The 144179-nt window shown below is 35.7% G+C and overlaps 1 protein-coding gene across 2 annotated transcripts; it reads right to left on the bottom strand.

The window, feature by feature from the left end:
• Positions 1–52392: 52392 nt before the first annotated feature.
• Positions 52393–142899, bottom strand: LOC145694974 (uncharacterized). Of its 2 annotated transcripts, none has more exons than XM_081771788.1 (11): positions 142751–142899; positions 123952–124057; positions 114791–115097; positions 111284–112858; positions 102503–102582; positions 100448–100677; positions 89953–90205; positions 69221–69492; positions 67188–67320; positions 63682–64008; positions 52393–57209 (listed from the first exon to the last, which is right to left on the bottom strand). In XM_081771788.1, exons 2-11 carry the CDS (start codon positions 124030–124032, stop codon positions 56802–56804), a joined length of 3666 nt encoding a protein of 1221 aa, XP_081627914.1. In that variant the 5' UTR covers positions 124033–124057; positions 142751–142899; the 3' UTR covers positions 52393–56801. The 2 variants fall into 2 exon arrangements, with proteins under 2 accessions (XP_081627914.1, XP_081627913.1); XM_081771787.1 differs by having other exon boundaries at positions 142080–142880.
• Between the last annotated feature and the right edge of the window lie 1280 nt (positions 142900–144179).

Raw genomic sequence — 144179 nt, 5'->3', positions numbered from 1 at the left:
ATAATTCAGGCAATTGAATTGCTGAAATATAGGGATTAATGACTCAACGGTCTCAACATGTAAATTCCAGCCTCCTTTGCGATCAGACGTTGTAAGGTTTCTTACAATGTTGAGGAAATTGTTGAGGTAACTGCAAAGTTCTTATTTCTCTGTACATTCGTTCACAAGTCTTAAATAGTAGTCTCTTAATTGTTGATTTGAGTATGGAGGAATTTACACTTTTCTTTTTCTTTATTTTGCAAGACCAGTTGAAACTGATTTACTTCTTTGAGCAAATTGTTGTATGCTTCCTTTTCGTTACTACCCCAGAAAGCATTCCAAATCATTTTCTCGAGTACTTCAAAGACAATTAATATTCCTTGAAACGCCTGAACATAATATTTTTCATTTAGTGCACTTTAACTGAATTAACTCCGAAGATTTCTGTTTCAACTAGAGCATCATCGACACCGCTACCAAGGAGGCACTTCTTACCACACTGTACAGTAGAGCCACTTTTGTGCAATGAAACATTTCAAGCATTAGCAATATGTATGAAATTCCTCTGGGTTACTGAGAACTATGTCCGCTACTGTATAGAACACTCCTTCGTCGCAGAAAACCGGAAGGTTGGGTTGTCTCAATTGTTGTCTCACAGATTCAAATTTTTAAAGGGCAGTACACACAGTAGCGTAATCAGTAACTGGGGAAGGAATAACTGACAGAAACCCAACTTGTTTAATTGGTGAAATCTTGGATGAAATTAAAGAGTGTATACTGCTCCACGTTGATGATACAGGCTGAGTGTCGCCTAAAAACGCACCACATCGAGTAAGAGAAATAACAAACTCAGTTTTTAGAGCACATGTGGATGCCTCGTCAGATGAATGAATGCCAACATCCTCAGCTACTTTAAGTTGTTCGGAAGAACATGTTTGATTGTACTCTTTCTTCGATTTAGTATTTTTTGACACGGTAGCTCACACTGAAGTTTACAAGTTCTCTTCATCAGTGCAGTTTGTGAAATATTTTTTTCTTTCTGTGGATCCCTTCTGATGTCTTATGTTGAAAAAGAGCCATGGCAGTATGACTACTTCCAAATCTACCTGAGAGCGATGACTTGTCCTCAAAGTCGAAGTTGTCAAGAGCTTCTATTGTGAAGTCTCTTAAATGACTTGGTAGTGGTGTGTCAGCATCGGACATCCTACGAAATACATTTCTGCGCACGCCCCTGGCTATATTATACACAAGACTTCAATATATCGCAAATATAAGGTAATATTTGAATTCTCGGACCACGAAAACCTATGATTAGACGCCAAGATCACTTTCCTAGGTGACTTAGTTCTTTAGTAATGTATGCCGATTGCTTATTTGGCGGCCATATTGGAAAATGGTGTCTGTGAAGGTAAGCGACCATAATTGAGATGTCTACCCCAAAAAAAAAAAAAAAAAATAGAAAGCGATAGGTCGAAGAACACGATGCAAGAATAAAACTCCGTGCATCCACAAATTTTTACGGGCATATACTGTGGATCCCGGACTAATTACTTATTCAGAAAGTATTTATAAAATAAAGAACTATTTGCTTAAGCTGGATGCGTGAAACTCGGTATTTCAACTTTTAACTAAAAGTAATAAAATATATGTTTTAGCGTCTTGAAAATTACATTTATAAGTGGGAAGGAGGCACAATTTCTATAATATTAAAATTTCCCACTGATTATGAGATTTGGGCAGAAAATTCTTTTCCTTTAGGTTGGGTTCGTCCAGTTAAACAAATGAGAATACAAAGTGGATGATTAATTAGGTTCTTTTAATTATTTCAACATGTTGACATAGTTTATTTAAAAAATGTGTTTCACATTCTATTATAAACATAATTAATTTGCTGTAATTAATAAACACAGACTGACCCTCACTGGGGGGCCAAGAGTTTGTTTTGGGTGTTAAGCCAACATCTGCCGTCCGTGACATAACCTTTGATTTTAACTTTACGTACAATCAAGGCTCAGGTCTCAAAAATGTAGCATATTTGAAATTTATTATTATTATTACTGATAATAATAATAGTTAATTCCAACGGTAACAGCTATGTTAGTTATACTAAGACTATTGTTAATAATGGTAACGAGTAAAGAGTAGTTAATTACGAGTAGAAGAACTACAACTCGTAGAAGTAGGAAAACTACAAGTATTTACTACGAGTATTTACTCCGGACAATTACAAGTATTTGCTACGGAAAAAGTTGAATATGATAAATATACTATATGTGTAAAAATAATTTACTTCAAATCAACAGAAAGAAAGAAAAAAATATGACGTATATAACTAAAACACAACATTGTTACTAATACGAGGTCAATAGTGTGGAAATAGAAGAAAACAAAAGCAGATATTATGAAAGATCTGGGAATCACATGTGATAGGTAGTTAATATTTGCTCACCACACAAATGCTATCATTCAAACGCTAAGAGAGAACAATAGGCTTTATTTATTTATTTATTTTTATTTCAGAACGATAGCATATATATTTATGCAAATTACTCGTAAGAACTAAGCTAAAATCTGGTTCTGTAATATGAAACAATATATCTAAAACTTTGACTAACAGATTGACAGTATTCTTGGCACGGACGCTATGGTAGCGCAGTAAAAAGGCCGGTTTTTATATACAACAATGGAAGAGGAGGGGGTCTAATTAAACTGGTACTCTCTTTATTTTCTTGTCTGTGGGCCATATGTGGTCGGACAGGTCCTGGGAGGGAGAAGGATTTATTAGGAGACATGAGGTGGACCCTGGAAGATTGAATGACCTCTTTACTGTGTGAAACATTATCGAAAAATATTTTTAACTATGAGATAATAACATTAAAATGTGTCTTAGCCGGCCGAACTCCGCTATAAGCCTTGAAACGCGATCCCTAGCTCCCATAAGCTTTTCCCCTTAATTCCATATATGAACAAATTTTAATTGTGATCCTAGTAAAAAGCTCGCAATAAATTACTCGCTGTTAGAAAAACGCCATACGAATATTACTTGGTTCGCTTGATCAGAAAGTCTTTGTTAAATAATTTTTCTTAACAAAACACTCATTGAGTGAGAACAAAAAAGTTCCTATGAAATTTGAATGGAAGTATGTTAAAATTGTTATGAAAATATTAAAAATGTGTGAACACGAATAAAATGTTCCCCTTTATGAGATTATAGGATCCTATTGGGAAAGGGAAGAAGGAATGAATATTTATGTATTTTTTCATTTATTTTTTTCTCTGCGAAACGAATTTCCTTTTCCAGAAATAGATACAGCCATCCTTCTACTACGTGCGCTTTCACTGCAAACCCAACAGCAAATGCTCACGCAAACACACTTCTGCACAACTGAAGATGGGGACAGTTTGTTAGCCACACCCCACCATCAGCTGATACTAAGCTGTTCTGCTTGAACAATGGAGATGATCAGATAGGCAGTCGTCAATCACTTCCTTTACTTGTGAGTGAACGGAAGATTCCATTTCCCCCCTCCCCTTTGCCCTCAATAGTCAGTTTTCATCTTGTAAACAGGAAAACGCCACCTTTCTCTCTCTTCCCCCGCGATGATTCTCAACGGTTTACCTCTTGTGTATAGGTGATTGCCCCACTCTTCCTCTTTTCCCGCTGGGTGACCACAGTTGCCGTGTTGCGAATGGAGGACGATCTTTCTGTCTGGGAGACAACTTTTTCTGCGAGTATAAGTTCCATCGCCCACCCCTTGGCCGTGAACATGGATAAATGAGTTTCCTGCTGCTTTTTTTCCTTGTTAGCTCTTTGCCGAAGGCTGGGAGGACGCGGAAGGGTTGAATTTATTGGCCCCCTTCTCTCTCTCTAATGCCAATGACCAGGATAAATGCCTGGCCTCTCAGCACCCACCTCTCGGGCGTCCAATTGTAACTAATGAAACAGTATGTGGGACAGCTTTATCTTTGCTGAATGGGTCTTTGTGTATTGAGAGATAGACATGGTTGCTCTTTTCTTTTTCGGTAAGAATACAACATTTATTAAGATATAAGTTGAAATGAAGGTAATAAATTATAAAATAACTTGCTAAATATTTTTGAAAATGGAATATTTTTTAGTTTTGTTTTACAGGACTTGCGCGTTTCCACAGTAGAATACAAACTATGTTTTTTTTTTTAAATCGAGGGCATACGAAACATGTAGATGCAGGCTAGATCTGTATCTCACTTATTTTCAATGAGAATTGAAGTAGTATTTTCTTAATGCTAACTGCTTAATTGATTTTTCAGCAGTTTTACTATTTCCTGCTCGTAAAATGTTCAGAGTTTTCATCTAATGATATGAATTCAATTTAATGTTTGTCGTTTAGTATAGTTAGTATTGGTAATGTAAATAATTGGTTTCTAATACAGTATAATTAAATGAAAATGAAATGAAATCTTTGAATTTTACGTCCTACACTTATGCAGGGTTGGGTAAAGGAGACGGTGATGGTTTTATGTAGCTTCGCTTTTTTATAAAAGCTTTTGAATGAGTATATGAAGAAAGTAGGAGGAGGAAACTGGAGAACTCCAAGAAAAATCCACGAGCACGATGTTTATCCACCACAAAGTATTGAATCCCAACCATCTAAGGTGAAGTATGGTTAAACAAGTAGTTTGAAATATGTATTCGCGTAAAAAGGAAGGAAGAAAATCAGGTTATATTTTTTGTTAAGTCCCATTCTAACATTTAATTGATGAAAACGTTGCTTGGTTTTTGAACTTGCGACCGCTTGCAGGAAACGTGCAAATGATCTTATTTAACATACTAAATGTCTATTTGACATGGCATTTGCGTAGCAGGACTGAGGAAAACTTCAGCTAAGATAGTCAGTGGTGTTGGTGGTGGTGTTTGAACTTAGTTTAGCATCCCTTTCAGGAACGAGGCTACACGAGACCTGGACCTACAGGGTAATGTTGCATCCGAACCACAAAAATTCCCACTGGGAATCGAACCCTCAATGACTTGAACATTGGAAAGTGGGATTAGAAAATTGTTTTTTACGAATAAAAATTACACGCTCCGTAACCACGGAGGAACTCTGATGGTGTTTAGAATTATCCTGAATACGAGATCAATGTTCTACCACTTAACCCATTTTGCTCATTCAGTTTCACGTGCCATGATTATGTTCTTTAAGTTAAGAGAGATGGATAATGCTGAGAAATGAATGCCATTCAAAACAAGATGCACAAGAGATATGCACTTTACCACTGAGCCATTGCAGTCTGCAAAGAATATCCCAATCTTTCTCAACAACAATTTGGTAGTTCACATCATTTATTTCTTTTTCAACATATTGGTCTTGTTATTCAATAGGAAGTTAATTTCTCAAAGCAATACTGAGTTACGGCTAACGTGCTGATAGTTTTTCAACAATTCTTTGGAAAACTAAAACTATTAGGATCAATTCCAAATTGTGTATAGCTTTTCTGTTTTGAACACTAAATAAGTGATAAGTAAGCACTCCAAAAGTTACATGTGATATACATTGTACGTCATATAGCTAAAGCTAACAAGATGAATGGTCTCAAGAACTTGAACTCAGAAGGTATACTTGAACTGAAATTTTGTTTCTAGCGGGTATGAAGAACTCCTTTTAAAACAAGTGAATGAATGAAATGAAATGAAGGAAGACATGAGTGTGGGGAACCATCAATATCAGAAATCATCACATCAGAGATGTGTAACCTATTAATATACATATAAAGTATTTGAGTAAGTACTTCTTTGAATACACATCTTATATGTTCCAGAAAAAAAAACAGATAAATAGGAGGTACACCACACTTTATCCGAAAAAGTAAATTCCAATTTCATGAAACAATTATTCGGACGTGAGATGTCGGAAACTTTATTATTTGCACAGTTTACTAAAATATGGTTAGGAATTAGGTTTTTTCTTTGAGCTCTACACTATCTAAGGATATGTTAGATATGAAGGTTACAGTACCTATCTATCTATGAAAAGTGTATTGTGCTGTGATCAATATTAGTATTTGGAGATTAATCGAGTGTACATGAGAATTTGCATGTGTTTGCAGTAAAGGCAAAATAGTTGGTTTGGCCACCAAATTCAAGATAAATCCGGGACCACAAGCACTAAAGGCACGAACATACAGTATGCAATGCCAACAAACATTATCGTGGTCCTTAACCCTTAACGAATTTTTGTTACCATCTGATCTTGCCTATTGCCTTTGAACAGTATTATTTTCAAGTATTGTTCGTTGTGGTTATCTGCGTACATACTTTCCGCGATAGTAAAACAGCTATTGCCTGCTGGTGACAACTCCTCCTGAATTTTACGCTGGAAGTAGTCTGTGAATATATTGTTTTGCAAGCAATGCAGGAAACAAAGTATGTTCAAAGTGGTAAAATGAAAGATAAGGAGACCTAAGCATGCTCAAAGTATAAAAAATGACTATTAGGAAGGTCTGAGTGTGCTCAAAGTAAAAAAAAATGACCATTAGGGAGACCTAAGTATAACCAAAAGTAAGAAAATGATGAATAGGTGCAGCTTAGGATGTTCAAAGTTGGGGGAAATGACGAATAGAAAGACCTAAGTATAGGAGAATATAGTAGACAAGAATTAGAAAGGCCTCTCCGCTGACTTTTTAAAAATGTTTTATATTACACTATATGTGGGATACTCTTTATTAAAACTAGAACAAATTAAAATATAACATTATTGGTTCGCCATGTGAATTCAACCTGTGACTACATATACATTGAAAAATAATTAGATGGATAGAGTGAACAGTTTTTCACTTGTGTAAAACGAATAATGTGAGTATCCTGATCAAAAGATATATCATAGATCTAAGAAAATTAGTCTTAAAGTGAACATAAGAATACAAGTACACTCCATAATCATAAAAGAATGTAGTGGTAATACAAAATAAAAAAAAACAGAGTTTCATGGTCAATTGTTTTCATTTACTATCCCATAGTTTTTCAAACATGTTTTAAGTGGTCGTTCCAAATAAAACAAAAAAGGTCCGTTGAAAGTTCTACAATGGGGTCACAAAAAGTTATATAAATACCGCAGTTAAAAAAGGATAGATCTATGCTTGATTCTGTATTTCATCTCTCTTCGTACTCGTTTACATATATGCACAAGAAACACAATATTTTCAAAAACTGTTTCAATAGAGGAATCTTCTACTTCTTTTTGTGGGTGCTGGAGATTAGAAGTCAAAATGTCTCATGGAGATAGTAGTGAAGATGTGTACAGCTGTTACTGCAATAACATTGACATAACCATTCAATGTGTAATAAACACGTTTCAAATGTGGGAGTCTAAAAGAAGCTTGCTTGTTTGCAGTGGATGTACAAGAGGACACAAATCATGACTGCATTCAGGTAGATAAAAAATATTGTAAAATTCTTTCAGTTTATAAGGGTAGAGCAATTAATGTAAATACTTGGGATTTTGGACTTTCCCTTCACCTTTTATTATAAAAAGTCTTTCTTAAATACAACAATTATAATAAGTAGTTTCTCTAATATATTGGGCAAAATTAAAATAGGAACCCAGTGACCAAGTATCGTGAACTTTTGGAGGTGAGGTTTCTCTCGGTGACCAAGCGTCGTGAGAAAGGGGAGGAGCCCGGTGACCAAGCGTCGTGGGCTTAAGAAGTTACCTCTCGGTGACCAAGCGTTGTTAGAGGGGTTTTAGGTGGTTCGATCAACCTGGGCAGATTGATGCTCGATGGTGCGTGCTGCTCTCTTTTATCCTGGAGTGTCGGCTGCCATCGGTGATTTCCGTCCTGCCGACTGCTGGCGAGTGTGGGCGACTCCTCTTCGGGTCCTTCGTCTGCGTTGTTTTGTTTACCATTAGCACGTGTTAGTACATATTATCGCATGTTATGGGGACATGCGGAACCTTACACCACGAAGTGTAGAGAAAAATAAGCCACAACATTATTTTTGTGCCATTATGTGGAATCTGCATTTTGGTCGCAGTATACACTGGAAATGCACTAAAACAGTGAAACAAAATCAAAGTTACAAGCACTGGTCACACATAATACTGTATGAGACACTATCACACAAATAGATTTAAGTTAAGGTTGAAGTTGAAGTACTGACAGTTTGTCCTCTAATCTAAGTAGGACCCGTATATTACGTCATCTCCCTCAAAGGACAGGCTGTCAAAGCTCTGGTGGTTATAAAAAATAATTATAACTACGCCACTGATGGTAATGTCTGTATCATATTTTGTGAAGTGCGCACGCCATATAGTGCTATTATAAATTTCTAACAACGGTCTAGTTCTTATTAGTCGTAGCAAATGGATGACAGAACACACACATGGAATGACTAAAGTCACTACTATGATAAACGTAGTCAGGCCGGAAAAAGTTTGTCAAGTAAAAATCCACATTTTCTGAATACTCTGTATATGTAGGTTAATATGTTAGTGCCAATTATGATTCGCAGCTGAGAAGCGAGAAAAAATGTTGCTGCTGGCCTTGTGAATTTCGTTCGCTGGAGGCGTAGAGAAAAATGCTGGCTTGCAATTATATTCATAGGAAATGGTACATATGTAGGCCGTTTGAATGGCAGAATGCAGGAAGGTGAGGAATTATAAGAGTGAAAAAATACAAGGGAGCTATATCAAAGTGAAGACTAAGGTAAGTACTAGATTTGGTCACTTCAAATTGTTGGCCTTATCATATTTCATGTTTTTTTAGTGATACTCCGTGTGTGGCTTCTTTCCTCTTTTTTCTGCCGCTGAAACGTAAAGAGTACTTGTCGCGTGTGTCGCTGGTTCGTATCTGCTGGGATCATGTTATTCTTGGTTTCCTCTCTTCTTATCTCTTCAAATCTTCTTCCTAGCTGTTGCGTTCGTCATCATTATCCCTGTATATGTTCTTCGGCGTCATAGTATGGTTTAATTCTGTCGATGGAAATATTCTGTTTTGTTTCAAATATTCTTTTTTGAAATTACTAGGCATGTGAAGTCGGTAGAGATTATTATATAGCTTTAAAAGTATTATGGCCGGTCCGCAGTACCTGTCGGTCCAATGTGATGACTCTCCGACCCTTCGAAAGGGGAAGTGAATTAACACTTTTTCTTCATTGTGGAAAGTTTCTTGTTTATATTTTTTGTCAAAATACTTCTTTTGCTGTTCGTGAGCCTTAAGTAAATTTTGCCGTGTTTTTCTTCTTAGTTTTACAAATTGCACTCGTTCAAGCTGTAGCTGAGGAGCAGTCTGTAATTGGCAGTCGCTGATTGTTCTTGGATCGTACCCGTACATTAAAAAGAAGCTTGATTTCTTCGTTCCTAATTGGACGAAACTGTTTAAACCAAAAGTGATGTGAGGTAATGGCTTCGGGCATGTTTCATGATTTTGTTTGACGAAAAATTTTAAAGAGTTCTGTGAAGTTTTATTCATGACCTCAACTAATCCTATATCCTGGTGATTAAAAGCAGGGCAGAACTTAAATTAATAATTATATATTTCTGCTAGTTTTTAAAGTTTCTTCGCTCTGTGGACTGGGTGTTTGTCCAGATGAAGAAAACGAAAGGCGCCATATTTTAAAATATTTTTTCCAGTAAGAATTGTTCAATTGTAACTGCCGCGATGCTATTAACAGCTCTCGTCACTATATAACGAGTGCTTGTTTCAATGGCAACTAAAACGTATTTTGGTTTCCCTTCTTTGTGTGGATAAGGTCCTATACTGTCAAACATCTATCGTTCTTCTATGAGGCCTGGCGGGTAATGAAGGAGTTTTCGGGAGTTTCTTGATTCCCCGTTCTGCAGTCAAGAACGACTGCAGTTCTTGATTCTAAATGATTTCATGATTGGCATGTAGTACTTACTGAGGTCGGTCTTATATCTCTTCGAAAACCCAAAATGAGGCGCTGACGGGTCTTTGTGCATAGATTCGAACCAAAGTCCTGCCAAACTTTTCGCGATACACAAAAGAAAATTTAATCCACGTTTTGGATGTTTTTGTGTACGATACAATATGTTGTCTTTTAATCGAAAATACTTAGCTGCTCTCATGGTAGAACTTTTCGTCGGTTCTTTCCCTTCCAAAACTGCTATTATGTCAGTGTATGCGTCATATTTGCGCTGTTCTTCCCGTAAGTTCTTCATAGATCCTGGTTGTTGTATTTGGAAAATGGGTTCTTCTAGAGAATTGGATCTGTATGCATGCAAATCCTCGGTTGCCTGATATGGGTCCGTGGATTCTGGAGTATCATTTGTATTTTGTTCTAAGCAGCAGATGATATCGGCCGGGTACTTCTTTCCTTCAATATGGGAGAGGTCAAAATTATAGTCAGCTAAGAAAAGTCTATAGCGTGTGTATTTTCCTACCTTGTCCGGGTGTGTACGCAGAGAAGTTAGACATTTTGCGTCTGTAAACAACTTAAATTTACGGTTAAGTAGGAAATATCTGAATTTACGCAGAATATAAATAATAGCGTATAGTTCTTTATGCCAGACTGAACTTTTGATTCTGGCCTTTGTAAGGCGACGACTGCAGTACGAAACAATTCATTCTTCGTTAGTTTTGGGATTATAACAGGCTAATAAGCCTCCTAACTGATGTGAGGACGCATCTGTGTAAAGCCTTATCTCTAGCTTTTCGTGGAAATGGTAGAGAGATGGGGCATTCAAAATGTCTTCTTTCAGCTTCTCAAAAAATTCATCGTGTTTTTCGGTCCATTTAAATTTGGCATAAGGAGCTGTTGAAACGGTTCTACAGGGTGCGGCACGTAAAACCGGCCCGTAAAGTGAACACATAAAATGAAATGTAATGTATTGAATATGATTAACTACAACACATAAATGAACTCAACTGGTTTCGACAAGTTTCACTGGCTGCGGCTGCACGTGACTGCTGCAGGTCATGTAAGTCGACCCGACCTCGACACGCCATTTCTTGGTAGGAAGTAGATTATTTAAGTGTTGCCAAAAACACAATATACCAGAATATTACGACGGGCCGGTTTTACGTGCCGCACCCTGTACCTTGATCGTGAAGTCCTTAATATGACTCCGAAAATAAGACCAAAGGCTTGTAAAGCTCTTAAATATTCGTTTAGTGGTCGGCTTCTTAAAATTCTTGATCTTATTTGCTATTTTCGGTGAGACACTTATCTTTTCTCCGGGGACAAGAAATCCTAATACTGGGAGTTCTCTATATAGCACGTGCGTCTTCTTGTGGCTCTAAAGTCATGGTTCCGTAATTTTTAAATAAAATTCCCTAATCTGAGAGTTGCTGCTTCCACGTATATGAACCAATCACGGTGGGATGTGCAAAATTGGTAATGCGTTTTGATAAGCCGTCTAATAGCATTTTAATGACAAAAGTCAAAGATTGGGAGCTAGAGGAATGGCCAATTACGAACCTAAGAAATTTATAGCTTTTATGTGTATCACCTCAAAAGTCATGTATTTAGTGCTTTTTGGTTGCGATAAGATTTGAAAGTATGATTGGGAAATGTCCAGTGTCGAAATGAGGGCTTTCCCCTTTAAGACCTGCAAAACGTCTTCTGTAGACTGGAATGGTATGCTTAAGTATTTGATATAACTATTACATGCCTGGAGATTCAACATAAGTCTGAATTATGAACTGTTTGGCTTTCTGATCGCAATTAGAGGCGAAGAGTAATTACTTGTCTGTGTCTCAGTTATGATTTTGGCATCTAACAATTGTTGTATCTCCCTATCAATTTGATTTCTTATTCCTAAGGGAATACGTGGAGAACGGTGATGAAATAACGCAATTTATGCGTATTTTCTGCTCGTATCCTCTAAAATAACCTATATCCTCTGGACTGTATGAAAAAACATTCTTGTATTTGTATAGTAAGTTGCTTATAGCTATTTGCTGGTATTCCGGTAAATCAGGATTTATATTAAAAAGGTAAATGTTAAAAGTTTTAGCGGTTTGTCTTAATCTTTCCTGTGTCTCTTCTTGTGTTCTAAATTGATATTTTTCTTGTCGTCCTCTTCTATTTTGAAAGAAAATTCTTCCGCGTCCTCCTCTGTATACGCTACTGACGTGCCTTTATTTAAAGTTGTTATTCATGTTGTAGGATGTGAAATTAATATCGTAAGATCGTTACTTGGTATTTTCATGGTCACTGCCTCCAATCCATATCGTTCTAATAATGATTGCAGTGGAGTAATGATGTAAAATGCTGCCTCATGATTTTCTTCGTAATTGGAACTTAAAAGTAGAAATGTGATTTTGCTGGGATCGTGATTTTACTAGCTGTGATTACATTTGCGTTTCTCTGCAAGTACAAAGAATGGGGAGTTGCTTGCGACATTTCCTCCGTTTCTTTTTTCTTTATGAAGTATAGGCTTCCTAGTTTTACTATATATCGATATGGAATTATTCTCCAGGTCTATTTGAGAAGAAAGTGTAGTGAGAATGTCGTTCCCAAAAATCGGACTGAAGTTCGCATCTATAATGCGAAAATAATGTGAAAAAGTTGTGGTGCCAATTTTAAATTTAATTAGAGCTATTTCCTTCAATGTCAGAACTTTGTTAGCGATGCCCTTGATACGAGTTTAAAATGTTACTAATTGGCAATTTGAAGGTACGTCTCGTCTAGACCATAAACTAAGACTAGATCCGGTGTCTATTATTACTGGTAGACTGCTTGAATTTACTGTAATATTAAGTAGTAGTTTATTATTTTCTGTCCCCAGCTTAACATGTTCTCGGCGATCGTTGTAGGTCGCCTGGGTGAAAAAATTATCCTCCGTATCACAAAAAGTTTCCGCTATTGCGTCCTAAGTTTTAATGTATTGGTTTTTTGATTGCGGTGGTTTCTGTGTGGTCCGCGCTGACTTTTCTGAAATAGCCCGCGAGGCTTGACTTTGGCCTGCGAGCCTATCTATGCGTTTCGCTGGTATGAATTTTTTATATTATTCCAGCACTTAGATACACCGTGGTTCTTAGAACATATGGACCATACAGATACTTTATCGTCTTTTACAAAATTTTTATTTTTCCTGCAACCGTCATTACTTTTGTTGTTATCCTGACGATGTCTTCCCCGTTATTAAGTCTGGAATTAGTTTTCATGGCGTTCTGTGCCACCATTAGTGATAATTCGGCCATTTGGTTGGATAGGTTAGTCGGGTCAACGTGAGAAGGTTGTGAGGGCGGGTTTTGACTTTGGTGGGGGTGCGGATTTGAAACTTCAGGTGAAATGGAAGTTGACCGTGGAGGTGAGATATTCTGCGATGGAGGTGCAGAAGGTAACGATTGTGAATAACAAGTAGCAGGTTGGGTGTGATGTACAGTAAAAATTGGTTGTTGTACATAGGTTGGCAAATATGAATTATGATTCGTTCGGAAACGTTGAGGGGCGGCTAGGTTGCCCGATTAAAGAATGAATTGCCTGTTACAATTCCACATAATTCCTCTTCTGCATGAGGTCCTGAGCCTTCCACAATTCATCAAGTTGGTCCTGCAACCGCTGAACTATTTGAAAGGAATCCAACGGTATCTTCTGTACTAAATTTCTTTGTAAACCCAATGAAAGACAATGGATCTTCTGTTCCTCCGAAGCCATCGGCATTAGCTGTCTAATGGCCCTTAATTTCCTTAAGAAATATAAATCGACCGACTCGTTTTCGTTTTGCTGTATTTGGAAAACTTCTAATTCCCTTATACGCTTGTAAATTTGGACGAGACAAAGAAATTATGTTTTAAGTTGATCGTAATTTAGGGTGTCAAATTGATTCTGATTTTGTAGTTGTATTACAAAATCGAGAGCTACATCCTGTAAATACATCAGGAGAATTTCTTTCTATTGGGGGGTCAATGCCTGAAGTGAAGCCAAATGATCGAACAGCATGAAAAATCGATCCGCGTCGTCTGTGGCCAGAATATCTAGTTAGATGATGAATATTAATAGGTATACGGGGCCTGATTTCGCCATATTATTATCACCTTCTTTATACGTATTTTTCCAGATCTAGTCGGCATAAATACTACCAGCCTAAAAGAATCAATTTACCGCTAAGAGTAATGAGACTGCATATAACAATACGGATATTATCTTTATATGATCCTGCTTTAGTAATACAAACACTAATACTGTACTTTAAAAGTTTTTAAGTCCGTTTTCATTAATAAAAAGAGCGTCCCATAGCAAAGTCCTTTTTATGTCTGTAAATAAACGCCGACGCATCAACCATGTATAATTCTTCTAGTTTATAAGAGTAGACAAATTAATGTACTCAAGATTTTGGACTTTCCTTCACCTTTTATTATAAAAATTATTTCTTAAATGCAAAAATTATAAGTAGTTCCTCTAATATATATTGGGTAAAATTAAGATAGGAACCCGGTGACCAAGCGTCGTGAGAGGGATTAAGACGAGGTCTCTCTCTCGGTGACCAAACGTCATGAGAGAGGGTAGGAACCCGTTGACAAATGTTGTGGGCTTACGGAGAGGTAGCTCTCGGTGACCCAGCGTCGTGAGAGGGGTTTTAGGTGGTTCGATCAACCTGGGCAGATTGATGCTCGATGGTGCGTGTTGTTCTCTTTTATCTTTGAGTGTCGGCTGCCATATGGTGCGTGTTGTTCTCTTTTATCTTTGAGTGTCGGCTGCTATATGGTGCGTGTTGTTCTCTTTTATCTTGGAGTGTCGGCTGCCATCGGTGATCTCCTCTTGCCGACTGCTGGCGAATGTGGGCGACTCCTCTTGGGATCCTTCGTTTGCGTTGTTTTGTTTACCATTAGCACGTGTTAGTACACATGGTTATCACATGTTATGGGTACATGCGGAACTTTACAATGTATTGAAGACAAATGTGATAAGCATTATTACTGATATGGACATACAAGATTAAATTCTGAATCAGTTTCAGAAGATGCATGGCCATACTTTTAATAAATTAAAACAATTTTTCCATATATATGATGAAGCAATTCATATTGATGCATTTGTTAAACAAGTGATACAAATATTCTTGCAAAAAAGATTTTAAGAAGTCAGAATAGAAACCACTGTGATTAAAATCTATGAATTATGTTCATGACTGAAAAATCCAACAACTAATAGAACTGTTTCATTGGATGAGCTTGTCGGTGATCTGTGGGTTTGTTACTTATACAAAGTGTGAGAAGGATTGGTATGAGTCAATTTTTGACCTAAAAGACTGATAACAATTGAATCTTACTGTCGTAATTGTCTAAGAAAGTTGAAAATAGTTACTGAGCAGTACAGTGCTATAAAACTAAACATTCGTTCTGATAATGAGGGGGAATGGTAAATGTTGCAAAAGAAGAACTGATTAACCCCATTACAAAGTTAAAACTGTCTACAAACCAATTTAAAATATTGGAAGATATTCCTTTGGTACGATTATTATTATTATTATTATTATTATTATTATTATTATTATTATTATTATTATTGCAGATAAGTGTTTATAAATCTTGGGGGCTGTTGGTTGCTCTTAAAAGTTTCATAATGTAAGAATGAATGGACAATTTTACTAGATAGGTGATAGTAAGATGTTCACTACAAATAATAATAAATCCAAGATTTATTGTACTCCTGCAAGCATGAGTTACAATATCCTTCTGTTTTCAATAGATTACGTCCGCTGGTTACCAATTGACAATGCTTGTCTTCATCTAAGCTAAATATCTGTTTGCTTTTTATGTGTGAATATAACATATCGAATTCACACGTTTTAAGCTTGCTTTCGTATACAATGATCTGGTACTTGGGTGCTAGGTACTGTTCAAAATTTTAACATCTTCGAGAGTACACATGTTATCTACTGCATTTATTTCTAAGTTTTTGGTTAATTTTTTGCTTGTTTTAACAAGTGTTTTGGATTGTTCTTCAACACATACATTTGCCGAGAAGTTTGGTCACCCCTTGCCATTCCTAAAATAAAGAGCCTTCTCCATAGGAATTAGTTTTCTTCTAAATATTTGTCCAATGTAATATATGTTTTAATGGATCGATTTCGTCTTTTCCCTTTTGGAGCTGCAGACTATGCACCTTAAACTTGACATCTACACCAATCAAGAACTACTCATTACTATTGAGGGTATTTTCTACTATAATCAAAAGGGTTTCTGGGTTCAATCCCGATTTGCGTTCCCATGAGATATATAAAGCCTTATTCATCTTCGAGACAGTGCTCTCAATTGTTATTCCTACAAAGATGTTCTTATCACCATCTCTTAACGAGTATCGTGTTACAAAATCAAAAAATGCACGGATGTAACTTTTCGGGTCTTCGACTTCATTTTCACTCGAGCACTTAATACTTATTTCCATCTCCTTTAGTTCGAAGTACGTATAATTACGAAATATAGTCTTTACTATATCAAATTATGGTGCATCCATACCATACATTGTATTTGATATGTCCTGATCTTTTTAATAGTTCACCAGTTCACCTAGTTCATAGTTCACCAGTTCAACTAATAGTTCACCAGCGACCTCAACTCAGAAAAGCCAATTGTCTTACCAATATAAAATGATTGAACTCTTCACAAGTCTACCTCTTTATCTTACCAATGGAAAAGAATCCTGCACGATGAAGATCGGTGAAATCATGCTAAAATAATATCCTGTCTACCCTTAAAATGTCTCTATAGTTCAATCAGCAAATGTTGATATTTTTCGTTGGTTACACGTATCCCCTTGGAATGGTAATTTTCAACTAATTTTGTCCGTGTATAGTACACCAACTCGAGGACAGCATAACCAAATCGATAAAGCAAATCAATAAGCTCATCAGCTTGTTTGACCAATTCCATGCCTGCCATGTGTAATAACGAAATTACATTCTTGTTGTGAAATGATAACATGTCACCTTACTTGAACTTCACTTCCTAAGTAAAATTTAATTGTAAGTTTCAGCTTTGCGCAAATATAATATTGTCCGTGTAATATTGCATTAAGTCCCACTGTTGTCAATAGTTCATAAACCTTTAGCACAACCAATGTCTTTAGCATTTCCTTTCAAACTTTATCGGTTTATTTTCGTTCTCGATGTCGTTGTATGTGAGAATCAAATATTAGTCAACACAGGTGCAGTGCCGTTTGCACGTCGCATTGCGCTAACACTAAGTAAGTCAAAAATTTTTGTCAGCGGTCTGTTCGTTGCTATATTTTCCGTACAATGAATTGTAGAATATTTTTGCAATATGCTTCATTCCCGGCTTCGTTCCGATATTGTCTTCATTTGGTTGTACGCCACCATATGCATTATACGCTTCAATGTATTTTTTTGTGTCTTTTTCGGTTTGGCAGAAAGCCGGAAATAATTTACATAGTCACGGTAAAAACTATTTGAATTACTAGTTCAATTCAAACTCAGAACCACATAGTTCGAAATCCTATCTTTGACATTTCGTTTTCTGTGATAACTCGTTTTATTTATTATTATATAATTCGTTGTAGGAACGCGGTAAACCTTAAGCATACAGTAAGTGTTAGTGATGGTATCACAGTGTTTGCAAATGTTAACATTACTTTCATCCACAACATAACGCGTACATGTCTACTGTTACATGTATATGTTAGACTTAATCCTTTGATATTTCTTTACTTTGTGTATATGTATTTTCTTATGAAACATTACTCATGGATACAGGGATGAATTCAGGGGGTAGGCCGGAGGGAATCTCCCCTCGAAGAAAATTCATTCCTTCCCGGAGAAACTTTCAAAATTTCAGTCACAAAATGTAGAAATTATTTCACCCAATTATTTGCTTTTCTTTCCGTGCACGTGCAGACGAAATCCAATCTCTCAATATACATATAAATGACGCAGGCCTATTCTATATAAATATTAAACATGTAACATCTAATATAAAATATCAAATAGTCAATAAAACCTGTATTTCTTAACGCTATGACCGAGTTTGGCAGAACATGAAATTGTCAACTGTTGAAGAAAGGTTTGTATTTTAGTTGGTACTATACTCTCGCCCTATATTATATATTAGTACTGTAGGTAGCACTAGCCGAGATTGAGATAGGAAAGGAAAGATAGGGAAGATCTTTCAATCATTCCATATGATCTCTGATGTCAGCAGACTGTAGTTCTTGAAAATGTACAGTTCTTTCATTATTTCAAATAGAGCACCTAAATCCCATTTCTCGCATCGAAAGTAACAGACGTAAATGTGTTTTACGATTGTTAAAGTAAACACACCTTTCTTTAACTAAAAATAAGTCAGTTAAAGGGTGAGATTAAGAGAGATCAGGGAGGAACAGTTATCTCTCCCGGGTTAGAGATTTATATAGAATCTATCAATATAATAGTAGTATATTAGTGAAAGATTGCTATTGAAGGTGACGAAGATTCTGCTCAGTGCCGTGCCATGGGAGAGGGGCAAGCAGGGCAACGGTCCCGGGCACTGAAGTAAGGGGCGCAAAAATTCGGGAGGGAAAAAGAAAAGAAAAGAAGAAAAAGAGAGGAATGAAACACATATGCACATGTGGGAATGTGCACATATATAAAATGAAAGGAAAGTAATAAAAAGTGCTCAAAATCAAGGAAAAGCACGGTTAACTTTTTAAAATTTTCTCACCTTTCGCGGCTAGTCTGTCGACCTCACTAACATGTACGGAGCTGTCGTCGTATACTCTCGCCCCAAGCGCTGATTTTCCACGACACGGCACTAATCCTACTGAAGATTTCGTAAACTAAACTATTGATGTGTATGCAATGAAGAAACCAAGGCTAATATGCTTGATTTAGAATCAGAAGTAAGAGAATCATAACATTTTGTTAAGATATTCCTATGTATGTTTGTTTAGGACAAAAAATATTTGAGCTAATTTAGATCTTTTTAAAAACTTCTACATTAGTAACAAACAGTAACTACTGAGTATAGGAAATAATAACAAAAATAGCTGCTGTAAATAGCAGTTAAAGTTTAGACTAAAATATTGTTGCCAGTCTTCATTTAATGTTTTAGATAAAATTAAACGAATGTTTTAATTATAATCTCTCATTAAATTCCCACATTGAATATATATCAGCAATTAGTCTCAATATTAGGTAAGATGTGCATGTGAATGGAATTGTTAAATATGCTACTTTCTTGCAAAAATAAAGAAAAACAACCCCGAGGATTTCGCATTCCCCGGGTGAAAATGTCTGAATTCAACACTGCATGGATAAAGTGCTGTAACATCCAAATACTGAATTGATAATTACTTTTACATTTGCTGAATAAAAAAATATTTTCTCTCACAGTATATCTTCATAAGATCATGTATATGTTTAATGTGATTCTTAAATTATCATATTCAATCAGAATAAGAAATAACATTGATATTCTGACGGATTGAATTAAATATCTTTGTATTTAAAACACATGGATTGTAATTTAATATGTAAACAAGTATTGCATTGAAAAACTTTTAATATATTCATACTTATTTTGTGCGCAATATTTTTAGCGCACCCTTTCGAGTATAAATTCTGGCATGCGTGTGCCTGTACTTGTAGAAATAAAGTGATTAACCCGGTGTTAAGATATACAGTCAAAAGCTAGCTTTTTCAACTGCTGCAAAGCGAAAAATAAATTAAGACCTGCATAATGTTAAACATGTAAGAACATATTCTTCTTCTCCATCTCATAAGAAAAGGAAAGCTGAAATTCAAACCAACCTTTCCTTCTCCCAAAGTAAAATATAAAGTTTAAGTATATTTCACAACGTGAAAACCGTTTTCAACTTGAAAAACAAAAATTATTCTTGTACATCAAAATTATCATAATATTCCTGAAGAAGCTGAAGCATTTAAGTTTATTTATCCCACACAAGATATAATACAAAATGCTGTGTATAGACGAAATTTCAGATATCCAAATGAAATACCCTTTGAAGAGAAAGTGGTAGGTCAAAACACAATTTCTAATGACATTCTGATATTAAATGATATGAAGTGTGATTGTATTCCTAATGAAGTAAGTGAAGTTTGTGTAAAACAATTACTAGAAAATTATAAACTTTCTGAACCATTACTTGGTGAAAGTAGTGCGATTCATAGTGATAAAGAAACTGTACATAAATGTGTTAGTGAAGCTGATGAAGAATTAAATAACATTGTGTGGAATTTCCTAATTAAGAAATGAACACGTGAAGAAATATTAAAACAATACCCAAAAACTCATGTGAAATATATAGATGCAAACGTTATTCCATATTTTATAAACAAATTTAACTATATATATAAGGAGATTACATTTAATGATTATCATATTTCTCAATTAAGAGAATCGTATCTTGAACAAGATATGTATGTGTTTCAACAATCATTAGTGTATCAATGTCTTTCCCTAAATATGTACGATCATTGCGAATATTACTGTATTTTTTTTCTGTGAATGAACAACGTGTGTTACTGTGTATTACAAGATGGGAGCCACAACATAAACTTTTGTGTTACAGTTGTTTTGAAAATCGTAGTGTTTTAGATGAACATGAATGCATTACTTTAGACTATATGAAGACTGATGCACTATATCAAGAATTTGTATCAGTGATTAATGATATTGAAATTGATGATTGGACATTTACATATACATTGTATAACGTATTATAAACAAATAAAACATTCACTTAATTACAGAGAGATTCTTACAAAAAGATTTGCAATATGCATTTTTAAACTTGAAAAATAATAATAATAGAAAATAAAACTTCTTGTTAATCAATTACAATAAACAATGCGTGTAAATTAACGAAAAACTGATAAAAGACTTTCAACATTAAATTGGTCAACATCTAAGTGACCATATAATATTATAAATATTTTATTAAACAATATTTTAGGGAATGTTAACATTTTAAAATCACAGTTGCATTTGTAAGTAAAATATATTGAATATTGTAAATTAGTTTTATCACTGTATATTACTTGTTTTTATTATTATTTCCATACATGTGTGTTTTTAAATTTCTTATGTGTAAATATGTTTTACATTATCGTACTTAAGAGATTCTCTGAAAAATTATTTCATAAAATAACCACTTGTGTGCATTAACATGTATATCAAAAATAACTTTCTGCATTTTATAACGCACGTATGTAAAAAATGAGTTTCTGCATTTTATGTAAAAAAACTTTCTGTATTTTATATGAAAAATCTTTCTGAATTTTATAACGCCCATATGAGAAAAATAACTTTCTGCATTTTATAATGTGAAGAAACTTTCTGCATTTTATATGAAAAAACTTTTTCCATTTTATAATGTAAATATATGAAAAAATCTGCATTTTATAATGTATGTGAATAAACTTTCTGCATTTTATGATGTGTGTGAAAAAACTTTCTGCATGTTATAATATGAAAAAACTGCATTTTATACTGTATATGAAAATTTTTTCTGCATTTTGTAACGTGAAAAAAAAACCATTTTATAATGTAAGTATGTGAAAAAACTTTCTGCATTTTATATGAAAAAACTTTCTGCATTTTATAATGTGTGAAAAACTTTCTGAATGTGTAACTGAAAAATAACTTTCTACATTTTTATAAGTACAGTATATAAAATAGAAATCAGACTATAACATTACAGAATTTTTAAAATTAATTATTAGACCAGTTTCTGTCATATATTTTCCTTTCCCAATGGAAAGTCGTTAAATTTTTGATTTTGAATATTTTTATCTCTCGTATTAATATCTCGTAATTATTTACTCGAACAGTGTGTGAAGATATTAAGAATTCGATGAACAATCTTTGATTGTAAACGTACAAATGATTCCCTTCATGTAGAACATCTGAACACTCGATGAATATGATTATTTTATTCGTTCGCTTCCTATGGAAACTCCTTGTTAAATAATTGGTTCGTAAACTCCTAAGAGCAGCTATGATGCGAACGTACAAGTAATTCGTTTTATTTACAATAATATTCTTACAGCAACATAGTTGTGTACTGTTAAATAATTACTAGGTAAACTCCTAAGAACACTTACAGTTTGATTATTTTATTCGTTCGATTGCTGTGCAAACTCTTAGCAACATACTTGCGAGAACATTAAAATCATTGTATTTTGCTGGATCTCTTCATCAGAAGTTCATCTTATTTATATTTTCATTTCTTGCAGAAACAGCTGTTTTCTTTCGTTTCATTTGGAAACTCATTGTTAACTTTAGTTTGTACGATTCCTGTAGGAATATTATCAGAATACTCTTCGATGGTTATTTTATTATTTCGTATTATTTACAATAATACTCGATGTTAAAACGTTTGTTCAAACTGCTTATTTATTTATATGCTTCGTTCGTTACACGCACTCTTTAGAACAAAGATAGTGTAAACTTTTAAATAATTCGGTTGTGAACTTTCAAAAATTCGTTTCTTCTATTTTGCTTCATCGCTTCATCAGTAGCTCATCTTATTTATATTTTCATTTCTTCCTGAAAATCTCCTTATGTATTCTACCGTTTCAGTTGGAAACTCGTTTTTAAAAATGTTGGAATCGAATAAAATTATACAGTGGAAACTTGCAAAATTTCCTTTTTCTATTATGAAAAATACACTAGTTGTCAAATGTATACTGTAAACTTTTAAATAATTCAATGAAAAAATTCCAGAAAATAAAAATCTACCCATAAAACATTGAAATAGTTCAAAGTAATAGTAAAATTTCAAGAGAAATATGAAAAACACTCATCAAGTATGAAACTTAGAGGAAAGAAATAAAATTGTGTACCATAAGTTCAAGAGTATAAAATAAAATCGTGTACCATAAGTTTAAGAGTATAAAATTAAGTTATATATAATACGTTTAACCTTGTAAAATACCAATGATACCTTTTATTTAGGAAACGTTTTATTAAATAAAAATCAAGAAGTGATATTTTTATATATTTATTTCATATAGACATAATATTTATAAAAAATACAAAAAGAATAATATATAACTATACAAACATAATAATACACATAACAATAGAAATATATATATACAAGTATACTCAAGTAATAACATATATACACACACACATACAACTATAGAAGAATAATATGCATACACACAGAAAAGGAACAAAAAATGCAAATCATGATATTATATACAGAAAAATTGCACATTACATCTTTGATTTCGGTCTTTCTCCAACAGTAAATTTACCAAATCTTTAATATGTTCTGGATTTCTTAACTGTTCATATTGTTCATCATAAAACTGTTCATTTATATCACTATTAAAATCCGATCTCACATAAACATCATACACTTCGTTTCTTACATTTTAATTTGTCATAATGAACATGCTTCCGCCTTGAATGTTAATGTTTTCACGAAAAGGCACCTGTGCCCCAATTGATTAAAATAATTTAAGCTGCACCCTTGGCAAAGTAAAACATTCTTGGCTTTCCAGTTTAAAACACTGTCTTTAACACACTTTTCATCTACAAAGTCACACTTGCACTTGCACTTTTCCCTTTGGACTGCACAAGCAAATCCAATGGAAACTTGATGTGAAGTTGCAAAATCAAATGGTGAAACACTTGCTGTCGTCAAATAAACGATGAATTTCTCCTTCCTCTCCTTCATTAAATAAGTCGGGAGATGCAGGTCTTTCTTCTTCAACTAGGGCCCATTTTATCGCGGGAAATTGAAAACTTTGATGTGATGTTCCTGCTGCTGCTGCGACTGCTGATAATGGCCGTGATACTGGTGAGGATGTTCTTGATCCAACAGGTGAAATAGGAATCAATATTGGCTCCTCTCTCATCTATTATTTTTGTTTCTATAATGTCTGGAGAAGCTAGCGAAAAATAGCAAGTTTCCTACTCTATAAAGAAGTCCGGAGATTCTATTATAGGTTTAAATTTTTCTTCTTGAGTTTTCGACAAACTCAAACTAAAAATCCCAGTCTACCTCCTTGCAGAACTCAATTTCTCGTTGTACCTAACTGTCAAACGACTCCATGATTATACTATGCCAGTCTTCTCTTCATACCCCATATATAAGGAAAACTTTACCAACGACGTCATATCACGCCTAGGACGTACGTGGAACATTACATATGTCACAAGTGACAACATGAAAACAAATGACATGGAAATAAATGCGAAACTGAGCCAGGTATATAAATGTTACATTTGTAGTACATAGTTGCAAATATCAATTAGATGTAACAAATACCTAAAACTGTAGATAGCTGAAGTACATACTTAGCATATGAATATCATGTGTGCCAAGTGTCGGGTACCTAGAAAGTAGGTGGGACACCTTAATTGTACATACCTAGCACATCCTGTGCTGTTAGGGATGTGGTACTTTATAACAATTTTTCAAACACTCACTCTACAAAAATTAAAATATTTTCACATACTTTCCCAATTATCTATACAATTTTCATAGCTATAAGGCGGAGAAAATATGTACTTACATTTCATTTATGTTCTCATATCATTCACTTGATCAAAACATTCTTTTAAAACATCATTAATTTTATTTACATTGTGCTACGGTCATTCACATCTTACAGCAGTATTCCCTCAATAATGTTATTCATATCGCGTACCAATCAATCACTTGTTATCTACGTACAAACAAAAGATTTACATGGCCCATGTGCAAATAAATAGTTGATATGTTTCTAAAAGAAAATCTATGGTATTCGTGGGTCATTTACATCTATTACAACAACTCTCCAGCATTATTGTTATTCGCGTAAACACAACATCTACCAAGCAATCACATATCATCTACGTAAGATTAAAAGATTACAACTAATATTCTATTATCAATACCCTTCATACTTACAAACTTCCTTTGTATTCGCATTCGGTATCGCATCACGTTCATCTATCAATGTGACAATCTTTTTTTTGTATTCGCCTTCAGTGTCGCCTCTTGTTTAACAGGATCATCCGTTATGGTAATATTCTTTTTGTATTCACGATCAGTACCACCTCATGTTTCAACAGGATCACCAGTTCTTTTATATTTGTGTTCAGTGTCGCGTCATGTTCCACCATTCGTGGTGCCGAACTTCTTTTCTATTCTGCGCTGACAATGTCGTATGTCCACCTACCACGGCATCAAACTTCTTTTTATTACCTGCCGTTATTCTGTGATGTTTATCTACCGTTACCTTAATCTTCTTTTTTATTCTCGGACGACATTGTCTCATGTTCACTTACCACGGCACCAAACTTGTTTTTATTATCTTGTCGGCATTCTGTGATGTCTACCCGACGCGGCGTCGGTCTTCTTTTGTATTTGTCTTCATGTTTTAACACGTACCTGTAAAGTCAGTACCCAACAACGCTATCTTTCAATCCCATCCAACCGGTTTCCAAAATGCGCACGAAAAGTTCAATTCGTCTCTTGAGTTCAACAGCGAAAGACATACGACAACCATGCTCTGTGTGCAGCATAGCGTATCATGCAAGAGTATACGTACTCCGTAAAACAAGTAATATTTTACATATTACGAATGAATAAAACCAAGTCCCACAAGAATAAAGTTTATTCCCTCCCATTTATAACAACAAGTATTATTATTAATAATACGAAAAAACAAATAAATACTAATGAGTATGCCATGTATACGATCCAATAAAAATGATTAATTTAATCACTGTATAAGTGTTCTAATCAGCTTCATATAAAATCGAAAGAATAAATAATTAACGAGATTTTTAATATCTTGTAATACTTTTTACAACGAGTATGCTTTGGCATACGATCCAACACATATGCTGAGTTTCCTATAGAAACAATCTCTATAAAGAAATCACGTGATACATGTCATTCAACCTTGTGTAGAAACTACTACTAACGCTCAACGTTTCCAAGAACCAGTCTGACCACCTAACGGTCTAGCAATAAATCTTTACCCTCCTAATGTCCTGTCCGACCACACCTGGCCCACAGGCAGGAAAATATACAGAGTACCAGCTTAATTAGATCCCCTGCTGTTCTATTGTTGCATATAAAAACCGGCCTTTCTACTTAGCGCTACATAAGATTTTGAGGTCCAATGCCGTTTAGGTCTTGTGCCGTTTGGACCAATACCGTTTAGGACTTGTGCCGCGAAATGAGTTTTAGGATTTGTGCCGTATAGGACTTGTGGCGCGGAATGATTTTTAGGTCTTGTGCCGTTTAGGACTAGTGCCGTGTCCCCCTCTTCCCGACTTGTCGCTCACATAATTTTCTCTTCTACGCACTGTGCTTACCTCCTTCTGTTGTCAGGACTATGTAAAATTTATAATACATAATTTAACTCCTAATTCCATACTCTATTATTTCGCAAGAAGTAAAATAGTAAATAATTTCAAGTAAAAGAAGGAATTATTATTACTATATTGCATGTATTTCAATATTTTCCCATTTAGTTTGCATAAGGCTGTAAGCAGAGTAGTTGACACCACATCGGGAAGTACTAGTGTATCTACTGTTCATTATTATTTTTCTTCCAGGACAATTTTCAAAAATCACTAATAAAAGTCAATCACATTTTTTTTACAAGTATAAAGAATGCCCATAATACATTCTAAACTAATAATTTTCATCCAAATATGGATAAACACGGGTAAGATCATGTTTGTTTATATTTTGGCATGCATTATGCATAGGCCAAATGCACTATGAATATACCTTTTTCTATGCTTCCAAGACTAAATCATCAATAATTATACAACCTATAAAGATATAAAACAAATTATAATCATAATAATTAATATTTTATAGCATTTTGATAGTGATATATAATTGTGCAAAGCAAGAAATGCAACAAGGCTTAATACACCGTCCGTAGTGTAACCTGACTCTAACAATCTATTAATTCATACAGACCTAGATTGAGGTCGTTAGTGCTATTGTGTATCATAACACATAACGGATCTTATACAGTGCAAAGACTACAACAGACAATACATAGTAACATGTACGAGGAACGTACCGAAAGTAAGTTTCCCTTTTTCTCACGGAAACTTTATTGCCAAACACAAATACATCATGGCATCACTATGCACCTTGCACTATTTTTCGGTATATTCGCCACCGACATTGAGATATTTGTCGTAACGTGCAATTAGTTCGAAGAAATCACTGGTAAAATTATGCCCTGCGATGCGAGGAATTGTCGCACAACCTGCTCCACCTCAGCATTGATTTGGAAGTGACGTACAGTGGGAAAAAGTGCCATTTTCGTGGCTGAAAATTGGAAAACCAACCAACAACTATGCCTAAAGTGGCAATACGTAATGAATCAGAGGTAATGAGTCCACGCAATGTCATTTAAAACAATGGGATAAGTAAGCTAATGAGTAGTGTACGAGTTATTAAATGTTGATCATATTTACATTTTCTGTTTGTGTCCAAATGAAGCTATAGACTTCCGTGTTTGCGGAAACATCTCTTTGCCAGTTCGTTGAGATTTTGAATATTTTGGGGATGTATCAAGCACTTGGTACTTAAGTAGTTCTTTACACATTGGTGGTCGTATTATTTTATAATTAAGACTGAAATACGTCTTTAACTAAATAATGCTCATGTTTTTATTTATTATACAAAATGTTTGTAAACATTTAGTAACTGATGTAGGGAGATGGCGTCTTCATTTTTATTTTGCTTTGATTTATACGTATTATATAGAGTTAATGGTGAAAAATCTAGCTGCCAAGATCTGCCTATTAATTTTATATTATTTTTTGCAGCAAATATGGCGATGAAAGATCGGGAGCTATTTCAAGTGTGGCGCAATGCAGACGTTGTTTCAGATCGAAATACCGCAAAATGTCTCGCGAACAAACTTTAAGGGACTTGCTACATACATTGTTGTATTCTTCAGATCTCATAATTTCTTCAATCTCACAAACTATTATTATCTACGCAGTCATACAGAGCCTCTTTCACCAGATGTACGAAAGTTATTGTTAGATCCCTTGCTACCTGAGCCTGATGCAGTAACTCAGGATTCATGCTCCGAGAGAGAATAAGTACGAGTGGAAGAAGTACTATCTATACGCATGTAAAGAATAAATACGTATGACATGGCTGTAAGATATTGGATAGAATTCTTGTGTATATAAAGGTGTAGTTCTTGTCGATGTCCATCTATCTACATGTCACACTACATTTTTCTTCGTTAGTACTACTAGAAAAGTACATGCGCATACCAAACTGTTACGTTACTTTCTTCTCTGAACAAAATGGCAACGCATGGATCGCAATAGTTACGTTTTCCTGGTTAACTTTATGCAAAATTCATTATACTTCAAAAACCAAACATTCTGTTTTCTGTTTTTCTGAAGTAAGTGGCTGTACATGTATAAAAATTCTTCGTGAAGTTCATAAAAAGGTTCATACTACTACAAGAGAACATATGTAAAATATATATATATATATATACCAAATTACTACGTTACTACATCCTTCTCTAGAACAACGTGGATATGCATGTACCAACATTTGTGGTTTCTTCGTAAAATTCATTAAAGGTTCACACTACTACCTTACTTTTGTCTGAATATATGTGCTTACTTTCGTCTCTAGCATATGTGGATACACGTGCAGTAATATAGGTGTTTTATTTAGAACTTCATAAATGTTCATGCTACTATAAAGAGTCACATCCGTATACACAACTATAATGTTAACTCTTTCTGTGAAAGAAATATATATACATGTAATAATTTTTTTTCACTAATTTCATATCATTTTTATATTACTACCTTATATGTATATCACCATCTTATGTTACTTTTTGCTGGGATATACACGTAATACTATTGGTTTTCTTCGTTACAAGGTTCATACTGCTCCAAAGACGTAAATATGTTTGTTGCAAACTTTGCTACTAGCCTATTTCTTTCAAATAAATGCACATACTGCTAACAATAAGGGGGGTTTAATTATTTAATTCGCTAACAACATCTTACAAAAAAGTGCAAAAGATATATTAAAAAAAACATGCTTTACTACAGCGCAACGAATTTTTCGCTGCTAGAATTACAATTTTTCCTACTGTCTGACGTCCTGAGAGTGCGGTTTTCAGTGTAGGGGACAGATGAAAGTCCGATGGGGCAAGATTGGGGCTGTAGGCAGGGTGATCCAATCTCTTCCATCTGAAGCGACAAATCTGATATTGTGTGAATCTTCCTGTGTGTGGTTTTCCGTTGTTGTCCAAGAGCAATCACTCAAGAGCCCTGGTCGTCTCCGTCGAATGGCGAACCTGGGTTTGGTGAGTATGGCACCTGCGTGTCGCATTGATGGTCTCTTCATGGAGGAAATCAAGGAGAATCACACCTTTCGCGTCCCAGAACACTGTGGCCATAATCTTTCCTGCAAAGGGTGACGTGATTTTTTTCTAACTGATGAACTGGTATGCTTCCACGCATCGGCACAAATCTGTCTTCAACATTGGGGAAGGGGCGAGTAAGACCGTTCCCATGATTATTTTTAAACGATGTTCAAAATATTTATGAAGTTGAAAAAGAATTATGTGGAGGATCAGGGAGTATGGTTGTGTTCAACACAGGGGTGTAGCCACGGAGGGCATCCGGGCCAGCCCCCCAAATGATTTTCTGCCCCCCATATGACAAGCTTTGAAAACACCATCGTAAGATTACCTAGTTTCAGTCATTTAAAAATAACAAAGTTTACATATAATTAATGTACGTTAAATTGTATGGAAAAATACTATTTTACCCTACCGATCGAAAAATAGTATGGTATCTCTTCCTTATACCGATCGGAAAATAGTGTGGTATATTTTTTCCTGATAGCAGATTACAAAATTTACAGTTTGAAGACAAACGTTTTAACAAGGCACTATAAATACTACCATAAAACAATGGTACTAAACTAATTACTAAGTAGAATTTTTATATACTGTAACTAGTGTCTTAAAAAACATTTTTTATCAGTTAGGAAATTTGGTGAAAGATGTTTATTCAGTTTTTCAGTTTGGATTTCATTCGCTCTTTGTAATGCTACTTGGTGTAAACCAGGAAGTGAGATATAGCTGTTAATACAATAATTATGTTTTAGTCACAAATAATAAATAAATATTTTTGTCAGGAAGTCTTAAAGAAATTAAGTGCAATTTCAAACAAGATCAGTCTTACGGTATGTATTAGTGTTGCCACGAGACGAGACATTTCTCGTGTCCCGTCTCGTCTCGTCTCGTAAACGAGACGAGACACGAGACGAGACGGAACCCTTTTAGACGAGACACGAGACGAGACAGACTACTTGTCCCGTCTCGAAAACGAGACGGGACGTCTCGTGAAATGTCTCGTCTCGAAAATGAGAACGCTGGCCGGAATGGCCAAGATTGAAATTGCCAGTGCTCATATAGATTGCAAAAGGAAAATCCCCTTTGTGAGAAAACATGTTGAAAAGCCTTCATAGAAAAGTGTCCTCTGTCTATTGAATGAATCAATCGTGATACATGAGCTTCCAGGAAGATCATCCTTAATGTCTTGTCCCCAATTCCCCTTGCTGTAAACTGAGGAATTCTCATTTTTTTTTCATTTCTGGCTGGAATGATGACAAACAAAATCAAAGACAGGGAAGATTTTTACAAGGTCAAGAAACCGAACTACCACCCCATCTATTCAATTTGAAAACTGGATAAGGTCTACACTCATTACAGGCTGTAGTTGAAAGTTCTGGTTGAGATGGCGGATTCTCTGGTGGCGGTATTCTTTTTGCTATATGAACCGAAATTAACCGAAAACGGCAATTGAAGTATGTCATCTTGCAACTAAAATTTTGTCTTCCCTTTCGTTCTCTCTCTCACACACACACATACACATAAAAATACACTTTTACCATTTTACCAATCGCTCGCTTATTATACCGCAGTCATGTTGTAAAATTCACCTCTTCGTTTGGAAGGCGGGCGCAGGACAAAAAAGCAGATATATTATCGACGAACCCTTCAAATTGTTTGTTTTCAGCAAATTTATGATACTAACAATAACACTTTAAATGAAGAGGTTTTACAGGGGGACCTTCGTTTTGTTACGCGGAAATGTTTGATCTGATCAGTTTGCGAAATTGCCCTCTGCTTCCAAGGTTCGTCGACCCTACTGTTCCTTTCCTCTTTTAAGGTCGCGTCATAACTACCCTTCTTTGAAAACCGAAGATGCAGTAAGATTGTGACGTCACGGCGGGAGCAGAAACAGCTTTCGCCCAAGGTCCTTGTCATTCACCCTTGTTTGTTTCTTTGATTTTTGCAGGAAAGTGAGTGATTCTTGCTTTCCTGTATTAAGAAAACATTAATTACTGTAGTAGTCGTGTTAGCCTATAAGCATGTCGAATTCTACACTAAGTTCTTGTCGCAATTATGGTAGAAATACTACGGGTTCCAAAGTTATTTATCATGTATTTCCCTCGGTTCCTTTGCAGAAAGTTTGGCAAAAGAAATGCTGTCGGAAAGACATCTTTAAAGTTGAAAACGCCAGCGTCTATTCCGATCATTTTATTCCCGAAGCTTATGGACATAATTTAAAATGTGAGCTTCTAAATATTCCACCCAAGAAAAAGTTTAAACAAGACGTGCCTTCACTAAACTTACCTTTACTATACGGAACCGTGTTGATGTAAATACTGAAAGAATTAAATGTACGGAAGTTAGGTGTTTAAAGAAAAAACAAATCAGACATTGGGGTGCAGCCAGATGAAATAACTATTGAAACTGAAATAAAAAATAACTCTTTGTTTATGTTATTTTTCGTTTGTTTTGTGGAGAGTGAGGGGCATAAACCAAAGGAAGAGCTCTCCTTTTTGCGTAAAGAGAACGAAAAACTGAAGTCTAACAGTATGTACAAAGCCAAAATAATATGTTTACAAACGAAATTAAAAGAATTGAAAAGCAAATATAATAAAGAATTAATTTCAAAGGCCAGTTCTAAAATATAATATTGTGATCGTTTCAATAAAGTGGTTAATAACCGGTGGTGGATATATTACGAAAATGTTTTATACAGGACCAAGTAAATATGCTAATGAATGGAAAGAAAAAACTAAGATGGATTGATTAAGATATCATTCGTGCATTAACACAACACGCCTCATTGATAAATTATACAATCATCTGTGGTTACAAGTTCGAATCCCCGTACCCAATGTGTCGACATTTCGACGTTGTATGCAAAAATTACCGTTTTTTCCCGGTATTCCTACCCCAGTTTTGAAAATTTTGACTTAGCAAGGACGCTACTTAAAGAGTGTGGAAAAATTTTCAGTGCTTATATTTGATGAATTGAATGTTAATAGGCGTGTATGCTATGACCAAAACGTTTATTTATTTTTAGGACCACACAGAAATGTACAGGTGCCAATGATTCGAGGCTTAATAGATGTGTGGAAACAGCCAGTGTATTATGATTTCGATAAGACTATGAAAAGTAAAAATTACTCTTCGAAATCATATCGAAAGTTGAAGTCCCAGGATTCAAGATAGTTGCGATTCTTTCGAAGTTCAATGGTGGCAATATGAGGCTATGTGGTGGTCTCGTTTCACCTTCTTCCAGGTGGATGGAAGCAATAAAATAGTATGAAGTTATATTTCGAATATTTCACAAAAAACTGTGAACTGAAGAAAAGAAAAAGAATGTGATTGGCTGACCGTTTTATGTCCTAAGAAAGACACTTCGATCTTGAAACTATTCGACAAGGCTAAGACATACTTCAGAATTCGGTTTTTGAGTAGAAAAACACAGGAACTGCGCAGGAGGAATGTTCTTTAAGACAGTGGATGCAAAACTGTTCTATAAGTGATACTCAATGCTATAGTGAGTACATATTGTATCTGTATGTAGTCTTTACTTTTATTGCATTTAAAAATTTGTTTTCCTTTGCAAATCGCTAAGGCGGAACATAGGCTTACCACACGATATTTGTCCCAGGCTTACCACACGATATTTGTCCCTAGGGATGCGCTCGAGTCGAGACATGTCTCGAATCTCGACTCGACTCGACTCGAATTCGAGTCGAGATTCGAGTCGAGACACACTTTGTAAAATTCGAGACGAGTCGAGACAAACGTATTTCTCGACTCGAATTTTCGAGTCGAGACACGAGTCGAGTCGAGACGGCTCTTAAAAATCTCGACTCGACTCGAATGTCTCGAAAATCTCTCTATAATTTTTAATATTATTTTGAAGAAAGTATTCACTCAGAAACAGCCTTGAAACCAATTCCAGCTTTTATTCCTTCAGAAAGGTACAGAACGCATAAAATTAATAGTTAATCTTTAAATATCAAGATTTAATTTTCAGCTCAATTCAGTTAATTAGAACTAATAGTTAATGTCGTTGTATTTGGTTGTACTGCAAATATAATGATAATAATAATAATAATTGATTATCTAGTTTGTATAAAACTATTATCCGTAGTCTAAATCTAGTTTGTATAAAACTATTGCGATAGAGTGAACTTCATAAATTCTCTGAATGAGCAGTTGGTAGTCTATAATAATTTAGCATAGTTATAATTATTGTGTTATCGTTCCCATGAACGCAATAGGGTTACGTAACTTCTGGATTATTCGCTTGCCCAACTATTTTGAGGCTTTAATATATTGCAGCATATCACGAGCTACGGATAATATATAATGTAACATTTGTTGTACATCACATATTATGATACAAGACTATTTTACATAGTATATATTATCTAATATAAATGAAATAAAGAGTTTGTTTGTGTGTTTGTCTGTCTGTCTGTGCGACCTGGGGACCAGACGAGTGGACCGAGAGTTCCCAAAATTTGGTCACGGGTACCTTAGTCCAGGCCCCAGATCAAGACGAAGCTTTTCTTATTTTAATTTCGAACCAGGGGGGTCTCGGGGGGGACGTTTACTGGGACCGACCTGGGGACCAGACAAGTTGACCGAGAGTTACCAAATTTTGGTCACGGATACCTTGGTCCAGGTCCCAGTCTAAGGCGAAGCGTTTTTGTCAAAATTGGAACCTGGGGGTCTCAGGGGGGCGTTTAGCGAGATATGTAGTAAAAGTAATCCAAATTGATCGACATTAGTGTCAAATCCATAGTTTTCACGGTCGCTGAAATCAATGGTGACACTTCCATCAGCGATGACTTGCAAATTCAGCTACTACTGTATGCGGGCCGGGTGTCAGCGGGTGAGGAATACCGAGACATGTATAAATAGCCCATATTGATTGATACTAGTGTCAAATCCATAGTTTTCGCGGTCACTGAAATGAATGGTGATACTTCCACAGGTGTTGACTTCCAAATACAGCCCCCATGCGAAGAATGGGTATATTAAGCTCGTATTACAATAAATGGACTGCTTGGATGCCAAGAACTAGTACAGATATTCATACTTCTATGAATAGGTATTCTTTAAAAGGATTTTTGTAAACACTAAGTTATAAAACAATGAACTACATACAGTAGTTATGGTTTTGATTCCCAACATAAAAGAAATATGGATTGTTCATGAGATATTGAACTTCAACTTTCACTCCTGGAAAATTTCAATTTTGGAGTTAGGCCACTTGGCATCAAAGCAGTTCACTGTAAGATAAATACATTCCGCACATTAGTAACATAGTTGTTCAGGGGCCTTCGATTTCCATCCTCTCAAATGAAAGCTGAATGATTGCTTGATACATGCTGACTATATAGGAGAAATAGTGTATTAAGTTTTCGAGCTTTGGTGCGTATCCGTATTTACACTCTGATATAACTTTAAGTTCACACTCAAATCGAGCTAATTGTTTAATGCATTTCGAAAGCTTTTGTTTTTATGCAGCTCATTAAGGAAAATCTATTTCATAATCGTAACATTTATGTACTAAGAAACTATGAACGTAAAGTGGACTCGACCTAGCCCCGTGGCCGCTGTGACTCAGTGGCACAGCTCTCACCCTTGGTGTGTGAGGACTCTGATTCTGTGTGTGTGTGTGAACTCCGCGGCTAGTGTATGCGTACAGAGTCGGAAGCGGTATGTATTGTTTATACTACTTACAACGTTACCCCCCACATAAAATATAAATTCACCCTTTCTCCCTTCTCTTTTTCGAATACAATGAACCGACTCTTTTGCTGAAGAACGATGCTAAAAGAAAATTGAAACATCTGTGTCTAAACTTTCTTTGAAGCGCAGTCTTTTGTATTTGTAAGGTTTTGCGAGTGTTTTCGAGATAGCCAAATTTTTACCATGGACTCCTGCTGCGAACTGACCGTGAGTAAACACCCGATCTCGTTGTGCTCAATTTCTCTCGCACACGTGAAATGGGTTTGTTGTTTCCAAAACAAATAGGAAGTTACCTTGTGCTTTTGCATTTCTGCACGCACACAGGTACCATTGTTGTTTTAATGATCAGAAGAAATATCAAAACCATTCGATATATATGATACAAAACAGCTAACAGAGGGAGGCAAAGATAAAAGTAGGCCTATACCAAGTTTTCCGCGTGGTACCATTATGGAGAATAAATATTTGATAAAGTCACGTAGATGCGCTTAAACCTATTCCATCTGTCCTTATAATTTTTCTGGTCTCATCAATTTCTCAGGAGAATACGTACAACAATTGTCCAAATTCCATATATACTCTTTCTAAACTAATGAGTAAACTCATTAAGAACACCAACTGATATCAATAAACAGGAAAGAAAACAATACTTAATACTTCTATCATTTGGTACACATCTCTATGAAGCACAGCTTGTTTCTTTTTGAAATAGCTCCTTCGTGTCACAGCTGTGGTTAGTTTTGTTTTGTGTTAGGATGAAAGAGAGAAATGCATCATTTGCTTCGAGGTGAAGTTATATATATTATTAAGATGAGCGGTGATAAGCGAGGTTTAACAAAGAGTGCCTTTCGGATGCACATTTTAACGGGTAGTTGCAGTCCGTGTTGAGAATCGAACCAAAGCTATGTAAGACATGTTAATATTGAGCTCTTTTGTGGTAAAAGTGAACTTCAGAAACACACAAAAGACTTGAAACATCAAGCTAATGTAAAGCAATTGAAAAATAGCCTACCTATCGCTGCATCTTTTCTGTGGCTAGAAACATGCAGTGTGTAGCAACAAGAATCGTGTTAAGGACTTTTTTTTCGAACATAACATTCCCTTCCACACCATAAAAGACAATATAATGTTTGTTAAAAGAAAGTGCACATAATATTTTTAAATTTTGTTTGTGATCCTATCATGCATAATTATAAATAATGCCTTTCATACTACGAGAATGAGTTCAACTATACGTCATGGCCCCTCTAAAGCGGGGCCGCGGTGGCTCAGTGGCAGATCGTTCACCTCTGGTGCTTGGGGACCCTGGTTCGATCCCAGCTCGTACCAAGTGAACTTTGTGGTGGACAAACACCGTGTGCGTGGGTTTCCTCGGGGTTCTTCCGTTCCTCCCACTTTCTTCATTCCACGATTTCACTAATTTCTCATCATCACCCCTCTCCTTTAGCCTAACCGGCATAACCGTGGGACGTAAAACTCAAAGATTTCACTTCATTTTTTCCCTCGAAAGCGATATCTTTCAAAATTATTTATTGTTAGATATTGTAAATTTACGGTATCTATTTTAGTGGACGGGAAATTTTGCATCTAATCGGATAATTTCATGGCTTCTAACAGGAATTCGCAGTTACGAAATTTGCATCACTGTCTTTTGAAAGGATGCCTAGAAAAAATACTACTAGAAAATAACTGAAAACACAAAATGGATTTGATAGCCAAATTCACGTCATCTTGGTGCGTCATCATTTTTCTTTAAATATTTGTATTTAGTATTAGATTAGAGTTTAGTGTCCCTTTCAGCATCAAGGCTATATGAGACGTGAACTTACAAATTAACGTGGGTTCAGAACCACAGGAGTTCCCATCGGAAATCGAACCTAGGTCTCCCGCACCAAAGACGCGTACGCTAATCATATGGACAAGGGTGTTCGATATTTAGTAATGTGTACATAAAGTTGTGAAATTGCGCTTGTATAATGGAATGCAATTCCTTCTACTGACATAAACCTTCACAATACTTAGCTGGACAAAGTATCTTTAAAAAGAAAATGTCACTCTTTATGTTTCAGTTCCTGGTTCGACTGAAGGATGGAACAAATTGCAATGAGCGTTTTTGGATCCTACTTTGTGTAGTTGATTCATCATAAACTTGGTATTTGATACGGATATGAACTATTACACTTATTTGGTGTTTATTTCTAAATAATAAGTCCTAATACAATTTCATAAAATTGTAATTCTTCTTTAGTTTGTATCACTTTACACAATGACAAATCCAAAAGGTGTGTTGTATCGGTGCAGTACCAGTTTTTCACGTTTTCCAAAATGTTCCAAAACCCAAAGAATAATCTTTAATTTCTGATATTTTAGTCGTCACAAATTACAATTTTATAATGTAGTCAATGTTTATAATTACTGGGCAGTTGGGCGTTTAAACTAATGACATCATAATAAAGTCAAAACCCTAATTTTGAGTTGAATTGATTCTGATTTTAACGTCCCGTTCAGCAGCGAGGCTATGTGAGACGTGGACCTACTGATTAACGTGGAATCCGAACCTCATGAACTCCCACCGGGAATCAAACCCAGGTTTCCCACGCCAAAGGCAAGTATGCTAACCGTTAGCCACGAAGGAGCTCCACCATAATTTTAGTGGGCGATAAGAAATATCTCGCCAGTGCTTTTACAATAAATAAAATTTTATAAGTATTAAAGAATAGGTGGTAAGAGATTTTATAATAGCTCTTTTATTTATGAGATATGAGTATTTTGAAAAAAAAAAACAACTAAAGAATAGGTTGGCAGAACCACAAAAGACTCGTAAAATAAACTTTCTTATAAATACATACGCACCTTACTCACCTTTTATAATTGCTATGCTTACGTTCTCCATAAAAACAGAAATTCTCTTTTAGTGATACTTTACACAAGATCATGAAGTGGGTTCAAATTTAATTAAAGGCAAAATACAATACAATAATCCACAAATATTGCCTCAAGTGAGTTTAAAGATTTCTAAACACTAGTGCGAAACCGGGCTCTGCCGTTGCGATCGATTTACAGGTCTTGAGACGAAAGTAAGAAGGGTCTTTCGCACACAGTAAGTAAAAACAATTAATATGCCGGTAACTTTCCCCCAAATGGATGTATCTTAAAACTAACCTCACCATTATTTTTCTAATTAAATTCTAGCCCGAAATTATGTATCATATTACCCTATTCCCATTTTGAAAACTTGACCTTAATTCAAAATGGCGGATTTCAAGATGGCTGCCATGAAGGTCATATCTACCATACGACTTCCCCCCAGGACTTATATGTATCCACATGGTTTTTCTTCACTTTTCTTCATTAACGCTCCGTTTACAAAGGGTAGTAAGGGACTTCTGTGGTAATCTATATATATAAAAGAGAACGTACAAATCCTTTGTCCGCTCATCACGCTAATACGGCTGAACCAATTTCTTTTATTTTTGGGGGGTTATTAGGATTTGGACCCTAGATGGTTTTTATCATATCACTTTAATTTTCAATTACCAGTGTCTTGAGATAATTGACCATTCAGGTGTCCATTACGTACAAATCCTTTGTTAGTTCATCATAGGTATAAAAATAAACGTATTTATATGCAACCCGCATGACCGTGTCACTCGGCGGGTTAACATACATGACAGGCGTTATAATGGTTTTTATCATATCACTTGAAAGCGAAAAAGTAAAAATTATCTAAGTAACAAAGTTTATTGCGTTCGGGGGTGACCGCAGCGAAGCGGGGCGGGTTAACATAAATGACAGGCGATATAATGTTAACATTTACTGCAATCTTCTATGGTTTTTATCATATCACTTGAAAGCGAAAAAGTAAAAATTATCTAAGTAACAAAGTTTATTGCGTTCCGGGGTGACCGCAGCGAAGCGGGGTGAACGCTGCTAGTCTCTAATAACCACATCACAACTCTTAAAAGTTATTAAAAAAAATAGAAAACATGCACCATACCAAAAATTTGTCATCACAAGTAACGATGCATACATGCCTTCTATCAGCAAAAAAAGCTTCATTGAAATTGGAGCCGGACATTTGAGTGATGTCCCTTGTGGGATGTGATTGAACGTGACGTCAGAACACATCGCCTCCCTTCCCGGAATTTACGGAAATTAGGTGACCTGAGTGAGCACATGTGGTGCCAGCTCTCTCCAGCGACCTATCAAGGATTATTGCGTGTATGCCAAGACGTGTCGCTGTTTTTATCCATGCCAAAAGTCTACATACTGACAATTAGGTAGGTAGTCATGATGGTCTGGCTGATGTGTGCGTATATTTTAACTCGTACATTTTGTCTCGACTCGAATTTCGAGACGTCTCGACTCGAATTCGAGTCGAGTCGAGACAGAGACTGTCGAGTCGAGACACGAGTCGAGACAGAAACATATTTTCGAGTCGAGACACGAGTCGAGACAACATTTTCTCGAGACGAGTCGAGACAGGCTTAAATCTCGACTCGACTCGACTCGAATGCATCCCTATTTGTCCCTGCTTCACCACGGTGTCGTTACACTACAGCTGGAGAAAGTGGCTACGCAGAAACAGCGAGTTATGAAGGGACCTGTAAAAGCGCGGAACAGTAGGGTCGACGGACCTTGCTCTGCTTCCATGTTGAGAGGAGGGGAATACTTCCCTTTCCTAGTGAATAATATTCATTAGGACCTAAATTATCTTCAGAAATGGTTTCTTACAGAGTAAAGAACATTTGGTATAATATTCATGGAACTCCATAGAAAGCAGAAAATATCATGAGAATGATCAAAATTCGAACATTGAAGAACATAATTAACAGAAAAGAAATAGGATACCCAAACCATAATTTTAAACCTGCTATAAAATGTACGTGTATATCCTATATTTTTACTAATTCCTTACTCCCATGAAAGTATCCTGGGGAGGATATTCTCTCTAATTTTTTCAGACTGAAATCCTTTTATCCCGTACGATTTCGTCCCCTGACACAATACGAAAAAACAAATGCTGTTAAAATCCATACACATGACCCTTCCGGGACTCAACCCGGAACCCGGAGCCGATGGTCTATCGCCGCAGACCGCTCAGCTTGGTATGAAGATGTACGTTGTATGATTGCGAATAGATCACGACAATATAAGAAACTTTAATCCAAAATGGCCACCCAAAAATCAACTTTTTTTAGAACACTAGCTAATCTGGGTGTACTGTCATGAGTTTGTTACACAAACGGGGCAACCACTATATAGTGGCACACACCCCGCGGTTATGAGAACAGATTTGTACCATGGAGGTGAAGACTGGCCCCAAGCATTCTTTGGTCCGATGTGTCGTTCAGCTCCCATTACTATGGCACTTTAAGTAGAGCTTACTGTGCAGTAACATATAAAATTTCAATCAAATACTTTCCATTACTCAATAAAATTATTTGGTTCCGAGCTTTTTTTAAAAAAAAAAAATAATTGCAACAAATCTAAACATGCTAAAATGAAAAGTAGTTTTTGGATTGGTATGGAAACCTAAAGGCTGGAATATATGAAATCAAAGTGAACACACATATCTATCTCTCTATTTATCTATCTTTCCATCTCTCTCCCTCTCTCTTTCTCTCTCTCTCTCTCTCTCTCTCTCTATCTATCTATATCTATATCTATATATCTATATCTATATATATATATATATATATATATATATATATATATATATATATATATATATATATATATATATATATATATATATATATATATATATATACAGACACTATAAAGCAAGTGGGCTGATAGTATACGATAGTGTCGTGGATGGTGACAACTTTACATCGAACTTTGCTTGTCGTGTAAACATTATTTGACGTTAGTGTCTTCATGTTCGACGTACCTATGAGCAATTTACTGTATATTCATGTATTGAAACTGGTGAAACAAATTTCTAAGTTTCAGAATGTAAAAAAAATAATAATAATAATAAATAAATAAAAAAAATAAAAATAAAAAAAGGCAGGGTCTTGAAGCCTAAGACAACTAACAGCAGATATATATTATTTTGTAAACTATTTGTCCTTGCCTTGTGAGCTCATTTGAATTTATTTTTAAGACCTTTAGGCAACTTTGGCCCACCCCGAATGGATGATGATGGGAAAATTAGTGGAATGAAGAAAGTGGTAGGATACTAGACAACTTCGAGAAAACACACACATTCGAAAAATGAAATGAAATGAAATGAAATCTTTGAGTTTTAGGTCCCACGGTCATGCCGGTTAGGCTAAAGGAGACGGTGATGATGAGTAATGAATGAAATGGTGGAATGAAGAAAGTGGGATGAAACGGGAGAACCCCGAGAAAACCCACGCACACGGTGTTTGTCCACCACAAAGTTCACTTGGCAGGGGCTGAGATCGAACCCGAGACCCCAAGCACCAGAGATGAACGCTCTACCACTGAGCTACCGCGGCCCCCACACACATTCGATGTTTGTCCACCACAAAGCTCACATGGCACTAACCGAGATCGAACCGACTACCACATACACCAGAGGTGAAGGCTTCACGGTGTAGTTACCGTGACATTTCTTGTCTTTGTGTTCTGGTTAATACTTGTAACTTAGTTGTATCTTGATTAGCATGGTGCAGCCTGCTACATTTAACTTTCGTTCCCATGGTATGCTGCTATATTTTTTACGAGACAAGACGAGACAAAACGAGACGAGACGAGACGAGACGGGACAGAACCTCTCGAGACGAGACACGAGACGGGACAGAACCTCTCGAGACGAGACACGACACGGGACGAGCACATTTTTTCGAGACGAGACACGAGACGAGACGCTTTGCACGAGACGAGACAGCCTGAAGTCTCGTCTCGTCTCGTCTCGTCTCGTAGCAACACTAGTATGTATAAAGGTAACCAAGAAAGTTTTATCGCTTTTTGTGGAGATCTGTGTTCAATTGGCCCTCACACCATGAGTTGAATGAGAATGGAGATAAGGCGAAGGTTAATTGTAGGTGTGGGTGTGGGTGTAGGCACTTCAGTCACACCGAGAACTTGCGTAAGCACAGAGTAAAGATGGAACCTCAACAGAGCGTCATAAGGGCGTGAATACTGTACGAGTTCAAACAGGGGTCAAACGCCAATGCAGCGGGGCGGAAGATATGCCAGGCCTTTGGTGAGGGTGTCGTGACTACGTGGACAGTGCAATGGTGTTTTAACAAGTTTAAGGACAGTGACGAAACACTCGAAGACGCACCGCGTGCCGGAAGACCAACTAACTAACTAGCTGTATGGCCTATAAAACCCGGAGGTTCAATGCCGCGTTCACAAAAGCTCTCCACTGACTTCTACCCTTAGCTAACTGCATCCAGTTTCTATTTTGTATTCCTATCTCTGCTAGATCCATCTTAATATTGTCCTCCCATCTGCACCTAGGTCTTCCTAATGGTCGTTTTCCGATTGGTCTTCCAGTCAAGAGTTTGAAAGCGTTTCTACTTTCTTCCATTCTAGCTACATGACCTGCCCACCTAAGCTCCTAAACTTGACGACCCTAACAATGTTGGGTAAATCGTATAAATTATGTAGTTCCTCGTTATGAAGTTTCCGCCATTCCCCATTCCCGTTCCTCTTGGGTCCGAATATTCGTCTCAGGATCTTGTTCTCAAATACTTTCAGTCTATGTTCTTCCCTAAGAGTAAGCGACCATGTTTAGCAACCATGCAGAACAACAGGCATGATTATAGTTTTGTATATTTTAAGCTTCAAATTCCTCGACAGAACGCGACGACAAGACATTTTGAACCGAATAGTAACACGAATTCCCTGCTTTTAGTCGACATTTAATTTCTTCGTGAATATGATCTTCCTCTGTTATCAAAAGTATTATTTAATATTTTAACGTATCCATAATTTGCTGTATTACGGTCCCGACGCACTTCCATGTATTTAGTTTTTTTTTTTTTTTTTTTCATTTACTACTAAACCCATGTCCCTGCAAGCGTTTAATATCTCTGCATTTCTTTCTATTCTCCTATCATCCCCTATTAAATTTACATCATCAGCATATCCCATAACCTGGTGAATATCGTTCAACTCTAGGCCCTGGTTGCTCTCTTTGATTTTTCTTATAGCGTATACCAGAACAAAGTTAAATAATAATGGCGACAACGCATCTCCTTGTTTCAGGCCATTTTCGACGTGAAAGCTCCTGGACGAAAATTTTCCTACCCAGACTTTACTTTGGGATTCATTTAAACATATCTTAATTAATCTAATTAGCTTTCTCGGTATCCCAAGTTCTGTAAGAACGTTGTATAATGTTTCTCTCCTAACCTAGTCGTACGCCTTTCTAAAATCAATAGAGAGTTGATGTACCGGGGTATTGTATATCCACTTTTTTTTCGAGTATTTGGCGAATGGTAAATATTTAGTCGATAGTTGATCGATTTCGTCTAAATCTGCAATAATTTCATCTGCGTATGGGGTCAATCTTGCTAATAGAATATTTGAATGGATTTTTTAGTATGTTGACAAAAGAGAAAGCCTCTATTACAATCAGTTTTGTCACCTTTCTTGTGAATTGGAACAATGATTGATTCTTTCCACTCTTTTGGCAGTTCTTCCTTGTTCCAAATAAGGAGAATGAGTTTGTGTATCTTGTTCCACAATTTTTCGCTCCAGCTAAAATTAAGTCAGCTGGAATTTCATCTACATCCGGAGATTTGTGTTTCTTTAATTTCTTTATAGCGGTTTCTACTTCTATTCGGTTGGGTTCTGGAATATACGGTTCTGCGGTGTGTATCTCGTTTTCTCCACGCACACTAGTTTTTGGTTGCGTGTTAAGCAAATCGTCAAAGAAATATTTCCATCTATTTAAGATGCTATCCGTATCAGTGAGAACTGTACCGTCCCAGATAGCAAAAATGACTTGCAACAAACTTGCAGCAGATTTGCAATTCAAGCCTGGCAAACTTGCAGCAGACTTGTAATGTAAGTCTGCAAGTTTGATGCAAGTTTAATGCAAACTTCCTAGTTGACGCTCTTCGAACTTGCAGCACGCCTGCAGTGAAAGTGTATGGTAAGTTTGCAAAGCAAGGTTCTGCAAGGGATTTACTTGCACAGCAAGCCTACTGCAAGTTTCCACTTGCACTGCAAGTCTACAGCAAGTTTGTAGTAAATCTTCTGCAAGTGTATACTTGCATTGCAAGTCTACAGCAGGTCTTCAGCAAGTGAGTGTAGTAAGTCTTCTGCAGGTATATACTTGCATTGCATTGCATGTCTTTTACAAACCGAACATTTACTGTATACGACCAATTACACAGTCAACAACTTTGTCAAACAATAAACGTTTAAAATATAAATTTACTCTACATACTGGATACTTACGTAATTATCGTAATTATCCACCTGTTTTAATGCTTCACACACTTTGCACCTAATACAAATGGCGGCCTGGCGGTGAGATTTCTAAGATTAGACTTTTGTGCCACCTGTTGGTAGAAACTAGAACTGACACAGTTGCTACAAAGTTGCAGCAAGCCTTCGAGGCAAGTAAAATCTAGCAAGTAAAAATCAAATTACGGCATTTGCGGGTAACTCTTTCAAAACGCCTGCAGCAGGTGTACAGTGCACGGAAAGTCTAGCAAGTTAAAATCAAATATAGTGAAAGACTTGCTGCAAACCAACATGCTATTAGGGGTAAGATTTCTTTAATATATAAGCACGAGCTTTTTAGCCTTTCTTAAATTCGCTGATCCCCTTATACATGTCCCGGATGTTTTTATTTTTACTATTAGCTTCAAGTTTCTTAATTTTAGCTTTTAAAAAATCGCGTTTCTTTGTTCTAAAAGTTTTGGAAGTTTCCCGCCTGGTATCTCCCAAATTTTGTGTAGTTATTTCATTCGGATTTTGTAGCCAGCGTAATTTTGCCTGTTTTCTCTTTTCTGCTAGTTTAATGCATTCCTGATCGAACCATGGTTTGTTCCTACGTATTTCCGCATGTCTCAATTTTTCTTTTGCTGAAATTTTAATGCTATCTCTAATTTCAATCCAGGTTCTCAACACTAGTGTACTCCGAATCTTCTAAAGCCGAGAATCTATTCGAAACTTCAATCTGGTATTCCTCTCTTACCTAGCTCTCTTCTAATTTCTTTAAATTGGATCTCTCCGTTTTCGGACAATGAATATTACCTTTATTCAACGATAATCTCTCTCGTATTATCGCTGCTACCAGGTAGTGGTCAGTGTCTCAATCAGCCCCTCTAAACGACCGGACATAAATTATGCTAGATTGCCTTCTTCTATCTACTAAAACGTGATCAATTTGATTGTATGTTTTTCCGTCTGGTGATGTCCAAGTGTATTTATGAACGTCGCGATGTGAGAATTTTGTACTCTTCACGATTAGGTTTTTGGATGTTGCAAAGTTCACGAGTCTAACACCGTTGTCATTACTTTCCTTATGCAGACTTTTGTTCCCTATAATCGGTTTGAAATTATCCTCTTGTCCTATCTTCGCATTGAAATCCCCTAATAGAATTTTCATATGGTATCGCGGGAGTTGGTCAAATATCCGTTCTACTTCTTCGTAAAAACTGTCTTTTATACCGTCATCCTTATCTTCAGTTGGGACATGTACATTTAAAACAGTAATATCACACCACCGTCCCTTAAGAGTAATAAAAGAAAGTCTGTCAGCAACAAATTCAACCGTTTAATTGCTGGTAATATTCGTTTGTGAACGAAAAACCCCGTTCCTAACTGGCGATTTTTATTTTCTTCCCCGTAAAAGAACGTAAAATTTCCGGAATTCACAGATCCATTTCCTTCCCACCTAACTTCCTAAACTCCTACTAGGTCCATCCTGTATTTCTCTAACTCACTCGTTACGGATTTTAACGCTCATGCCCTATAAAGACTTCTAATATTCCAAGTTCCAAATCTCATGTCCATTTTCTTTTGCTGAGGTCGCGCCAAGTTATCAGTCCTTGTCCGAAGCTTTTGTGAATATTTCTGAACAGTTTTTTTTTTTTTTTTTTTTTTACATAATGAGGTTGTTAGCCTTATCCAAACCCCCAAGCTGGAGGACCACTCCTAGTCGGCTGTCCGCGACTGCTTATTCAGTATATTCGCAGCTAACCTCGGTATCTAGAGGCCTTCTCCTCGATCCGCAACCTGAGGACGCGCCATGCCGTGGTGACAGGAACCCACTTTACACGGCCGGAATACCAACACATGTACAAAATAAAGATCGTCAGGCAGCAACTGAGGCGAACAATGGTAAGATATGTGAGAAACTGGGACTACAATTCAGTGTAAGTGAAGAAACGATTCGGTAGCACCTTCATCAACTGGGGAAACACTACAAGTTGGGTCGATGGGTCCCACATGATTTGACTCCGGGCCAAAAGGCAACGAGAGCAGACACCTGTGTTTCTTCGCTGTCTCGTCTGAGGAAGGAGTCATCTCTGGACAGGCTGTTCACATGTGGTGAGAGGTGGGTCCTGTATGAAGCTCCACGGCTACGCCATCATTTGGTTAGCATCCCATGAACCTGTTCCAAAACAGTTTGAACCAGTACTGCAACAGAACGTCCTCCTGTGTGTTTGGTGGACTGCTTGCGGCATTGTGCATCGAGACCCGTTACAAGCTGGTCAGAGCACACTGGCGGATCCACGTGGGGGGCGGAGGGGGCGACCGCCCCCCCCAAAGGTCTTCTACTTCCAGCATGTATCGTTCGGAAATACAAATGTTGTCTTTTCCCGGACTATCCAATCTGTGTAACAAGCCTAGTAGAGTATAATCAAAATGTGTGATACTTAATGGTACTTAATACAAACATATTTGAATTGTGAATACTTCTGTCCCTAGTTCCTTGGGACGGCTACCATAAGCCGCAAACGAGAGAGAATGATTCATACGTTGAACGAACAGCTGTAGGAAGAAGGAAAGACGGCTCACTCTGTGAACTAAAAATATATATTTTAAAATTGTGTCCTAGAAAAAAAAGATGTGGGGATGGAATTCAAATCCTGAAACTTCAATTACCTTTACCTTGAATAAAGAGAAATATAGAATATTCTGCACTCCTTACTGTAAAGTTTTCTGAATCTGAGATGAGACTTTTCGGTTGGTTGATTGATTGATATGTATTTACGTCGTTCGTCAAAAGTGATGCTTTACAGAACGAGAACCAGAGTTTAAAATTGGATCTGAACCACTGTAGTGCGTTCGATGTTCACTCACCGGGTATCAAACCACAGAACGTCGTGCATCGAAGATCAAAGGTACTCTCGCTAGATGCTACATCAACAAAGAACTATGACTTTTGAGGTTCAACACGGAAACATTAATTGTGACTTTTAACGGTATTTCATCTTTTCTTGGGAAATAATACAAGCTACAAGCTGGTATTGTAATCATATATAACAGAAGTCGTCCTGATCTTCGCACAGGCCAAACCGCTTAAACTAGAAACTTGAAATTGAAATGTGGATTTGGATTTCTCATTTAAAGTAATTTGACACGCGTTTCAGCAGTTTTACAAATAGGAAATGATTTTATATGTGTGTGGAGTCCTCTCACCCACATGGCTGAATAACTTCCCCTCTTGTTATGGCTGCCTCCGTTCCCCTTAGCCAGACTGGATCCTCCTTATATTCCCAACTTTATTACGCTTTAAACAATTAAGAGGTCTTGTTTATTTGTTAATTTTGTCCCTTAGGCCAAGTTATTTTAACAAAACATTTTAATAGTTCGTTTTCTTAAAATTCACTTAAGTACAGATTATCTTATCCATTTTTTTTTCAAAAAATCTGTTTCCCAACACATTCCCCCACTGAAAGTATATGATTCGAATAACACCGTTTAGTGTATGTCTGTTTTATTCATTTTTTTTTCAAAAAATCTGTGTATTATGTTTAATAAAAATATGAACTTGTAAAAGCACAATTCACACTCACAGCATTTTATTGAAGCACAACATCAGCTGTAACCAAGAAATAGAGAAAAAATTAAAAAAAAATAGAATCTGGTATAAAAAGATGTAAACTCTAGCCGAAAAGGAATCTGAGCATTAGCATGTCGCCAGGGGAGCCATGATTAATAAAAATGTTAATACAAAATTTTTGAGTATTGGTAGACAGTATTTTACGCTGTCATATAATTATTGGGAATCTGTTCTAATTTTTTTATGGAAGTTAGTAAAAGAACTTAATTTAGCAAAAATAATATTTAGTCTCTAAATTTTATTTACACAGAATGAATGATTAAAATATACAAAAAATGAAAAAAACCTTCATAAAAATATAAATTTTGGTCACAAAACTAATTTTGCAAGGAGACCTAACTTTTTTTGTTCAGAGTCTTTCTTAGCTAAGTTTTACAAATAGGAAATGATTTTATATGAGTGTGTGGAGTCCTCTCACCCACATGGCTGAATAACTTCCCCTCTTGTTATGGCTGCCTCCGTTCCCCTTAGCCAGACTGGATCCTCCTTATATTCCCAACTTTATTACGCTTTAAACAATTAAGAGGTCTTGTTTATTTGTTAATTTTGTTCCTTAGGCCAAGTTATTTTAACAAAACATTTTAATAGTTTGTTTTCTTAAAATTCACTTAAGTACAGATTATCTTATCCATTTTTTTTCAAAAATCTGTTTCCCAACACATTCCCCCACTGAAATAGTATATGATTCGAATAACACCGTTTAGTGTATGTCTGTTTTATTCATTTTTTTTTTCAAAAAATCTGTTTCCCAACACACTAATCTGGTCTAATGCGTTTTTTTCTTTCCGTACCCAATTATACCACTGCAAAAGAGGAGTATTTGGACAAAATACCCTATACGGTGCTCATGGTCCCGGGTTCGATTCCCGGTGAGAGTACATTTTAACGAAAAAGGTGGTTCGAATTCCACTATAATCAGTAAGTGCACGTCTTCTTCAGCCGTCATGTCATTACCGTGGAACGTTAAACTCAACCAACAAATCAAAATACCCTATGTACAGAGGTTTATACTTTTGTAATAATGTCGTATATTTGTCTTCTTGCTCTCTCCTGTTTAAGTGAAAAATTCCTGGATGTACCAGAAATTGAATTTCTTACACATTCTTCTTTAAATACATCAATTGAGTACAGTTGGGAGCTTTTCTTGAGAAATGAACAATTCCATTTGTGTCAGTGACTCCCCAATTTCTCGTGAATCCTGGGTTCTATACCAATCATAGAAATGTTTTCTTCACCTTTGATACATCAGAAGATTTTGGTACGATTTATGTAGCCGCAATCTTAACGCGCACTTAAGAAAATGTCAACAATGTTGACAAACTGAAATCATGGTGAAAAACGAAACGTAACGGAAATTCAACATCTTGCCCTCAGGAGATGTTCTTCGCATAGCGCCAGAGATCAAAGATAATGTTTCTCTCAGAGAGGCACTGGAAAAAAATGTCATGGATACGGATCGACGATCGGAACATACCCTCGCATTCTATTGGATAATGAAATTGATAGATTTATGTCAAGCTTAATGTTTTCTTGCGATCACTTTAGTGAAACAAAGGGAGGCTATATTTATATACACAGAGGAGAAATGGGACAGGCTTCGTGGCAGATAACAGATGACAGGATAAATACCATCGTCAATATAGCACTTTCTTTTGTGTAAGTACTGTTCAATACAGCGCATCTGATAAATCGCGGTGACTAAATGTGAAGTGAATCATGATACTGCCACGCCTCCGAAACGGAAGTGAGTATTTAATTTAAATCTAGAGAAAGAATATAATTTCATTAAAAAAACTTACAAATTCGGGTCATAAAATATAATCTGGGAATCAAGTTTACATCCCCCCTCCAGTCCCGGATTCATATGTGTCCCCTTTTTCCAAATTGAAATTCTGGTCACTTTGAGGGTACGTTCATCTTCCAGGAAGCAAACCGCCCCCTCCAAATGATTCTTCTGGATCCGCTAGTGTCAGAGCATCAATGTGACTGTGTATTATCAGCAGTTGAACCATGTTCAAGAAAAACTCAAAAGTCTGGAGCCAGAACTTCTGCATCGCAAAGGGGTCCTCCGCTTACAGGACAACGCTAAGACCTACGTAGGGAGGATGACCCGGGACACCATTCTACACCTTGGATGGAAAACACTATTGCATCCGCCACACTCCCCGGACATTGCACAGTCCGATTATCATCTGTTCCATTCCTTGGACAATCACCTTAGAGAACGGCAGTTCAAATTCCTAGTAGAGGTGCAAAATGCACTTGGTATATTCTTCTAGGGATGCGCACGAGTCGAGACAAACTTTGTAAAATTCGAGACAAGTTGAGACAAACGTATTCTTCGACTCGAATTTTCGAGTCGTGACTGCTCGTAAAAATCTCAGACTCGAATGTTTCGGAAATCTTTGTATAATTTTTAATCTTATTTCGAAGAAAGTATTCACTCAGAAACAGCCTTGAAACCAATTACAGAATAAAGTTAATAGTTAATCTTTCGAGATCAAGATTTCATTTTCAGCTCAATTCAGTTAGCTAAAACTAATAATTAATGTCGTGATATTTGATTATACTTCAAATTTAATAATAATAATAATAATAATAGTGAACTTCATAAATTCTCTAAATGAGCAATTGGCAGTCTATAGTAATTTAGCATAGTTTTAATTATTGTGTTTTCGTTCCCATGAACGCAATAGGGCTCCATAACTTTTGCATTATTCGCTTCCCCAACTGTTGTTGTACATCACATATAATTAGTGTGCGAATTTGATTATTTATATTGGGAGGCTTATTCTGGGGGGCAAGATGAGATTCATATCACATTTCTCCCCCCCCCAAAAAAAAAACAATTTCAAATCGTATTATTGAGGGGACAATCTCCCCAGTTCCAAGATTGGGGGGACATATCCCCCTCATCCCTCTGGGATTTTCGCCAGTGCTTCCACATCATTGAGGCGGTTTTGGTTTCTGCGGTGAAACTATGTCTCAACGCCTGTGATAATTCTGAACAGGAACTTATTTTCCTCTCGTGCGTACCGCATCAAGTGATCGAGGCTGATTGCCATTCTTGCACTCTTGTGATCCGGGATCAGGGTTCTCGGCACTCATTTTGCAGACACTTTTCGGTAACCCAACACATAATAGACTATATGACGGACCTGAGCACGACCAGTACGAAATGTGAACGCCACGTGTGACACCGTTATGCACCTGCCCACTAACACCATGTCCTGTACCCTAGCAATGTTATTTTCCACGTTGTCAGCACACGTCTATCTGCCATTGTGATTTGTACTCGAATAACCTCAGGCACGCCGATCTGCTGCAACTCTTTCTTTGGCGTTCTGCTCATGCATCGTTCCACCTCCGCTGACGCTCCTTCCGTCGTTGAACCAGCAACGGGTGTGGTGTTATGGCGACTGTTTGTTTTACCTGGTGTACCTTCTCTTCACAACAAATAACGAAACTTACTATCGGAACGTCCTTCGTATAATGTTATGCGTTGGTGAAAACTAACCGTAACATTACGTCTAAAGATCATCTTGAAGCAGATTTGGTGGATATGCGATGTCCTGCTTAAGTTTGTACTCATGAAACACCTTTAAAAATCCTACTAGTAGTAGAAACGGTACATGAAACCTCACTGCACTTTTTAAACACGGGATGCCGCTTGGGTCACTTGTAGCTGGAGTCTAAGAATAATTTAAGAAGGGGGCGCCATCCAAAATTTCCCTTAGGATCCAAGATGGCGGCTATTTTCCAAAATGGGTCCCCAGATCAAAATTTCGTTAACATCGCCTAATTATATCGTGTTTGGAGTCGTTTAAACATATTTCTGACTCGTACAACACGAATCCAAAGTCGAATTAAGGATCATACATCAATGTGCATCAGATTATTAGGCTTTATCTTCTTCGTCTTCCTTTCGAATGTATAAAGCTACATTAACTAACTGACTGACATAATATAAAGATTACTTCCGATTTACACGGGAAGTTGAAATTTTGAATGTTCATTATTTCGAAAGAGAAACCAACAGTAAAATATCAAAGCTATATAGCCGCCATCTTGAATCCTAAGTGAAATTTTGAATGACGCCCCTTCTTATATTGCTCTCCCAGGTTCCAACTATAAATGAGCCAACTGGCAACCTGTTTTCAAACAGTGGACTGTACTAACCCAAATTGTCTCGTACCGCGCTTCTACTATAGTGCCAACAATTCTCAGGGAGACGGGGCTTACCAGTCGGCTTGTAGCACTCATTCTTTTGGGATAATGTGTCAGCATTGGCACTTACGAAACAGCATACTTCAAAAAGTTCAGGCAAATATTCAAATCCCAATCATTTCTTTTAAAATAAGGTTTTCAAATAACTAAAATAAAAACAGATAATGAATTTAAATTTTTCTTTTATTCACATACAAAATGTTAAAAATATAGTAAACAGAAAAAAATCATTGTAACTCAGATTAATCATAACCTGCTTCTTAATTAAATATCTCAGGTATTAATCTTTAAATATTTATTTTTATTTGAGACACTAGAAAAGCTCTTCACATGCATCTAACAATATCTCAAATTATATTTTACATTATTACATCTCGAAAAGAAGGATTTAATCTTGAGTTACAAATATGACATTGTTTACACATTTTCTTTCTTTTTTTCTGTATGATAATGATTTCATGTATCAAGTGCCTATCTACAATATAAGCAGAATTCAAATATCAAACATTAACATTTAAAAATATTGTTTGTGGAAACTAAATTACAATCGCACGTACTAAGAAAACTTGCTTTAATTGTTACACAATTCAAACATACATTTGTATTTGAACTGTAAGCTTCTGAACAATAACTATGTGATGTCTTGACCCTAAATTCCACACAATATTTGGCAAATGTTAACGATTTTATCACCGGATAAGATATTTGCTCAACTACTGTTTCGTTTTTGCGCAACTCATTAGAAATAAAAATTTACATTGTTATAAACAATAATAACTTAAGATTATGGTTTGGTACACAATCATCTATTCCATTATTGATAGAATATCTCGCAACGCATCCGTTTCATTTTGCTGCGAATTTATAATAACTTTGTAGTTGTTTATTTAACGTAGTGCGGTTAGAAATGATCAATAATACAATATTCTTTTTTATATCATATTCTGATATGAGATTCACTATTGAATTTTCAAGTACAATTTTAATATATTGACATGTGGAAGAAAATAAATTGTGCTAGACATGTAGATACTATTTTATGTAATATATATATATATATATATATATATATATATATATATATATATATATATATATATATATATATATATATATATATATACATACACAACCGTTCAGTCCTGACTTATTAATTATAAGAAATGGACTCGCCGATTATTTTCAAGACATTTTAATCGAAAAAAAAATGACCGCGAATTACAAGATCAGAGACTCTGGAGAGCTACTATTCTGTGCAGCGTTCTTTAAAATTTCAAACATCTTTATTACTTTCCAAAATTTAGTGACATACATCGCTTAAGTTACAAAACTGCAAAAAGTGAGGAAACCGAGAGAAATGCTTTAAGACACAATTTATTATTTTCAGAAGATTGAAACTTTTCAAGTATTTATTGTTTGATTGCAGTAGCACTATTCAAAACACATGTATATAAATTGTGTACAGTATTTTATTAATAAACCTCCCCTTATTTCAGATCAACAAATTGTTTACTGTAACTATTACACAGTTTTGAAGGGATTTTTTTTTTTGTATTATTTTCAACTGTCCAGTAACTGTTTGTAAGTAATCGAAAACTTATTCTGTGTAGTGATTTTACTACATACTAAACCATGTAATTATTACATGAAATCCTCTTCACAAACGTGTCTTCCAACGGTGCTTACAAGCATATGCCGAAGTTGGCATTAGTATAAAAATTTTATTCGTGCTGATTTGTTTAGTGATCAAAGAAAAATTGTGGCGGTCTCCAGAATAAAATACTACAGAATTGAAAGTGAATAATTTAGGTTTTGTATGGTCATTACACTTAGAAAGCGTACCTTGATACTTCTGAAATTTATGGAGAACGTACACTACCTGTTTTGTTTTATATTATTTTGTTTTTGGAATAAAAACCCATACTTCCGAAGGAAACCTCTAACATATTTGTACAAGTGACCAACTCGATGAGTAGTAATACATTGTTATATTAACATGAATCTGTAGATACATGGCTCAATTAAATAGGTAGTCAAGTTACAGTGGTGTCAAAATAACAGGCTTTCCTATACTGTACTATGCATTTGTGTGATGTAGAGACATGGTGCATACGCAAATAAGACATTAATGTAAATTATTCTGAAATATTTTTCGTACCTTAAAGGGTGACAACAGTAAGATTTTCAGTATGATTTATGAACCGTACAGAGTATGTACAAGGGTGTATCCAAAAGTTCCAGGACAGTGCTCATACCATACAAACCGCTTGCGGTTCACGAGTTTCCCGCTAGGATGTGTTGCGGTGGTGTTTTGTGAGCCAGTGTGCCGAGTAGCGTGGTTTGAAGTGGAAGCGTTTGAATGTAGCACGTGTTTTCGTTTGTGTGTTGCATTAGCCATCTGCGATTTTTCTTATCTCGGCGGTATGGCGGAAGTTGAACAAAGGGTGTGCATCAAATTCTGTGTGGCATTGGTAAAACGCCATTACAGGCGATGAGAGCATCGTTTATGCTTACGACCCAGAAACTGAACTGCAGTCTTCTCAATGGAAGAGTCCTGGGTCTTCAAGACCCAAAAAAGCACGCATGGAAAGAAGCAAATTGAAGATGAAGCTTATTTGTTTCTTTGACCAAGAGGGGATCGTCCAGCGGGAATTTGTCCCACATGGAATCACGATCAATGCAGACTTCTACTGTGATGTCCTAAGAAGGTTGCGTGAAAATGCGCGTCGCAAAAGGTCACAGAAATGGCATAACGGTAACCTCATTCTCCACCACGACAATGCATTTGCACACCAGTCCTTTAAAGTGGTGCACTTTTTTGGCTAAGAACAACATGACAGTGGTTCCTCATACTCACCTGACCTGTCCCCTGTGACTTTCTTTTCCGCAAGCTGAAGCTTCGGATAAAGAGGCGAAGATTCGACACCATTCCAGAAATTCAAGAAGAATCGCAGCGGGTACTTGACACTATCCCCCCCCCCCCCAAAAAAAAAAAAGACTTCCAGAAATGATTCCAAGCATGGCAGAAACGCTGGGACTGCTGTAATAATACAAAAGGGGAATACTTTGATGAAGATGGAGGAATGTAACTTCAAAGGTAAGAAACTTTCATTTTGCATATTCAGTCCTGGAACTTTTGGATACACCCTTGTATTAATGATACGAAATGAGATTTAATGTTTAGCCTAAGAATTTTTGGAGTAATATATGAACAAAAGAGTAACTGAGCTAGATGTAGTATCAAACTAGTTCAGTAGTAGTACTGTCACTAATTATATATAAAAATAAAAGTTGAAAATAAATTTAATGCCATATATATCACAATATCAAATTGAATATTCATACTCAACTGGCAATAACTTTCAACACGAGGGAACATCATTATCCGAATAAAGGCGGATTAGAACTAAAAACGCCTAATAATAACGTGACTTCAAAGAGATACAGTTGTTAATTTATAGAGAGTTGGTGCGTTGATGTTCATTACTGTAGTATGTTGATCTTTACTCTGATTTAGCTGAGTAACAATAACAATACGTGGTCACTGTACACGTTAATAAAATAAAAGCGATATTCTTCATGAACTGAATTAAGTTTTACAATATTACTGTCATTCTCTGCAAGTTGGTGTTTGAAAGTTGAACCTAAGACAGATAATCTACAACTTCCTTAGTTTTCTATATAAGTACCAATTATGTGAATTGGGAATGATTTTACAAACCATTAATCAGAATTTAACAACAACTCTGCATGAACTAATATTCCTAAGTAGTCCCAATTCATCTTCTCACAATGATTGATCCAAAATATGGTGCTCGTTTTCAAGTGCGGTTTCCTGCACATTGTTCAATTTCTGTCTTGTTTCTTCGTACTGTCAAAAAGGCAGTTTCAGGATCTACAACTGGCCGCTTTAATACTTTTCATCGATTTGATTAATTTCATTCTGTTCTTTGCTGTAAAAATTACAGGTATCACTTACTGTTTAAATATATATTATGTGTGTATGGAAAATAATTACAAGGAATTACTAATATCAACACTTCACAACAGGGTGTACATTCCTACCCTTTTTACACAAAGTCAGTGAAAGTTATTGATTCACTTATCCACAGAAAGTCACTTATATAAATGTTCCTCCACAGCAATCAAAGAAAGCTGGCGTTGTCAGTTATAACAACCGAAAAAAACATTCCTCTAACAAGAGGAGTATTTATGTAAGACATCACATCTATTTGTGGTGCGCCTTTGCACGGAAAATATCAGTCTTTTTACTTCATAAAACTCAGGAGACAACTAAAATCGGATGACAATATGAAAAATAAAACTTGCACATTTACCATGACTTAATATGATGTCTAGAAATTTGAGGTTGTTCACTATATAAAGCTTTATACTGAAACTGGTGAAGAATATAGTCAATATTTATATACAATATGAATACATATAAAACAATAAGATACTTCGTTCTTTATATACACAGAAAATGGTGTGTACTACATTCTATTCAGTTTAATCAAATAAGCTAGTTTAAAAAACATTGACAACATGAAGTGGAAGATTGTACTACAATCGAATCACAAATTAACATCTGAAATACTTTCACGCCATGTTGCATGAAAAGGTACGATTTGTATTTGTACTTTAGTACTTGGCAAAGCTTGTGTTAAAAGTCTGAAGATATTTTGCAATGAAACAAACTCTACCCGAACGTCACTATCAGATTTCCTGCCCGTGGTGCTGCTTTTACCATCCTCAAGCTCAAGTTCTTTATTGTTAACCAACATGGTAGGCAGAGGTTTCATTATAGGTATACAGTCCAATTTTGATTTCAGTGTATTTGATTTCTTCTTTGCCGAATCAGTTGTACTTGCCATAAATAATTGGGTAACTCGAAGCATTTCGTAAGTTATCTCCCACACAAAATGAGTTAAGCGTGGCAGATTCATTACTCCTTTCAACACCAACTGGTTACTAAAGGCAGCCTGGAAGGGAAATACAAAATACTGATATAATCGTCTTTAGTATGGGCCATTTCACGCCAACGTGAGTTTGATCATATACATGGGCAAAGCAGTAAAACAAGTTTAAATATTTCCAGAAACTTAAAAAGAAAAGAAAGCTGAAACCATAAAATTAATTTCAAAGACATTAAAATATTCATTTCGATCCTAATTAAGAATTATCTCAAAAGTAATTGTGAAATAATATATCTAATGAAGATTCATGCAAAATGATAATTTTATAGCAAAAAACGATGCAGCTGGTAAACAGTAGGAAACTATTTCGTCACCGTAAGAGGCAGTTTTTGCCTCTTGGAACCGTGAATTTTAAGTACAAGCCATGTCCTAAGCTTATTTCATGTAGAGGTCCAAGCGTGTATATGGATGCTCCTGCCGTCCGAACCGGATTGACGTGCGTATGCGCCTTCCTTGCACCAAAAAGCCACCACGGATGCACAACGAACACTCCCTTGCAACATGTTGCATGATTTTGCCTCCTGTAGTTCCATTACCCACCCTCGCTAACACTCCGTTAAGCGTACTGAGCTCACCTACCCCATTCTAATGTCTCCAACGTTCACTCCCAATAAAGAATGAAAACACTTAACCACTTCCACAGCGCTGTTAACCACCGCTGTTGAATAGCTTTTCAGCAGTAATACATGCAAACATTTCTATATCACTTCCTTTCTGCTGTTAATATTTTCTACCAGCATATATACTGCCACCATCAGTAATGCGATGTAAGTTTGTCTTTTCCGCTAAAATACTATTTTTTGTTGTATTGTTGATTCCTATTACAAATCAGATTCAATACTTTTCTAAATGCTTTGGTTTTGGGCTCAGCTTTTCCTGCTTATTTACTGTCAATAGACGATAATTCTTTCAAAATCGCTCGTGACACAACGTATTATTTTTTACTTCTTCTCAAACTTTTGTCCTCCAAGTAACAATACATTGTTGCCTTGGAAGTTAATTTGAAATATTATTTATACTGTGGAAGTCCATGTTTCTGGTTTAAATGTCTTCTACATACATGTCTGCAAGTCTATTTAACGCTTTTAGAACCACTCTTTGTTCCATTGCTGAAGGGAGAAAAAACTGTTTCTCCCGATACAAAAATTTTCCAATACTCCTTTATTTATTTCTTTGATGGCAGAATGTATTTTTTGTATGTAAACTTATCCCGTAGCCAAAACAGATTGTTATCAGCTTTATCAATCAGCTTCAGTGTCAATTCAGTATCGATGGAGTAGAAATGTCGCCTCATGGGGATGAAAAATTTAAAAGTTAAACCTTCTTTTTTAATAATAACAATAATAATAATAATAATAATAATAATAATAATAATAATAATAATAATAATAATAATAATAATAAAAAGATTCGCTCTCGTCCCCAGGAACTATTCTGAGCGACAGGGTTGGCAAAAACCATGGTTTTTATTGAAAAAACAAACAGGTTTCTTTTGGTTTAAATAATTTGCTCTATATATTTATATTACATATGGACAGAAATAGGTTTGTTTCGCTTTGATGTTATTATGCAACAACAGGATTAGGCTGAAAGGGATCACATAAGCTTAAAGCGGAATCCAAACGCTTCTCAGTTCACATCCGAGAGAAATTGTTCTCCATAGGACTCGAAACCGGGACTAATTGGCCACAAATGCAATGAGTCTGCCGACTCACTCACTATATCATTTAATAAAATTAAAACAAAGTCCAATCCAAGCTAATGTTGGAAGCTACGTAGGCAGTTGATAAACTTTGCCAACTTTTATCAATATATTTAAGTAACCTTGGTTTCTTTATAAAACAATAAGCATTCAAGCAAGCAGCAATATACAATTTGGTATTGTTTCGTATGATTACGCTTAATATCCTTATGTAATACTTAGGTTATTAAGAAGAAGACTTCCGCTTAAATTGACATTCGAACCACTACTTGGTTTACACTTGAAAGAAGGGTTGTGGTTCGACCAAGAATTGAACATGGGACGCCTTGATTAAAAGGTGAAAAGAAGATAACTAATGCAGATAGTTTGATGTATGAAAAAGACACCATGAAGTTCACACAATTTAAAACATTTTTCGTTTTTTTTCTTTCTTTTTGGTTTAAACCAGTTTTTTTTAACAGCTGGTTTAAACCAACCAACCCTGCTGAGCGACGCGACAAAAAAAAAAAAAAAAAAAAAAATCCTTTGTGAAGCTCCCGTAGGATTCTATTTGTACTATTGTTATATGATCATCGCAAGGTGACTGTAACACCGAAATACAGGTGGCCCAAAAGTAGGTATACCCTGCACTGACCAAGTATAACATTCTAGTTTATGAGTTTATTTGCATCGGCTCTTCCGAGCTTAAGTAAAAATCCATTAAGAACAAATAATAAAGACACTAAGTCTACCTGATGGATAACAATAAGAAATTATATAAAATGCAATGAGCTGATCAGTACGGGACTGGATACCTATTTTTGGGTCACCCTGTATAAAACGATATGCCACTGACTCAAAGCCCAATTTTCAGCATAATATGTAGTTATTTTTCTACGTCTATCAGTCAGTCTCTAATTGGCGTAGACATTTGACACAAGAGACAGGATACGTAGAATAGAACCACCTCCTCCTAGTTCCGGTAGACATCAAAATGATATTAACCATTCTATTTATTCTTAGGCGTCATGTTTTGAACATGCCATGTATAGCATTGAAACGAAATAAAGTTTAAAATTATTATATATATAAATTGCAGAATATAACACTAGAAACAAAGAGATCTGAAAAACACATCGTCTCATGTCTGTTGTAACAGTATGAAATTTCGCTGTACAGTTTGTCCGTAATTAACATCTTCCTTGAGTATTCGGTTCTAAAGGTTTAAAAGTTCACTACAGTTCCTCCCGAAGTTCACTACAGTTCCTTGCACAATGTTCCAATTTTTGCAGACTAGTTAAAAAATCTGAAGACTTCCTCGCAACACTGTTCCGTAAGACTAATCGCATCCTAATCAGATCACAAATGGCATCCTTTCAAGTGTTGCTTGGGTTTGGAGAATAAGTAGTAGTCCGTCAGAGCTACATCTAGGGAATAAGGAGGATGATCTAGACACTGAAACCTAAGATTTTATAATATAAGGTGTCCCCCGATGGACAGGGACACTGCTCTGAAGGAACAACATTTCAGTTTTTTTCCTTTTCTTAATTTTCGGCGGCGTTTCGTTTTCAGTTTGTCTTTCAGTCTTGTGAGTAATGCAGAGTAATAATCTGCATTAAACATCTGACCTTTGGGCAGGCATCTGATGAATACGACTCAACCCATATCCCAGAAGAATGTAAACACATTCCCAGCCGACTTGTCTCTTGAACTTCTTGCGGTGAGTGGAAAGTGACTTATGGACTCCATAAGAGCCATTTCACTGACTTGTTTCGTTTCAGGATCGTAGTGGTACAACCATTTCTCGTCCATGGTGACTTCGGTATTGAGGTCAAAATGGGAGTTTCCTTCAAACCCTCACTCTTTCACGCTTTTGATCTGCTGACAGATTTTTGGGAATTCATTCTGCAGACAGCTTACGCATGCGCAAGTCATTAGGAATTATGTTATCAACGCGTTTCCGAGAAATGCCCACAATCTCTGCCACATGTCTTGCTGAGATTCTGCGATTTTCAAGAAATATGCCATGAATTTTATCCACGATTTCGGGTACAGTCACTGTTTTTGGTCTTCCTACACGTAGAGCATTATCTATTGAGAAATCACTATGTTTAAATTGTGCCACTTACTTCTTCACTACTGCATATGATGGAGGAGAGTTCCATAAGAGCGAGGCCTTTGCTCATTGACTGTCAGCGTAATTTGTGTATTTGGTTCTATACCCCCTGCCCAGTTGCTGGTGGTTCATGTATGCGGAAGTGGCTGTATTGTTTAAGCCTATACAGCACTTACACATATTTCCCTTATACGTAACTGAATAAAAACAAATAAGAGGAGAAAGGCACAAAATTTTCTTGGCTCAGGGACGGAATACATCTACATATTGTTTTTTTCATACTAATGTCTACTTGCTGAAGACTGATGATTTATGATGCAATGTCAAGTATCCCCGTATTGAAATCAAGTTTGTTGTGACGTGTATGACATTTTCCCAACTGTAAGGGTAGTGGAGTGAAGGAAATTTTTAATACGAGTTTGTACAATGAACTGGCCAATATAACTTGGATACAAATATCGGAGATACTGTCACACATAGATTTCTTCTTACTTAACTAAAACGTTCGTGCTGCTGTCAATATGTTATAACCTGAATAAAATGACGAACGTCCATAACGAATAAAATTAGGTATGATTCATGGCGCCAACCCGTTAGTTTCGAAGACGCTATTTTTTGATTACAAATCAACGTATTCATTAAAAATCGTTTTGGCATAAATACCTAGAGTTCACAGGAAAACATCGGCGAAAAGTAATAGTGGGCAGAAGAGAAGCCTCAGTATAAGGGGTTGTCGAGCATTGAAGAAGGTTCTTACTAAAGACCATACAGCGAACGCCACAAAAGAGACTTCGACCATCACAAGCCGATTGGAGTTTTATAACCTGAACACCAGCGGTTCAGTTTCAATTTCCAAATCGCTTATCACTGCCAACGCTTTAGCACGAAGATGGTACCAAGAACAGGTAAAGCGGACCGCCGCTGACTGAAAACTTGATATATAGTCCGATGAGTCCTGTTACAATAGGCCGTGTTTAAATATGGCAGACGTCCACAGATTGTCTTAATTGTCTTCTACTGGCTCTGTGATGCTGTGCGCCATAATTTCCTGTCTCCTGTGAATACTCTCAAAGGACGCACTATTGCCAGTGATGATATGGACATTTTAGGTAACGACTTGAATTCTATGTTGTTTACAACCAAAATGTACTTTCCAAGATAACAATGAGTCAATTCACACTGCTGGAACTACTGAGGCACAGTTTCATGAACATTAAGATCTCTCTCCTGGCCTGCCAAATCCCTAGATCTCAACATCATTGAACACTTGTAATTAGTTCTGGAGGTCAGACTCGGAAGCAGATATCCTCTGCCATCATCGCTGATGAACTGAGTGCTGCACTGCACACGTAATGGTACAACATTCCCCTGGAAACCATTTATGGCTTATATGCCTTCATTCCAGGACGAATCAGAGCTGTACTACAGGCTAAGGGTGATCTCACGCAACATAAATCACGTAAGCTGCATTTTCTTCAAGTGTCACCATTATTTTGATAACCAGCTCTATATATGTAGGTGTTTCTGTAGTTGAGTGTGTGTGATAAATAAAAGCAGCATACAAAATAGTATTGTGTATATAGTGTGAATGAGATGTTGACAGATTAATATGCATTGAAAACATTGCGTCTACTACATACCTAACAAAGCATCTGTTTAGAGACGTCGAATTTCCAGATTTTGCAGGGAAAACATTAACATAATAGATTTTGTTGAGTTTTACCACATTTTCCGACAAATGAAAGCAATCAACAACAGATTTTTCCTTACATCATTATCTATTTCGCCCTCTTAATTTTCTTTCTGAATTAGTGAACTTCAACCAACCTAAACTTAAACTGGATTGGATTTGAGCTTAGCGTCCCGTCCAGCAGCGAACCTACAGCTTAACGTGGGATCCGAACTACATGAGCTCCCGCTGGGAATTGAACCCAGGTCTACTACGCCAAAGGCGTGCACAATTCAACCAAGTTGAGATCACGTTACAATTTATCTCCTTACGTGTACTGATCCTTATCTTTATCTTTCCACACCCATTGTCAGAATTAATATACAGTTTTGTACTTTTACACTTAATAAAGAATGACTCTAAAATCTAATTTTCAATTTGTGAATTTGATTTTTTTTTATTTTTTTTTATAACTATAATACCGTGCGTGTTCTTTGGATCTAATAATAATGTTCTCTTAGACGTCCCAATGTACGATATTTTGGATTCACAAATTGCATCATAAGCACTTTCTACTTTGTGAGGGAGGGAACGGCACTAACATGAACGCTACGAAACAAGAATCCACCCATTTCCTTTTTAACCTTGGATCTTTTCAGAAAATTCGTAACCTTTATTTATTTATTTATTTATTTATTTAAGTACGTGGGTGATATTCTTTTAGTTTACCTATTCTAGTGGGTGATATTCTTTTAGTTTACCTATTCTACGCAAAAACTTGTTTTCACCATCATTAGTGTTAGTTCGATACATGTGCTGAGCGGCTGCTGTTACTCTTTGGTAATAGTCTCTAAAAACAACACTGAAACGCAAGTACAGGAAGTTTTCACAAAACTGACACATACATCATACAAAATGCTACTTATATTCTGCATTGACATTAACCTATCCTATTCACACACACGTCATATGAAATTACTTATATTCTGCTTCTACATACATAAATACTTACATGAGCTAAGTATGATGGAATGATAAGGAATTTCTTTAACTGTTGGCATGCTTTGATGGCCTCATCAAACTGAGGTTTCACATCAAAATTAATTAACTCGAGATGTGTGAGGTTTGGAAGATGACTCAAAGTGAACAAGAGTTCAGAATGAGGACCAGCACTGCCCTTTTCTAATCTCAGCTTCTGTAAGTTCCGTAGTTTGGCCACTGCTGAAGCGAACTCCTTTTTAAATATGGTACATTCTCCCAATTCTAACGACTGCAAATGTACCAAGTTGCCAATTACTTTCAACCCTGCGCTTCCCAGATCTTTGAAGGACGTCAAAGTCTGTAATTTAAAAGCAAATTATAATATATAACACGAATATAAATTTCTACTACTGAATACACATTTAAATAATATAAATATATACTACTGTTTTGAGAAACTCATAAATGCAATCCTGTATTTTCGCTTTTTTGAAATATAACAACTCTATTACGTGATTTCAAATTATTATTATTTTAAGGTTTCTCTTGCAATTAATTATTATGAAGTCATACATTTTGCTAGCGCATATCTCAACAATTGAGCAAGAACTTGAAGATGAAATATTTCAGTTTTACGTCAGACATGCTCTTTAAGTAAAAGAAGACAGATGGTTAATGAAAGTGCATTTGTGCGCAAGAATTGATGGAATGAGGATGTGGGAGAAAATAAAATCCACTAGCACAATGTTATCCACCACAATGTCACACAGTCTGAAATCAAGCCACGAACCCTCGTGCCAGAAGTGAGCGCTCTATACCATTAAACTATCGTTCCCTCCAGCAACTCGGAAATAATGACCCTTTTATTCCAGAGTTTCGTAAGTACTACGTATTGCTGAATAAAATTATTATCCCTATTTATTTAAAATAAATAAAATAAAAAAACGAGACTTGTGAAAACCTGTGAATGGTCTTTATTGACTACATGACGATTTTTACATTATATATGAAGAAAAATCTCGAAGTATTACACTGGCGAATAATTTGTAGATGTGAGATTGAGTTAATATCAAAATAAGATTGCTTTAACATATTACATCCTTCGATTTGAAGGATACTCCTGGGTAAACTGATTTTGAGTATCTGCTACTGCAAATTAAACAACGCAGTTCAGGACAAAATAGTAACCTTGAACTCCACTTAAGCTACTATTCATTAATTTAATCGCATATGTTTCATGACTCCTTAATCATCATTATCGGTACATGATGGTTAGAGTTGAAACTTTTTTCGCTAATGTGATATGTGCAAAACGTTAAACAATTGCGTATATGTTTCAGAAAACCTCAAACTTTTAGTTTCAGAGCCAGAAATCACGTTTATATTATCGCGAAACTCTGCATTACTTGCGATAAATGCGAATAAAAGCGAAAAAGTGAGTTCTTGATAATTATTGCTAATAACAACTAAAAAGCGCATTTCCAATAGTATTTAACTTAAAAATCGTTTCACTTTACTCAAAACGTGCACGAGCTAAATTAAGTTCTCCATAAAATCCGTAAGCCTGCATGGCGTGATGTCAATTTCTGAGATTTTCAACGCCTCTTTGTGCGTCACTAAGACCAGCCGGGATCCTTACGCTTACCTTATTGTTGGGGAAACGAAATAATTGCAAAATAAATTAGAGTTAGCTCAAGAGGAAAATTTGGGTCTGCTACTGCAGAGTTAATTAAAAAGAGTAGTGCTTCTCACCAGGTTGAAGTTGAAAACCTGCGTGTCAAAAGTATTAATGAAGCTACAAATTTATACGCAAACAAGTGATGACAATTCTGTGTGGAGAGTTTACAAAAAGCTCTGCGAGTTATTTGATCCAGAAACTGTTTCACCTCATAAAGATGTAGACATCAACACAATTGAATCGTTGTTTAAATTACTGACTGTTTTGTGGTGAAAATGTTCATGATCACCGTTAATTTAAAAGTAAGGTTATTGAAGTTCTCAACAGTAAGGATAAGGAAGTTGACATTGTATCATTGTTAAACAGTTTAAAATTAACCACAGGTCATTTGCAGTCAGCTCGTTACGTTCTATATGGTTGCCAGTCTCGAGTGTTAATGCTAAGAGATTTTTTTCCTAGTATAATATGATTGTTACTGAAAGGACAACAAACTTAAAAGAAGAATCGGTAATATTTTACTGCATGTTATCCTTTAACTAATGTTACAGGAAGTGTTTAAAATTTTGCATTAATTTCTATATTTCAGTAAATACATTAGCTAGAATGTGCATCTAATCAAGGTATATTCTCATTTTTGTATTAGATACACCTTACTATCAAAAATATACTGTTTACAAAAAACTTAAGCTACATTTAAAAAAATAAATGCGACATAAATGTGAAAATTAATGCTTACAAAATATCAACATTGCTGTGAAAAAATTTCGTCTCTAATGATGGTTCAGGAATTTTTACATTGATTTGTGAGTACATACCGGTAATGGTAAATTTTCAGTCCTTAGCAAAAACTACTATTATTTTTCGTTAACAGCGAAGAACACAAGAGTGCAATTATTACTACATATATGTATAAACTCCCCTATATATTATATACAATTGCAGAAGCACAAATATTATCCAAAATTATAAGAATAAAATTTTTACCCTGTGGTGGCTCCGTAGTAGAGCGTTCACCTCCAGTGTGCGGAGTCCTGGGTCGATCCCAGCTCGCACTAGGGATGGGCAAAACCAGTTTTTATAAAATCCAGAAACTGGTTTCTAGAAAAACCGAAATCCGAAAACCGACATTTCGGTTTTCTCCAAAACCGAGTCGGTTTTTTTCCAGCGAAACCGGTTTCGGGTTTCCCCAACCGGTTTTTGTGTCCACCACTAGTTCGCACCAAGTGGACTTTGTGGTGGACAAACACCATGTGCGTGGGCTTCTTCTAGGTTCTTCCGTTTCCTCCCACTTTATTAATTCCCCCATTGCGTTCATTTATCATCATAATCGTCTCCTTTAGGCTAGCCAGCATAACCATGGGACGTAAAAAAATATTTCACTTCATTTTTCACAATTTTTACCTGAATAGCGTAATTCCTAATTTATTTCAGGAATAATTTCGTTAACACCAGTCCTGCTGACTTCTTTGGGCTGATTATTTAAAAAGTTGGTTGATTACACTTTATTCCATCCGGTTTTACTTCTTCTTACCTGAATTATAAAACACGATATTGTGGGTCACCAACTATGCTAATGTAACTAAAAAAACACGTTATGGTGATCCACAAAATTAGTATATTTTATAATTCAGGGAAGAACAAATAACACACGATGTTAAAAAACAACAAATCTTTGTATAATAAGCTCAAACAAATTAGCAGGACTTATGGTAACAAATTATTGCTCAAATAAAATAAGAAGTAAGCTATTCAGGTGTGTACATATATAAATAAAAGTATTCGGGTAATTATTCTTATATTATCTAGAATGAGCATATAGTTGCGTAAGTAAAAATCTAAAAATGTTTAGTTACACTTACCAAATGCTTCAAATGAACAAGACTTTGTAAGCCAGCCAGAGGACTGGTCAAAGCTATAGAGTCTATGCTTCTCAATCTCAACTCCTGAAGATGTTCGAGTCGACATACTGTATTTAATGATATTTTGTTTGATCTGTAATCAAAATAAAACATTTCCTTTATTATTTCGATGTCAAGTATTGTACATCTGTAGGGAGTAAGTGACTTACAGAAACTGGCAAATTCGTAATAGAAATGATTACATTGGCAGTAGATGATAACATTGTACAGTAATACTAACGACAATTGAGTAACACATTTATTTACTTGTCGAAGTTCCGTTAATATGTTGAGAAATAATATATTAACAGGACTGTCTAAAAGAGAAACTACAACACAAGACTTTCATGGAAGTTATTCAAGATTTACAAGGACTGTATTAAAACTATCGTATACCCAAAAATATTTTAATTTTTGGAAAAGGGAGTCTTAAATAATGTAACCTAGTTTTTAATTTTAATATAATTAAAGTTACATAGCACTCATTACTCAACTGATATATCGGTATATCTAGTCTACTTTTCCACAAAGCTGCGTTTTGGTATAAACATTTCTCTATGCAATACGCTAAGGATTTTTCTAACTGTACTTATTAACATACTTCCAGGTTCCAGGTACAGCTGCGGAGTCATTATACACTAGAAAATCTGAAAACGAAATACAGAAGCTGTTCTGATTAGAAATTGTCCAGGACCCACGTATAACATGTTCTAGAAGTGCTCCTATCTTCCCAAAGCATTGTTATAACGCCGAAATTGTAACACAGTTTAATAATATATTTATTAAAATGTAGCGCTTTGTTCCGAGTTTTATTTATTCGAATTAGAATTTACATAAGCTAAAATATGAATTTTCAAGCTGAAGTTTTCTTGCTACATTTCGATGTCGTAAATATTCACGAATAATATCCCTACCAAATTGCCGTAGCAGAGTTCTTATAATGTCGAAGTCGTTAAAAGTTTATTATTATTATTATTATTATTATTATTATTATTATTATTATTATTATTATTATTGAAGAAGTGCTGCACGATCACATTTATTTTCCTATACAACTGAAATTACAATTTCTAAACATGATAATCAACATGAATGGAAGTCCATTCCACTATCTATTGCACTACGTTAAATTCACACCATTTTCGCCCCCTATAACATCATAACGTTACGCCGCTTCATCCTCATTGTTATATCGTCCTACCGTCCAAAACATAAATATATGGAACTTAATTTACACGATATATTGGTCTTTACACAGTATATCGAGTTTTAACATGTAGCCTGAACAATACGGTGTTTACTATTTGAAGTATAAAAGTAAACACAATACCCACCCAATGACAAACAGCACATCAACGGATTACAAATTAGATGACTTGCTCCACTTTTTTATATAGTCTTATCCTACTTTTCTTTAATGCACTGTGTATTGTGAGCGGTGATTATATTTAGAAAGAAAAATAAGTACTCACCCCAGACCAAAGTATTCCTTTAAATAGCGCTTTTGGAAAACCCATTTCCATCTTCAGCTTAAAACAGTTCGAAGTGAATTTAAAGCATGAAAGATAAATATGGATGGGTAGAAAAGGTTAAAAAGAAATAAAAAAATATGAAGCACATGGGCTCCTGTAAAACAGAAGTCACTCAGTGATCACTGCTTTTGTGTTTCCTTTCAACCGACGGAAACACGTGATAAAAAGATCACTCCAAAGTGCATTTGTATCTCCTTGTCTAAATTAAGTATAGGTCTCTCTTTATGAATATTTTTATAGTAAGCTTCTTTAATTCTACGTTCTGTCAATTGACTTTTGCTGAAGATGGAAACCGGGTTTTCCGAAAGCGCTACTTAAAGAATACTTCGGTCTGCGGCGAATACTAGCTTTCTACTTATTTTTCTTTCTAAGTACAGGAGAATATTTCACTGAAATTCTTGAGTTAAATAAAACAAAAACATACTTTCATATATCATAATTTTATACATTAGTATAGATTACCTCAGTGACATTGCACATATAGCTTCAAGTTGAGGGCAAGATACTGCTATCAATTCTACCACGTTGGCTGGACATCGACATAGCTCAATCTTTTTCAGGTACTTGGCTCCTCCTATTGCTTCCAGAAATTTATCCCAAAAACTGTCCTGATCTGGTTGTCCTGGAATGATCATCTTCCTGAGATCCAGCTGCTCGGTACGATTCCTAGTCAGTGACTCCACAAATCCTTTCCAATCTGCCACTGCAGAATTCTTCATCTTTAACGTCTTCCACTACAAGGAAGATTTTATTAATTGTACTTTTACATTTAATTCTGCAAGTATTTTAAAAATCTGACATCATATTCCTGTCAAGGCTATCAAATCATGACAGTCGGAAAAGTAGATCTATATTACAGCTCTCGATAAGTAACGCAAATTTTTTCGGAAAGCATATTGAAGGATTATTTATGCCGACTCAATTTTCTTAACTTTACAAAAAATTTCCTTCGAACAAATAAACACATTATTATAGCTTCATTATCTTTAAATACTTCTAAAGTCATGAATTAATGTTCTGAACAAAGTTTCGACAGAAACCACGTACTAATTATTCTTAAGATTGCATTTTTGACAGTAAGTAGCCGCTACATACAGGCGTTTATTAAAAAAAAACAAAAATGATATTTAAAAAAAACTTTTATTTCATTTCAAAACAAATTAAGCGAAGGAATAGATACACCTATATTTCTCGGAAGTATAAGTACTAAAATTACTTTTAGTTTAGAAATATACGAACTAGTTTGAACGTATTTTACCACATTCATTTCCTATTATTTCTAAAATTTTCACTTTCTGTACCTTATATCTTATCCTGTAAAAGATATCCGAATATTTTTAATTACTTCTTTTAATATTCAATGTATGTCGACGTCAAAAACTACCTATATTGTGAGGGGATCGATTTTGCTCATATTTTCACAAGTCTTTAGAAGTAGAAATAAGGACATTTCAAAATTTATAAAGGAATAAACAATATTTACTACAAAGAAAAAAAAATGTATATCTAAATCCAGAAATTGGTCCTACAATTACGATACGACTTATACGCTAATCGAGACAAGAATAAATTCAACTGAAGTGAAATACTTTGTTAAATGATGACATGTGAACAAGTAGTTGCATTCCTAGAAAATCCATAAATATTATTCCTCACATATAGTGTTGTAGAGGATCGGAAAAAACGGAATTAAAGTAAAAAAATACCAAGGCTCGGAAAAAAACGGGAAAATTTGGAAGGAGGACTAAATTATTATTATTATATATATATATATATATATATATATATATATATATATATATATATATATATATATATATATATATATATATATATATATATATATACAGCCTCACGACATAGTCAAGGCTCTATATTTGTATTTTACATTTAAAGTTGCAACCGGGTGTTTCCGGCTGCCGTATTCGGAAGCCCGATCATCACCCCTGTTCTTCGCGCGCAGAGTCATTCGAAGAACTGAAAACGTACTCTGTACACAAACAGTTTATGGTTGTGAACTCGGAAAGCCTGGTATTTCTGCTTGTCAAGGTCAAAAAGTGGGAGAAAAAAGGATGTGTAGAATGTAAAGAGGGTTCAACAGTGACTGATACTTGTAAGAAACATGTTCATTTGTAGTTCGTGCACATTCCGCCTGTAGCGCTACTGTGGCACAACGTATATTGTAACTGTATAATTCTTGAACACCACTTGTAGGTCTATTGGCGTATGTGACGACCAAAACTATGTTGTCAGCTCTGACTGCGATAAGGCACTGCTGTGCTGCTTTTGCTTTTCTTTTTTGTCCTTTGTCATTTGTGAGACGCCAAGCATGTTGTTTTTGCTTATTGCACGCGCTGAACGAGTTCCTGCGGAGCGAAATATTTAAGAAGTTAACCACATGTTGTTTTGCGATAAAAATATAATAAGTACTTTGAATTACAATACGGTTTTTGATTGGTTAACTGTTGAAAAAAAATACGAAAATAAAGCTGTGCTTGTAAATGTATATTAGTCGAGGACGTAGCTACTGACAGTGTTGCAGGCACGTAGCCAGGATTTCGTGAAGGGGGGGGGGGGGGGGTCCGTGACATGAAATACTGTGGTCATCATAAAAGGGGCTCGATCACTTTAAACTATTTTACTGGAACATATATTGGTTCGTTTAGCCAACATTTCGTAGCGGTGAGGGGGAGTGACATGAAATTCTGAAGAGACAGTACCTCGATCAATCTAAACTATTTTACTATCAATATATATTGGTTTGTTAGGACAATAAAATGAGGATATGTTGGCAAGTATTTTAATAACAAACTATGAAGACATTTCGAGCAAAATAATAAAAAAAGTATTGAAAAAGATTTTGCAATATTTACGTCCTTCTCCTCTTTATTCAAATATAACAATTTTCCTTTCGTTATTACCTCAATTATTATAAAAAGTAGATACTGAATACTGTCTTGTAAACTATCTTTTAATATAAATAAAATAAAGAGTTTGTTTGTGTTTTTGTGTCTGTCTTTTTGTGTGCGGCCTGGGAAGCAGACGAGTGGACCGAGAGTTACCAAATTTTGGTCAGGGGTAGCTTGGCCAGGCCCCAGATCAAGACGCAGCGATTTGGTCTTTTACCGGAACCGGCTTGGGAACCAGACAAATTGACCGAGCGTTACCAAATTTGTCACGAATACCTTGGTCAAGGCTCCAGACAAGAGTAAACGTTTTTGTCGAAATTCGAACCAGGGTGTCTCAGGGGGGCGTTTACCGGGACATGTAAAGGTAGTAGAAAATGACCGATATTTTACTATTTATTTATTTATTTAACAATCACCAGATACAGCTCAGAGGCCATTTTGCATTGAATATCCAACAACATTAACAATGGAAAGGATTTGGGAAGGTATCGCCCAGGGCCAGTTTAGTAGGTGCCATCCCTGCATTTGCCTGGTAGGACTGAGGGAAACCCTGGAAAACTTGTCAGGATGGTAGACAGCGGGATTCGAAGCCACGACCTCCCGAATGCGAAGCCAACGCTCTACCACTGGAGCTATTAGTGTCGAATTCTTATTTTCGCGGTCGCTGAAATCAATGGTGAAACTCCAGTCGCATTAATTTCCAAATTCACGCTATTCGGCTCCGGGCCGGGGTCACCGGAGGGGGGTGAGATACCAAGACATATAGAGGTAATTCAAAATGACCGATATTAGTGTCAAATCCATAGTTTTCGCGGTCGCTGAAATCAATGGTGATACTTCCATTAGCGATGACTTGCAAGTATGCGGTCCGGGAGTCAGCGGGGGGTGGATACCGAGGCATGTAAAAAATATCCCAAAATGACCGATATTAGTATCAAATCCATAGTTTTCGCGGTCGCTGAGATCAATGGTGATACTCCCACAGGCGTTGACTTCATGTCTTCAACTTTACGGGATCCCGAGATATAAACATCTTAGTAAAATAATAATTGTAATATTCACCTCTATTCTCTTCCAAACCCTTTTCTTCCCTTCTAGATCACAATCAAAAACGCTGAAATATGGATCTAATTATTGGGATTACAGAGTAAGATTTATAATAATATTGTACAGTTAGTACTTTGGTCCATCCCGTCCGTTACTCCGCACGAAACTCTTGAACGAAACTGAATTTGACTTCTGTTTTTTGCAATTGATAGCTAAAGTAATTATCTCGAAAGCGTTCGTTAGTAGAGGATCATAAACCAGGAGGTTGTGGATCAGAAACAAGGAGTGGTAGAAATCAACCATTTTGGCTTTTAACGTTGATCCTGTAAACCAAAAAGGGTAATAGTTAGCAAGAAACGGTTTCCGGCAGTCGATTTAACATTCCAAGAATACCTTTCAACTCCATCCTTAATACTGTATTGAAATAGAAAGTGGCAGAAATAAACAAGTTTCCGCTTTAACATTGAATGGGGAAAAACGGTAATATATAGCGAGAAGCAGTTTTGGGAAATCGACTAAAAGATTCCAAGAACACCTTTCATTTCTATCCTTAACACTGATAAAACTAGAAGCGGTAGAAATCAACAATTTTCGGTTTATTTTCCATTACTGTGGAGCAAAAGCTGTAATAGATAGCGAGAAGTTGTTTTCGACAATCGACGGAGCATCCCAAGAATACATTTTGTCTTTCCATAACACTCGAATAAAATCAGAAATGACAGGGTGTCTATTAAAATTCCAAAATGAAATTTCATGACCTTTTCTTTAACAAACCATTAAATTTAGTAACATTCTCAAAAGCGAATTTGGGTGCGACTTGGGCCAATTTTCACGCACGTGATAGAAGCGTGCTTTACTTGTGATTTGGTAGCGTCTAAAACCATATGCTCTTTTGGTGGTGAATTTTGACATTTTATAGAACAACATTTACAAGTATGTACTTATATTTGTACAGATAAAATGAATCGTGACTCAAAAGCAAAATTTCTTGACTTTCATGACTATTTTCTGATTTCGTGACTTTCTTTAATCCTTTTCGTAACCGATAGACACCCTGATAATCCAGTATGACTTCCAGGTTCAATGTAATATACATAGAACATGACCTATAAGAGACAGCAAGAAGAGTTTTTTTTTCTTTTAAAAAAATGAGTTAGCGTTCTTAAAATAGGTACCATCTCCTCTTTTACCCTGTAATCAAACGTAATTATTAGAAATCAACCACTTCCGGTTTTAACGTTCATTGTTGTACAGTCTTGTTCAAGAAAAATTGACCACTCACTCTGCTATGAAAGATGATATTCTTGCAACCGCAAAAGGAAATTATAATGCTGTGGCTCTTAATCGACCAAACAAAATTCACATTTATTTGATTTAATTTTAACTGTAGGTAAGACTACAGGCCTTTTCAAAGAGAGATGAGTGGCAAAGTTTTCTTGAACAAGACTGTATATGACAAACGGCAATAGATAGGCACGGTTTTTGTATTCGATTAAGCGTCCCTAGAATATATTCCATCTCCACTATAATCACTAGTAAATAACACTACGTGGTAGATATCTACTACAACTTCTGGTTTCAATTTTAATTGAAAAATATTGGGTGGTCCTGTTTACTGTCTTTAAGTGATTTTGTTTTAAATGAGAAGTCCTAAAGCCAAATTTCATGTTTGTAACTTTCAGAGATTCTGAGATACCGATATGCTGTTATATGAGTAATAATTCCTATTCTCACCTTTTCCTTCTCCTTTATTACTAAGATATAAAAGAAATCGTGAAACACGTGTTAAATTATTTTAAATTGGAAATCCAAATACCAAATTTTAAGTTCCCAGTCCTATACGTTTCGGAGATGACGGTATCTTATTAAAATATCTCTCACCACAATTCCTCCTCTTTTCGTGAATTTTCAAAAAATTTTCTTAGTGGTACCCCACGTCACAAATCCTATGTAGGTGTAAATTCAAAGTTTCTAGGCAGTCCCTAGAACAGTGGCTCCTAATCTAGGGGTGCGAGTCTCTGACAGAACTAAATTTAAAATTACAAATATTACGAATGTTGTAACAAACATTAAATTAAATATTTAAACACGAAATAACTATTCTGTAAGAACTATGGTTTCATTGACAAAACTGGTAAAATATAATATTCCACTGCACTACAATGCTATGCAGGAATCTTGCTGGAAATAAATATAAATTTGTGAGAATATGGCTATTATTTACTATTATTATATGCAAGCCCGTTCTTCGTACGGGTCAGCGGCGTAGCGTAAGGGAACGCCGGTATGCCCGGCATCCCCTGTTAATAAGAAAAAATACGTATTTCATTGTATATAAATTGTTTGCTTGTAATTATTATCACAATTATTTCCACTGCAATCTTTTGGATGTCTTCTCTCGCCTTACTTTGACAGGTGGAACCTACGCATGCGCATCACTTAGATGCACATTTTCTCTCTTTCCTCTTGTCGTATACTATGTTCCTTGGGCATCCAGGCCTACTGCAAGCAACGTGGTTTTCGTCTGCTTTCTGTCGAATGCGCATGCCCAACTACTACTCTCTTCATCCCTTGCAACTCTACATTTTGCTTTAGATATGCGCTGGCGTATTCAAGTATTTCCAACTCTATGTATCTTGAACTAAGTTATAGTTTCTGTACAGAACGTACGAGCGCTAACATCAAGAAGATAGAACAAAACAAAAGTGGTTAATTCAATGTCTTTTTGAAGCATGCCGGTTATGTAAATAATAGTATAAAAATAGTTATGCTTTAATCATAATTAAATGCATCGTAATTGTAATCGTAATTAAAGGCAAATTATTAATCTTCATCATAAATACATAGTATGTCCAGTAGCGTGGCCAGAAACTCTTTGAGGGAGCTCACACACACAAGCATAAATATAAAGCATTCTGTAGAATCACGATCACCGATCTGGTAGACCAAGAAAGCCAGTACCCCTTGCCGCTCGTAAGGATTGCTTGGAACCTTCAGTCACTGGCACGTATCCTGGGGAGATGAGGAGGACATGTCCCCTTCAATCTTGGAGCAGGGGGACTGTCCCCCCCAACTATCCGATTCGAAATTGTGATGATTTGTATCCAACTGCTACAAAGGAAAGCAAGATGAAATTTATGTCCCTTGACTTGTTTTATTTTTAAAAAAGAATCGTATTCTTTAATATTTCATTGTCATTAATTATTGTTAGTCTATCTGCAGCTACTTGTTTAATTCCTGCAAAGATTCCTATAATGCTATTGTGATCATCATAATTTTGGTCAAATAAGAGTATTGTTGCGCCATACATAGTTGACTTTCTTTCATAGTTTTGGGGAAGTCATTATATATATTATTACAAAACAAGTGTCCTAAAATTTTAATGTGGATCATTGTGGATGCGTAAATAGATACATATCAATTATAAATATGCATGTATTCAGATTTCAGAATGTGTTCACGGTACTGATACGTACTTAATTTCATCTACATCCCCTGGTATATAAAATACAACAGATTCACCTCAGAAATCAGATTCATCTACCGTAATATGAATCTCATCTCCCTTCCTCCCGAATAACCCTCAAATCTGCCCTCCTCCCAATGTTGAAGACAACTCTGGTCCTCTGATCCTCCACAGCATTGTTTTTCAACTTCAGAAATATTTTGAACATAGCTTTAATAAAATAGGAACGGTCTTACCCGTTCCCCGAATGTCGAACACAGATTTGCGGCCTTGCCTTCAGTATCTGGATATCTGACAACGAAATACATACACAGAAGCAGGCCCCCTGAGTTGGTTTAAGTGCTTTCTATTTGCATCAAATGATATACGTATACACTCATGTCCATATTCACGAATGGGCGTCTGAGTTCCGGACTCAAGATGACAAATTTCTAGGGGTGACTTTTTAAAGAACGAGACTGAAGTATGGTATGCGAAGAAAGAAGCTGCCCAGGAGAAAGAAATAAAGTGAACTATACTGGAAACAATGTTCATACAACAGCGGGGCCAAGTTTTCTTGTCACATGGTAGTGGTAAGAAGGAGCTGAGATAATTGCTTATTGGCTTCTAACGTAATAGACGCATTTGCTTCTGTATATCACACTAGGCCACCAACTAGGGGGCCTCCCCCCTAAATTTTTTAATAACCCTATATTTCCCATCGGTATAGCTATGTATTGCTGATTTTAGTAGTATTGTATCGCACAAGTGACTAACTTTGGCATCCCCATTTCGGAATATCACGCTACGCTACTGGTACGGGTAGAATAGGTTTATGGGAAATATTTGAAAGTTATATTTGATCACTCTTTCCCCATTACGTAACTTATTTGAACAAAAGTGAAATAAAACCCCTAGCTCGACCATGTTCAAAAATGTGTTTCATACGATGCAGTATTTATTCTTTGCAAGAAATCTAAATTCTCTTCTGCTTTTAGGATTCTTTTATTTCGAAGTGAGTTGATAAAATAGAAATGTCCAACATGCTAAATATGTTTAAAAATTCATTTCAGACGTTTCAAACATTTTGCCACACTGTAACCTCTTTTGGAAGCAGAATTTTCGAAAACGCTGGGGCATGTCCACATGATGACCTCGTTAAGTAAAAAGTTATATACCTAGTTTCATCTCCTTGGCTTGGAAGATATTTAATTTTCGTCGTATATATTAACTCCCCCACCCTCTTAGGATACAAATTTTAATGAAACTGACATGATTAAGAAATGGCTTCAGCCAAGTGCTAACTATGTTCTAAAATTCTCAATCATTTTTCATGAGATGAGAGGGAAGTGGAATTTCCTAGAACGCTGGGTTGCGTGTCTACTTGGTTTTTATATTAAATCTCATCTTCATACATGAGAGATTTGAAAGATACTGTATTTTTAGCAAATATTTTAGACCTTGACCCCTCCCCTTAGGATACACATTTCAGTGTAAGTGATATGATGAAACCATGCTCTAGAGTAGTTCTAAATATGTTCAGTAATTCTCCTCGAACATTCTATGATGATGAGACAGCGAACGCCGGTTTGAATGTCGAGAAATAAGTAAATTAATTCCTCCCTCCTTCTGCTTAAAAGGAGAATTTCGAAAACTCTGAAATACGTATTCCATTCTTTTTAGTTCAGAGTTGGTTTACGAAATTTCACATTACGAATTTAAGCGAATTTCACATTTCATGACATTTTCTGAATAAATAGTGGTAAATTTTAATATTATAGAAATCGTGTCTTTTCTCCATCTTTAAGAGGGGAATTTCCGGAAACATACGTTCAATTACTTATAGTTAAGAAATCAAAGCCAAATTTCACACCTCAAACGTAAGCAAATGCAGAAATTTTAATAGGTAGACACTATTTTCCATTCTCATCTTAGGACAGAATTTTCGGAAAACCTAAACATGTATTGGTTCGTTTCTAATTGAGTTTAATTTTGAAATTTCACGTCTCCAATATAAAGAATTCTTACATTTATCAAGAGGGTATTATGATGGCAGTAGAAAATAAGAATGGGAAGGTAGTCAGCGAGAGAAATGAGGTCATAGGAAGGTGGAAAGAATACGTTGAAGACTTATATGAGAGTAGGGATAGACCGTGTAGCCTAAATGTTGAAGTAGAAAATGAAGTAGGCGAGGATGATAAAGGATTTAGTATCCTTAGGGATGAGTTTGAAAAGGCTATATCCGAGATTAGAAATGGAAAGGCAACCGGAATAGATAACATGCCAATCGAATTCATTAAAAATATAGGAGACAAGGGAAAGAAAGAATTGTTCCGATTATGCAATGAAATATATGAAACAGGAGAATGGCCAAGAGACTTTCTGAAAACGATCATGATACCAATGGCTAAGAAATCGAACCCAAAGAGATGTGAGGATTATAGAACTGTTAGTCTCATATCTCATGCAGCTAAAATTCTGCTCTGAATACTGAACAGGTTATATGAAAGAACAAATAAAGAAGTTGAGGAGGAGCAGTTCGGGTTCAGAAGAGGCAAGGGCACAAGAGATGCAATTGGATTATTAAGGGCGATCGGTGAAAGATTTATAGAAAAAGGGAAAGAGGTGTATGTTATATTTATTGATCTAGAAAAGGCTTTCGACCGCGTGAATTGGGAATTGTTGTTGGGAGTTCTAACGAAGATAGGGTTGGAATGGAAAGATAGAAGACTAATAAGAAACTTATATATGAACCAACAAGTAAGTGTTAGGATAGGGGAAGAACTGACGGAAGAGAGTGCAATTGGAAGGGGAGTTCGACAAGGATGCTGCCTCTCGCCAACACTATTTAATGTCTATCTAGAAGAGATAGTGAAAAAGAGTTTACATGATGATGATGGCATTTCGGTAGGAGGTAGAATGATTAAATGCATAAGATTTGCAGACTATATGGCGCTTGTTGCAGAATCTGAAAGGAAAATCAATAAAATGTTAGAAAAAATGAGAAAGGGTTTTGAAGAATATGGGATGAAAGTAAATGTTAGAAAGACAAAAGCCATGGTGATTGGAACGAAGGGGTCTGTGTCAAATATAAAAGTAGGAGGGAAGAAAATAGAACAAGTGAATAGTTTTCGATATCTGGGTAGTATTCTTAGTATTAACATGAAGTGCGAACTTGAAATAAAAGCAAGGATAGGAATGGCGAAAGAAGCCTTTAGGAGGAAGAAAAGTATGTTTTGTGGGACCTTGAATAAAGAGTTGAGAAAAAGACTCATAAAATGCTTCGTGTGGAGTGTTGTACTGTATGGGGCGGAAACGTGGACATTACGTAAAGGTGATGAAAATGGACTGGAAGCCTTCGAAATGTGGGTGTGGAGAAGAATGGAAAGAATTAGTTGGGTCGAGCGGAAAACGAATGAGTGTTAGAAATGGTGGGTGAGAAAAGAACACTTTTAGATATTATTAGGAAGAGGAAGAGAAACTGGTTGGGACATTGCTTAAGAAGAGATTGTATCATGAGGGACGTCGTAGAGGGTATGGTGGCGGGAAAGAGGGAGGGGGCAAAAGAGACTACAATTAATGGATTATATAAAAACAGAAGGATCATACACGAAGACGAAGAGGTTAGCGGAGGACCGTGGAGCATGGAAGCTTCTCAGCTGCGGCAAGTGACCTGCCAATAAAGGCAGAATATCTATGATGATGACATTTATCATTTTCTAAAAATAAATGAAATAAAATACAGTTGAAAAATTAATGTTATACGAATTACTCCTTTCTTGTTTAGGTGCGGAATTTTCAGAAACTGTGAGAAACATGTTCAGTTATTTTTAATGATTAGTTTATATGCCAAGTTTCATCTTCCTTACCTCAGGGATTAGCAAGATACACTATCGTATTTACGCCCCTAAGGATACATATTTCCAAAAATCCTTCTTTATCCCTTGCTTTCGTCAAAAAGAGTATTCTTGCTAATTATAGCATTATGGCTTGGTCGATAATGGGTAACTCACTTATATTGTCTTGTATACAGAATAGGTTATTATTATTATTATTATTGCTATTACTGATGATTTGAGAATACAATGCTGCAACTAAAATTGCAGAAACGGTCAAAGACATCGCGAATGATGTAGGCGTGAAGTATGTAGGGTTTAAGAATGTCGGCGCTTGTTAAAAATGTTGGAACAATTGCCCTAGAGGATCCCAAAACTTTAATTTAGAAAACACAGCGTCTTGTATCATTTCCTACTTTATAACACTACAACGAATATTCTATAAGAACATTGTACTTCTGTTAAATTACCTCGCTGAGCAGTACTAAATGATCACCGAAGGCTAACATGAAATGGATGATTCACACAACTAGATCCGCTTTTTCTTGAGTTAACTAAACATTAAGTATAATACCGAAGTAGCATTACAGATAAAGTGAGACTGTAGAAAAAATGAACTTTTCCTCTAACAGTTAAAAGAATAACAGAACATAGACGCGATGATGATGATGATGATAATAATAATAATAATAATAATAATAATAATAATAATAATAATAGACCACGATAGCTGCTGCGACTAAGTTACTGCGCACGATAGCTCTTGAAAAAAAGCAAATTTTTATTTTATTTTATATATTTATTTATTTTGCAAACTATGGGTAGAGTAATTATTTCGGAGGAGCTAGTTAATTGAAGTGATCCATAAACCGAAAGTGGTAGAAATCAACCTTTTCCAAATTTTAACGTTGACCACTATAAAACAAAAACGGTTTTCGGCAATCGATTAAGCATTCCAAGAATATTTTACATCTCCTTTCGTTACCAACCGAAAGTAGTAGAAATAAACCATTTCCGGTTTTACGTTGAACACTATAAAGCAAAATCGATAAATAGTTACGAGCGGCTTTCTGTAATGGCAAATCCTTTAGATTGGAACTGACAAGAGATTACCGAAAAATAAATTACCACACGCAAATCAAGCCCAAAACTTGGCCAAACTCGAGCAGCAAATGTAGAGATCTTAATTAGGTTGAGGGCTGCCCACCACCGAATTTTGTTCCGATTCGGCCAATAGTTATCAAGAAAGTGCTGCTGGCTAATTAAGTAGTTATCGAGTAATAAGGTATGAAATGCAACCCGCGTCCACCCTGTTCTTGGCCGAGTTTGACCACAGAATATGCCAGTATTTATTCCTTAGGGAATGGGCTAGTAGCTCACAAAATTTAGTAAACATCCTGCTAATATTTAATTTAAAAATAAACTCTAGTAAAAACCGTAAAGAGGATGACGTAATATGTTCTCTATTAGTATGGATACCGGAATTTGTATCGTATTTCTTTCACTTCTGGTATTAATACAGAGATTACTGTCGAGATGGAATACACTCATGCGGTACTTAATGAATTACATAAAATCCCTTCTAGCTCTCCAGTCAATTTATAACCGGAAGTGATTGATATATGCCACTTCTGCTATTAGTATAAAGGTTAGAGTCGAGATAGAACATATTCTTGGGACACTAAATGATTATAGAAAACCGCTTCTCCTTATCTGTTATCTTTTCTAATCTATTGCAATCAACACTAAAACCGGAAGTAGTTGGATTTTGCTACTTCCGGTTTGGAGTTTAAGAGAGGTAATAACTTACCTGTTTCCACAACGTTAAATTGATTCCATAAAACTGCTTCTCCCTATATCTTATAGTTTATGCTCTATGTAAATTAAATTGAAACCGGAAGTTATAGGTGATTTCTACACTTCCTTTTTACTAGGGTGTTAAGTACGAAGATGAAAGTTACTCCTGGAACGCTTTATCGATTGCCGAAAACTGCTTCTTACTATCTATTATCGTTTTCGCTCTATAGTGATCAACGTTGAAACAGGAAATAGCTCAATTCTGTTACTTTCAGAATTTACTAACTTGTTAAATGTGAAGAAGGTTATCCTTGAAAACTTTAATTGATTGCCAAAAACATCTTCCCGTTATCTATTATCGTTTTTGCTCTATAGTAATGAGTGTTAAAACCGGAAATGGCTCATTTCTACCATTTCCAGTTCTACTAGAATGTTAAGAATAAGAATAGAGATTCCCTTGAAACGTATAATCGATTGCCCAGAACCGCTTTTCGCTATCCATTATCGTTTTTGTTTTTTATTGATCAACGTTAAAACCTGAAAAAAAAATAATTTCTACCATTTTGTTTGTCAAATCACCTCTATTAATGAACTCTCTCGAGAAAAGCTCACACTATCTACTTATTGAAAATAATAATAATAATAATAATAGAAAATTTGCATCCTTTCAAATGTTATCTTTCGAAGTAACGGACGTATATATGTACGTACGTACTAACATTACGATATTACAAGTTGCACTACGTGATCCTAATAATAATAAAAGCTTAAAGAGGATCATGTTATGTTTTGTGTAGTGGTTTGGGAACCAGAAGCTCTAGTATATTTATTTCACTTCCGATTTAAGTACAGGGATCACTTCCGAGATGGAATATACTCTTGGAGCACTTAATGAATTACCAAAAAAAGCCTTCTCGCTATCCATTCTATAACGCCCAATGTTATAACCGGAAGCGATTGATTTCTACCACTTCAAGTTTTAGTAGAAAGATAAGAGTCGAGATAGAACATATTCTTGGGACACTTAATTGATTACAGAAAACAGATTATCGCTTGTTAGTTTCTAATCTATAGCAATCAACACTAAAACCGGAAGTAGTTGGGTTTTGCTACTTCCGGTTCGATTAGAAGTTTAATAGAGATGATACCTGGTCCTACAACGCTAAGTTAGTTCCCAAAAACAGTTTCTATAACTTATAGTTTTTGCACTATATAGATTAAACTGAAACCGGAAGTTATAGGTAATTTCTGCCACATCTTTTTCACTAAGGTGTTAATTATGAAGAAGAAAGTTATTCTTGAAACTATTTATCGATTGCCGAAAACTACCTCTTACTATCTATTACCCTTTTCTCTCTATAGTGATCAACGTTAAAACCGGAAATGGTTCATTTGTACCAGTTCATGTTTTACTGGAGTGCTAAGGGTGAAGACGTAGATTAATCTTGAAACGCTTTTTCGATTGTCCATTCTCGATGGCTCATTCGTACCTCTTCCGGTTTTATTAGACTATTAAGAATGAAGATGAGAGTTGGCTATGAAACGTGTAATCGATTGCCAAGAACCGCTTTTCCCTATCTATTACCGTTTTTGTTCTATAATGATCAACATTAAACACGGAAATGACTTATTACTACCACTTCCGGTTGGTGAATCTTCTCTATTAAAGAATTCCCTCGAGATAATCATTGTATCTTTCTATTGCAAAAACAATTTAAAAATTCGCATCCGTCCAAATGTCATCGTACGGAGTAACGGACGGACGTATGCACAAACATTACGATGTTACAAGTTTCACTACGTAATCCTAATAGTAAAAACAGTAAAGATTTACGTAATATTTTCTCAATTGATTTGGAAAACAGAACTTGTAGTATATTTTTTTTCACTTCCTAGTTGAGTGATTACTGTCGAGATGGAACACACTCTTGGGCACTTAATAAATTTTCCATTCTATTCCCTTCTCGCTATATATTCTATAACACTCAATGCTTAAACTGGAAGTGATTGATTTGTCACTTCCGGTTTGAGTAGAAAGATTAAAGTCGAATTAGAAAATTCTTGGAACACTTAACTGATTACTGAAAAATGCTTCTCGCTATTTATTACGGTTTCTAATCTATTGTGATCAACACTAAAACCGGAAGTAGTTGGGTTTTGCCACTCCCGGTTTATTTAGAAGTTTAAGAGAGGAGACGATACTTATTCCCACAACGCTAAACTGATTCCCCAAAACAGCTTCTCCCTATCTCCCTATGTAGATTAATTTGAAGTCGGAAATTATAGTTAATTTCTATTGCTTCCGGTTTTACTAGGACGTTAATAATGAAGATGAAAGTTACCCTTGACACGCTTTATCGATTGCCGAAAATTGCTTCCTGCTATCTTTTACCGTTTTTGCTCTATAGTGATCAACAATAAAGCCGGAAATGACTCATTTATACCACTTCCGGTTTTACTATAGTGTTAAGAATGAATATGGGAGTTGTCCTTGAAACGTTTAATCGATTGCCGAAAACCGTTTGTCGCTATCCATTATAGTAGCTCTAGACAAACAAAATTCGGCAGCGAGATACGAACATGAGGGAATCTGTATCACCTGAAAAAAGGTCTATAGATCCTTGCGTTCACCAGATTGTAGAACAGAAAATCAAATAACTTGTCCAAATATCTAAATCAGGGCAGTCATCAGGCGCGGAAAGCTAAAATAAAGAAGATAGAGCAATTTTCTAGTATAGGTATTGAATGTATCCGGTCAGCTCACTACCCACAAAAAATGCCCACATAGCCCATAAAGTAAACTCATACCGCGTCAGGAACCCCTCTCATGCACTATACTCGGACTTTTTGTATTGTGCCAGCATTGTAGAACTGGTCCCTAAAATTGCACGAAGGCCACACAACACTGATGACAATTAACTATTATTGTTTTTGTTTTTGTTGCTGGTATACCTTCGGCGCACCACATCTGAATTTTATATTTACAACTGTAAGTTTACTAGTGTAAAATTATTACAAGTGCTTTACGACGGATAAAATAAGTGAGTTCATATGAAAGATGCCTGTATAGAAATTATTTTCCACCGGCGGTGAATTTCTGCAGTGCACAGAAGTTGTATTTTGTTTACAAATAGAACGCTATTAGTATGAAACCATGAAAAATGCTATTGAAACTCGTATCGTTGCCAAAACTCACTCATTTTCATACCCTGGCATATGCGGATACCCACTTTCGCTGACGCGCCTCCCTTCAGACGCACCCCCTTGCTAACACTCGGGCCCTCCAGCTTCGCCCTGCTATGATTCGATTAGATAGCATTCGTGCTTTTCATGGGCGGAGTTAGGAATTGTCTGCTGGGGCCACGGTAAACACAAATGAGAATTGACGGATCTTATAAGTGGCATTTTTATTTTTTGTTAAAAAGTTGCGGGGGGGGGGGCATTTCTCCCTCATAACTCTGCCAATGGTGCTTTTTGGTGGCGACCTACTGCAGGTTGTGTTTTTTTGGGCTGTAGTTTTATGCATGCATCCGGACGCTGTATTTATACGCAAATCGTAAAAGAATTATAATTTTTCAACAATTCCTTATGATACCCCTAGAATTTTAACTATGCCATGTGGATATTTTCATGTCACCTAGCACAAATCATTTAGAAAACACTAAGGAGGAAATTAGTGAAGGAATTCCAATTTATGAACAATTATTTCGAGTGGTGCGCCAAAAGTAAACCTGTACGCTTTTTTTTTTTTTTTTTTTGTTTTAAACGTAACATTTTTTGGTATACCAAGTGCACAATATACTTAAATCACCTATTTTTATTCTTTTAAAAGATGTAATTACATTTGTTCACACCTGTAGTGTTCGGGCGGACACTACTTACTTCACTGCATACCCTCTCTAAGGTCTTTATTGATTTTTTTTTTTTTAATAATATAAATCGTGCTTCACGTTATACAAAAAAAAAAATCATATTTTTCGTTTGACTCTATTGTCCAGGTAACATTGTTTTGAAATTATAGCGAGAAATAAAGTTGAATGTCGTCAGGCGCTACTCTTTTCTGATTGGTAGTTGTATGTAAGTCCAGAAGAAAATAGAAACTGCTTCTATTTCTTTCAAGTCAGGATCCAAATAGGGACAGCAGAAAATTTCAACCTGGACTAAGGGCAAGTTACTTCTCACACGATCGTTAAGTAAAGTCGTGAGTTTTAGATCGTGAATCGCAGCCTTACTTCAGTCCCGTCTTGAGACAGGCTTTAATAAGTAATCTATAAGCCAATCACACACACACACAAATTATTTCTGTGGGATTTGGAATGAAATTTTATTAATATAACCACAGGGTAACAGGAAATTCAAGTTTTATTGTAATGTAAATCATGTCGATGTACATTGTAAATATAAAACAACATGGTTAAGAGAAAGCAAAGATGAAGTTTCTTAATTCATTTTTAGTTATTTTGAATTTGTGTAATTATTCTGTGAAAAGCTGAGTAGCTTAAAAAATCTCCACTTCAGTTGTTATCTGATTATATAAATTTAGTGCTCTGTAAAGAAGGACCTTTGGATAATCGACAGTCTAGGGCGGGAAAGGTGGGTATTTGGTACTACACGCTTAGGAATGTGAAGGAGTAATTCTTGAAGTAGGGCTTCAGACCTTAAGTTCCCATTGACTACCTTATGTAGAAACTTTAAGTCAGCGACATTTTGCGAGCATCCGGAGTCTGGATATTCAAATAATGCAGATCATCTTTAGTCATAGAATGAACAGTGGGAACAGGAAACGTACTATGGCCAAATAAAAGTTCCCCCGCTCCATTTAGGTGAGCAGTAATCGATCTTGGGTGATCCCACTTTTCATTAACTTCCTCTTCCTAAATATGTAGGGCGCTGGCACACGTACGTTTTGGCTAATGTTAACAAATCGCAGGTAAAAAATGTCTGCCATTCCGCCGCTATATATTTCCGCCCTAGGCAGCCGCCTAGGTTGTCTATATGGAAGAGCCGGCCCTGAACTTAGTCTGTTTCTTTTACCAATATTATTTCTTAATTCGTTTATCTTATTTTCCGAAATTTTATGGCCGACTGAAGATAGAGAAGACAAGTTTCTAATCTTCCTCACAGATTCAGCCACATGTATGCTTCAAGCAGGAAAAGCATTACAAGTGTTCTATCCAAAGTTGACCCATGTAACGTGTATTGTACATGGCCTTCATAGAGTTGCGAAAGAAATTCATGCACAGTTTCCAGATGTAAATAATGTGATCTCTGCTACGAAGAAAGTATTTCTGAAAGCACTTTATAGAGTGAGGATTTCCAAAGCGATGTTTCCTGACACACGCCTGCCTCCTGAACCGATATTAATATGGGTTCAGGCGTCTCGGTATTATAGTAGGTATCCCCAGGACGTTGAACAGGCAAGTAGTTTTTTTCCAATCATTGTTTTTAAAGAACCATGCTAACTAAACTATATATACTTGTTTTTAAAGAACGATGCTAACTAAACTATATATACTTTTGTAACAATGGTAAAATACTGTCGGTGTTAATGCATACGTATTTTATATTTCAGGTACTACTAACATTAGATCCAAAGGAATCAAAGTGCATTTCAGAGGCGCTAGATGCATGCAGGAAAGAAACTGTACAAAGCCAATTCTCTTTTATAAATGTATATTTTGCATCCCTCCCTTCGATTGTAACGCAACTGGAGACAGAAAGAATGTTTTTGTGTACAGCACTCACTCTCTGGGAAAATTTCAATAAAGAAATTGTGTCCGTTCCAACATCAGTGGGGAAAATTGATGCAGAAAAAGTAGACACATTGGCTTCCAAGAACCAAGATCTGAATTTTATGTGCAAAGTGAAGTATGTGCTACAAGATGAATCAAGAGAATTATTACGAAATCTCAAGCCAGAAGACATAGCTGCATTTAAACATTGTCCAGTGATAAGTTGTAGAGTACAGCGTACATTTTAATCATACAAAGACATACTATCGGATAAACAAAAGAAATTTCCACTAACAAATTTAGAGAGAGATGTAGTGCACTGCAATTTACTTACGTTCAAAACTAGTTAACGGTTTATCTAAGATTGTATTTAACAACTAGAGATTGAGAATTCGATTCAAGATTTTGCAATCTAATTTGACATGAACGCTATTGTTACTTCATCCTTATCTTCAACTGTGTAGTAGTTTGAAAAATATAGCTATTTCAAATATATATATATATATATCCTTTGGAGAATATTTTGAATATTAGTGTGCATATTTTACTTGTTTTTAGTACATAGTTGCATCCATATTTTCAACGTTTTTAGTGCATATTGATCCGCACTCTATTCATTAGATAGTAACATTTTGCAAACAATATTACTAGGCCTATACCCATTATCATTATAGGTATTCTGCCACTATTGGCATATCCCTTGCCGCAACTGAAAAGCTTCACAGTCTTTTAGCTAACATCTTCGTTTTTATGTATCATTTTTCTATTTTGATACCGTCCATCCATTGTAGCCTCCTTCACGCCCACCCCTTCTTTCCTGCCATCATACTCTCCAGCATGTCCTTCATGATACAGTTCATTCTCAGCCGATGTGCCGATCAATTTCTCTTCATCTTTTCAATTACATTTTTTCTCCCACCATTTCTAACACACATTCATTCATTTTCGGCTTACTCCAGCTAATTCTCTTCATCGCTTTGGCGTAATATCCATGTTTCTGCCCCATACAAAACAATACCCCACACGAAGCATTTTGAGTCTTTTCCTTTCGCCATTCCTACCCTTGCTTTTATTTCACGTTCGCACTTCATACTAACACTAATTACTACCCAGGTATCAAGAGCTAGTCACTTGCTCTACTTTCTCCCCGCCTACTTCTATATTTGGCACCAATCGCTTCGTTCCAATCACCATGGCTTTTGTTTTTCAACATTTATTTTGCAAACCATATAAACCTAACCATTCTACCTTCTACCGCAGGGCGCAAAATCCAGTGTTCAGTAGGTATGGTTTCTGCCTAAACTCTCAGTGCTGCGCAGTGTGTTTCGCACGAAAATAATTGTCACTGAGTAAGAGAAAGCACGTAATTTAAAGTCTCCATAACGGATATGGAAAGTGAAGTCTTCACAACGTTGTGATTCGCCCCTCCTTTCCCACCCTCAATCGAAATGGTTGCCTCATAATTTGTACGTGAGAGATACTGGTGACCATCATTTTTGGATTGGCGAGTGCGTCTAACTTTGAAATTTTGCGCCCTGTTCTACCGAAATAACATCTTCATTATATCGGTCTATATTCGTTCAGTGCACAATACAGTAATTACTTAAGTTTAATACATGTATTGTCATGTTCAAAGAATCCTAGCCACTCACCACTAGTTTAAAAAAAAAAAGAAAGAAAAAAGTACTCTTTCTCAAACAAAAATGCTATAATAACGAAGAAAGGCGTGCTGTAGAAAAACTGAAATAAAACGCTTGCTGAACTACAGGCCGCTATCAAGCAACTTCACAACGAGTGTTCGCAAACATGTGTAAAAGAACAGATCTGTGATTTGATGCTCGGAAACACCACTTACTTAGCCCAAACGAGTGTTACCATGTATCTCTTTCTATACGTTGCGTATAAATATTAACGCACTAAACCACATAAAAGAGCAAATATTGTTACTTGTGTACTTTGTCAGGTTACAATATTTCACCAGCCCCTGCTTGCCTATTTATGTAGAAAATATTTACCGGATTACTTCTTGTGCCGCTTTTTAGTTCAAAGTTCTTTTCTTCTTACTTATTTTTGAAAACAAATAGTGCACATTTTATTAATCAGAAATTGTTCTGTGCAACGTTTACCAATTTTCAGAAGGGAAAAAAGCATACTAATCTACATGTATACGTTCATTTGATCTTAAGTGCAGAAGTCATTCTTTTCCCCCGAACAAGAAAACTAGGAATTAAAAATAAAAAATAAAATAAAAAATAAAATAAAAAATAAAAAAAAAAGGCTCAAGTAAATCCGGAAAATATTGTCTACATGAATTAGCAAACAGTGTAACACGCGAAAAACTGTAAAAATATGATACCTTCTGAAGAATCACATAAAATAAATATTAATTGTCGCAATCTATCATTAACGTCTCGTACCATATACCTACCAAACTTGGATGACTTGAAATGGTGTGCCATGTGCGACAGACACGAGCTGCTCTCAGAAGCTCATGAACTGTTAAATAACTGAATACTTTCAGCATAGCATTGCACCCTTTATTAAAGTCTATTGAAAACTGATCAAAAGGATTATGTTCCGGAGGAGTATCCATAATTATTTCATCATATTCCCTCTTGAATCGCTTTGGACATGGTTTGCTTTCTTTTGACTTTCTCTTCTTAGGTGTACTTGTTACGGCACTGCAAAATATAGAAAATGTCTTTTACTTAATGAAATAAATTAGCGTTCATTAATTACTTAATGAATTAAATCCAGTGTTCATTAATTACTACTAGATGTTTCTAAAAAAACTGCCAAACGGTTTCAACATGGCCTGCTGGCTTCCTCAGTAGCACAGAAATTCCTCCATCTTCTGATGTTTAATATTATTCTAAACTATCAACGGTACAGCTCAAAGAAGAATTTAATTTTACATTTTGAACTGCATACTTATTCATCCTCATTCACTAAAAATAAGAATGGCTTCTAGAAAGTAAAGAACTTCCATTCACTCTTACGGTTACTGAAAGTAACCAGTGGCGTATTTAAGGGGGCTTCCGGGATTAAGCCCTCCCCCCAAATCTTACTTACTATAGTAAAGTATATGAAATATCTTGCAGAATTTTCACATTTTCAGGCAAAACCCCTCCCCTTCCCGAAACAAAATCGTAAATACGCCACTGAAGGTAACCATCATTAAAATTTTTAAAATATGTAATTAAACAATGTAACTTTAATACCAATTTTGTACTTGGGTCGGTACTGAATAGATACAGAATATAGTTTACAACTTTGGATAGTAAACTCCCTTTCCTAATTTCCTAAAAGTAAATTATTTTCTTGTATGTAATTAAAACTGAAATAGACACTTCCTGGCACTTTTCCGAAAGATGAACGCAGTCATTACTTAATATTTGGAACTATGAAGATTAAAAATATTACTATAGTGTTATTTCACCGAAAATCGCACAACGGTGTTTACACGACCATTGTTAAAAATTGATAATTTGTACACATATTGGTACATATTTCTTAAACATAATGGTATGATTAGAAACGCAGAATTCCAATCCGTAAGCTAACAACGCCCATATTTCCTGTATGGCGTGTACCAAATAGTGAGAAAATTAGGATGCAGAAGCATACGATTTTATTTAACTTGTTCGTTATATACACATACACACACACACACACACACACAAAAAAAAAAAAAATTATATCCAACCAATCTGACAATGCGGCTGTTACCTGAGAAGTTGTGCCAGGGCCACGAAACTTGCGTGATGAGTGAGCTCGCAGGTGCCGAATTGTCGTGTTGGTACTAGTGAAATGCTGTCCAAAGTGAACTGGTATTGGGAAGGATACATCATGACTATTTTCCGCATATATTTTTCGTATAACCGAATTGTGAAAGAAAGTCAGGAAAATGGTTTAACCATGCGAGTGATTGCAGCTAAAGATATTGTACCCAGGCAAATACAAACGAGCCCTACACAGAAGCATTCGCATTCGAACACAAGGCCCATTCGAGGTTACCAGCAAAAATGTCGGATGAAGTAATTCATGGAACTCGTCGACTGACATGCGAGAGAAGTCCACCACCCTAATGTGACTTGGCCCACATATTAAATCTGGTATAGTCCACTTTCAGCTTGTTCACTGTTATTATTCTTTTTCATTACATTTTCGTCAAAAGCCCTGACAACAATCTAATTATTTTTTCTGTGAACTTGGACCGTTAAAATGATGTCTACAATTTCGACTACACTGTGTACGGAAAACCTGCACAAAACTAAGATAAGAAATCATTATGCCTGTGCTCGAACGTAATTTGCTGCAACGGAAATTGGGATGTCAGGCGATATTCAACAGTGCTGCGAGCCCAATAGAACACTGTAGGTGGTGGCGGCGCTGTTTTTCGTACGGTGAATACCTTTGAAAATCGGCCAGATATAAACCAAACAATCTCCTGTCAACATGAGATTACTGTTAAATACATTTTTCACCATGTAATTCTGAATAAGTAATTCGAGTTTTCTCGCTAACCTTAATCAGAAGTTTTCCCTCTAAATTATACCCACAAATGTTAATAGGTTCTTAAGGCGATGGATCACAGATAGGATTTCAGCACACTCTCTTGTGAGACATCTATCGACAAAAAGAAAAGTTAAACTGCACATGGGACGCACCGCTACTGATGAAATGGCAAGGATGCGCAAGAAAAAAATAGTTCCTCCTACCGCGGTTCCTCCCATGTCAGTGGCCTTCAGTTCATTATTGAAAGCAAAGCACATCGGGAAGCAAAGAAAGGGAAGGGGAGGAGAAGGAAAAGGGAAGGAGAACACATAAGGCACAGCGGTGGAAAGGGACTTATTGCCTCGCCTTTGGGGGTTGTTTTTCTTCTTTTTACGTTTTTAGAAAGACACATCAGAAAACCTCTCTTCTGTTTCCCGTGGATATCCATTGAATTTGAAGTGTATTGTCTTGTAGCTATGTTTCTTTTTGTGTGTGCGTATATGTGTATTTTGCATAATTATTTGGATGTAGATTAGTGCTTTGGGTTCAAGGCAGTGCTGGACTGGCCACGTTGACTACTTAGCGATTACCAAGGGCCCAAGGAGCCCCACAGGGATCACGAGGGGCTTGCCCTGTAGGTCTTGGAAGAATTTTCGCGATCTCAAATGCTTTCTTTGAGTCAAAACTGTCAAAGTAACTGACGTAACTTCACGATTACGTTTGATTGTTTCAGTATTATTGTAACATTTTTTGCGATCTGTTTTGTACTATATATTTATTCAATACAGAAAATATGATTTTTGTCACTTACCATGCTTTGCAACTGACCTGTTAAGTTTACACACACACATTATATATATATATATATATGGGACTTTTAAGGACCCGCGCCAAGGGCTCTTAACTTGGCAGTCCGACACTGGTTCAGGGTTCAAGCTTGCAGTCGGATAAGAATATAATATACTGCTAATAAATTTTAATAGCTAATTTCTTTCTGTACATCAATAATTATCTTTCTACTTTATTCAATAACTCGCAGATACAGGAAAAGGAATACATGGATCAGAAAAATTACAGAAGTGATAGATATAATATAATCGTGTCGATACACCTCGTCAGATCGCGTCAATAATCATAGGGATACATAGATCTTATCTTCGGAACAGACCACTTCTTTTGTGTGTCTGTATTACGGTACTATTATTCGCTCAAAAACAACCGAGATGTAAGAAAGTCAATCAAGTTCATCAACTCTAATAAGTGGTAAGATTGAGAATGAATGATCGAAGTTCCTTGGCGACAGTATGTGAGAACATTAGAAGCTGGCGAGGTGTTTAACGCCATTATTAACTGTGTGAGATTCCATATGCAATATATAAAAATCCCATTTTCTCAAGGAGACTGAAATTCTAATTAGATGAGGTATGCTTGAATATTGGATTTGGTGCGATAACTCGAATTAGATTCCCAGTGTTAGTAAATGTCACCCTTACTCAAAAACACCCCTGGCTTTTAAAAGACGGGATTTCGCGAAATTCAACCTCTAAGGGGAAAAGAAAACTTTTTTGTTCTCCCATATTATGTCAGGCATGGAACTTGCACATGTTGTGAGTGAACCTCCCTAGGTTTAGAAGAAGACAAAGTTATAGAAATGCTCTGTGGGGGGGAAAACGCCATAGCACTTCTTTCGGCGTCAGATCCCCGAAACAGTTCGGTTTAGTACAGATAATTGATATACATGTTGTCCTCAGATTCTAGACTAGACTTTGGGTAACACTGAATTTTCTGAATTTCAATACTTTAGAACAGACCAGTAACCAGCCACTAAAGTTTGGGGGACATAAATATGCTAGGGGGGGGGGCAATGGTAACAATTCTAGATCTCTTTGCATCAACATCAGACGGATGCATTGTAGTTTGGGGCAGCCAAAAAATTTAGGGGGCTGGGCCCCTAATTGCAGGCCTGTCTTAGAAAGATTAAATTTTGTACAATGTTCTCTATGCAGACTAAGATGCAGTTTTGAGTAATCCCACTTGAAGGGATACGTAGGTTGATTCAATGTTTTTCCATTGTTATTACCAATGTATTTATAATCATTCAGCATACAGCCACGAAATTTGTATAATACACACTTAAGCGCACACAAATGGATATACAAAAGATTGTTCGCCTTACATCCTACATTTTTGATTCGGTGATGTCACCTGGCGTATCATGCTAGAACTGTGGGTTTGCTGGCGGGAGCAGTGTTGTCTGACCTGGTAGATGCAAAGAAAGGCATTCTCCTAGCATATTTATAATTTTAAGAAAAGGACATATTTTTGAAAGGAGTTACACGAAGACATTTCCAGTTTCTACAGATGTTTTGTTATTTACATATAGAACATCCTTTTTATATAAAGTTTGTTTGTTGAACCTATTTGTCTATTCTTCAGTAGCAGTTTTCAACCCGCTCTAAGAAACGAACGATACAATTTTCAAAAGAAAAAAAAGTATGTTCCGTTATAAGCACCCTAGATGTAATTACAGTACTTTTCCAGTTTTTCAATTGGGATTGATTTTCTTTCCCTGTTTTATATACCCCCTTTCTTGTAGAAGTTCAATACTATTATTATAACCTTCCTATCCAAAATAGCGATAATGGAAATAACACATCACAAAAAGTATTGTACTCGAGTTCATTACCAATTGATATCCAGTTTGTTTCTACACGTCAACCGTTCTTATACCTAAATATTTACTGTCAAACATTATATAAAATACTGCATGTAAATCAGGAGCTATCAACAATTGGCATATTAGCGTACCAAAAATTTCTACTAACACTATATAGCACGATGTTCCCTACGAGACGAGACGAGACAAAATTTTCATTATCATATTCTAGGCGGACAGAATTCTTTCAATAGAAAAAGATAACTTTCCGAAAAAACTTTCACTTTCACCTCTTTTCGAGACGATACAACCCCAACTCATAAAACAAAATATACATAAAAGTTAAAGAAATAAAAGATAAGAAATGAGTACCAGAAGTTCAAAATTCCTACTAAAATATTTTAGTCTTTAGAAAGTTGCAGATATCTTTAAACAATACTAACATTTCTACGTAATTACGACAGGAAACTTAATTCTAGACGTAAACAAACACATTTTTCACGAATGCAACTTTTACACAATGCAAAAAAAAAAAAAAAAAAAAAAAGTCAATTTGCTATTCAGAAGAAATATCGTCCCTCATCGATTTTAACAGCTTCATTATAAGTAGGTACTGAAACAACAACATAATTAATCTAACTAAGTCGAAATTTCAACTTCGGTGACCCATAACTTGAAAGCCAACGCATTGCACACCATATTATTACATACACACTATTCTCGTCAAGCTCAACTACCATGTCAAGTTTAGTCAGTATTAGATGGGTTTGGGGCCGCGGACTCAGTGGTAGAGCGTTCACATCACACTGGTGCATGTGGTACTTGGTGAGATCCAGCGCTCGCCAAGGAAGCTTTGTGGTGCGTGCCCGTTTGTATGGGATTTCTCGGGGTTCCCTCGTTTCCATCCACTTTCTTCATTCTTCATTCCACCGTTTCATTAATTTTTCATCATCACCGTCTCCCTTAGCCTCGGTGCATAATCGTGGGACGTTGAACTTGATATTTCATTAGATGAGTTTGATCGATCGCGTACCATGTATACTATACTTTTGACTGATTTAAAAAAAATAAATGAAGGACGAACAATAATAGTACATAAAATAACATTAAAACCTGAACACTATTTCTTACTTTACTAATATTTTCTGTTTCACACCAAAAACTTTAGTAACTTTAACAAATAATTTAGCATAAAGCATACATGAAATATAATAATTAATGCACTATAAAATTAAAAATAATCCAAGCATTGAATATATTAACTCTATGGCCTATGGAACCCGAATGTTCAATGCGAATTTACAGAAGCTCTCGCTTAGACTACAATTTTAAAATAAATATTTTATAAAGTCTTCATGTAAATATGTGAAGACAATACAAAAAGGTTACACACCAAAACCTGTACATGCAATAAATAAAAAACACAGAATTTCAGTAACACTACAACAACGTATTTCGACTAAAATATTATAGCGTTTCAAATGGTACTTACGCCTTTAATAGTATCATTTCTACACAATTTACTGCAGAAAACTTAATTCTACATACAAATGACGTACTTTCTACAGAATGCAATATCATATATATATATATATATATATATATACTTCTACTCTTTTGTTGTTTTTTTTTTTATTTCTTATTCTTAGCATCAGGGCTGTGCCGTGGGGGCGGGGCGAGCAGGACGACGGCCCCGGGCGCCGAAGTAAGGGGGTGAAAAATTCGGGAGAAAAAAGGAAAAAGATAGAAAAAATTGCTTGGAATATATGTATGGGGGCGCCGTCGTATATTCTCGCCCCGGGCGCTGATTTTCCACGGCACGGCCCTGCTTAACATCAATAATGTACTGGGGTCTCGAATTTTTAAGTTCCTTGTATGGCGAGGATCGATAATTTCAGGAAGCAAGCATTCCATATAAAATTTCTGAAGTTGCTGTTCCCATTTTTCTTCCCAGAACTTGTCACTACGAAGAATTTTTTGCACCAGCATTCCTTTTGGTGTCCAAAAGACAAAGTAACAATAATCTCGGCGAGTAATATGTAACTGTGCTTGAACCTAGTACATGAAGTTGTCATTGTCTTTAATACACATGCTACCATCAGGATTTATCGTGCAAAATGTAACCTTGGTTCTTACTGCCTCTTCTGGTGTCATGGAGCTTGCTGAAGACGGACATTTTACTTTTAATACAGAATCAACTCCAATAATACCATCTGGACTTGCGCCTAAATAGCACTTCTCGGCATCAATGAATAATCCGCAAGGATTTACCATGGTAGAAGTAAGATATTACTACCATGGGATTTACCTTCATTCCATATTCTGCCTCGAACTGCTCTACAGCAAACGGCTCCTTCTCAATACCATACATCATTGCAGCGGTTCTGGTATAGAGTATAAAAGGAATTTTATTATACTTTGGCAAGAAGTCGATTTCATTTTGCAAATTCTGCCGAACGTTGAAGCTATAAGCCCTTTCAATGTGGATAACTATTGAAGGCTAGTAGTAAAATCAGTAATGCATTTTTGAAGCTAACGATTCTCTCTCTACCTCTCATTTTTTCAAACCGAGAATCAGCGGCAGAACATAATGATGGAGGATAATAATTGCCTGTCGAAGAAGCATACACACATAGACACATATACAATATACATTTATATATATATATATATAATATGCGAACCATTTGAAATGAGGGTTAGAAAGTGATAATCGAAGATATTACATAAAAATTTTCCGGAATTTCACACATGAGGGTCTCTGCAACAGGCAGATTTCTAAAGAACTCTACCTACAATGGGGTGCGGATAACTACGTGAAAAGATTATGTTCTTGTCAGGGTTTGTTTTCCTGGAACCTGCCAGCTTTATCAGAGGGTGGCTTTGTTGGCAATTGCTCGGTGAAATTTGAGAAGAAAGCGGGGAATGGAAAGGAAGAGGACTGAAAAGAAAAAGGACAATTTCCCTTCCGTTCTCTTTAGAAAGAGATGTCAAGGTAATTCACCTGCAATGAATGAAAGAACAATGTAAATGGATTCATATTGCTCTGAAAATCATCACATCGCCCTTTTTAATTGGATGTTTGAAGCATAGCTCATTTTCTTTTTCCCTCTTTACTGCGGGGAAAATGTTTTACAGGCAATAATAATAATAATAATAATAATAATAAATACAAATAAAATTATATCTGCGAAGACTGAATTGGTGCGGATAATCACGGTTGTTCGAAAACAACCTACATAACCGCTTCGGACAGATACCGGACACTGAGCACTCACAGGATATATTCTTCGCGTAGAGGAAGAGAGGTATTCCACACTAACAAAATAACAATAATAATAATAACCAGCCCTTTTTTCTGGCTGTTCGCAACGGTACGGCTTACTAGCACTTTTTGTGATTGATACCTGCTTTAAAGAATTGAAAATATTAGAAATTAGTATGGGGAAATGGGAATAAATTATTCACTGACACTTCGTACAATGCGACCGTTCATTAAATCTAGTACAACTCAACATTTTATTGTTATCAACGTAGATTCTAAAGGTTTTAGGGACTCATCAGGGAGTGTACTATAGCTTGATTCCTTTTGCAAAGGCGACATTTTTTGGTTTCCCTTTTATTTATCCCCTTGATTTTTTTTTTTTTTTTTTTTTACATCTTTCGGAAGAAAATCAATTATAAAATCCGTATTTGTTTTTTTGTTTATCGAAAGTAAGTTCCTCAATCTAATAAGACTTTAAAGAACATGAAACTTTACTCTGATTACATTCAAGTAATTTAAAATTTGATTGCGGAGAGCAATGAACTGTGATGGCACTCTCTCATCGATAAGGAAAGCAGAAACTGTGAAACTTACGTCACCTGTACAGGTAATAGCAACTCGGAAGGAAATAATTGGAAAGGTTACTTTCAAAAGGATACGTATCCAGTTTGGTCGTTCAGTGATTACATACATTTTTTTCCTGGTTCATCTGTCAAATTCGACATATACAATCATTTCTTTGAAATGGATCTATTTGGGTTTGTAATAAGCCTAATTCAATGGGAATGTCATTGACAGTTGTCAAATCGATAGGCATCTTAGAAACGAAGCAGAAAACACAAAAATGTGCTCACTGAACGATCAAAATGGATATATTCCCTTTTGAAAGTTAACTCCTCAATTGTTGATATGTTTTGCTTGTAAAAAATATTGGGTTCCAGAAAGAAAAACTGGGAGCTTATTGTAATATTACGATCTGATGACAGAATTACTATCACTAAATTATAAACAAGACTAGTTTCATAGCACATAGTTACGACATTATATTGACGCTACTTTACACAGTATTCAATCTAATAATAATAATAATAATAATAATAATAATAATAATAATAATAATAATAATAATAATAATAATAATAATAATAATAATAATAATAATAATAACAAGATGGAATCGAATAACAGGCGCAAAGAAAGTAAAGAAACACGAAGGGCAGGACTATACTGATAGAGAATAACAAACTGGTAAAGCAGCGAAAATGAAAACAAGAGATAGAGAATACGAAACCTTTAGCCAGGGGAGGGAGAACATGAGGGACATAACAAAGTATAGTAAATGGTAACTATTAGGTCCCAGATTCCGCTCTCACCCAACAAACGTACACATAAAATTGAATAAAACAAATATCTAACATTTGTTTGTTAGCGGTAAAAATTGTCTACAAAGTTGAAAAAAATATTTAGTCTATAATAAGAAAACAAAAAAGTATTATAGAATATATTTGCCTTTTTTGCTTCTGTTCTTTATGCCAGTTTATTAAATTTTCTCTTTGTTTTTTTTTTTCTTTCTTTTGCAAGACAAAAACAATCTCGCTTTCTTCCTTTCTGGTGGCATGGTTTACGCTTTACTCTTCCCAATTCCCGCTCTCAGCTCTCCACTCTCAAATCGAGTTTGGCGCCGACCGCCACTTTACACCACCCGCATAAAGTCAAAGCAGAAGACCTGCGCGAGATGATATATCCTTCCGCGAGAAATATGTCTTTCCCGATTTCGCCAACAGATGGCAGTATCGTATGCCGTTACATAAAAAGCCTGCAATTAGCTTTGAATTACTCTAATTACAGGCACAAATTCACAGTAACAATATAAATGGACTCATGTGTGTTATTGTTAAAGTGTATTCTTGACTTCTATCTTGGCACTTTATCATATTTACCTTCTAAACATTACGAAATCTCCTAAGAATATTAATATTTAATTTTAATAACTTTTTGTTTATTACAAAGTAAATACAAATACTATTTTAAAAGTAGTAAACAAGAAAGCAAGACTGCATGATAAGTTATCAATTACCGTTGAGTTCATTTTCCTACTCGCTGTCTTAACCTAGATTTTTGAGTAATTCATATTCTGGCTATACTGTAATTTCTATGGATAGCAACACTGAAAATTCTTCTAATTCGTATTTTCGGGTGTAGAATAACATTGTCTATTATTGTGGTAAGTTGCATTTCATTATCTCTTTTTACTTACGAAAAACGAGCAAAAGAAAAATTGTGAGCTTTTGTATAATTTTTAGTAGTCTAGCCCCTTAACAGGAGAGGCGATAGTAATATGGTATTTTGAACAGGATAACAGACCTTTGAACAAACTGAAATATTTTCAAAACATAAAACTAAATATTTTGATTAGATATCAAAGTTTGAACAGGCTAAATGATATTTCACAATTTACGAACTGCTTTGCAAAAATTATAAACAAGATCTAGCATTACTACTTACGTCGGGAGATCATTGGTGTTAGGGAGAACACCATTGCATGTGAAACCATTGAGTCCACTATCTAAGAAATGGCCACCAGGAAATTCCGTTCCTCTTTCACTTTTCACTGCAGCATCTGCTTTGGACATGCTGATAGCCTCTTGCACTTGAGAGTCTTCATCATATGATTCTCTTTCGAGGTCCGAATAGTCGTAATCTGAATAAACTTTTACACGCCTCTGCCTCCTGGTCTGGATAAGCATTTAAAAATTAATACTTTTAATAATAAATGCATTTTTAAAAAAATCTTTTAAAGTAAAACACGATCTCCATAGTAAATAATTGGATTTTCATTAGTAGTGAACAGTAAAGTTCTTGCGATTATTTCAAGCTTTTGGAACCAATACTACCCAGTTAGTACCTCCTTTGATTGACAAGGCTTCATCGACAGCAAAAGATATATTCTCAATACGATTCGAAACATGTCCATCTTAATAAGCACGCTATGCGAACTCTGATATATTTCCTAGTTTTAGTTCTAACTATGAATAGCTACAAAAATTATATATATACTGAACAGAAGAATGAAGACGTGCAATTTCTGGTAATGTTTAATCTTTTGAATATATATTCTGAAACATTGGAAAATTTTAAAGTTTTATATATCATTCTCTCAACATAATTTTAATGAACTTAAAAATTGAATACTTCGCGCTTTAAATGTGACATAATCGATTTAATGGAACAGATAAAGAAAGAGTCCACCTGCATCAATTTTCATATTATTTTAAATTTTGGAGATAGGAAAATCATTCTGGAACGTAAGCTTTGAAGCTTTCCGAATAGATCGTTCTTCCTACATCACAGTTTTTTCATAATCACGAATAATCTGTAGTTTAATTTAGAACTTCGAGAATGATAATCATAACAGTTTTTGTCCTTCATTGATTTTTCTTAAATGACAATCTACACAACTCATCCAATCTTGGCTGAATCTGACATGGAAGTAGACTTGAATTTCTTAGTATTTTTTTTTCTTTCTTCAAACCTTTGGTTGTAGAATTATTGGCTATTAAAGCTGGAGTCTGGATTTATTATTGTATTATGAAGCGTACATGGAAAAATATTTGCAACTATTTACTGGATCTACTGTGTTTATACTTAGCACTTATTAAAAACTTAAATAACGTACAGTTGATTTGAAATGTATGTTACATAATGCAATAATACGTGTACAATCAACTCTGCAAAATTATTTAAGACTTCAGAAGTTGATGCCAATACGTAGTTTCTTCAATATGGAAAGTTCGTTGTTTAAAATGCTTCACAAAGAAAAATCTCACTGCAGATAAAACGATCTAAGTTTTAAAAATAGTTAAATTCAATTTTAGGAATAAATTTCTGGTCTTTCGGCATTTATGACTATTTAGCCCGTCACGTACGAGGGATGACGTTCATCGGCGAGCACACTATCCGGGTAAGGGAAGGAAGGAAGCGGCCTGGGACCAATAAATGAAGTATCACCCCCGGCATTTGCCTGGTGTAAATGAGGAAAACCCAGGAAAACTTCATTCTAGATGGCTTGCCCGAAAAAGCTTTTTACACTTTTTCGACCGAGTGTCCCACCGGGAATCAAATCCAGAAATTCAATTTTATCCGCCCTTCAAGAAATGCAAGACTCCTAAGAAGTGATGAGATTTGTTCGTGAGTAACCCAATCCTGTTGACAAACGCAGTAGCAAGAACTGCCAAAGCAATTCAGTATTAATTTTTCGTGACAGACAATATCCACCTGCATTTCCTTCTAAACTACTAAATGTCTATATGCATGTAAGACAGCACTGAGAATATGTTCTTTTAATAATTAATACTTAACATTATACTTAAAAAACTTTGAAAGAAACGCATTTGGAGTTTCTGAATTACGCACGGAAGGACCACAATTTATAAAACAGAAAATGATACCAAGTTTGTTACCTCATCGTGATGACAATTATATGGAAAGATTTTTTTTATATAATTTATACAGTATCAAGTTAACTACATACTGAAAAATGTACAATAATAATATACTTACTCTGGTTGAAGCTATAGTAGGTACCACTTCATTATTATTCGGGGTCTCTGCCTCCGGTTCACTTGTACTCTCGCGCTTTCCTAAAAATAAAACTCATACACTTAACATAAAATTTTCATTAAATGCATGTAACATCACCATTAAAACTCTATGTGTTAATAAAAGTAACTGACATTTCTGGATGAAATTAAGTTATGATACTTACCAGGGTGGATTGATTTAAATCAGTCTGATTTAAATCACTTGATTTTTTAAATAAAAATCGTTGATTTAAATCGAATTCCGAAATAAATTAATTTAAAGTGAAAATAAGTAAAATCCCGTTTCTGTTCTGTTATTTCGATTATGGAAATTAATAATCATAATACATTGAGACTCAAATGTACAGTATAGTATGAAAACAAGTGTCATGCAGAGGATGATTAGGGAAAATCCCGTTTTGAACAGGAAACGGAGCAATCCTGCTTTCTTCTTTTTGTAACATTGGGTTTGGGTTTTAAAATCGTTAACTATTCCAACGGGGAAATCACCATCGACATTTAAGATGAAAAGTCTTTTTTGTGCGTGTCTGTTTGTTTGTTCCCAGATAATAGGGCGCATTTAGAGGGGTCCTATACCCTCTCCATTTTTTTTTTTTTTGATAATTTTATAACTTTAGGCGAATTTATGTATTTCATGCCACAAGCTAGTTCTGTTTTTTTTTTTAAATAGGCCCCTACTCAATATCAGTAACTTTTGTGAAAAAAGTGTCATTTTGATAAACGTTGCTGTACTTTTTCCTTAATGCTTAATCTTTTAAATTATATCACCTATTTTTAGGTGATACGGTAGAATCATCTTTATTCAATTAAAAAGTACCAATAAGGCTTTTTACTTCGTTTTCTTCAGGCTGGAGGCACTTTAGAACACGTTGCATATGCTTTTACGCCTTTCTGCGTTGAGGCATAGTGTGTGATGAAGTCATAGATTTTTTTGTTATGCGTATTATTATTATTATTTGTCGGGTTACATTTTGCATTCAGAAGACTGAAATTTTGCACACACGGTCAGTGTACCCCTTAATAATTTTCAGATGTTTTTAGATCTTTGCGTGGAAACAGTGGGTCCCGAGGGACAAAAATGTTTTTAAAAAAAAAATATTTTTAACAACAAAAAAAATTAGCTTTTTTCGTGATTTTTCCGCCTCAGATGGAGACATATGAATGGTACCGTTTGAAAGGCTGTTCTATTCTGAAGAAAATGATGTACGTACTATGCTCCTAGGATAAATAGGAATGTCTCTGGAAACTGTTATCTGAGATCCTATTTTATACGGGAATCTGGGGTATTTGGGGAATACTATTTTTCGCGGGCTTACTTTTGCACCTACAAGATTGAAATTTTGCACGTTTACTCAGTGCACCCCTCAGTATTTTTCAGATTTCTTTCAGATCTCTGCCTTAAAACAGGGGGAGGGGTCCACAGAGGTAAACATTTTAAATATATATATATATATATATATATATATATTTAACAGAAAATTCCTTTTTTCGTGATTTACCCGCCCCAGATACATGATGGACACATTTGAAGGGTACTGTCTGAAAATTTGTTTTATTCTGAAGAGAAGAATGTACAAATCATGATCCTAGGATAAATAGGGATGTCTGAGGAAATTTTTATATTACATCCGGGTCATCTGGGGCATTGTGGATATGTTCTTAGTTCATTGTTAAATAGTTTCCTCACCCTTACTACTCAAGATAGAAGCTTGAAATTTTGTACACACATTTAGTACACCCCTTAGTATTTCCCAGTTGATTTTGAGATATGTGCGTTAACACAGTGGAATTCAGAGGGGTCAATTTTTTTTTTTTTTTTAAGTAAAAAAATGCAGATTACTCTCAAAATTTCCCGCTTCAGGGACATGATAGGGAAATGTGAATGTTACTGTTTCAAAAGTTGCTCTATTCTAAAGACAGTGATGTATGTACTATGGTCCTAGGATAAATAGGGATGATGCTGTAGCTGCTTGACTGAAAGTCTATAATTCACCTTTAAAAAGAGTCATAATTTAAAAGGGTTAAGAAACATTGTTTGGGATTGATATAGGTTAACAATTGGGGATAATTCAAAATTCAACCCCAATACTTTCACTTAAATGGCATAATTGGCATTTAATACTAACTCCTAATGCTTTTTCTTCAGTTCGCGACTTGTATTATACGAGGAGAAAGATTTGATTTAAATCAAAAAAATCGATTTAAATCAAAAAAATCGATTTAAATCAAAAAAATCAACAAAAATGATTTTTTTTAAAAAAATCATGATTTTTTTCCACCCTGATACTTACTACACATGCCAAATGTATAATCTGGCGAAAATAACTCGCCTTTGCCAGAACCTTTTATTCTTATCGGAAGTATAATTATGGGTGTAAGTGGTTTTAAAAGACTCTTTACCTTGCAGCATGAATTCGGTTCATGTTCAAGATTTTGTTTTCATTATATTTTGCTCATCTCTGTAACCACAATTCCATACATGTGCAATATGAGTTAAGTCTATCACTGTAATTCTATTCAAAATAATGTTCCTTGTCTTATAAAGAGACAAAGGCCCCGAGCATTCCAGAAAACACTCATTGTCAATTAAATTCAAGTCTGTGAATTTGAATTTGAGTAATGTCTTTTCGATATCGATTCAGCGTCCGAGGAACCGGTTTTATCTTTGATCTTATTAATCTGTTGCAACCGGTAAGTTATGGACTTACTACTTCAAGTTTGAGTATTGAATTCCGATAGTTTGGAAATCTACCGTAGTTTCACACTGTGAAACGAAACTGACTTCTTGTTATTTATGTAGGAATTTCGGTCTGATTCCTTCCTTGTTCTTGTTGTGCTAAACATCATACTTGTTTCTTATTCTGTTCTTACTTGTTGATCTGGTTTCTCTACCTTTCTCCGATCGCGTTTCTACTTTTCATTCTTATCATATGACTTTACTGTAATTATATGATTTCTATATACTTTCATAATTCTTTCTTTGATTGTCAACTCAAAAATATTAGTGCCTATCTTCCGTCTTATTTCTCCCTTGATACAGTTTTGCATTCCTACTCCGAAATTTTTCACCCACACTGTAGCTGCTTCTGTTAATTGACTTGGCTTTTTTAAAATTATTTATATTTTTTTAATTCTCTTCATTTATTTATCTTTGTTCCGTTGAACCAGAATTAGAGAATATCTCCGGTATCTTCTGTTTAGTACACCTAGACATGATCAGGCCTCACAGCAGGACATTGAAAAAATATAGGACAGTTTTGGTTTATACAATAGAATATTGTGTTCTGAAGCACACAAAAAACAATGTATTGTAAGAAAAGGCCACTCTTCACTCCAATGGGTAACTGGAAATAAGATTTAGATTAATACAGAGTAAGAGTGTATTATATATATATATATATATATATATATATATATATATATATATATATATATATATATATATATATATATTTTGTTTCGGAAAAAAGAAACTAATTGAAATAAAAGACTTGATATACTAACTAACTAACTGATTCATATTAGCTTTGCTATCTAAATAACTTGAACTTTAAAAAATCACTGAACAAAGCAACGTTTATTATTTAAAAATAACTGTGTAATGAAATATTTGAATCTAATTAAACATTGAATTATTTGATCAACGTATTTCCCTCTAAAATAAATAATGTAACAGCATTTCATTCTTCATAGACCTGCGCATTATATATACATTTCTAACAACTGTTATACAACATATATTTCAGGACATTTCCGTTTCATAAATAATTCGCAGGACATTTCCAGGATTTTCACAATTTTTCTGCTTTCCATTACTTTTTCAGGACGTTTCCACGAAACACTTTTATTTCCAGGTTTTCCAGGACGCGTGGGAACCTTGCATATTATGTACAGCAATATTGGAAGGCTTTGAGACCAACACACCTCAATGCCTAGCCAATACTGCTGCATACACTGCTAAAAGAAAATGCTAACAGAGCTTACGTTATAAGAGAATGGAACATGGTAAGGTTCCTCAGTTAAGCTTCATTGGGAAAGAATAAGCACACAGAAAACAGAAAAAAAGAACATAGGAGGATTTAAAATAAATAATAGTGAGGATTAATGACTAGTCCCTTAAGAAAATGCTATGACTTATTTAGCATATTGCTAATATGTAGCAATTTAAATCATCACTTGGAACTGTCCTTGGCTTGTATTTTTAATGATTCAATCACTGAAAAATATAGGAAATAAAGGACAAGATTAAAATATGGAACATATATAGGACAAATATACACAAATTTCCAAAATACAGGGGAAAAAATAGGAAAATGGGACAGCCGGGGGCCCTGCATGATTTATTTAACCATGTGTTTGGCTGATACGTCAATAAATAAGTTGAGGGAGGATATTTATCTTCCTTTTGATGTGATATGCAAGTGATATAATGCACCTGTCGTAGCCAATTCGCAATTAGCTGAGATCGGTTTGAAAGTATTTCTTTTTCAACAGTGCTTTTTTCGAATAGATTGCGCAGGGCTTTCTGCCTTACCATTTCTTGATGGTGGCAAATGAATAAGCTTAATTCGCCTTTCAGTATAATATTTTCCAAAAGGGTATCATTGAAAAGGCGAACGTAATCCATCACTGATGATCTCGAGTAACCAAGTATCTTACAAACTACCTGTAGTTTTTCGATATATGAAGAATTGTTTGATGTCACTCTCCAAGCACGAATTCAGTTGGAACAACTATCCATCATCAGCAAGAATATAAATCCGAACACAAAGAAGTGACCTAAATGGACATACTACAAGGATGTCTCTGACTGAAGCCACGACTGGAAATTTTTCTTCGGAGCATTAGCTAATGTTTGACACATCTTACATTAATGTAAATAATCTTTAATGTCCTCTACCAATAAAGGCCACAAAAATTCCTGAAGCTAGTTTTACCATACGTACAGATTCTACATGGTGATCGCGAATGACGTTAATTTTTTTTTTTTTTTTTAAATTAGATAATGTGATTCTATCACACACTCATGTTGCATATGCTGGTTCTGGTTTACTTTGTCCTATTAGCATGTGTGAGAGCGTAGATTTTATACTGTTTCTGTGCACGATTTGTTGATGTAAGATTCGCTAGAATACTAACTGATAAACAAGTTATTCCTCAGTACAGTGCTCCCAATAAAAACATTTATTAGTATTTTTTTTTAAGGCATGTCAATTGCACTGAATATCTTTACAAGTCTAATTTTCACATTGTAACTATAAACAATTAATTTATATATTTTTCCTCTTTTGCTCACACTTAATTGGTAGAAGATTTCTTGCCTGAACTAGCACGTAATAATAATAATAATAATTTCTCAGTCTTAAAATTATCTAAATCACTGACCAGTTTATTTTACAGTTACTTGCAATAGGATTTTAAGATTCTTTTAAAAATAAGTAAGTCAATACTGTGTTCTCGTACTATTCCTTAGTTCGTGAAATATGTTATTAGCTTATAAATAAACTCAAAAATTATACACCCTATTGCCCTCCATACTATTAGGTTTTACTTAAACAATCATGAATGCTGGAATTGTCGTTCCCAGCATTGTGAAAATACACATAAAGGCATTGTTTAGGACAGGATGAATGAGAATCAGTTACACAGTTAACAACGATGTACACTAACATTTAACTTACTAAAGCAAATTTCTTGCGACTTCCAGTGTAAAAGCCTTACACCTCCTCCTGTGATCGGTGAGGATAGTGTGTTATGAGTTATAATACGAGAATAACTACAATTTAATGACAAAACAGACAAAAAGTGATGATTAAAATAAACACGTTTACCTCAACATTACTTTGTATTTACTCTTTTTTTACATACGCATTATAATACCCAAACATACTGAAGGTGTCAATGACTTTATTCTAACTTTTGCCCCAGCGTCCATATCTGAGTTTAATTTTTATTCCTCCATTAGCATGAAAAAGGTCTTGTATACCTGTTCATGAATAATGCAGACTTCAATAAGTTCTGGTCTGTTTTGTACATTTTAGGTGTTGATACTCGTGATGTTGGAGCAGCGTTTTTTGTATCTGGTATTACTGATGTTCTACTTCAATCTAATGTTTGTATTTCTTTTCGTTTTGCCTGTGTGTCTCCCTACGAAGTTGGATTCGACTTCGACCTTTCAGTTATATATAATTCTTGTTGCAATGTTACAGAATACATTTTTTTTTTTTTAAATAGCGGCCATTGGTATCTTCAGATTAATTACCTGTGTCCAGGGTTGGCAAAAACCATGGTTTTTATTTAAAAAAAAAACGGTTTTTTGGTTTAAACTTTTTTTGTTTGTTTGTTTAAACCAGGTATTTTTGTTTAAATAGTTTGCTCTATGTATTTATATCACATATGGACAGAAATAAGTTTGTTTCGCCTTGGTGTTATTATGCAACAACCAGGTTATGCTGGAACGGGTCACATAAGCTTAATAATGCGGAATTCTAACCGCTTCTCGGCTTACATCCGAGAGAAATTGTCCTCCATTTATAAACTGGGACTAATTAGCCAGAAATGCGATACGTCTGCCGACTCACTCACGAAGGACTCCTGATAAAACATACGTTGTATTGATCTTTACATACTTGTTAATATAATTGTCAGGAGTCATTTCAGAAGGACAAAAAGATAAATTGCACAAGTGAAACCATTACACAGAATTACGCATGGACAATTTCGAAGTACTGCAGAGTACAGTAGAACTAATTTAGTCCAAGTTAGTTCACTACGACTTTTATTAATTCAAATTAAATACAACGTCTTAATTTGCATATCAGTAAGGAAAGTGAATAAAGATACGAATTATTTAAGTGCATTTTGGCTCTGACCCATTTATACATAAATCGATACCAAAGATTCTTCTGATTTCAATAAATGCTTCTCGTGGGGTTTGTATGACCCTCCCCCCGAAAAAAGTACGATATTTCGATGTATTTTATCAATAGTAAACATTATTAAAACAAAGCAATATGTAGAATTTTTCTTTGCAATTGCATAACAATAATAACGAAGTATAAAAAATCACAAAATAAACATTGATAAACTTATTTAAAAAAAGTTGCTTTTGTAGTATAATCACTTTGAGTAATGAATGGGAAATTTAAGTCTGAATATAATACGAATTATATACGAGAATGAAACGTGATAATCCAGAAATGTGTGTTCATCAAGATTTTACGAACACTTACACTTTTACGAAAATTTTTCATTTTTAGATTTAAACCAGTTTTTTTTTTTTAATTAATTATTTATTTTTTTTTTAATTTTTTAATCAGCTGGTTTAAACCATCTTGGCTTAAACCAGTCAACCCTGCTTGTGTCGCGTAAACTACCACAAAGGACTTTAAATGTATGCACCAGATTAGTCTCAATCCGGCTATGGACTACAGTTGAATGAATTTGCTATTTAATTGATGAGCTTTTATTTCAAAAAATGATATTCTTTTTTTAATGTTTTTTTTAACTACCTGATAAACGTTTTTTACACATCAGAACGTTAGTTCAGGAATGTTCTAGATTATATTACAAGAAGTGACGTGATCGCAGCGTAACTTTCTTCAACATAATTATAATGATTGAGGTTATAGTTGAAACCGTATGATTATTTATAAAATATGAACGCTTACTAGTTATTTTTTTAATATTATTATTCCGGAAGAAGAAATTTACAAGAGTATAGAAAAAAGCAGTAACTGTTTTGTTTAAATTTCAATTTAAAAACTGAAAATAATATTAACCCCAACATATCACATAGTTTACTTCCATTAGAAGCTTCCAGCAAAGTTAGCTTGCTTGTGAAGAATGACTTTTGTCCAGATGATATTCTCGAAAACGACACTAAAGTTTGTTTATATTTCTAACCACTCTATTACGTGGAATAACCCATATTCCTCATATAATTTAAAAAAGGGTAACTTGGAAGTTCTGTTACGTACTAACTTCTCACGAAAGGACTGTAATGATTTTCTTCAGTATCAACAACCATACAATATGGAATAATCATTTCTCTGGGAAAAATTAAGTAATAGTAGTTTCTGGTTGGAGTGAATTTTGTTCGGACGATTGCCGGTGCAGTGAAGAATGTTCTCGAATGATTTTGTTCACATTTCATGAATAATCTTACAATACAATGTAAGTCTTTTTGTGATAAGTGGTGGAGTGAGTTCGATGGATTTTTCAACAATGTTTTTGTTCAGACTTCATTAATAAGTATTTTATTTTTAGCCCTACAATATGCGTAATCCATTCATCTTTGTTATAATCAAAACGGAATGAATGATATGCTGATGAGCTACGTTGTTTTCGGAAGAAGTTTTTCGAAAACGTTTAAAACTTTTTTTTTCCTATTTCATTATTTAAAAAACACCTTCAGTATAGTATGATTTATATTCAACTTAAAAAATGCAAGCGAGAATATTTCATGCTGTAACTCGTACCTTTTATCCTTACTTTTGCGAACAATTCTGCCAACGAAAGAATCGAAAATTTGAAAATTAGTTTGGTGATTAATAAATTCATAGTAATGTAGAGCGATTATAAGGTGAACACTTTTTGAGTTTATTTATAAGATAATTTTCAAGCTTACACAAGGTTAAAAATACTTTTCTATGACACAAATATTCACATGATTAAATAAAAAAATATAAAGTTCACATTTAATCTAAAAGTTTTATGGAAAATAAGTGTGTATACTTACTTCCTACTCTTCCTCTCCTGCGGGTAGAAGGCTGCTCTTTACGTGCAGACGTCGTAGTATTAACTTTATCGGTAGAAGTATTTTTTGGAGTGACTGGATCCGGCAAAGGAGTAGAAACTGGAGTTGAATTATTTAACTGGGGTTGAATTGTAGTAAGTGGTTTTACAGATACAGCTCGGCCTGCTTCCCAGTATGTTGCAAGAAGTTTTAAAGTTTCAACACTCTGTTCAAGTAAAACGCCGGACATCTGAGACATAAGGTCTCCTAACTTGTTGATTAAATTATTACCGATTTCCTTCTTATTACTGTCTTGAGTAGCTGTAGCTGTTGGAGTTGCCTGAGATTTTTCTAGGACAGAAGTCTCTTTCGTCTGACTATCATCCCACGCATTGGATTGTGAGGTTTCCCAGCTCCCGGGCTTGATATCGGCCATGCCTGGCAGATTCTCCTGTGCCTCTTCTGCATTCTTCAAACATTGCAAATACCTAATATAATACTCCTGAGTCCATCGCTCATGACAAATGCTTTCTTCGAACACAGGCATATTGTTCTTTCTCCGAATGGCGAACATATGACGACATGGAAGAAGCATCGCTGAATGGAAGTTACAGGAACATTTCGTTGCCGAAGCATCAACATGTCCTTCGATAGCATTAATAGAGTACACTCCATCAACGGGTGGATTCCTGAGCTTCACTTTCGCTGCCAAAGCTAGCTGTTTTTGAACTAATTTTGATGCAATTTCTGTTAACAGCTTACCATACTTCTCCTCATCAGTGTCTTCAGCACTATACAATTCTGTTTCTTTGGACAATAAATCCATGGATTTATGATTTCGTAACACCTCAACAGAGAGAACAACTACAAATACCTGCTCAATAAAATCCTTTAATGTGCTTTTGTCATTTAAGTTTGCCTTCATTTTACTATTCACAGTTTCCATCACATTGGAGGCGTTTTCTAGGAAGCCCCATCTATGAAATTCTTTCCCCATAGACCACTCAGTTCTGCAATCATGCCACTTCGCATGATAATAATCAACAACATTAGGCGGCGCAGTACTTTTTAATGTGCCGTAGTGAGTATTGAATACATCTTCACTATTAGAGAAGAGCATTTTCTGCAGCAGCTGTAAAATTGTAGTTCTTAGCTCCTGTGATATGTCGAGTTTCTCACACGAAATGTCTCTATTAAAAATTTTCGCCGTATAGAACACACTAATTTGGAGTTTCACATTAGGAAAACTATTTCGCAACACGTCTCGCTCGTCAGTACACTTATCAGTGAGTATGGAACGCATATGGATCCAAGATGCATTTTTAGTTTTGAAATTATCCACAAACCACTGAAAATAAGCTTTATTTGGTTTTTTGAAACAACATACACTAACTATCTGACTTTCGCCGTTTCCAGCTTCGACCAGTAGCAGACACATTGGCAATCCAACCTTCGGTTTGTACGAGCACTGAAGTGTTACGAATTCTGGAAACGCCTCCATAGTAGATTTCATGGCCGCAGTTTGAAAGAAAAAGCACTTAAAGCCTTCTTCATCAGTAAAAACCTCAACGTCCGCACCTGAAAAGATTATACACTGCCTTAAAAGCATTCCCAATACAAAGAAAATTAATATATATATATATATATATATATATATATATATATATATATTTATTAACTTCTTATTTTAAGCTTTCTAAGTGCGGATAGGATCATTATCATCATTAAATATTCTCTCAATATTCGCGGGTAATTTAACATAACCTAAGAAATATTCGTGTATTACGGACTTGTAGTAACTTCTCTGACGTGAGATTACTTCCTCTAATATCATGCATCATCTGGAATGTATTTTCTTCCTCTCTTTTCCTTCTATTGAATTTTCAGTAAGATAATTTCTTTCCAAATAATGTCCTAACTACTGAACTAAAGCTTTGTTCGCCAAAAACTTTCAGAATGCAAACTCACCACGCACGTTGCAGCAAAGAGTTCCTACCATCTTCATTAGAAAAATAACGCTGCTAGACGAATTACGTCACTGTTATTAACCATTACTGTCCACAATAAGCTGATGCGCATTTTTTCTTTTTAAATAAGGAAATTCTCTGTGTATCTTGCGAACGGACCTGTGTCCGTAAATCTCAAAGCATTATTGAATGACTACAGATATTTCTGATCCTTTTCAAAATATTTCTCTAGACACTAGGAGATCTGCATTAAGTGCACAGAAAATTTCCTTTAGAAACTACTTTTAGAAGCGTGTAAATTACTGAATACAGTAAAGATAAATAACAGAATATAATTCGTTCAGCAACAATAATTTTCTGAATGGCTACGTGTTGAAGATGGCAAGAACTTTGCTGAAACAATCACGGTGAATTTACAGTCTGGGTGCTTTTGGTGAGTAGAACTTTAGTTCAGTATATGCATCCTACCAAATCATTCAGCAATGTCCTAACTAGTTTCTTACCTTCAGTGTTTTACACTCGCGGATCCAGGGGGAGGGGGCGATCGCTTCCCCAGAAGATGAAACTTTCTTATGTTATATATAAATAAAACCCATCTCAGAGTTTGGAGCTCTTAAAAGTAGCTCCAAGTAGCAGTATTACAACCCCCCCCCCTCCCGAAGTCCATCCTGGATCCGCCCCTGGTATTTGAACACCAGTGTTGTTCGTTTTCCTCATCTTTCGCTTATAATTCCTCATTATTTTCCATTTTCTTGCTAATTTTTCTCCATACTCTTTTATTTGGAAGCTTCTAAGAGCTTTCTCTAGCGACACAGACTCGCACAGCAAATTTTCATATTATTTAAAGCAGTGGAAAATTAATACTAAAATATATAGCAATGTTTAGTACTTACAAGATACTATAATCTAGAATAAAAAGCGAAGTATTTTCAACATACTCCCTTTTGTTAATAAAATAAAATTAAAAAAAAAAAATCGTTTAACCGAAGCACCACAGACCCATCATATTTGATTAAACGGGATTCTAGTGTACCTTCACACTAGTGTGTTTCACAGCTATTTATTAAAGAAATGTAAGCTCTGAATACCCATTTTTGCTATATATCAATTTTCTCCATTTAACTATCTAATTTTATTCTCGTAAAATCATCACGTGACCTTACATTCCAATAATTCGTTAAACAGTATTTCACGATTACTTCCTTGTCCCTTCTTTTCCTACTTCCTTTCAACGAAAAGATTTATCATTTTGTATGTGTGATTAAAATGCAAAGCAATGTTTATACAAAGCTGAATCCTGCATGACGTTAGGTAATTTTTTTTTAAATGACTTAACGATCAAAACTGCTGGAAAGTACAAAATTAATTTGAGATACAATTCATCATGTCCCAACTGAAAACTTAGGTTAAATTTGTAAATTGAAATAAATAAGAAAGCTACAACAATTTTCTAAATTAAGTTAGTTTAGAAGAAATACTTGAAGCTAAATATATTAATTTATTTGCTTATACCGATTTATACCTTCAGAGCGAAGGAACATACCGTATACTCTTCCAAGCTGTTTCGCTAAGCTTTCTATTTGTCCGACATTGTCCTTTCCTGAAGATTTCAACACATCCGAAGAACTTTTTCTGCCCAACGAATCCTTCATATTTTCCGAGTTTTCTACAGTCCTTTGAGATGTCTCACGTTCAGAATCGCTGGGTAAACTTGCTTCCTGCGAGTTTGAATCTTCGGCTCCAGAATCTACTTCTGATGGGAAATATCGTGATTCAGCTGCTGAGTTTTCTCCGTCTGACTTAGCTAAGCTTTTAGACTTGCTTGTTCTTCCTCTTGGCTTGTGAACTTTCTACATTATAAAAAGAAAGAAAAATTAAAGATAGAAGAACTTCCTAGTAGATAGTTTTTACTTAACGCTTAAGTTTAGTTTAAAACAAAACGCAAAACGTGAAATAAATGTAGGATAGTTAATGCTATAGTACATGTATAACAACTGTAAAGAAGGCAATATCGTGCCGGGAGGTCTTAAGTCCAGCCCAGTTTTTAAGGGGTTTGCTCCTACTGCTGACATTGAGATAGCGGGGCTTTGTAGAGGAGCATAAACAGCAAATAAACGTACATTAAGTTAGAAAATACCTTCTTCATTAGCAAACAGTTTAAGGAATTGATAGCTAGTGGATACTGATCAATACTAGATAAGAAGGAGTATGTGCTGGCTGACATAGTAGCTATTCTGGTCACAATCTCAAACCAAGGTTTAAAATTTGATACAAGAAGGAGCTGTCAATTTTACCACAACTGTATTAATACAGACAATAACGTGAAATTGGTGGTATGGCAAATGGTCGACGGGAAACAACAGTTGAAACTAATTCTAGTTTCAAACTTTTCCTAGGTATTTGGGATAAAGGTGAAATAAGCCACAAAATACCTCGCATGAGAGCGGTTTTTTACGTTCCTCTGCCCCTGCTTCAAATTCATATGTTATCTGATTACAGGAGCTACCGTTTTGCAGAATAAAACAGGTCACAATAATGTGTACAGAAAATATTAACCTCTTTTAGGTGTATCATGAGGGACGTCATAGAGGGTATGGTGGCGGGAAAGAGGGGCAGAGGGCGAAGGAGACTACAATTAATGGATGATATAAAAACAGAAAGATCATACGTGAAGACGAAGAGGTTAGCTGAGGACCGTGGAGCATGGAAGCTTCTCAGCTGCTGCAAGTGACCTGCCAGTAAGGGCAGAATACCTATGATGATGATGATGATTAGGTAACAATAAAACTGATCTCCAGATTGAATATTGCTTCTGCCTCTTCTTGCACACACCAAAAAAAAAAAAAAGTTTTCAGGTAATTTTTTCCCTCCTCATCTAAAATTCCTGGGCATGTCATGCTTCCTCTGTACGTGTCTTTGATGCATGTGGGCTCGAGTTTGACTTTAGAAAGAACGAATTGAGCAGTTCATTATTTTTGATCAACTTCTTTGATTTATTTTGTATGGTACGATTTTTCAGCAGGTAGGCTCTTCAATTTAGCAATCTTAAGAGCATGATCGAAAAGGAGGGCAATGAGAATTATACTTCCACTGGCAGCGCTCTAATATATACTTACTAACTGATATTCATTCATTTATTTTCTATTTCATTAAATGTTTGAAGCAATATGGTTTATCGGTTTTACTTCACCCATTTTATACACAAATTTCATTTTATAATTTGTAATAATAAAACAATAATGACAAAACTAATAATTTCTGCTAACATTTAAGTTCAAATTGATGTATTACAAGCTCCCTTATTTAAAATTTTCGATGTTGGTCCGTCATGATGACTGTCGATTGATTAGGGTTAATCATCCCGTTTCTACCTACTGTAAAGTGGGAACAGAACTACTAAAGGTATGTTATTTTCGGAATAGTTGTGAGCATTCGTACGTGCACCTCTGAATCGAGTCGCAGAGCATGATGTTTCTACAAGAGCGCGAAACCAAGTGGCTAACAGCTCACACACACTGATCACAACATTTTTACTGTGCGCAACTCATCACGTGACAGAATTTCTCTTTCCATGTTCCGGCTCGCTGACTAGCTTTGGGCCAGAAGTCATAGCTGTTCCGAAAATAATCTGCCTATACTCAAGTTTATATCCGAGGTAAGTACCTCTACAAAGAATCGAGTCCGAGACCACGCTCATAGAAGACACTCATGCGCGTTGCCACTACGTCATAAATGAGAAAACTTAGTATCGTCTTGCATTCATTCATGTCAAAAAGAACCTAAGAAAGCCAGCATGTATATACGTGACACGGACCAGGCGAGGAAGGTCATCATTCAAGATTGGTAGAGAATGTCATACAATTGCACCCTCCGAACGAAAACTAAGTGTCTGAGAGAACTTGTCCTCTCGCTCGACACCAATATTTGCTCATTCTCATTCCACTAAAGGAATGCAAAATCAACCATTTGCTGTTTCTGGTGGTAAGACGGCAAAAACGTGACTTTTCTGATTTAAAAAACTATCAGGGAAAAAAATAAACACGAATGCAGTGCTGTTTATACTAATAATATACTAATAAAACCCTAGGAACAGTGAACATTGCGTCCTGAATTATTGAGGGATATAAAGTTTCTGTGAAGAAATATACTATTGGTAAGAACAGCCAGATCTTAAAAATAATAGACATTTTAAATTTTTACTGCATCCATGAACTAGCCTTGAGGGGCTATGATGAAACTGGAAGATCTAATAATCACGGGAGGGATACTTTACCTATACTCAGTAGCAGCGGTTGGACGTTAACAGTGCGGGGGCAAGACACGATCTGAATATTTATATATCAATGTTAGTTTTCTTGGTTGTTTCTAAAACTTTATTTGACGAAAGGTTGTATAACTAACAGGATACTATGTTTTCAGTAAGATACCGTATATCGTATTACATTGATTGATTTTGAGTTTTACGTCCCGTTCAACAGCGAGGCTATATGAGGCGTGGACCTACTGATTAACGTGGAATCCGAACCACATGAGCTCCCGCCGGGAATTGAACCCGGGCCTCCCGCGCCAAAGGCTATATCGTATTACATATCGACGGTGTTAAGGTAAAAGTTCGTAACCCTCAAAAATTTGAAAATGTGAATATTTATCTTATTCAGCTCACTATAGGTCAGGCTATAGGTGAGAAAAATATTGTAAGCTGGTGTGTGTTATTAAGTCAAATAAACCACTTTTTATACTTGTGTCTTACAAGGATGTAAATGGAAGTTAGAAGTTGTTTTTTTGCTCTCCTGAAAAAGTTGGAAGTGAGGTTTACGACGTTTTACCTTAACACTGTCGATAATTAAGCAAACTGACAAGAGCAACGCAAGTAGGTACTAGCCCTTTTTACTCGTAACGAAGATGTAAGAAGAGATTTGATTCCTTGCTGATGAACATCTTAAAATTCTGTCTGGAAAATTGAGAGATTAGATTATTTAATAACAAATTTGCAAAACAAGTAAATAGAAAGGATAATATTAATCATAGTACTGAATAATTATATTTTTCAAAAGTTCATATACTGATATCTGGAGTTATATTAAATGGTTACGACAGTCGTTGTATAATAAATGTTCTTGACGCTTCGTATATACATCTGTTGACAGTGTGCGAATTACAAAGGAGTTAAGGGGGAAATGTTGCTGTAACCAAAGAAGATTTCCCCCTCATTCCCCTTGTAATTCGCACACTCAACAAATGTAGACACGAAGCGTCAAGAACATTTTTTACACGACTGCGGTTACAATAATATTTACGGAATAGATTAAATTTTTATCCTAGTTAACATGGAACATTAAAAGATTTTACAAATGATTTGAAAATTTCTATTGTTTTATTCATTATAAACATATGGTGAATTAATATTTTCCTTATAGTTACAACTTTATTGGTTGAAACAAAAAACAAACAAAAAAAATATACTCGAACGGGAATCGAACACGGGACCCTTTACACGAGTCCCGAATTCTCCTCCCTCTGCCAAACCGACACTTCATAAATTTGCGAGTCGTACGATCTATGAGGCAAGTAGACAATTTTAAGACAGTTTTTCTTCGTTATTTTTGGTCATTGCGCTCTCCCAGTTTCTAATATTAACAATTTAAATGTGCACTACCACCTAGCAAAAAATGGCCCCGAAGTTTATTTACCAAAGTCTGCCTTTTCTTTGTAAGATGGGCGTCCACCTCTGCCACATCGTGCACGTCAGTTCGTTCATCCTTAAACATGCAACACTATTCACGTACGACACCTTCACCCATCACGTCTGGTCCATAAACATCACATAGTTCGCGATGAATCGCAGCTGCCGAAAGTTTTTTCGCACTCAGAAATCGTATTACCGCACGCACTTCATATTTGGCGGAATTTTCAATCGGAGTATTCATTTTCAATTGTTACAGCGGACGAGTGAACTACAACACAACTTTCTCCTTCCACTGCTCACTGTGTACTGAACTACTGCACACTGCGCCACAGGACTGACATCGCTCATCCCGGCCATTTCTTGACATGCACAACCGGATTTTTTTTCTTTTCGAATTGCCCTTGTATATGAAACGAGGTGGAATTTCTATTCAACGGTTAAAGTATGTTTAAGATTTTTAAGGGTAAATTCATAGAGGAAAAAGAAAGTGCTAAAATTATGCGAAAAGGGGGATGAAAGGTACTATTTCCCTCAACAACTTTAACGAGCTTTTTAATTTAAAAAAAAAGATCGAAAACAAGCTAATAGAAACTACGCACATTTCTATAATATAGCTAAAAACTGTGAGTAGCAACTCTTATCTGGTAAATTCCACAATTTACTGATTATTTCTGACGAATTACCTCAAGCACATTTTTTGATTGATTGTTCGCAAAACCATTAAGAAAAGACAAACTGCTTGATCTTGTCAAAATTCTCAAACAGGAAGACAATACACTCAATCCACAATCCCCAACGAGTAATGAACAGGAAATTTGGATCAGCAATAATGTGATTCGGGGCATAGTTCGCAATATCATATTCATTATTTATGACTTTCAATTGCTATTATTAAAACGTTAGAAATGTTTCAAACATATTGGGGGACATATTAAATCCTTTCTGTAGTTAGGAACTAAAATCTATGTTAGCTACAAAACATACGTTTTAGTTCTTAACTACAGACATCTTATACGGAGTATCTGGTCTGTAACCATTAAGAAACTTTTATGAACTTAACTTTGTACCCTACTGGCATTAGTGTTCTCCAATTCGTACATTTTGCACATCATAGGCTTCAATTTCTCACCTCATGGGTGCGGGGAATATCAAAACGCTCAAAACACACTTGTCAAATTGTTTATGTGTTTTCATTAAGTATGGCCCCCATACAGAATCGGACACTTCCGTATAGTTCTTTGTACGGTTTCGTGGTTCAATACAGTGATTTGCTTACAGAACTCATCGATACTGATATACGTGTGAATTTTTCGAGAAATTACTTGAAGATTGAGTAGTTTGCCTTATTGAGTGGACACATAAATCAGTATTACTTTCTCTAAATTTTGTCTATACAAAAAATTGGTTGTCTAAAGACAATTTATAATACATGTTGTCAGATTTTTTTAAAGATTTTAGAATGTACTAGTGAAAAGGAACGAAAAACGAATTAGAGGAAGATTAAGGGGAAAAGCATCCAACAAGGGGAAAGGGATAAAGTATCCAAAACGGAGAAAAAATTGCTAGGAAATTATCTATTCCCATCCGGAGAGAGCATTCGATACAATGGGTACTTTATGAGATCCCTTTCTTGCTTTAAAAGAAAAAGGTGCGCATCTAGAAATCCTAATCACAATTACAAATTTCGTCAATGAAAAACAGGGTGTCTAGCAAATTTCTCTCAGCAATTTCCCGACTTTTTCCAGACTTTTCCCGACCATTTCCAAAATTTTCCCGACTCATTCTAAAAAAATGTTTTCGTAAAATTAGGAAAGGTTGAATGTAATGAAAAAGTGTACAAGTTCTTACCTGATCATAGAATGTCTCCTTCATATATGCAATGAAACAATCTAATCATGTAATTTTTTGATCTCCTCCTCTATGGTAGCAACCTGTTCTGACTGATTTACGATTTTCTGTTTCTTTGCTTCAAGTTCCTTTCGTCTCTGTTCTGCTCTTCTTTTTTCAGCGGCCCTGCGATCTTTTTCTGACATCACTTTTCTGCGGTGTTCTTCGGCTTCCTTGAATCTCGCGTATGCGTTTCTCATTGATAGAGTTGAGTTGATTTTGAGTTTAACGTCCCGTTCAGCAGCGAGGCTATACGAGACGTGGACCTACTGATTAACGTGGAATCCGAACCACATGAGCTCCCGCCTTCTCATTGATAGAATCAACTGCTTTGGGATAGGAAGGGCTTGTATGCCACCAGCCTCATTGACAGCATCATATACTACACGCTGCGCCACTAAAGAATCCTCTGACAAATTTTCAACTACTATTTCTCTGTTTACCGAAAAACCCTTTCTAATGCTGCATTACCGTGGGAAAGAATTAGGCATATCTTTACTATTTTGCACAGATATATATCATTTGGTGGTAACACACTCATCCAGAAGTCATCAAGTCTGTGTTCATTTCTTTGTACGACTCCATTTTCTCCCGCACATGTGTCTGATCTACTAGAGCATTGTATTCTCTGTCTGCCTTTTCTGCATCAGACGCTGAGACAATATTACTCTGCACTAAAATTTCGAACGTTGCTCTCATTTGTTTAACAGTTTGGATTAAGAAACGTCAGCGCTTTTGTAAGGGAATATTTTAGCGGGGACCTCTCCTACACCTTGGACACTAAATGTTGATAACATTCTCGTACTTGCTTTCGGAAACAGAACAGTTCCTTTTCAATAACTTCTGTACATCTCCACAGTGCTGACCTAGTTGCATACCCAAGGTCAATTTCCTTGATACGAATTAAATTAATATATAAGTTTTCACTTTTCTCCATAACATCAATAGCATTGATACTCTTCCTGTCCATTATTTCTTTTTTAACGAAGCGAGACATCAATGCTTTCAATAACTGAGTAAGGCTACCATGCAAAAATGGAGTCATAGGAGTGTCTGACTGATATTCCGTCAGGAAAGGCTCACAGTCCTCAGCAAGAGATTGAAAAAACGCTAATTTTGCATAATTTTGCATAGAGCAATTTGTCGTTCAAATTTCTAGCTACTATTCTGAAACTGTTACAGTTGGGTTCTTTGTCTGTTCCCTTAACCGCTTCAACATACTTTCTCACATGCGGTAATATTTCTTGGCTTCGCTTGGCTATCTTCGCATTTTCTATCCAACGAATATGGCAAAATGGAAGTAGAAACAATGACGAACCTGTTATTTCAGAATGCTGGGCATGCCTCGCTGGTACCATTTAGTACAAGTTATACAAGGCTCTAAGAAAAGAAATCAAATCCCATCCAGTTTTTTGTATACCAGTCTTAAAACCACCGTGAACAACGTGAAGACCACATGAGCCAAGTTCAAGGAGCTGTGGAGCGTCTGTACCAAGGAAGGCACAACGTTCCTCTTTCATTAGCCGTAAGAGCGCCCAATTTTTATTTGGCCCATCCATTGAAACTTGCAAAAGCTTAAATGGATCAAGCGATTGCAATACATTCTGCAAACCTTGTAGAGGGTCTGTAGCTGTACTATGATCCATGAAAACAGAATTCAAATGCCGTGTTCTGACTCTGTTCGTGTTATCGTCCCAGAAGCGTACACTTACATCCATTTGAGTTCTTTGCGCAACACTATTTAAACTTTCATCAACCTTTCTGCTGTCAGCAAACACTTACCAACCACTCACTCATCACTCTTCTTCCCCCAGCACCACAGCAGGAGACAAACCGCACGCCTCACATAAATCGCAGAAAATCCACGGTGTAGTACGAGATGCAACGCGTACCACGTGACCGCTTCTACGTAGAAAATAGAAAAACGGTTGAGATGGATCGCGATGTATTTAGGAACACTTTAAAAAAATACGATGTAAACGTACTACATCGCGATGCATTTAGGAACGCGAGGTTTATCGGAGTCGCTTCGACAAGCAACATCATTTCCAACATGTGGAATTTAATTCCATTTTTCCCGACTTTTTTTTAGCAAGTTCCAGACCATTTTTTTAAATTTAAGACAAATTCCCGACTTTCCCGACTGCTAGACACCCTGAAAAAATTTATACTTCATGAACATTCAAAATGAACTGCATTGGGACAACAAGAGTACAGGTGGAGCAGACACGTATCAAAAACTGCTGAGGAATGAAGAAATTTTATTTTTCTTCGGTGTGAAATGTAGAAGGCGAGAAAGTAGAACAGATGACTAGTTTTAGAAACCTAGGTAGTATTATTAGTGATGATATGAAGTGCGAACGTGAAATAGAAGCAAGGATATGAATGGCAAAAGAAGTCTTTAGGAAGGAAGAAAGTCTAGTTTGTGAACCTTGAATAAAGAGTTGAGAAAAACACTTATACAATGCTTTGCGCAGAGTATCGTACTATATGGGACAGAAACATAGACATTACGCAGAAGTAATGAAAAACGACTGGAAGCTTTCGAAATGTGGGTGTGGAGGACTGAGAGAATCAGCTGGATCGAGTAGGAAACGAATGAGGGAGAAATGAGGGAGAAATGAGGGAGAATGAGGGAGAAATGAACAATTGAAGATATTATTGAAAAGAAGAAGAGAAATTGCTTGCGACATTGGCTAAGAAGGAACTGTATAATGAGGGATATGTTAGAGGGTATGGTAGCAGGAAAGAGGGTAGGGGTGAAGGGGGTTACAATTGATGGACGGTATCAAAACAGAAAAATCATACGTGAAGATGAAGAGGTTACCTGAGACCGCGGAGCATGGAAGCTTCTCAGATGCTGCAAGTGACCTGCCAATAGTGGCTGAATACCTATGATGATGATGATACTGAATGAAAAGAGGAAATGAAAAGTTATGAGATTCAATTAATGTGGCTTTTCCCTTCTTTCTTTATTTTAGTTTGCATAATGTATTTCGAGATTTAAGAAAATCTGGGAGCTGGACTGGCGGGAACTCGAACCTCGATCTTAGATGAGTGTACGGGGTGGAATTCTTGAGTTTGGATTTTGTCCAATACAAAAATAACTGGAAAATGACACACTTACTTACCCGAATTAAGGGATGATTGTGAGGATCATAGTATTTGCTCAACCGTAATGTCTGTCCATCATGTGCAGCTCGAAACAGCATAAAGGCAGGACAAACTTGATACTTCCTGAAAAAGAAAAGTAGGATAACTTTGTGCAACTTTGCCTATTCGTATTTAAAAACTGCATCGAAACAAAGTAAACAGCAATTCTACTCAGAAAATAATAATAATAAAATAAGCGGGATATAATTGTTTTAAGTTTCAACAAAATCTTATGATCACCAATGTTAAAATGCTTGTCTATTGACTGAATAACCCAAACCATCACCAATATAAAGATGTTGATAGACCCAAACCACCACCAATATAAAGATGTTGATAGAACCAAACCATCACCAATACAAAGATGTTGATAGATCTAAGCAATAACAAATACAAAAATGTTGCTAGACTCAAACCATCATCTCTACACAAATGTAACTAAAGTTCAGCAAGTCAATAACGTTTTGTATTTTAATACAAACCTACGTTGGTACTTTAATATTTTTAACATGCAAAGTTGAACTGAGGAGGAAGTTTCGGCTGTAGGTATATTTAAAGAAATACGAACAAAATCGCCTGAGTCCTTTTTCAGAAAATTGTATAAAATGAAACTCACCCCCAGGGCAAACTACCCCATGTGATTTTTCCGTGACTAATTTACAAAACATTATAGTTATTAATTAAATATTTATGAAATGTTAACTAAATCAGCTGAATCATTTTTGAGACAAGTACAGAAAGAAAGAAAAAAAAAACTTTTTTTCCCTTGTCAGCACGAATGAGTTACGCCATATTGTCAGTTTATTAATGAAATATTTATTTACGAAACATGAACAAAATTGCCTGAGTCGTTTTTGAGAAAATAATAATAAAAAAAATAAAGAGTAAACTACCCCTTTTCGAATTTCCCCACAGAATAGAGATGTTCCTGAAATATTGATTTACGAACAAAATCGTTAGAGTAATTTTCGAGAAAATCGCATCTTTTTTAATTTTTATTTTCAATCTTTATTAATCTACCCTCATTTTCAGGAGTAGGAAGAAAGTTCGAAATCCCCCCCCCCCCTTTGAAAAATCACATAAAAATCTTAAATTTACAATTACGCTTCGATACGTTGAACGTATGGCCTCTAGGCGAGTGTATATCAGCATGGACAATGTCGAAAATTCCTTTTCCGGTATCTATGGGCCAGGAGACGTGTAAATCCGCTGGAATCTCGAATTCGATTTTTTTCACAATCGCCGTACCTTCTTCTCTCTTCTCGTCGCTTGAAAGTAAAAATGTGTAAAGACTTGATTTAAAAATATTCTTGTATAAACTACGCAAATTTTGTTCAATCTTTAGTTTCTCATTAATTTCAGATAATTTTCTCAACTGCTCTAAAATTTCAATAAAGAACTTCGCGTCATGACTGCCTTTTCATTTTGACTCCACGTAAGTTCACTGATTTGTTAATTAATTGGAATTTAAATTCCATTTAAAGATTATAACTCACTGCTTAAAGTAACACAGTAGTCATTGTTCAAATAGAAATAAGACGTTCCTGGCTACTTTGCTTTATCAATTATAAAGTCTGATAATAATTTATTAACGAAATGACTTATGCCGTTATGTAATGTTGAGGTTATTACGGAGAGAGCTGCTATTTCTGTGCGCTCCTTCAAAGGATTAAATCCAGTGAAGGTGTCAGATGCACAATCACCAAGATCACTTTACACAAAATAGGTCCTTTCCCATCACAGTATTTAACTCACGGAAAGTTCCATCACTGGACTTCACCATCGATCCCAATATAAATTTTTTATTATCGTCGAGATCAAAAGTAGGGGACAAAAGAGCGGAATCATCCCTCGTTTAATGTACCGTTGGTATGATTCTCAGACAGACAATTTCCTTTAGCCTGCAAAGCATATCATGTTCGTAAGAGTTCAGGCAAACGTGTGAGAATGGAATACTAAATTATCCGAAAAAACCCTTACATGAAATTAGACAACGGTATCTCAAAATATCAATTAAGACTGTTTAACACCTTCAAGCCTTCAGAAGAACGAGAAAGTTGTAACGAACAGAAAAATGTTAATGGCAATTTACCTGTATTGTATTTTCAGGAACCGCAGAAGACTTGTAACTAGTTAAAACTGTTTAGAAAAAAGTCTGGGGAAGGAAACGAGTGGGGGAGACCTGGAAAGTCGTTTGCAACTAGATTCTCAATGTCAAATTCCGGCTACTATCTCTCTCTCTCTCTCTCTTTCTAGCGTACCTGCATTTTTTTTTTTTTTTTTTTTTTTTTAAATTTTTGAGCACTGGTTAAGCCGCTACTACTAACTTAGTACTATACAAACGCATTACTAACCTTGTATCTTTGAAAAAATAAATAAATAAATAGATAAATTGTTAGATGATAGTAGTTTCCGATTTCTCAGTAACTTCTTGAACTGCTATGCCAGACTCCCCAGAAAGTCTCAGTATGAGAAGATACATAATAACGCAGCAGTTCAAGAAATTACTAAGGAAAGCAGCAGGGACTACTGAAATCATCTACCAAAAAAGTTTATTTATTTCACGGATACAAAGTTAGCAGTTTCAATTAATAAAACTTTGGTAATAACTATTTTCTTCCGTAACAAATTCTTTCAATGAAAAGCATGAAGGAAAAAATTTGGCTTCAACGAACACCTACCCACTTACTCACCTCCTTACACATATATTCATGCATATACACAGAGAGAGAGAGAGCATGTACAAAGCATGCCACACAGGAAGTATGAATCATTCTTTTTTCTTTTAATTGTGTGTGTTTTGTGGGATCACGTATCGGCTGAATAACGTGTTGTTGCCAAGTATATTTTAAGTCAAGATTTTTAACTTCTTCTGCAATATTAGCCTACACTTAAAATTTACTGACGTGCTAGTATAACTCAACGGGTTGCTTTAAATTAATTTTATATCTAATTGACAAACTAGGTCACCTCCCTTTGCATTATCTAAATTCAATTGTTCTATAGAAACAAGTAACCTTGAGAAAGTGATCTTCCAACAGAAAGCGAAAAATTTCCCTTCAGAATGTTGGTGCATTTCGCAATTCTGCCTGTACCAGAATTTAACACAGAAGGGATTACTGTGTCATTAATTGGTAGCGGACTAGTTACACGAAATGAAATCAATATAAAAGAAGTGGGCGAAGTATGGAAATCTTTATTACGAAAGAATAAAAAAAAATATATTTGGACAACTGACTCATTATCGACTGTTACCTAGATTGCGAAGATCTTTGTCGTGATTATACGTTATATTATTTGAGACACGTTTTCAAAATTTAGAATGTTCTAAATTCATCACCAAAGTGTTTTTTTTTTTTTTTTTTCTTTCTTATGCTTGACTTACAGGCTATATAAGCTACAAATTTGGTATATAGGCTACAATGTCTGTCACTGGCATAAATTATAGAAATTTTTCATTGCAATTACATGTTTCTTTCTGGACACTTTGGAAACAGTTAAAAAGAAACATATGACAATTTGAAACCATGTATGGGCATTTTCAACAGTTTCGGCTTGACACTGAAATATCGCGCTCCTGGTATATACCTCTAGCTTCAAATGAAATCCTGAGCTTTGGAGCTCCCACCGGGAATAAAACCCGATGTCCCTCACGCAAGTTATATGCGCTAACCATATTACATGAAACTTTCAGATTACAGATATAATTTTTATTATACACTAGCATATATTACCCACTTCGCTAAATAAATAATAATTTAAATGCACATCTTCGTATCTCATGTATCTTATTGCCATTTTTCTTACTTTTTAAATTTATATCTTATGATATGAACCGCGTAGCTTGACACCAAGTTCCGAAGATCATATAATACGATGTTGGAGATCGATAATAACTTACATTTTATGCTGAAGTATGATGTTCCCCTTCCCCAATCTCCCAAGTTGTATAGTTGAATTTGTATCTATGCTGCATCGTATCAAGGTTCATCTTAGTGACCCCGAAAAATATGGATTCAACACTGATATTGCTCACTTTCGATCATTTTAATGTATGTCACCCCTCCTCATCCCCCAAGTGTCGCGGCATGAAAATCAGGGTTTGCCTAAATGGGCCCAGCCCGAAAAAACTCGGTGGGTATTTTCGGGTTGGACCAACCTGAAAAAAAAAAAAAAAAAAAAAAAAAAACACTTTAAAACTCACCTGGGTTTTTGAGCTTTTTGTTAGTATATTATTGGTACAACTAAGATGATCATATTGGAAGTGATTTTTATCAGATTTTAGACTTTCCTTGGGCGAATTAGAAGCTTTCACGTTATGGTATACAACAGCATTCAACATTAAGACCTTTACACAGTTTTGAATGCACTGAATGAATGAATGAATGAATTAATTAATTAATTAAAAAAAACATACCTTACCTTGAGATAGTTATAGAACAAATTAGTATATGGATTATGCTTATAGCTTGTTTGAAGTAAAATATGCAATTTTATACTTTAGAAAATACTTTCCGAGAAGTGTGCTCGGCGACACCGAGGGATGTTATCCCTCATACGTTTGACGGGTTTAAGGCCATAGATGCCGATATTAATAGTAAATATGTAAATACATTAGTAAAACTATTAGTATTATTTCTTACCTCTGATGTAAAACACAAGTATTCTTCAGTAAAATTTGGTTTTGCAACAACAACAGTTTAGTTCAGTCATTGGTTGCTACTCTTCAAACAAGCATTCTGTAGAATCAACACCAGCAATAAGCGTAAATATTCTTGTCAAATTTAAGAAGCTTAATGCTCGGAGTTCCGAAGACTATGTAACGCTTACTATTTCAAGTGCTGAATTCAAATTTCAGTACTAATGGAAGTTTCGATGTACAGTAAAGAAACCTGTATTTTCGGGAAAAAAAACGCCGTGAAAGAAGTGCTCGGGAAATTCCCGTACTTGAAGGCAGAAGCATCAGAAATGAATACTTCCAACTATAAAAGTATTTAACGGTGGAAGATATTTAATTTCATTTAAGACATTTTGAAACAATTACTATATAAAATGTGAATTATATGTTAATTGTTTGAAATTAATTTTCGGGAAAGGACCGTCTTGCAATGCTCGGGAAATTTCCGTAATTGAACGCACACCGTATCGGGAGTGAACTTCAACAATAAAGCCATTTATTTTACACTGGAAGATGTTTATTTTATATAAGACATTTTGAAACATTTATTTCATACAACATGAATTGTATCTTTGTCTTATATCAATAGACCCCTTGTGGTATTCATATTTCCCGAACGTCTGTCAGGCTTCTGTATGCCGTGATCTACATTTGTTCGTTTGTCTGCCGGGCTCCTTCATGGCTAAGCGGTTAGCGTACGCGTCTTCGGCGTGGGACACCCGGGATCGATTCCCGGCGGGAGCTCATGTTTGGATTACACGTTAATCAGTAGGTCCCATCTCATATAGCCTCGTTGCTGAAAGGGACGTTAAACACAAAATCAACTCAACTCAACTCATTTGTCTGCCTCTACCACACACACTACAGGGTACAACTTTCGGTCTTTTAAGTTAAAATTTTCAGAGTACAGGCACGCAGGGTTGGACCCACCTGAAAAAAAACACTTTAAAACCCACTCGGGTTTTTCAGCTTTTTGTTAGTATATTATTGGTACAAATAAGGTAGTCACATTAAAAATGATTTTTATCGGATCTTGGACAAATTAGATGCTTTCACTTTAAGGTATACAACAACATTCAAGATAAGACCTTTATGAAGTTCTGAATGCACTGAATATATATATATATATATATATATATATATATATATATATATATAACTTAGCCTGAGACAAATGTAGAAAAAAAATAACCTTAGCTTGAAATAATTGTAGGAAAAAATAATGTACGGATTACGCTTATAGCGTATTTGAAGTAAAATATGCAATCTTATATTTTGGAGAATACTTTCCATGAATAGTGTGCTCGCCAACTCGACGACGCCGAGGAACGTTATATACTCCATACGTTTGACGGGTTTAAGGCCATAGGAGCCGGCACAACTAGAAAATATGTAAATACATTAGTAAAACTATCGGATTATTTCCTACTTTTGATGGTAATACAAGTATTCTTCAGTAAAATTTGGTTTTCCAACAACAATAATTTAGTTCAGTTATTTGTTGCTGCTCTTCAAATAAGCACTCTGTGGAATCAACACCAGTAATAACGTAAAAATTCTTGTCAAATTTAAGAAGCTTAATATTCGGAGTTTCGAAGACAACATAAAGGTTACTATTTCAAGTGCTGAATTCAAACGTCCGTACTAGTGGAAGTTTCGAAGTACAGTAAAGAAATCTGCATTTTCGGGAAAAAACTGTCATGAAAAAGTGCTCGGGAAATTCCCACAATTGAATGCACAAAGCATACGAAATGAATTTTTCAACCATAAAACTACTCGTGTTTATTTTACGCAGAAAGATATTTAATTTCACTTAAGACATTTTGACACATTTACTTTATAAAATATATCTTTGTAACTGCCGTAATTGAACGCACAAAGTATCGGAAGTGAACTTCAACAATAAAACGATTTATTTTACGCTGAAAAATATTTATTTCATGTAAGATATCGTGAAACATTTATTTTATAAAATATGAATTACATCTTCGTTTTAAATTATTATATTTGGTATTCATAGTTGGCGAACGTCACTCAGGCTCCTGGGATGACACGATCTACATTTGTTCGTTTGTCTGCCTGTACCACACACACTATAGGGTATAACTTTCGTTCTTTTAAGTTTAAATTTTTAAATTTTCAGCGCGTACAATCATGAGACACACTAAATTTTCTGTATAGATATTGGCGGCATGCCAACGTAGAATTTCAAAATGGCTGTCACTTTTTTTAAGCGGGTATCCACGCTACAAAGGGCAATTTTCGGTCTTATAAGTTTTAATTTTCAGAGTAGAAGCACGAGACACTCTAAATTAGCTGTATATATTTTGTCGGCGATGGAACGTAAAATTTCAAAATGGCGGTCATTTTTGGAAATAGCGGGTATCCACGCTACAGCGTGCAATTTTCGGACATTTAAGTTAAAATTTTGAGGCTAGAAGCACGAGACATTCTAATCTGCTGTATACATTTTCTCGGCAATCCTATGTAAAATTTCAAAATGGCGGGTAATTTTTCAAAACAGCAGCAAATAGAAAACTGTTCCAAGTTGTGACAACGACAATCTTGAAATATGAATCACATCTTAACATTTTTACCTAAAACATATTGAAATATTTTGAAAAAACCCAATTAAACCCGAAAAAACCCATATGGGCCCAGGTGGATTGTTATTTTAAAAAAACGGGTTTTTTCAAACCCTGCAGGCACGAGACACTAAGTTATTTGTATAGATTTTGGCGGCATACCAACATAAAATTTCAAATGGCTGCCATTTTTTCAAAATAGCGAGCATCCACGCTACAAGGCGCAATTTTCAGTTTTTGAAGTTGAAATTTTGACGTTGGAAGCACAAGATATACAAAATTTGTTCTATAGATGGCGGCCATTTTTTTAAACAGCAGTGAGTTGAAAATTCTTGCAAGTTGTGACAATGATAATCTTGAAATATAATTTTGATACTTTTACCCCAAAGTTTACCTCTCGCCAACACTATTTAATGCTTATCTAGAAGAGATAGTGGAAAAGAGTTTACATGATGATGACGGCATTTCGGAAGGAGGTAGAATGATTAGATGCATAAGATTTGCAGACGATATGGCGCTTGTTGCAGAATCTAAAAAAGAAATCAATAAAATGTTATAAAACCTGAGGATGGGCTTTGAATATGGGATGAAAATAAATGTTAGAAAGACAAAAACCATGGTGACTGGAACGAAGAGGTCTGTGTCAAATATTAAAGTAGGAGGGGAGCAAATAGAATAAGCGAATAGTTTTCGATGTCTGGGTAGTATTCTTAGTAATGACGAAGTGCGAACGTGAAATAAAAGCAAGGATAGGAATGGTGAAAGAAGCCTTTAGTAGGAAGAAAAGTGTTTTGTGGGACCCTGAATAGAGTTGAGAAAAAAACTCATAAAATGCTTCGTGTGGAGTGTTGTACTGTATGGCGCGGAAACGTGGACATTACGTAAAAGTGATGAAAAACGACTGGAAGCATTCAAAATGTGGGTGTGGAGAAGGATGGAAAGAATTAGTCGGGTCGAGCGAAAAACGAATGAGTGGGTGTTACAAATGGTGGGGGAGAAAAGAACACTTTTACATATTAAGAAGAGGAAGAGAAACTGGTTGGGACATTGCCTAAGAACAGGGTTGGCAAAAACCATGGTTTTTATTTAAAAAAAAACGGTTTTTTGGAATTAAACCAGGTTTTTTTGGTTTAAACCAGGTTTTTATGGTTTAAATGATTTGCTCTATACATTCATATCATATATGGACAGAAATAACTTTGTTTCGCCTTGATGTTATCATGCAACAACCGGGTTATGCTGGAAGGGGTCACATAAGCTTAAAGCTCAATAAAAACCGCTTCTCCAGTTACATCCGAGAGAAATTGTCCTCCATTTGAACTCAGAACCAGGACTAATTGGCCACAAATGCGATACGTCTGCCGACTCACTCACGAAGGAATCCTGATAAAAAAAAAAAAAAATACGTTGTACTGATCTTTACATGCTTCTTAATACAACTGTCAAGAGTCATTTCAGGAGGACAAAAAGATAAACAGTTGCACAAGTGAAACCATTACACAGAATTACATATGAACAATTTCAAAGTATACGGAGTACAGAAGAACTAATTTAGTTCAAGTTAGTTAACAACGACTTTTATTGGTCCAAATTAAAGAAATACACCGACTTAATCTGCATATCAATAAGACAAGTGAATAAAGATACGAATTATTTGAGTTCACTTTGGCTCAAACTCATTTATACATAGATAGATACCAAAGATACTTATTTCACTAAATGCCTCTTGTGGGGTCTGTATGACCCCCCTCCCCCCACACACAAAAAGTACGGCATTTTCGATGTATTTTATCAATAGTAAACATTGAAACGAAACAATATTTAGAATTTTTCTTTGATTGCAATTACATAACAATAATAACAACTACAAAAAATCACAAAATAAACATTTATAAACTTGTAAAAGAAAGTTCCTTTTGTAGTATAATGGGGAATTTAGGTCTGAATATAATACGAATAATATACGGGAGAGAAACGTGATAACCCACAAATGTGTGTTCATCAAAATTTTACAAACACTTACACTTTTACGAACACTTCCACGGTTAGCTGAGGACCGTGGAGCATGGAAGCTTCTTAGCTGCTGCAAGTGACCTGCCAGTAAGGGCAGAATACCTATGATGATGACCCCAAAGACATTGAAATATTTCGAAAAAACCGATTAAACCTGAAAAAACCAAATTAAACCCGAAAGAACCCATATGGGCCCAGGTGGGTTTGGCTTTTTCAAAAAAGCCCGGGTTTTTTCAAACTGCTGAAAATGGAATTAAATAGCATCAGAAGTGTCACTGTTCATCTCGGCGACCGCAAGAACTATAGAATCAACACTAATATTGGTCATTTTTGACTATTTATATATATACATATATTAATTTCCTCCTCCCCAAGTTGCGGGCCATGGCATCGGAAGTGTCACAGTTCATCTCAGCGATCTCAAAAAATGTGGATTCAGCACTAATATCGGTCATTTTCGATGATTTTTAAATATCTCTTCATCTTCTCCCCCAAGCAGAGAGTTTGAATTTGGATTTAAACGGGATCGAAAGTATCACTGTTCATTTAAGGAACCAAGAAAACTATAAATTCGACACTGTTATTTGCCATTTTCGATCATTTTTATATATCTTTAACCCCCTTCACCCAAGTGGCGGGGCTGATTTTGGATTTAAACCGGATCGGAAATGTCACTATTCATCTGAATGATCCCGAAAACTATGGATTAGACACTAATATTGGTAATTTTGGATCATTATTATATATAGCCCCCCTCCACCGTGCTGCGGCACATATCATCAGAACTGTAACTGTTAATCTCAGCTACTCCAAAAACTATGGATTCGACACTAATATTAGTCATTTTCGATCATTTTTAAATGTTCATACCCCTCCCCGACGTTGTACCCTCCCCCTTCTCAACTATCAGGGCTACACTTGGATTGAAACAGCATCAGAAGTGTCACTGTTTCTCTCATCGACTCCGAAAACCATGGTTTCAACACTAATATCGGTCAATGTTTATCATTTTTAAATTTATCACCCCTCCCCCTCACCTAGGTTGCATCGTCACAGTGAATAGCCCAAAGTATTCTCTGCCCATAAACTCATGTATGTTGAAAATTTGATTGAGATCGGTCAGGTGGTTCAAGAGTGATGAAGTCACAAAGGCAGTCAGTTTTATTTTTTATTTTTTCTTTTTAACATGTATCCTCCACCTCTCCTACGTTGGCTCGTCAAAGTGAAACGATAAAAAACACCCAAGGCCCGACCCTCATATAGTTGAAAATTTGATCGAGACTGGTTGGATGGTTCAAAAGTTATTAGGCTTTATTAGTTTTATTTATACGTCCCCGTCCCCTTTCCCATCTCTAGGATCTACCGTTAAAGTGAAATTACAAAAATGTTTCCAGATCCGAACCTCGTGTATTTCGAAAATTTGATTGAGATCGGTCGGATAGTTTACGAGTTAAGTTACAAAAATACTCACTTTCAGTCTTATATAAATTGATTTTTATATATCTCCCCCTCCTCCTCCAACCCTACGTTGCTCCATCAAATTTAAATTACAAAAACGATCCCACGCCTAAACTTCATCTATGTTGAAAATTTGATCAAGATCGGTCTAGCAGTTCAGGAGTTATTCAGTTTTATTTATTTTTATACCCCTCCCCCAAATCTCAGTTCTACCATCAAAGTGAATAGCCTAAAACCAGCCCAGCCTCGAACCTCATCCATGTTACAAATTTGACCGAGATCGGTCGGCCGGTTCAGGAGACTTAGTCGCAAACATAGTGATTTTCAATTTCACATATATAGATTAAGATGTAAGGATCAGGCATTTTTAAAGCATCTTTATATGTATGTACGTAGGAGTTTTAAGTTAAAAGATTGTAGTGGTATACTACTAGACAATAATAATAATAATACCCTTCAGGGTATGCAGCTTCTTAACCATTATGAACTTGAGATCCAGCGTACCGACCTCTTTACTTTAGAAAAAAATGAAATCTTTAACTTTTACGTCCCACGGTTATGCCAGCTAGGCTAAAGGAGACGGTGATGAATGAATGAGAAATGAATGAAATGGTGGAATGAAGAAAGTGGAAGGAAATGGGAGAACCCCAAGGAAACCCACGCACACGGTGTTTGTTCACCACAAAGTTCACTTGGCGGGGGCTGGGATCGAGCCCGGGAGCCCAAGCACCAGAGGTGATCACTACCATTGAGCCTCCGCTGCCCTACCTTTATTTTTAGAAGTAAAACGCTCTGTATATATATACACAGGATAATAGAAACTATTTGAACAAACTTCGGGAGCTGATTTCCGACATGAAAACCAGCAAAAAAAAAAAAAAAAAAAAAAAAGTCTTGAGTGAGGGATGGTTCCGGCGATATAAGGTGCCGAAAGGGTGGGAAAATGCACTTCAGACGAATCCAAAAGAACGCAACGTAGAGAGTGCGGTTTAGAACATGACTCTCGAAGTCATATCTACTCCACTGAAAAATGTGTTTCAAACCTCCGCAAGATGTATGCGAGGGATTTCCCAAAGAACAGTAGGGATTCCCGATAACCTGGCAAGTAATCCTCACGTTCTTACCATTCTGTATGTATATCAAAAGCAACATCATGAAAATTTTGGCCCCTTTACATGGTTATTTGCTTGAATCATTTTTGAATGAAGCACAGAGACTACTTATGTTAAGAAGTGAAATGAAGAGTGACTGTGCAACTTCATTTTAAAATGTAAAAGTATTTAATTCCGAATTACACTTTCTCCATGTAATCAACTGAATCTTTTTTTTTATTATTTACTTTTATTTTCACAGGGGTGTCTCAGAAGTGGCAGCGCTTCCATCTAATACGAGGGCTTCACGATTTGATCCCAGGCCATGCTAGTTGTGGAGGACAATATCGTATGCATGGAGTTCTCCCGTTTACTTCTGGAATCTTATTCCAGCAACTCTCCTATAATCATTCATCTCTTAAACTACAGGACATAAAAATAGAATATAAAACTAGAAATTTCATAGTTTTGTTCTACATGTCTATTTATATGTCTCAATCTTACAGATTTGCTGTGTATTAGAAAATTTTGAGGATACACTGTGGCTTTTGTGTGAGATTTTCACGTGTTCATATATGTCGAAGAATGGCACGGGAAATAACGAATCATATTTTAACATAAAATTGATTTCAAATGCACAGCCATGGCTCTTTCCTAATAGAATCTATTAACTTTAAAAGACGATTATATATATAATTTCTTACTTCATTATTAATACTACAAAACATTATTATTATCACGGAATGCTCAAAATACAAAATCGAAACTGAATTTCGTTTGTTTATGCAATCTTAATACTTTGGATTTTCCTATTGTGTTCCTAGGAATATTGAACTTAAAAAATTGGTTAAATGCGAAAAAAAAAAAAAAAAAAAAAAAAAAACTTACTTTCACTTAACCTAAGCCTTCCTTAATTATTCAATTACAATTCAGATAGACCCAAATCTATTGAAATCACACAAACAAGTTTTAAGCAAAGAGGTTAACTTCATAAAGCCTGAACCAGTAGCCCGATGGCAGAACTTTCCTTGTCTTTCTCCGATGAGCTTTTGTAATTCCTGTATATTCTGCAGGAATTCCAAAATACACTGGTATACCGCTACTCAAACAAAACTCATTTAGCTTTACTGCAAGTTTAAAGCGAGTCCAATTCAGAAAACTTTCCTTCATTTCTTGGGCTGGTTACCACGTCCTGCATAGATTTAATGAACAGCTTGTATTTTAAAAATAATCTATCCTAATCTATATCTATCAAAAACTGCAATGAGAATATACTCACAAATTCAAAGAAATCTGAAGAAAACGGAAAATCCTCTACTTGCTGAACAGAAACATTATTTCTTGGAAAAGTTAAAATATCCAAAGTGAACACGAATTTTGACCTAGATACTGTTTCAAGAAGCCTGCGACAGCACCAGACTCATGTTTATAAACTTCAAATTGTTTATAAACAGAATTTAAAAACTGTGAGTATATTCTGTGTTATCAAAGCAATATGAGCGTCTTCTTCCTCTGGTTTACCACTTTTTAACCAGATCTAAGAATTTGTGAACTAATGGGGTGGTCCATTAGTAAACTTTCTGTTGGCTGTTTCTTTTTCCTCTGGCAAATTTTCTGCGATCACATCAAATATCGCGGCATGTTCTGCTATGGAGACTGGTAGCATCCTTACGTAGACACGAACAATTTAACTATTTTCAACTACACGAACCATAGTTGTCTTAGAAAGTGCTGAAACAAAGAAACTTTCCTTTATAAGCATACCCATCTTTGGTAACGCACCTTAACATACACACATCTTGCCCTGATTTGGATTAGCAAAATCTCATTAAAGATTCAAAAATTACCTCTTGTCTGTCTGTCTCTCTCTCTCTCTCTCTCTCACACACACACACACACACAAAAACATCTAAACCAATCCTAATTTGTCATGTCTGCGTACGGCTACCAACTGAAGCACGTCAAGTTAAACTACGGTATGGTAGTTATACAATTAAAGCGTATGTATATGGCATTTATTTAGCTAATCCCGCTAGCTTTTCAACGTAACAGTAATGACTTATGAATAGGTAACACTAGATCGGATTTGGTTTCGTTTCGTTCATTTACTTAGTACATAGCTTTGGCATGACAGGGCTTATCGGAACTTATTCAATGTCTGAACAGAATGAATGCAGCATCATTGTGACAACGAAAAATCATTAGAACGAAGTAAAAAATACCCTTTAACGCCATTAATCTCGTATATCCAGTAAAATGGACGTCGTTGCTTAGTTGGTTGAATTAGGGCTTTGCGTCTTCAGCAACGGGGTTATTCGAGACTTCGATCTACAGCTTAACGTGGGATCCGAATCACAGGAGCTTTTACTAGGAATCGAATCTGGGCCTCTGGCACCCAAGTTGCGTTCATTAACCATGTAGTACGAAGCAGTTCAAAACAGACATCGTATTCTCTATATATCAAATGAAGTGGAAGGCAGTAATATTATTACAGTAAAAATTTATAAAAATAAAAGGATAAACTTTACAATACATGCTCCAGCTGCACATCGCTAAGTAGAGCCGCTTGAAAAGGATACAGCAGAGTAGGGTAGGACAGAAATGAAATGAAATCTTTGAGTTTTACGTCTCACAGATAAGAAAGGAAACGGTGATGATGAGAAATGAATGAATTGGTGGAAAGTGGCAGAACCCCGAGAAAATCCACACACACGGTGTCTGTCTACTACAAAATTCAATTGACGCAAGATGGGTAGGGTAGGATTGAGTTGATTTTAGTTTAGCGTCCCGTTCAGCAGCGAGATTATATGAGACGTGGACCTACTGATTAACGTGGAATCCGAACATGAGCTCCCGCCGGGAATCGAACCCGAGCCTCTCACGCCAGAGGCGCGTGCGCTAACCGGTAGGGATGAGTAGGGTAGGAGCACGAAAGGACTAGCTTAATGTTAGGGAAGATTTGATACATTTCCATAAAATTAATAGAGTTTAGTTTTTGAATGACTATACTAACTGGAGCGGGCATTGTAAAGTTAACCCAAACGAAATATTAATTAAGGCGTAACTGTTGTATCGCCAGACCACACGAAAATCGAGAGAAAAAAAACATTATTTAGTCTCTCCCTCAATTATTGGTCAAAATACAGTGGGACGTATGCCATAAAAACTAGCGCATACAACACGAAGCAACTTGCGCTAGGTGCAGGGTGGATTGACTTAAATCAGTGTGATTTAAATCACGATTTTAATCAAGATTTAAATCACTTGATTTTTTAAATAAAAATCGTTGATTTAAATCAAATTCCGAAATAAATTAATTTAAAGTGAAAATAAGTAAAATCCCGTTTCTGTTCTGTTATTTCGATTATGGAAGATAATAATCATAATACAATGAGACTCAAATGTATGTACAACACGAAACAGTACGAAAACGAGTATCATGCAGAGAATGATTAGGGAAAATCCCGTTTTGAACGGGTAACGGGAGAATCCTGTTTTCTTCTCTTCGTAACACAGGGTTTTTAAATCGTTAACTATTTCAACGGAGAAATCACCATCGACATTTAAGACAAAAATTCTTTTATGTCCACGTCTATTTGTTTATTTCCAGATAATAGGGGCTCGATCCCCTTTCCGAAAAAAAAACAAAAAAACATTAAAACTTTAGGCGAAATTTATGTACTAAATACATAGAATAGAAGTTCCTCGGGATCGTAATAGGGCAAATTTTGGATGCGTTAAATATCGAATAATACTTTTGATAAAGTGGATTCTTTCAAATATCTAGGATTAATATTAACAGACGAAAACGATATTTACGAAGAAATTAAATGTCAACTAAAAGCACAGAATTCGTGTTATTATTCAGTTCATAATCTCTTGTTGTCACGAATTCTGTCCAGGAATTCGAAGATTAAAATATATATGCCTGTTGTTCTCAGGGTGTCTAGCAAGCAAGCATAATCAAATTCCCTGGCAAAATTATAATTTTCCCTGACCCTGTCATTCTTATTTTCTTAGTAACTCACCAAAGTAACTTATATTTAAAACATGAAAATGAAATCTTCCAGTTTTACATCCCACGGTTATGCCGGTTAGGCTAAAGGAAACGGTGATGATGAGTTATGAATGAAATGAAGAAAGTGGGAGGAAATGGGAGAATCCCGAGAAAACCCACGACCACGGTGTTTGTCTACCACAAAGTCCACACGGCGCGAACTGGGATCGAACCAGGGAACCCAAGCACCGGAGGTGAACGCTCTACCAGTGAACCACCGCGCTCCCAACTTATATAAACTTATAAATAGTTTTCACCATTGTTTATATGTTCATACAATATTCTACAAACGTGCAAACGAACCAATTCATTTACGTGTAATTTATGTCTATTTTAGTGGCATTCCTTCACCCGTCACAGCCTGAGAAAGATTATTCCCTGACACCAATGAAATTCCCTGACTTTCCTTGACTGGTAGACACCCCGCTTCTGTATGGTTGCGAAACATGGTCGCTTACTATGAGGGAAGAACGGAGACTGAAAGTATTTGAGAACAAGATCCTGAGACGAATATTCAGACCCAAGAGGAGCGGGAATGGGGGAAACTTCATAACGAGGAACTACATAATTTATACGTTTTATCAAACATTGTTAGGGTCATCAAGTCTAGGAGACTCAGATGGGCAGGTCATGTAGCCAGGATGGAAGAAAATAGGAACACTTTCAAATTCTTAATTGGAAGACCAATCGGAAAACGAAAATTAGGAAGATCTAGGCGCAGATGGGATGACAATATTAAGATGAATCTCGCAGAGATTGGAATACAAAGTAGACACTGGATGCAGTTAGCTAAGGATAGAAGTCAGTGGAGAGTTCCCGTGAACGCGCCATTGAACCTCCGGGTTCCATAGGCCATAAAGTTAATTAGTTAATTTTGGGCGAAATTTATATACTTTACATTTATTTCGTGCCGCTGGCTAGTTTCGATTTTTTAAAAGTATACTCCTGCCAAATATCAGGAACTTTCGTGAAAAGAAAAGTGTCATGTTGATAAACGTTGCTGTACGTTTTTTCCTTAATGCTTAAGAAATATTGTTTCGGATTGAAATAGGTTAACGATTGAGGATTAATTCGAAATGAAATTAAAATACTTTCACTTAAATGGCATAATTGTCATTTAATATTAATTCCTAATGTTTTTTCTCCAGTTCATGACTTGTAGTATACGACAAAGAAAGATTTGATTTAAATCAAAAAAATCAACAAAAATGATTTTTATTTAAAAAATCATGATTTTCTTCTACCCTGGCTAGGTGACCACTAAAATGCATGAATGCTAACCCATTCAGGGCAGGACCTTAGCAGGGGGGTACAACGGCAGCGACGAGCTGGCGCGTTAGCGGCTGTGGGTACACAATAAACAACGATCGTGGAAAAACACTTTATATGTCAAAGTGCATGGCTTGTGTTGCACAGCTTTGGAGAAGATATTAAGTACCATTCAAAAAAAGACCAAATATACTAAGTTAGGTCATCTTCTTTTCTATAGTTTCAATCCGTTTCCTTAGTTACGATAACCTGTTCGCTTGTTTAGCAGACTACGCCTTCCATAAAATTTCAACTGGCATTCCCTATATTTGTACAACTGGACAAAACTCACACGATACGTGACAATTTTGTTATTTACGCACCATTTTCACACTGCCTTTTCCATAAAGAGTAAGTGTACCTCTCTGCCAAATAGTGTTTTCCACCTTAACAACATAGTACCGCTTAGAACATCAAAAACAAGTTTTTTATTAACTACAACTATTCACTTCACCTGATTTTTACTCACTCTTCCTCACAAACCAAAATAAATTCTCCAATTCATCTGGTAAATTTTCTAAAATTCATCCGGCGATAAGCAGTTAACCCTTAACAGAAGCGTTCGATACGCTCAAGATTGCTAAAACAGGAGTTAGAATTTAGCTCTTCGGTCTAGTCTTTAGCAACTGGCGGATAGGTATAAAACTCCCACGAAACATATTTAACCCGAAGCATTTAATACCCTTGTACACATACGTCTTAATACCCTGAGGATATCTAATTTTTGAGAAATTTCGTGAATAATTACACGAATACTTAACAATGTGCTTTCCATTTTAAATTCAAAACTCCAACACCGCACTTACTAAGCGACTGAAACGATTAACTTTCACGAAATAACATATCTACAGCAAACGAACTTTCATTACTCTATGGTATTACGTAAATATAATAATACCATGCATTCGATACTTACCCATCCGGTGATTGTTTGAATCCGAAGTAAGAACACTGGAATTTTACTTCTAAATATTTTAATGCTGTGGCAATCGGGCGTCTACATCTGGCATACGGTAATTTAGTGGAGTTTCTAATTCTGAAGACTGTATTTGTCTCTTCCATATACTTTGCAAGGGTATTTTGTAGCTGCTCGTAGCTTCGAAACTTTTTATCTAAAAAGAACGACATTCTGAAACCTAGGTTAGACTTTTAACCTATCTCTATATTAAATTCTCTCCTCCTCACTTCTTCCAACGCTTTGTACAAGGTACTATTCAACACGGGATCATGGTGTAACAAAGTAATGAACAAACCGAATACTGAGATGGCGTCATGAGTTAATCCGCGCATGAACTTTTTTCTTCCTTTGAACTTTGTGTTTTGTTGCTCGATGTAACCAAGTCACATTTCGTAATAGTTTCAAGAGCACAGAGTAATTTGAATGATTCTGTCAGCTGTATTACCGGTAAATTACAACCTACCGTTCCTCCACACACATAAGAGATCAAGTAATATACTACAGCCGAACACTTCTTGTCCACAGAACACACACAGCAGCAAAACTGTACTTTGTTAACTAGCACCGTATTACAACTACAGTACTCTATGCCAATAACTCAATGCCCACATGCAAAATATTATCTTTACCGTATATCTTCGTAGCTATCGTAATTCTATAAAATACACTTTAATTACAACCTAGCCGCGCGAACCTTTCCCTATGCTTCGCTCCAGTACGGGTAGCGGTGGCGGGTGCTTGTAATAAACATGGTAATAAAGCTTCGTGAAAACAGTGTTGCTAACTGTGCCTTAATGCTCATATAATACTTAAGGAAGAGAGCTTTACTGCGGTTACACATGAATTGCGAATTAACAGCACAATAGAAATTAGGGAGCACCTTTTTCTGACATGATGTCTTCTGCAGATGAGACCTAACTTTTCTCTTTTTTAAAAACGTGTGACTGCTGAGAGAATTGAACGTATCTCTCCAGCTAACTAAACAAATTCCCTAACCACAGCGCCACCCAGACTGTCCTTTATTAATAAAATATTTCAGGAATGATTTGCAAATTTCAGATTGGCCCAGGACACTGCAATTTTTTGGTCAAGTAAGTCTTCTAATGCAGTAAAGCTAATTATTCCACTATCGGCTATTCATTTTAAATACCGTATTTCCACAAGTAAATACCATTTCTACCAAATAGTAAGCCTAAATGACGTGTGATTTTTTTTTTTTTTTTTTTTTTTTTTTTTTTTTTTGGAAACACGATTCATTTGGAAATTTGAAATTGGGGAGAGGGGAAATTTCACTCATGTGCCTAACTATTAGTCATAAACCAAGAAGGAAAGGCCCCTATTTCATAATGATGAAAGAACATAACGCTAATTTTGACTATCTTGGAGAAGTACAATACAAAATGTAAAAGTCAGTAGCATCAACCCCACCTACAAGATATTACGCCAAAATTGAGTTTACAGTACGGAGAGAAATTCGTGCATAAGAGAAATTCGTACTTAAAATCTAATTTATCAATTCTGTCACGCCCTGGTTAAGATTTCTCCGTGCAGATTGGGAATGGTCATCAAATTAAATAATAAATTTTCTTTAACTTCCCTAGCATTAAACTGATTCCGTAAGACCAGAAGCGGATCCAGGGGGCGATCGGGGCGATCACCCCCTCCCCAGAAGAGGAAACTTTCTTATTTTATATATACATAAATAAAACCCATCCCAAAGTTTGGAGCCCGTAAAAGTAGCAGTAAGACAACCCATCACCCCCCCCCCCCAGAAGTCGGTCCTGGGTAGGCCCCTGCGTAAGACTTTCTGCACTCTTGTCTTTGATGTGTATATACAAATAATTACAGGTTGTCAATGTACGTGCAAACTAATGTCCCATAAAAATGATTGACGAAAAAAAAGCTCGCAGGAATGTATGCTATGTATAATAAGGAAAGCTAAGAACAGTAAGTTAGGTTAGAATAGTGAAGTAGGTAGTGACGACGCTACTTTTACTTTTGAGGGGGGAAGCAATCAGAGGAGTAGACATTTCGGGAGGGATAGCTATTTTCTATGTA

The sequence above is a fragment of the Thermobia domestica genome, chromosome 9, assembly GCF_964235325.1.
Source record: "Thermobia domestica chromosome 9, izTheDome1.hap1.1, whole genome shotgun sequence".
In the NCBI taxonomy this organism is placed as follows: domain Eukaryota; kingdom Metazoa; phylum Arthropoda; class Insecta; order Zygentoma; family Lepismatidae; genus Thermobia; species Thermobia domestica.
The sequence above is the reverse complement of the archived record's forward strand: the minus strand, read 5'-3'. Positions and strand labels throughout refer to the sequence as shown.

Excerpts from the sequence above, each read along its gene's own strand:
- LOC145694974 (XM_081771787.1), bottom strand. The coding sequence starts at position 142,291 with ATGTCGTTCTTTTTAGATAAAAAGTTTCGAAGCTACGAGCAGCTACAA. Across the intron at positions 115,098-123,951 it reads ACAATCATCCCTTAATTCGG|AAAGTTCACAAGCCAAGAGG; the intron begins GTAAGTAAGTGT and ends TTTATAATGTAG. Across the intron at positions 100,678-102,502 it reads CTACTATAGCTTCAACCAGA|ACCAGGAGGCAGAGGCGTGT; the intron begins GTAAGTATATTA and ends ATGCTTATCCAG.